The 144,179-nt window shown below is 43.3% G+C and overlaps 2 protein-coding genes across 3 annotated transcripts; one reads left to right on the top strand and one right to left on the bottom strand.

Moving 5' to 3' along the window:
• Positions 1-23,002: 23,002 nt before the first annotated feature.
• tmod2 (tropomodulin 2) lies at positions 23,003-76,329 on the bottom strand. 2 transcript variants are annotated; one of them, XM_078427215.1, is made up of 11 exons: positions 76,246-76,329; positions 52,172-52,326; positions 49,306-49,462; positions 42,010-42,033; positions 34,865-34,987; positions 32,912-32,986; positions 31,310-31,440; positions 29,603-29,710; positions 28,433-28,576; positions 26,703-26,847; positions 23,003-24,703 (listed from the first exon to the last, which is right to left on the bottom strand). In XM_078427215.1, the coding sequence occupies exons 2-11, from the start codon at positions 52,295-52,297 to the stop codon at positions 24,669-24,671; spliced, it is 1,068 nt and encodes a 355-aa protein (XP_078283341.1). In that variant the 5' UTR covers positions 52,298-52,326; positions 76,246-76,329; the 3' UTR covers positions 23,003-24,668. The 2 variants fall into 2 exon arrangements, with proteins under 2 accessions (XP_078283341.1, XP_078283342.1); XM_078427216.1 differs by lacking the exon at positions 42,010-42,033.
• A 14,553-nt stretch (positions 76,330-90,882) lies between these two features.
• Positions 90,883-110,831, top strand: leo1 (LEO1 homolog, Paf1/RNA polymerase II complex component). The gene is made up of 12 exons (XM_078427085.1): positions 90,883-90,984; positions 95,694-96,416; positions 97,002-97,109; positions 97,248-97,339; positions 98,436-98,581; positions 99,104-99,188; positions 99,530-99,624; positions 100,773-100,907; positions 102,639-102,774; positions 103,239-103,425; positions 105,387-105,484; positions 110,578-110,831. The coding sequence occupies exons 1-12, from the start codon at positions 90,927-90,929 to the stop codon at positions 110,677-110,679; spliced, it is 1,965 nt and encodes a 654-aa protein (XP_078283211.1). The 5' UTR covers positions 90,883-90,926; the 3' UTR covers positions 110,680-110,831.
• The last annotated feature ends 33,348 nt before the right edge of the window (positions 110,832-144,179 follow it).

Below are 144,179 nucleotides of genomic sequence, written 5' to 3'. Positions count from 1 at the left end.
ATGGAGTGTGTGTGTTCTCCCCATGACCGGGTGGGTTTTCCCCGGGTGATGTGGTTTCCTTGCACATTCTAAAGACGTTCCGGGTTTGTAGGTTAATTTGATTTCACTAAATGTTTTAAATTATCCCTAGTGTGTAGGACAGTGCTAGTGTTTGGGGATCGCTGGTCGGCGCGGACTCGGGTGGGCCAAAGAGCCTGTTTCTGTGCTGTTTCTCAAACTCAAACTAAACTAAATCACCCATTAACACTAGTTCTATGTTATTCCACTTTCACACATTCACTACACACCAGGGACAATTTACAGAGGCCAATTAACCTACAAACCTGCACGACTTTGGGATATAGAAACATAGAAAATAGGTGCAGGAGGGGGCCATTCGGGTCTTCGAGCCAGCACCGCCATTCATTGTTATCATGGCTGATCGTCTCCAATCAATAACCGTTGCCTGCCTTCTCCCCATATCCCTCGACTCCACTAGCCCCTAGAGCTCTATCTAACTCATATGGGGGGAAACCAGAGTAACTGGAGGAGACCCACATGTTCACAGGGGAAACATATAAACTCCAGAAAGACAGTACCTGAGGTCAGGATCGAACCTGAGTCTCTGGCGCTCTGTGGCAGCAGCTCTACCCGCTGCACCACTGTACCGCCTAGGGAACAATTATGCTCTGTGCATGTGAACCTGAGAACTAATCGAAATTAAAAAATGCCAAAAAGGGAAAGAACAGAACCTCAGCTACAACACTACCACACTCCATAATAAAATTCTCAGCACTCTGAATCCATTATTAACATATCTGCTGAAGAAAGCTTACTTTGCCCAATGAAGTGACACTCTTAAGAAAGGTCCTGACCCAAAACATCCTATCCTTTTTCTCCAGAGATGCTGCCTGACCCACTGAGTCTCCCCGGCACTTTGTGTCTATCTTTGGTATAAACCAGCATCTGCAGTTCTTTATTTCTACACCTGACTTTCTGATACCAGCTGAAGGTATCACAAAATGCTGGAGTAACTCAGCGGGTCAGGCAGCATCTCTGGAGAGAAGGAATAGGTGACGTTTCGGGTCGAGATCCTTCTTTAGACCTGTCACCAGATCATCACCGTTGCTGTGTCCATTGCCTCTGCCAATAAAAGAGACAAATTAACGTTCTTCAAAAGGTTAGGTGTTGGAGTGTTAACACTAATCTGTGTCTGTTGGTTTCTCAGTGTCACGTTCTGGAGAGATTGCCTTGAGCATTTGCTCTAGTGACACTTCAATAATGAAAAATCAATTTGAAGATCTGTGTGCATTTACAGATTGCACTTTCTACTAATATATTTACCTAGGAACTGTTGATGCTGTTATATTCCAAGCTGAAGTATAAAAAATGCTGAAAATATTCAGGAGATTGGGAGGCATGAACCTTTAATTGCCATGTGTACCGTAAGTGCCATATGCCATACGTGACAATTCTTACTTGCTGCATCGTAACAGGCCTACAAACACAATAAAACATATAGAAATATATATATAATAATCAATCATACAGGAAACTAATAACCATGACACTAGGTAACCATAATAATGCAAAACAAAACTCTGTAGTGCAACCAAAGTGACTGGAGTTTGCAGGAATTAGGAGTTTGTGCGTTCTCCCCGTGACCACGAGGGTTTTCTTCGGCTGCCCCGGTCTCCTGCCACACTCCAAAGACGTACAGGTTTGTCCCGAGTGCGTAGGGTAGTGTTCGTGTGTACGGGGATTGCTGGTGGGTGCGGACTCGGTGGTACGAAGGATCTGTTTCCGCGCAATATCTCTAAACACAGTCCGTGGAAGATCACAGTTGCTGAGGTAAGTGTTGTGCAGCGTTCAAGAGCCTGATGGTTATGGAGAAGAAGCTGTTTTTGAACCTGGTGGTCACAGTTCTCAGGCTCCAGTACCTTGTTCCCAATGGTAGAAGTGATATGAAAGCGTGGCCAGGGGTGTGGGTCTTTGATGGTATTAGTTCCCTTTGATGATGGGGAGTATGTGCGACTGCCCGGGCAGTGTCTACCGTCTCTGTAATCTCCTCCGTTCCCTGAAGTGTATTAGTTCTTCAATTCCTTCATTGTTCCCACAACAATTCAATGCCAGTGTAAATAATCAGAATCAGAATAATCAGAATCAGAATAACCTTTATTGTCATCCAAAAAAAACCCAAGTCTTTTGGACGAGATTTCGTCACCCACAGTCCAACAATAAGAGCAATAAAAATAAGCAATTTCACACACAATCACAAACGGCACGGTAGCGCAGCGGTAGAGTTGCTGCTTTACAGCGAATGCAGCGCCGGAGACTCAGGTTCGATCCTGACTACGGGTGCTGTACTGTAAGGAGTTTGTACGTTCTCCCCGTGACCTGCGTGGGTTTTCTCCGAGATCTTCGGTTTCCTCCCACACTCCAAAGACGTACAGGTATGTAGGTTAATTGGCTGGGTAAATGTAAAAATTGTCCCTAGTGGGTGTAGGATATTGTTAATGTACGGGGATCACTGGGCGGCACGGACTTGGAGGGCCGAAAAGGCCTGTTTCCGGCTGTATATATATGATATGATAACACAAAACAAAAAAAAGAAGCATCCATCACAGTGAGTCTCCTCCAGTCACCTCCTCACTGTGATGGAAGGCCAGAATGTCGTTTCTCTTCCCCTGCCGTCTTCTCCTGCTGTACCATTAATATTCACAGAACGGTGACTAATTTTGATAGTTGGCAGACATTGTTTGAAGAATGCTCAAAAATGAATAAATTTACATAACATTTTTATCAGACTTACTACCACATGCACAATCACACAAAGAGGGTATGGATTATTAATAATCATAAGTAATACATCTCCTCTTCCATTAGCCATACTGAAGAAAAGTGCCGTTTATTTGCAATAAGGTCAGATATTCTTATACTTAACTTTAATTCAAGAGAAGCAAAGTTTAAATCAGTATTACCCCACTCCCTCATGCACACTACACACTAGGAGCAATTTTAAAGAGACCAATTAACCATTTTTTAATCTTATTTTTAAAAGACCATTTTTTAATCTTATTTATCCTTGGAATATTACTGCTGAGGTGACCCGTTGTCTTGTCAAACACATTTCATTGTACCGTTGACCCTGTGCCAACCTACATATGACAAATATTTTTTTTAATTATTATTATAAACCTGTACGTCTTTGGGATGTTGCAACAAACCGAATTCCACAGATTCACCACCCTTTGACTAAAGGAAAATTCCTCCTCATCTCCTACCTAAAGGTTCATCCTCTGGCCCTAGACTCTCCCACTAGTGGAACCCTCCTCTTCACATCCACTCTATCAAGGCCTTTCACGATTCAGTAAATTTCAATGAGGTCCCCCCTCGTCCTTCTAAACTCCAGCGAGTATAGGCATTTTGCCCTCAAAACATACGCTTATCGTATGTTAACCCAGTCGTTCCTGGGATCATTCTCGTAAACCTCCTCTGGACCATCTCCAACGCCAGCACATCATTCCGAACATTTTCTAAAGCAACCAAGCCAAACTGCAAATCCCTCATGGAATCTGGCGGTCACGGAGGGCTGGAACATTTCAGCCGCATTGGGAATGATTGAAGCCAAGGGAAACAAAACCCAAAAAAAGCAATTTGCACCTTGGCTTCAAAGCAGAGGAGCAAGGTGAAATCAGATATAAACCAGGATGTGAATGTCCTGCCATAACTTAAAGTGTTCTGTGGAATTCTCTGCCTCAGAAGGCAGTGGAGGCCAATTCTCTGAATGCATTCAAGAGAGAGCTAGATAGAGATTTTAAGGATAGCGGAGTCAGGGGGTATGGGGAGAAGGCAGGAACGGGGTACTGATTGAGAATGATCAGCCATGATCACATTGAATGGCGGTGCTGGCTCGAAGGGCCGAATGGTCTCCTCCTGCACCTATTGTCTATTGTCTAAAGTAGCTGTTCAGGAGCTCACTGCAAACTTTAAATTTAATTTAACAATTTGTCTCCAGTCCACAGCTAAATATCTCTATTTAAAACTAGGTTGTCTTTATAGTTTGAACAAGTAAGAATTTAAAATGACAACAATCATAGACTCTGAAGATAGACAAAATGCTGGAGTAACTCAGCTGGTCAGGCAGCATCTCTGGAGAAAAGGAATAGGTGGCATTTCGGGTCGGAACCCTTCTTCAGACTGAGACCCTTGACTCTCCAGCATCTTATGTCTATCTTCGGTGTTCCTACACAATCTGCTTTCAATTTCTCCAGAAGCAGTTTGACGACACTTGATTTGCAAATGTAATAATCGTCACGGTGATTGATCAATTTCCCGAATGATACCTTCTTGCGTTTTACATCTTAAATCTGTAACATTTGCTAAAATCAAAACATACAAAGGAAATGTTGAGCCAGCATTTAAGACTGCTGGTCTGGAAGTTGAAACATTATTTATTTTTAATGGTTGTAAAAAATATAATTTACTTACCGTTATTGAAAATATAACCTGCAAACCCATAAGAAAATTAAGAGAGTGATTTCAATGTATAAATCATAAATGTGTAAATGTATAAACACCCAAACAATCTCTACCTGTTTGCCACAGCTCCTCAGATACACATCGTTGTCAGTTACACTGGATTTGGTTCCTTCTCTTTATGAAGAAGAGTTGCCCATGTAACATGACACATTTGGAGTATTGTGTGCAGTTCGGGATGCCCCATTACAGGAAGGACGAGGAGGCTTTGGAAAGGGTGTGGAGGTGGTTTATCAGAATGATGCCTGGATTATTCAGTTAAGTTGATTGCAACGTGTACCGAGGTACAGTGAAAAGCTTTCGTTGCTATCGTTGCGTGCTAACCAGCCAACGGAAAGACAACACATGATTACAATCGGGCCATTTACAGTGCACAGATACATGGTAACAGAATAATGTTCAGTGCAAGGTAAAGCCACTGAAGACTGATCAGAGATCATCCAAGGGTCACCAATTAGGGGGTATTAGCTACAAGGAGAGGTTGGACAGACTTGGAGAGACACAAAATGCTGGAGTAACTCAGCGGGTCAGGCAACATCTCCGGAGAAAATGGACAGAATGTTCTGAGATGGGTCCTGCCCTGAAACGTCGCCTATCCATTTTCTCCAGAGATGCTGCCTGACCCGCTGCGTTACTCCAGCATTTTGTGCCTATCTTTGGTATAAACCAGTACCTGCAGTTCCTTTGTTTTGCATTAGATTGTTTCCCCCGGAATGCTGGAGATTGCGGGGAGGCTGGAAGGAAGTATATAAAATGATGACTGGCATAAATAGGGTAGACAGTCAGATCCTTTCCCCCCCCCCCCCCCCCCCATGATGGAACAATCAAATACTAGAGGACATAACTTTAAGGTGAGAGGGGCAAAGTTTAAAGGAGATGTGTGGGGCAAGTTTGTTTACACAGAAATTGGTAAATGCCTGGAACAAACTGCATTTGTAGTAGTGGTTGAGGCAAATACGATCGTGCCAATTAAAAGACGTTTGTATAGCACATGGATATGTAGGGGATGGAGGGATATGCATTATATGGAAGCAGATAAGAGTTGGTCTTGGCATTGTGTTCAGCACAGACATTGTGGGCCGAAGGGCCTGGCATCACGTTCAGCGCAGATGATGTGGGCCGAAGGGCCTGGCATCACGTTCAACGCAGATGATGTGGGCCGAAGGGCCTGGCATCACGTTCAGCACAGACATTGTGGGCCGAAGGGCCTCCTCGTGCTGTATTGTTCTATATTCTAATTGGAGTTGCCATTAGTTAATGGCTTACAATGGGGCAGAAGCTGAAGATGGTCTCGTGAAGTTTTACACGTTCCCCTTGCACCCCCCTCAGCCTGACAGGTATTGATAGCGTGAAACAAGGCAACTTCATTCCCGAGCTGGAGACACAAGAAGCTGCAGATGCTGGAGTGGTGAGCAAAACACAAAGTGCTGGAGGAACTCAGTGGATCAGGCAGTATCTGCGGACAGGTGTTGTTATGGGTCTGGACCTTTACTTAGCCTGATTGAGTTGGGTGGAAAAGCTGGATAAGAGAGATGGGGATGGGACAAAGCCTGGCACATACCTCTTTCCCTTCCCCCTGTCCCCAATCACCCATATCCCTCCCTCTGGCTTTACATTTCACTTTACATTTCCTTATCTTCCTTCCTTTTGACTCCTTTTCACCTCTACCCTTAGTCACTCACTCTATCCATCTGCCAATCAACCCCCCTCACCTGTATCCACCTATCACTCCACCTATCATCCCACCTCTCTTTGCCAGCTTTCTCCCCCCCCAGCCCATCAGTCAGAAGAAGGGTCCCAACCTGAAACATCGTTTGTGCACTGCCTCCACAGATGCCGCCTGACCTGCTGAGTTTCTCCAGCACTTTATATTTTGCTCATAAAATGAATTGTCTGTTATGTTTTTCAGGGAATTAATCGCTTTGCTGGAGATGGAGGAACATTAAATTTTCATATTTCTTTTGCAAATGGTTCTTTAATAAATGTAGCATCTGTAAATCTCTCTGCTCTCTCTCACCTTTCACCTACTCTCATTTTACTGCACTTACAATGAGAAGGATTGTTTCTGGGACAGGAGTGTGAAACATTCACACTTGCTGCAAGTCTCTCTCCACGTCAGCAGAACATTAATACAAGGTGGAGAGATGTGACTGGCTCGTGGTGAACTGTGCTGAACTGTCTCTCCACATTAACTATGCCGGGGCAAAATCACCTTGATCTAATGGAAGTTTTACAGATCCACGTGTGAGGACAGCATTGCAACTGTTTCCTGGTACCTTTGCTTATCTGTATCAAAGGGTGCAGTTAATATAGCTGCACTTTTTCTTCTGTCGTATGTCTTCTAGACCTGCAGCTCTGTTGAGGCGAGCCAGGCCAACGTGTCATCGTCCAGGTCAACCAGACCTCGTTCGCCATTCAGTGGCCGGTATTTCGGGCAACTGGTGACTGTGTGCTCCACTGTCTGTGTTGGGTCCCCACACTCGCAGAAGGCACTGTCCACGAGACCCCACCTCTTCATCGCCACTCCATAGCGCCCGACGCCTGTCCTCAAGCGATTGAGGGTTGTCCACTGCTTTCAGGGCAGGTCCTGGCCAGGGACGTCCGTGGGTTCACCGACGTAGCGGTGTGGCCTAGATGGTTCCGCTGACTTCCACTGGTCTCTCCATCTCGTCTTGACCCAGGCGGCCTTGGAAGTGTCAACCGATGTTGTACAGAGCAGCTCGTGGGCTTGCACGGCAAAGGGGCGCCGTGACTTGAGGCGCGCGTGTCGTGGTGTCTCTGTGACGATCCGATGGAGAAGGTGGAAATCACTGGTCCGTGCCTTTCGAGAAAGGGCCAGCGTGGGTGCTTCCCGTCTGATGTTGGCCGGGGCGATGCCGGCAAGGACGGGCAGTTGGTTTACTGGGGTGGCTCGTAGGCATCCGGAGACAGTTCGTAGGGCGCTGTTGAGGGCAGCATCCAGCTTCTTAGCATGAGGGCTACGGCGCCAAGCTGCACTTCTTAAACATTAAAGAACTTTGCACAACCGGTTTCTTGGTTTTCTTTCCTGAGGACAGCTTTTAAGACCATAAGACATAAGACAATTGGGCAGCGCAGTGATGCAGTGGTAGAGTTGCTGCCTTACTGTGCCAGAGACACGGGTTTGATCCTCACTATGGGTGCTGTCTGCACAGAGTTTGTACGTTCTCCCTGGGTTTTCTCTGGGAGCTCCAGTTTCGAATAGTGAAAGGCCTGAATGGAGTGAATGGGGAGAGGACGTTTCCACTAGTGGGAGAGTCTTGAACGTGAGGCAGAGGCTCAGAATAAAAAGGTGTACCTATAGGAAGGAGATGAGATGGAATTCCTTCAGTCAGGGGGTGGTGAATCTGTGGAATTCATTGCCACCAGACGGCCGTGGAGGCCAAGTCAATGGATATTTTTAAGGCGGAGATTGACAGATGCTTGATTAGTAAAGGTGTCAGGGATTATGGGGAGAAGGCAGGAGAATGGGTTTGAGAGGGAAAGATAGATCAGCCATGATTGATTGGCAGAGTAGACTTGATGGGCCGAATGGCCCAATTCTGCTGCTGGAACATGAATAATATTTTTGTGAAATGGAAATAATTTCATGTCCAAACAACAATCCATTTTTGAACTCTTGATTCTTGACTGTAATGGAAATTCCCCAATGTCTCAACAATTTCTTGCCACAGCGCTGTGATTCAGTGATCTCACCCTCACCTGGCTTCAGATCCAGAAATTCACGTGTTCCTCCAATTTCGCCTTAACCAACCTGATCTCCCGGTGGCTGAGCACTTCAACTCCCCCTCCCACTCCCAGTCTGACCTTTCTGTCATGGGCCTCCTCCAGTGCCATAGTGAGGCCCACCGGAAATTGGAGGAACAGCACCTCATATTTCGCTTGGGCAGCTTGCAGCCCAGCGGTATGAACATCGACTTCTCCAACTTTAGATAGTTCCTCTGTCCCTCTCTTCCCCTCCCCCTTCCCAGTTCTCCCTCTATCTTTCTGTCTCCACCTATATCCTTCCTTTGTCCCGCCCCCCTGACATCAGTCTGAAGAAGGGTCTCGACCCGAAACGTCACCCATTCCTTCTCTCCTGAGAAGCTGCCTGACCTGCTGAGTTACTCCAGCATTTTAGTGAAAAAAAGACTCAATATCCTTGCTTAGTTTCGTTCAGGGATACAGCGCTGAAAAAAGGCCCTTCGGCCCACTGAGTCCGCGCCGACCAGCGATCCCTGCACACTAACGCTATCCTACACACACTGGGGACAATTTACAAATTTTCCAAAGCCAATTAGCCTACAAACCTGTGCATTTTGGGAGTGTGGGAAGGAACTGGAGCACCCAGAGAAAACCCACTCATAAATATCGACAGCACCCGTAGTCAGCATCGAACCTGGGTCTCTGGGGTTGCGAGGCAGCAACTCCACCGCCCGTGTTGAGTAAACAAATAAACTAATTCGAGCTCAGCAGTAAATGTTTACCGAATATTGAAGTATTAAGTGAAGCTATAAAATTGGAGGTTTCGTTGTCGTGGCAACACCACCCACTGAGCTGAGTCATCGGCTATTCCTGTCCACAGTGGAGATATCTGGTTCACTAATGACATCCTGGCAACCATGCACACTGATTAATGTGCTGGCTCGGCATTGCATTATTTAGAAATGTAACGTATTCCTGGTGTACGGAGATTGCAGGAACTCTGGCCCCATCAGCAGGGAAACAGCTTCACTTCTCGCTCTACAATCCCAAAGGATATTCAGTATTGTATGATTTTCCTTCTCTCCCAATTTAATGGGGGGTTTTTAAAATACAAGTGAAAGAGGTCGCAGCTTTCCCATGTTTTCTGAGCACTTTGACCGATATACCAAAGGGCGGCATGATGGCGCAGCGGTAGATTTGTGGCCTTACACCGCTTACAGTGCCAGAGACCCGGGTTCCATCCTGACTACGGGTGCTGTCTGTACGGAGTTTGTACGTTCTCCCCGTGACCACGTGGGTTTTCTCCGAGATCTCCGGTTTCCTCCCACACTCCAAGGACGTACAGGTTCGTAGGTTAATTGGCTTGGTATAATTGTAAATTGTCCCTAGTGTATGTAGGGTAGTGTTAAGGCACGGACTCAATAGACAATAGACAATAGGTGAAGGAGGAGGCCATTCAGCCCTTCGAGCCAGCACCGCCATTCAATGTGATCATGGCTGATCATTGGGCCGTGGGCCAAAGGACCTGTTTCCGTGCTGTATCTCGAAACTAAACTAAAAAAGGTGCTTTATCCAGGTGCTTTATCCAGGTCGTTATACCTTCAAGGATACAGGTCAGACCCTAAAGTAAACACAGCATCATTCACATGCAAAACACAAAGTGCTGGAGGAACTGCGTAGGTCAGGCAGCACCTGTGAATGGAATGGACAGAGAATGTTTTGGGTTGGAACCCTTCTTCAGTCTGCTTGTAGGTAGATAACAAAATGCTGGAGTAACTCAGCGGGCCAGGCAGCATCTCTGGAGAGAAGGAATGGGTGATGTTTCGGGTCGAGACTTGAAACGCCACCCATTTCTTCTCTCCCGAGATGCTGCCCGACCCGCTGAGTTACTCCAGCATTTAGTGTCTACCTTCGATTTAAACCGGCACCTGCAGTTTTATAAGAAGATAACAGCAGATGCTGGTACAAATCGAAGGTTTTTATTCACAAAATGCTGGAGTAACTCAGCAGGTCAGGCAGCATCTCGGGAGAGAAGGAATGGGTGGCGTTTCGGGTCGAGACCCTTTTTCAGACTGAGATTATTCCCCATAATCAGTCCAAAGAAGGGTCCCAACCCGAAATGCCGCCTGCCCATTCCCTACATAGATGTTGCCTGACCCACTGAGTTCCACCAGCACTTTAAGTTTTGCTCATGACTCCATCATCCTTCGTTCCTTGTGTCTCCATTTTATTGGTGGGGTAATGCATGGGTAATCGGTCAACATCCTGGTGCACCACAGAAAGCATCCTATCGAGATCCATCACAGCTTGGTTTGGAAACAGATCTGCCCCAGACCACAAGAATTTGCAGAGCTGTGGATGTAACCCAGTGCATCACACAGACCAGACTCCCCACCATTGACTCCATTGATCCTTCATGCTGCCTCGGGAAAGCAGCCAGCATGATCAAGGATTTCTTCACCTCAGTCATCCCCTCTTCTCCTCGCCCCTGTTGGGTTGAGAATGGAAAAACTTCAAAGCGTGTGCCCCCAGATTCAGGAAGAGCTTCTTCCCCTCAGTTATCAGACGACTCAATCGTTCCTCCATAAGCTCGGGTTTAGTTTAGTTTAGTTTAGTCTATTGTCACGTGTACCGAGGTACAGCGTAAAGCTTTTGTTGCGTGCTAACCGGACAGCAGAAAGACGATACATGATTACAATCGAGCCATTCACAGTGGACAGATACATTACAGTCAAGAATCAAGAGTTCAAAAATGGAATGTTCACAGTGCACAGATACAGGGAATAACATTTAATGCAAGGTAAAGTCCAGTAAAGTCCAATTAAAGATAGTCTGAGGGTCTCCGGTGTGGAAGATGATAGCTCAGGACTGCTCTCTAGTTGTTGCTAGGATGGTTCACAGATACACAGACAGGGTGTACTTCAACCAATTCTTCCAACCTACCTCATTGCTGCCATTGAACCTTTTCTCTTTGCTGTCTTTGCTGAGCTCCCAACATCCAGGCTTCTCTACTCTTCACAAAGGTAGATTTAAAAAAGGCACAAAATGCTGGAGTAACTCACCAGGTCAGGCAGCATCTGTGGGGAACATGTGCACGTAATGTTCCGGGTTGGGAATTCTGAACAAGGATCCCAACCTGAAACGTCATCTATCCATGTCCCCCAGAGATGCTGCTGTGGAGATCTGTCCTTTTTCTTTTCTAGCACACAATGCTGCAAAGCCCATGCGGAGTCTAGTGGCTGAAGCAAAGAAAAAGGACAGATCTCCACACTGCCTGACCTGCCGAGTTACTCCAGCACTTTGTTGTTTTTTGTTGTAAACCAGCATCTGCAGTTCCTTGTACCTACTTCCACGGTTGAATTTGAAAGGGGAGTGGGAGGAAGTGGAGGCTCTGCTTTTGCCTCGATTGCTTCTCTTGCCCCGGACTGACACGTGGAACTGCACCTGACCAGTTTCACCAGTACTTGTCGCAGTACACAAACTTTGAGGGATTCACTCTTTTTTGTCTCCTTCTCATCTCTAGCCTTTGTCACTTACTCCACCCATCTGCCAACCACCCCTCTCCCCCGTGTGTTCACCAATTACTGAAAACGGTCCCAATCCAAAATCATCACTCTCCATGACCTCCAGAGATGCAGCCTGACCTGCTGAGTTACTCCAGCACTTGGTTTTTTTTGTAAGCTACAATCTGCATCCACCTATCACTTGCCAGGCTTTGCCTCACCCCTACCTCTCCTTTGCAGTTTTCTCCCCCCACCTCCATCTGTCTGAAGAAGGGTCCCGACCTGAAACATTGCCTGTCCATTCCCTCACAGATGCTGCCAGACCTGCTTAGTTCCTCCAGTACTTTGATTTTTTTTTTTAGATTTAGATTTAGAGATACAGTGCGGAAACAGGCCCTTCGGCCCACCGGGTCCGCGCCGCCCAGCGATCCCCGCACATTAACACTATCCTACACACACTGAGGACAATTTTTCGATTTTAATTAACCCAGCCAATTAACCTACATACATGTTTTGCTTAAGATCACAAGGGGAATAGATAAGGCGAAAGAACAGAGTAGGGGAATCAACAATTAGAGGACAGAGGTTTATGGTGAGGGTGGAAGATTTAATAGGAATCTGAGGGGCGACTTTTTTCTTAAACGATGGATGGTAGGTACATGGAACAAGCTGCCGGAGGGGGTAGTTGAGGCAGGTAATATCAAAAAGCTTAAAAAATATTTGGACAGGTACATTGATAGGATAGGTTTAGACGGTTATGGACAAACACAGGCAGGTGGGACTAGTGTAGATGGGGCATGTTGGTCGGCGTGGGCAAGCTGGGCTGTATGACTCTATGATTCCAGCATCTGCAGTCTCTTGTGTCTCCGATAGTCTGATTTGGCTTCAGGCTCCTTATCTGCGGGGGTCTACCAGAAATTGCCAGCAACTGATTTTCTTGGATATTATGGGAGAAAAATTAATTTAGTAATATCAATTTTTTAACCCTACTTCAAGCTGAAGAATTTCTTAAAAAATAAGTAATGAACAGCTCGACACCATCTAATCAGGCCATCTCCTGCACCAGGCTGCCCCCTGGAGGCTTAATTTGAAGCATTGAATTCTTCATGTAACTTGTCTTTGCCTATGTGGGACATTGTACTTATTGGTGCTTTTACTTATGTAGACAAAGATACGTTGTTCCTTGCTGTTAGTGTCTGTGGTGGATCGTATTTCTATAAGCTGCTTAAGCTGTTTAAGGGCCTGACCACCTACTTTACAGAAGCATAATTAGTTTAGTTTAGTTTAGAGATACAGCATGGAAACAGGCTCGGAGCGGACTTAGTGGGCCAAAGGGCCTGTTTCCGCACTGTATCTCTGAAGTAAACTAAACAAAACTATCATCTTTCAAGAGAGAGTTAGATTTAGCTCTGAGGGCTAAGGGAATCAAGGGATATGGGGAAAAAGCCGGAATGGGGTACTGATTTTGGATGATCAGCCATGATCATATTGAATGGCAGTGCTGGCTCGAAGGGCTGAATGGCCAACCATGGACAGTCACTGGTTACAGTACTTGGGTTATGATTACCTGGTTTAACTGTAAACTGTTTATGTATGTGTTGTTAGGTTTGTGTGCCATGGTACGTTCTTTTTTAGTACCTGCACTGATGTACAGCACTTTGGTCAACGTGGGTTGTTTTTAAATGTGTTATACAAATAAAATTGACTTGACTTGACTTACTGCTATTAATTTATTATATTACTGATTATTATATACTTATATGTGTATTATTATGTTAATGGGCCTGTAAACTGTAGCAAGTATGAATTCTATTTTTCTGTTAAAGGTAAATATTATACTTAAACACTCTTGACTTGCAATTAGGATTCAATTATCCACATATGAAGCTAATACATGACCACTATTAACATCTCTCCACCTAATCATGTTAACATCATTAGCATGATCATAATGAACGGCAGTGCTGGCTCGTAGGGCCGAATGGCCTACCCCTGCACCTATTCTCTCTGTGTCTATCCCACATTATTTCAGAAGGACATTTACAGAAGAAAACTCAGGCAATAATTGATAGAGCAAAAGCAGACGTTTGTCACAGCAAATCAAAGCTCAGTCAAAGTGAAAAGTTTCACATAGGACCCTAAAAGAGGAGGGGGAGGTGGGGTGGAGGCATCATGACAAGGAAAGATTCTCCCACCTTTCAACTTAATGTCTATTTCTAATCAGCAGAATAAAAATCAGTGGAGACACAAAAAACAATAGATGCTGCAATCCTACAGATTAATTCAGTTTAGTTTATTGTTACGTGTACCGAGGTACAGTGAAAAGCTTTTGTTATGTGCTAGTCAGTCAGCAGAAAGACAATACATGATTATAATCAATCAATTTACAGTGTACAGAAACATGATAAGGGGATAACATTTAGTGATCATAGTTAAAGTGAGAAGTGGTGCTGTCGGAATAGAGATGTAAGAGTGTGGAGCCAAGGTAGTAGATACAAAATGCTCGAGTAACTCAGCGGGACAGGCAGCGTCTCTGGAGAGAAGGAGTGGGTTGTGGTGACACCTGGTGGCAACCCCAGGGCACAGCGAACCATCGGCTCTAGAGGGTGGCGTCTTGGTGTGGGAGGTACCGGTGTTGGTATTTTAAGGCCGGGCAACGCCCGTGACTGGGGGAGTAGTAGGAAGTTTTGTTGCCTTCCATCACAGTGAGGGGGTGTGATGGATGTTTGTGTTGGGGTCGTGTGTCCTGTGTTCTTTTCTTTTTTGCTGTGTCTTGTGACTGCTGAAATTTCGTTCGGTATTTATACCGAATGACAATAAAGTTCTGTTATACTGTACTGGAGAGAATAAACGCGTCTAGTGCACGCAACCCGTGTCTGATTAGTTTTTGGCTGGACTCCATCGCGTTCCTGCTACAGGGTGACGTTTCTGTCAAGACCCTTCTTCAGACTGAAGAGTGTGGAGCAATTGTAATATGTGATTGTAGATCTGCTTCTGTGGCTAGCGCGCAAATGGGCACCTGTGTTGGGCGCCATCTTGCTTCTTTGTAGAGTGAAATACGATGTGCTGGAGGAACTCAGCATGACAGGCAGCACCTGTGGAGGGCATATGTAGGCACAGGATCTGACGAACGGTCCAAACCCAAAACGTCACCTGCCCATGTCCTCCAGAGATGCTGCCTGACCTGCTGAGTTACTCCAGCACTTTGTGTTTTACCAAATCAAAATCATTACTAGTGGCAGAGCATTCAATGCATTAAAATAATAAAACGAAACACTATAAAAGGCAGCTGATAGTCTGAGTCCTTAAAGGTGAGCTGAACCTGTGAGAGTCATGATGTGACTGAGTTTTGCTAATGTAGATGTGTGGAGAAAGTAATCGTCAGGATTGAATATTAAACATCACACTGCGTATATATCACAAACCTGAAGGTGGTGTTGTGGTATAGCATAGTTGGATACCCAAACAGCAAAGTTTGAGCCTGAAGAAAGGTCTCGACCCGAAACATCACCCATTCCTTCTCTCCAGAGATACTGCCTGTCCTGCTGAGTTACTGCAGCATTTTGTGTCTATCTTCAGCAAAGGACATTTCAGCTTTTGGTAATTAGTTTGGAGATACAACATGGAAACAGGCCCTTTGCCCCACTGAGTCCACGCCGTCCATTGATCACCCGCTCACTCGAGTTTTATATGATCTCACTTTTACATCCACCTCTCGCAATTTTACAGGACCCATTAACCTAAAAATCTGCACAAATATTTGGGATGCGGGAGGAAACCAGAGGTCCCGGAGAAAACCCACACGGTCACAGGGAGAACATGTAAACTCCATACAGACAACACCCAAGATAAGGATCGAACCCCGGCTCTTTGGCGCTGTGAAGAAGCAGCTTTGCCTGCTGCACCACTACTCCCCTGAAACTGAAACCACTGATGTATTCAGGTCATGGAATAAGATAGAAAATAAAATACAGGTTGAAAACTACAGAAAATTGAAATTTAAGCAAAGATTTTTAATCCTCTGTTGCTGTCGAGAACAGGTTTGCTTGGTGTCTGGAGAGGCACAAGGAATTGTGTGCGACGCACAAAGTGGATAGTACGCAACAAAGAAAGCTTTTCACTGTACCTCGGTACACTAAACGAAACTAGGTGCTGGTGGAACTCAGCCGGCTAGGCAGCATCTGTGGAGGGAATGGACAGGTTGACGGTTCTGGTACAGGATCATTCTTCAGATTGATGGGAGTAGGAGGGAGAAAGTTGGAAAAGAGAGGCAGGGGAGGGTAAAGCCTGGTAAGTGATAGGTGGATACGGGTGAGGGGGGGATGGTTGGCAGATGGGTGGAGTGAGTAGAAAACGCTACAGGTGAAAAGGAGCCAAAATGTTGTCAGATAAGGAGAGGAGGAGTGAAATGTAAAGTCGGAAGAAATGACGTGGGTGGAAGGAGAGGATCCTGGCAATGTGCTCTCTCCCCAGGTTTACCATAACCACCAGGGAAACAAACACAAGGTCTCGTAGCAACAGGCTCGATCCAGTCCCCACATCATTGACCGCACAAGAGATTGCACAGGTGTCAACCTCTGAAACATTGACACAGGAAAGCTGGAGGTTATGAAAGGTAGAACCAGTGTCTTACAGCATCAGGGACCCAGGTTCCATCCTGACCTACGGTGCTGTCTCTGTTGAGTTTGCATGTTCTCCCCGTGACTGCGTTATGTTTCCTCCAAGCGCTCTGGTTTCCTCCCACATCCCAATCTCCCCAGTACTGTTCATGCTTCAAGTACCTCTCTGACAAATTCCCCCTCAGCCTCTCGTGCCCCAAGGAAGGCAAACCAGCCTCCCCACATCACTGGAATTCTCCATCCCAGCTGACAGCCCGGTGAATCTCCTCTCAATGCAACCACATGTGGCCACCAAACTTTCCACAGTACTCCAGCTGTGGCCACACCAAACAGTCTTCAAAAGTTCTACCATAATGCTCCTTGTTTTTATATTCCCTGCAAGTAGGGTTGCCAACTGTCCCGTATTAGCCGGGACATCCCGTATTTTGGGCTAAATTGGTTTGCCCTTGTCCCGTATTAGTAGGGTTGCCATCTTCCTCACTCCCAAATGAGGGACAACGGGTGACGTCACCACCCCGCGCCCCACGTGACCTCACCCAGCCAGCGGCCACGTTGTCCCGCTCCGGTGACGTCACCTTGTCCCGTATTTGGGAGTGAGGAAGTTGGCAACCCTAATGCTGCGCCACCCTACCTTGTTTGGGTTGTAACATTCAGCCCGAGGTCCCACATGACTGATACCCTCACAGGAGTCACGTGTAGACATTGGTAAATCCCCCCTCGCTAAATTACAACTCCTAACGAAAGCAGTGAGGGTCAGAAAAAAGATGTCTTTTGTATTTCTATTTTGCAAAAACAAAGAGGAGGCTTTTAAATCAGCAATCAGCTGATTTCATGCAGATTAGCTACAAACGTTTGAGAAGCTTGCTTGTTTATTTTCATGTGGGCGGAAAGGTCAGGGGAGTTGGTCTGTTTGCGTGCAACTAGCCCATTATCCGAGAGATCCCAGAGGAGATGGGTCAGGAAAACTTGCATCATTAATTCGTTAAAACCGGAAGCCCATCACAATTATTGTGAGGCTTCCATTCCAGTGCAATGCGCAGAGTAAAAATTAAACCATGGCTTTAAACCAACTCTGCGAATATGCAGGAAAAAAAACTGCAGATACTGGTTTAAATCGAAGGTAGACACAAAATGCTGGAGTAATTCAGCAGGTCAGGCAGCATCTGGAGAGAAGAAGTGGGCGACGTTTTGGGTCGAGACCCTTCTTCAGACAGTCACCCATTCCTTCTCTCCAGAGATGCTGCCTGACTCGCTGAGTTACTCCAGCATTTTGTGTCTACCGGCGAATATGCATACTGGCCTTTGGATTGCTTCATTCTGAAGTTGCCAGAGATTAAGAGAACCAATTTTGTTAACTATATCTTTGGAGATTGATTTAACACTCGTGAAACCTTGCCAGGAGGCTAAGGGGTGACCTTTTGCATGTTCATATGTCATACGAGCAGAATCAGGCCATTCGGCCCATTGAGTCTACTCCGCCATTCAATCATGGCTGATTCTCTCTCCCTCTCAACCCCATTCTCCTGCCTTTTCCCCATAACCTTTGACACCCATACTCATCAACAATCTGCCAATCTCTGCTTTAATAATACTCAATGACATGCCGACCTTATTGAGGTGTTCCAGATCATGGGGGGCATGGATAAAAGGAACCCCCAATCTTTTCCCAGAGTAAAGGATTCTAAAACTAAAGGGCATAGGCTTACGGTGAGAGGGGAGGGATGTAATAGGAACCTCAGGGACAATGTCTTCATTCAGAGGGTAGTCAGTATCTTGAATGAGCTGCCAGAAGACACAATAGAAGCGGATACAATTACGGTTTTAATATACATTTGGATAGCTCGGTCGCGGGGCCTTCCATCGCCCGGTTCGGCCGCGAGACGTCTCAGCGCCTGGTGCGAATCGGCTGCGGGGACTTCCATCCCCTTGCGGGGACTGTGCGGGTCGGTCGGGGACGAGCTGTCTGTCCGTGGGCGTGGGGAAGAGAGTGGAATTTTTGTTGCCTCCATCACAGTGAGGGGGTGTTTGGAGTCACTGTGATGGACGTTTGTGTTGGGGTCATGCGTCTTGTGTTCTTTTTTGTGTGTGACTGCTATAAAGCTCTGTTGAACTGTTGATAGACATATGGACAGGGTTTAGAGAGAATGAAACGCAAAGTGCTGGAGCAATTCAGTGGGTCAGGCACCATCTCTGGAGAAGACGAATCGGTTACGCTTTGGGCTGGGACCCTTCTGCAGTCCCGAAGCATCACCTATCCAGGTTCTCCAGAAATGCTGCCTGACCTGCTGAGTCGCTCCAGCACTGTCTTTTTTGTACACAAACATCTGTTTGTGCCATCTATTACATTTACCAAGGAAGGAGGATAATTGCTCCAAGGAATGATAACTTTCTCTGACTATATCACGAGCCTCCTATCTGATCAGTTTGAATAGTTCCCAATTAACCCTTCAACACTCGAGTAAGGTGAATTTGTAACCTTCAACACGCTTGTTCCTTCACATACTTTACCCTTTTCTGGAAAAACTTAAACGTGATCACTGGGCCACTTGTTCTTGGAGTAAGTTCAGCGTGCATAACTGGGAATTTGCACTGTTACCAGAGCTCAGGGAAAATGATCAATGAAGTAGAGTAGAAAAATACCATACTTGGAGAAGTACAGAACTTGAGTACACAAATCAAATCTGACACTCCAATTCGCACTGTGTGAGTGTAATATATCAAGTAACGACATGCTGAGTTTTAAGACATTGTCCATGTTGTTACCTCATCCCCAGAGAATGTAACTCTGAAACAGAAACAAGTCAGGTCATCTAACATTTGACAAACCATACAAGGAACTGTTGAATGCACAGTTTCTCTCCTGTGTCGGGGGCAAAATAAAATTATGTAGGTGAAAAGAGTACTTTCATTAATACTACATGCCATAAGATATTAGACAGTAACTTAGGACAGCATTATACTGCATTAAAATGTAAAATTTCAACCTAAGATTCTCAACATGGTTAAGATTAGTCAAAAATAATTCTTGAAAGTTTATAATGTTACAGCTGGTGACGTGACCAGGTTTAGGCCGTGGCCAAGACATCTTTCCACAACTTCATCTTGAGATTGATCACCTCGAGAGTTTCTTTCATCTCCACAAGAAACAGAAATACCGACCTCACGTCACCCTAACGATGGAGGACTCCAACCCATTAGCACTTATCTAAAAGTTTACAGATGCATGATCTGGTTATTCTCCTTGTAAATGTGGAGACATGGTAAATCTCATTTAGAAAAAATACAACTTATTGCCATCAATGCTAATAAATTTTACATTTTTAATTTTGCCCACAATACCTTGTTATAAGTTGAAAAGAGTATTACTTAAGGAAGGAAGATTAACTACATTGCATTTATCACACTTGATCAAACAGTGGAATGGATTTGCCAACTGTGCAGTAGTAAAAACTATTACTGCTTACAATAATTCAGCTGAGAGTTTTACACCGTTCCCCGGGACACATGACAACAATAAACCAACACCAGTATCAGCCTGGGCAGCTGAGGCCAAGGCCCCTACTGGAGAAGTTATTAAAAATGGAGAATGGCAAGTAGCCAGATTTGAAGAAATAAAAAAAAAATTATGAAAATAAAGCTGGAAGTTATAAAGACGGAAAATGCCAAATCTGAGGGGATTTGAAAACCTGAGAATTATATGGTATGATAAGCATGCAGAATGGAGACCATGCTGATGCCAACCATGCTCATGTATTGTCTATTTACCACCAACATTTTTCAGCATATTATGCTGTGGCTGATTTTTTTCTTCAAGGTATTTGTATGCAATTGCAGTCTCGAGTTTGTGAAAGCAATTTTAAATTGTGCAGTTTAACACGCACACCTGTTCACATGTACTTAGATCAAGGTCACTTTCTGGATTACATAGAAAATAGGTGCAGGAGGAGGCCATTTGGCCCTTCGAGCCAGCACCGCTGGATTGGAAACAATCCAAATACATGGAGTCAAGCCAACACCAAACACCATGTTCTCTCGGAAGGATAGTAGCTTTTGAGCAAAATTTGCCCTTTTACTTGCAACCACATTATCCTGAACACAGGTGGAGAACATGTTTTGTTTCTTCAACAGCCTTCCACTGCACCTTTTCGAAGAAACCAGTTATCTATCAGAAAGTTTAGAGAAAATGGTCACTTAATGACAAGGGTTCCCAACACCAAGCCCAGATCTTTGTGTTCCCTCAACTATCTCGCCACCAAGAACTGGAGAACGGCAAGTATTATCTTGTTCGATACTTGCCAAGTTAGAACCTGGAAATGATTCATTTACATTATTTACAGGATGCACAACAGTACCATACTACCATTTGGAAGTGCAATTTAAGAGTCCGCTGCTTGGTAATAGGACATCTCAGTTAGATATACTCTAACAAACACCTGCAAATGTACTGTAGAATATATTCTGACTGGTTAACGTAAAGACCGGAACAATTGAGGTTAAATAGGAAGGAATGTATAATAAACAAAAAACACAATGCTGGAACGGTGGCGCAGCGGTAGAGTTGCTGCCTTACAGCGAATGCAGTGCCGGAGGCCCGGGTTCGATCCCGACTACGGGCGCTGTCTATACGTTCTCCCGATTTTCGGTTTCCTCCCACTCTCCAAAGACGTTCAGATTTGTAAGTAAATTGGCTTGGTAAATGTAGCGGCACGGTAGCGCAGCGGTAGAGTTGCTGCTTTACAGCGAAAGCAGCGCCGGAGACTCAGGTTCGATCCTGACTACGGGTGCTGCACTGTAAGGAGTTTGTACGTTCTCCCCGTGACCTGCGTGGGTTTTCTCCGAGATCTTCGGTTTCCTCCCACACTCCAAAGACGTACAGGTATGTAGGTTAATTGGCTGGGTAAAATGTAAAAATTGTCCCTAGTGGGTGTAAGATAGTGTTAATTTACGGGGATCGCTGGGCGGCACGGACTTGGTGGGCCGAAAAGGCCTGTTTCCGGCTGTATATATATGGTATGATATGTAAGAATTGTCCCTTGTGGATGTAGGACAGTGTTAGTGTGCGGGGATCGCTGGTCGGCGCGGACCCGGTGGGCCAAAAGGGCCTGTTTCCGTGCTGTATCTCTAAACTAAACTCAGTGGGTCAGGCAGCATCCGTGGCGGGAATGGATAGACAAGATTTCAGGTTATGACCCTTGTTCAGACTGAAGAAGAAAGCTGGGAAAGAGTGTGGGGGTGGGGCAAAGTCCAGCAGGTGGTAGGTGTGTACAGGTGAGGGAGGGGGCTTGGCAGATGGGTGGTGTAAGTGGCAAAGGCTTGAGGTGATAAGGAGACAAAGGGGTGTCGGATAAGGAGAGCAGTAAAATGTAACGCTGGGGGGAGGGGAATGGGTGAAAGGGGACAGGGAGAAATGTTTCTTAGCTGCTTAATTTATTTTATTTTTTTTAATTCATTAACATTTCAAGCAGTATTTTCAAGACTTTGGAATCCAAACAAATCAAAACAAAAATGTGGAATTGAATTGCAAAGTGGTGTGCATTTGAAGGGTTAAAACTATCCGGGATTTTGAACAGAAAGTTACAAAATGACCAATCACCTCATTTTACTTGCATAAACATTGGTTACATTTGTCACAATTACCCAGCACTCATTGGTGACAGATTGGAGCTATTTCAGTTCCATGGCATGCAAACCCAAACAGGTATCCAATGTAGCAAACAACTGCAGGAGAAAGTTTGTCTTACTTTAGCTTAGAGATACAACCCGGAAACAGGCCCTTCGGCCCACCGAGTCCGCACCGACCATCGATCCCCGCATACTAACATTATCCTACACACATAAGGGATGATTTACATTTATACCAAGCCAATTAACCTACAAACCTGTACGTCTTTGGAATGTGGCAAGAAACCGAAGATCTCGGAGAAAATCCATGCGGGTCACAGAGTGAACGTACAAACTCCATACTGACAGCACCTGTAGTCAGGATCGAACCCGGGTCTCTGGCGCTGTAAGGCAGCAACTCTACTGCTGTGCTACTGTGCCGCCCGAATATTGTTTGGAAATAGTTAAGGACCCAGCATTGATCCGCTCCTAATAGCATGTTAACCTGAGTGTACAACTTCTCTCTCTAAACTTGGTTTTCAGCTGGGCTTTAACATCTCAGACAACCTGTCCTGGGACCATCCGAGATGTCACACAAAGGGGCGCACCAGTGTCTCTCATTTCTTAAGTTTAAAGAGATTCAGCACATCAGCCATTACTCCAACAAACTTCTGCTGATGTACTGTAGAAAGTCTGCTGACTGGTTGTGTCATGGCCTGGTAGGACAATTTCATTGCACTGGAATGCTGCAGAGAGTTGTGGACTCAGCCCGGTCCATCACGGGCACCATCAAAAGCATCGACATGCGGTGCTGTCTCAAGGTGGTTGCATTTATTATCAAGGATCCCCAGCCTTTGGGCCGTGCCTTCTTCCCGCTGCCACCATCAGGCAGGAGGTACAGAAGCCTGCAGTTAGCTAATTCTCTTTCCCATTAATGCTGGTCTCCAAAATTGTGTGCCCATCAGTTTTTTTGTGGAACCATATCAAAAACCCGTGGTTTTGAACGATAATTAAATGAGAAACAAACACGAGCTTAAGTATTAAAAACTTTATTATTCCCCTCAGTTTTTCCGTAGAATGCTGTACATGTTAAATACACACAGCACTTTTTTTTACATGAACTTACCTCATTTAACAGATTATTTCGGATATGCATTTTACTTTGATTGTAACCAATTATTATTCAATAAACACCTACATCATCTGCAAGGATGCTTTGCCAGTTGAGAAATAAGGGCATGTGATACAATTACATCACACCATCCATTTTTAGTCGGTGAACAATTACTACCACAAGTCACACTCATTCATGATCAGACAAAATCTTTTGTAAGATTATGCTTAAATTTTTAACAGTTAAGCAGCTAACAGCTTTCTTTATAAAATCCTATTATATGAATGAATGTTTGAACGAACCACCACATTAATACGATGCATTGGCTGACAGGGAAACCATTATACATGGGCCTACAAACAATGACATAGCTATTCATTGTGTTATCATAACATAGCTTAACCACACAAACACGGAGGGCTCGCCAGCACTTTGTCACACAGCATTCACAAGTTGATCCTTCGAGCAACCCACCACAAAATGTGGGCATGTGCATGGATGTTCTAGCATTCAGAATATTTCCTGTTATATTAGTCATGCTGCCACAGGGTTTTTATATATACAGTAGACAAACCTTGAAATAATGAAACTTTTGAGGGCAAAAAATATTCTTTTTACTGCACAGAGCTTTCAGTGCAGCTTGGCATGGATGTTTCTTTTAAACTAACCATTAACACCTGATGTGAGCATTGTTTAGATGTTTTCAAATACTATTAGCTTCATTAGTCCATACAACCTAACTTGCCCACAGAAAATATATGGAGCTTTCAATGCTTAATACATTAGGAGCATAAAACTGTAAATGTCCAGATTTATTGATCTTTGGTTAAACAGTTATGACTGTAGCAAACTAACAGTCCATTCAGATTATCTACAAGTATTTCATTACTTTGTTTCAACAGTTTCCATTGATGCAAACCATCTTGGTCGTAAAATGCAATTTGCAGCACAGTATCAATGAATTTAAGATTTGTAAGTAATTTTTTGGCAGGATGTCAGAAGAAATTAATCGTGTTAAGACTTTATTTGACTGTCTTTCCCACGTTCAAGTGGAAAATCAATAGATACCTTCAGAGGTCATGGTTTAACTCCGCACAGTCCGGTCAAATCAGCATCCCAGGACAAATTTCATCATCGCTTTTAATTAATACAAAATTTAAAAAAAGTATTTTGTCTTCGTTACATTGAAAGCTTAAGTGCAGTGCAAAAAATGACACTTAACTGCACAAGATACTACAATTTTAGCACGATTTTAATTACAGTTTATAAAAGATTAAAAAATACTTGATGTTGGGCACAGTGCAAATTTCAAGTCAAACATTTTTCCTGTCCTGGATATTTTACTCGAACATATTTTTGCATAACAAGATAGTTTGGTGCTGTGAGGTTCCCTGAAAAAAAGTTTGAAAAAAGTGTGATGTATGTGGGTAAAAGTTACTGTTAAACTACTACTAGAACAGTGGAGGAGTTAAATTCCAGTCGTTTCCCTTCTACCCAGACAGCAAATATATGAATGCCTTGACCCAGGCTTGGCAACTTGCCCAACACACTGTAGTGGATCTTCCATAGGATGAAATAGAGCACCAGGCAGCCACAGGGTCCACGTTACTCCTAATATGCATCTCTTTCAATTCGTTTTTTGCGAACTGTAGTAAAAACAGAAAGAGTGTAACTGTAGAGGCTTAAAATGACAGTCGCAAACACTTAAAACAGGCAGGCACTATTACCTTCTATAAGTTTATAACTTCTCTGGTCCACTCAGTATTTGAACATGCATTAAAACTGCATCCAGTCTCAGATTTTCAAACTGGTCAGAAATATGTCAAGCAGTGAAGTTAAGATTAAGTAAAAGAAAAACTAAAATCAGTTAGTGCAAAGTCAGAAAACTGGTGATTAGTTCAGTAATTCCAGTTTCATGCTCACACTTAATACCATTTTTGAAACTTTGTGGTTGGACAGCTGGAAAGGTGCGTGAAGTTTAATTAACTCATCCCAGAAGAAGAATCAAGATGACAGCAACTAGCAGAAACAAAAATAATTCAGAATGTAAAAGTGTACCCTTGCAGCTCGATTTCAAGAGGTATATCAGCAACACAAACCTTTAGTTCACACAAAATGGTTTTGTTTTGATAATTACGTTGTTTATGGAAAATAAATTGAAGAAAAATTATAGTTTCATAGGTACGTTGTAACAGCAAAGATTCCTCAAGGTTTCCCATTTAAACAGACAGAACTAATGACACCACAGGATTTCTAAAGAGTACTTTTCCTGTAACTGTACTGAAAGAAAACTTGCATGGTGAATCATAGAAAAGTACAGCACAAGAACCGGCCCTTCAACACACAATGCTAAGCATTATACCAAGATCAACTCTTATCTACTTGCACATAACCTATATCTCTCCATTCCCTGAATATCCATGTGCCTATCCAAATGTCTCTTAAATGTCACTGTTGTAGCTGCCTCAACCGCAGGTGTGCAGGGCAAGTTCTTTCCACAGAGGATGGTGAGTGCCTGGCCCAAACAATTGTGAAATGGGAATGGATGTTGGCAAAAGCATTTGATCATCAGAATTCAATTCAGCTAATCTAAGTTTCAATTGAACCAAAATACCTCCAGATGCCAGGTTTCATATTTTTTGTGATTCTGAATGCTGAGCTTAACTACAGAAGACATAGGTCAAAATGAGTTGAACTACTCAAACCAATTCCTAGGTGTCAATGTCTTCTGGAGGCATGAACTTGAGAGAGGAATGGCTTGACTGACTGCACTGTCAACACAAATTTTGTTCTCTTCCTCAAAAGCCTGAATGTCCACCAACTAGACCACGGCCAAGACCCAGAGGGCGGCCACGGTGGCGCAGCGGTAGAGTTGCTGCCTTATAGAGCTTGCAGCGCCAGAGACCCGGGTTCAATCCCGACCACGGGTGCCGTCTGCACAGAGTTTGTACATTCTCCCCTGTGACCAGCGTGGGTTTTCTCCGAGATCTTCGGTTTCCTCCCACACTCCAAAGACGCACAGGTATGTAGGTTAATTAGCTTGGTGTATGTGTGAATTGTCCCTAGTGTGTAGGATACTGTTAATGTGCGGGGATCGCTGGTCGGTGCGGACTTGGTGGGGCAAAGGGCCTGTTTCCGCACTAGATCTCTCTAAAACTCTAACATATACAGAAGTAAAATTAAATAAAATGAGAAGTTTAATATTTAACATTGAAAAAAAAACCCATCTCATCAGAGGTCCTAAATGAGTCAAAGAGTATTTCTGGTATTTTGCATCCATTGCAGATTTCCAGCATACGCAGCACTTAGCTTTTATCATCCATGATGAATGATCACTTAACCCCAGAAAAGGGGCAGGCAGCCGGCTCGGGCAAAGCCCTCTACTGCCTGGCGCTGTGACTCGTGGATGGCCAGCTTGACCAGGCCCAGGATCAACCCAACCAGGACATCTTCGGTCCTACCCTCGCCCCTACGCACAGGGTGTCCAAAGATGAGGATGGTAGTAACAAGTTGGCATATTGGGATAGTTCCATTCTCCTGCATTTGGGCCTATAGCCCTCTGAAGCCCTTCCGGTCTATAATTCTGCCCAAATATCTGGAGTGAATGTTCTATGTTACGGCGGACGGTGACTAGATCTGACTTACGTAAATCATTGTTTTTAGTTATGGCTGTCGCTGCTCGTGTTCGTGGACCTTGTTGCATAAACTGATATCCAAACTTCAAGATTGAGATGTTTGTTTCCAACATTTGTGCTATTTCCATTTCAACCGTTGCTCCTAGCTGCTGGCGCTGGAAGCAGAAACATTTTATTTTAAAAATAAATCTAATTTGTAATTAAAAATACAAAATAAACTAAACATTCCTTGTGTGACCCTAGTTTAATTTAGAGATACAGTATGCAAACTGAGTCCACGCCAACCATCAATCACCTGTTCACGCGGGTTCTACGTTATCCCACTTACTCGTCTATTCCCTATACACCAGGGAAAATCTCCAGAGTCCAATTAACCTACAAACCCGCACGTCTTTGGGACGTGAGAGAAAAACTGAGCACCTGGATGAAACCCACACAGTCACAGGAAGAACATGCAAACTCCACACAGACAGCACCCGAGGTCAGGATCAAACAGATATCTGGCACCGCGAGGCAGCAGCTGTGCCGCCGTGCTGCTCTCCGTTCAGTATTGCCAGTGTTATACCCCGTGTGTTATCACCTCCTGTACACACAGCACAATTGCCACTCACATGGCCCCTGGGGTGGTCTCCCTTCCCTTGTTTGAGGGGTGCTCCCACCTCACTCAGTCCAGACGGACATCTCGCTGCGCTGGGGGACCAACGAATTTCAGACAGACCAATGAGTGTCACCGAATTGATGGTCCTCCGGTAGCACTTGATGTCCGTCTTGGAATGTGTCCCCAGAACAGCCCGCAGATGAGAGTAGTGTATTCATAATGAACTGTGACAAGGACCTTTACATCATTCTCCAGCAAATCCACAATCTGCAAAGAGATGGGCAACAGTCTCCTCTCCATAATGGAATGTCCCACCAAACCCCGATAGAACAGAAGAGATGACAAAAGGTGGTCATTTTGTATTTCTCTCTAGAAAGTGACAATATGCAGTTTCAATTTATATCGGGAGCCCCGACCGCCCCGACGTGGCAACTCCAACAGCCTGACCGTGGGACAAGACGGCAGGGAAGAGAAAAAGACATTTTTGGCCTTCCATCACAGTGAGGAGGGACTGGAGGAGACTCACTGTGATGGATGTTTCTTTTTGTTTGGTGTTAGTTGTGATTGTATGTGTTATTGCATTTTTATTGATTATTCTTATTGGTCTTATTGTTTAACTGCGGGTAATGTTTCATTTCACTACACATTTATGTGTATGTGACAAATAAACGACTATTGACTATTGACTATTGAGTACAAAATGGCTTGGGATTACATATAAAGCAGTTTAGTTTCAGAACTGAACATTACTATTAACACTTAAAACACTTCAAATTTACAAATGTGCAGCCATTTGTCATAAATTGAATTTTTTATATATGACATAAAACACTCAAATGAGTAAACCCATTCAGCTTGCATTTTAAAAAAAATAGGCCAATGTATTTCCACACATCTTGGCAAGTCATACAGAGAAACCGTTGGAAAAGTTGATGCAATGTTTACTTGTTGGTAGAAAGCATGAACATTTTTTTTAGATCAAAGATTTACATAACAAGATGCGCAACAAATTTGAGCAAAGGTACTGCTGGTTCACAATTGATGCAGACATTTTAGGCTATTTCAGTTAAGGTCCAAAGGATCATAAAACATTTCAGCGTTTTATCAGAACACCACAGATCACGATTTGTTAAAAAGCTTACCTGATTATCAATCTTCATCTCCATTAAGGTTTCATTTTCTTTCAGTGCATTTATGATCGACTGCATCCCAACACCAGTGATGAAGTTTGACTCAATATTTAAACTTCTAAGTGTTGTATTTACTTGCAGCATATCTGCTAAACCCTTTGAAAAGTTTGATAAATGTTAGCAGATGCAGTCTCAATAACAAAGCTTCTAACGTGCACTCAGAAACCCAGGTTCTTGGCATTCTCGCATTTGAATAACTGACCTGACAAATGGAATATAATATGGCAAAATGAAATTTCAGTTTCCCATATCATATTCCATTTGCCAGAACTTGGCTCACTCGCTCAACCTCTGTCTCCTTGTTGCCACCTCAGTTACTCCAGCACTTTGTGTCCTTTTCTGCTCAAATCTTTCTTCATTCAATTCCTAGCCCAGGAGTCAATCAAAGTAAACCTTCCCAAAACTGTTTCCTTCCTTAAATAAAGATTCCAAAACTGCACGCTGCAACTCAAATACAGTCTCACCCACAATATGCAAAGTTGCACCAGTAAGTTCGCTTTTTTTATAATCTACACACCTTGTAATGAAGAGAAACAATTAACTTTCCTGATAGGCACAAAATGCTGGAGTAACTCAGCGGGACAAGCAGCATCCCTGGAGAGAAGGAATGGGTGACCTTTCCAGCCGAGACCCTTCTTCCTGATTGCTTGTTACTGAAATCCTGTATTACAGATCCCCTTTTACTGTGATATTGTGAAGTCTCACTCAATTTCTTTTTTTTTCCATTCTTGCACTAGACTTACAACACTAAGCTGTTTATTTGGATTAAATGTTCCATCTCAATAAATAATTCACAGACTGAGGGAAAATCAATACTACATTGTGTTTTCTTAGAAGAACATTTGTTTAAAAACAAATTAACCCCATTGCTGAGGATTTAATATCAAATATCATCCAACTAAACAAATCATTAAAAGAAACATGGTAAATACAGTACAGGCTGCCTAAGGTTTGCCTGGTAGAGGTTGTTAAAAGGCAAGGAGGCAACGATGACAGAGTGAGCCATGCTCCACTAACGAGTTTTCATATTCCTTCACTAGATCATAATTTCAAGTTAATTCACCACAAACTAATCTAGAATATTTCTCGCAAATACACAATAATAAATAAAATAAAACTTACGAAAGCAATGGGATCATTGCTCCGGGTCGCTGCCAAGCTAAGCTTCTTCAGATGAGAATTCTTTTTCAAACCTTCCGCAAAATCTTTTAACGTTGGAATCGGAATATTCTGAGGGCAAATTCAAATAATTGAGTTCTTTCTCTGCTGTTAGTCCTCATCAGTTTCTACCAGTCAACCAGTTTATTTGTTGACCAATACAGCCGTTTTCAAACAACTTAGCCATATTTACAAAACCTGACTATCTAGAAAATCTGCTTTTTAGATTTTGTTGTAATGTTAGTTTCTAGTTTTAGAGATACAGCCCTTTTGGCCCTCCGAATCCGCACCAACCAGCGATTCCCACACATTAGCAATATCCTACACACTCTCGGGACAATTTAAATTTATACCATGCCGTCGTTGGAGTGTGGGAGCAAACCAAAGATCTCAGAGAAAATCCACATGGTCACGGGTAGAACGTACAAACTCTGTACAGATAGCACCTGTAGTCGGGATCGAACCCGGGTCTCTGGCGCCGTAAGGCAACAACTCTACCACTGTGCCACTGTTCTGCCCCTAATTTCTTGACTGCATATCACTCCTGCCTTTTACAGGTATCCAACTTAGCTCATATTAAATACTGGTTTGTATAAGAGAGAAAGGGCCATCTTTTTCAAGTGGACGACACCCAAGTAATTTTGGCTGGCCAAAACTCAAAAGATGCAATTGCTGAAGGATCTGGCATTTGGAGCGTAGTTTCTCCCTTAGGAATGAGGGATGCTCACTGTAGCTTGCATGTGTATTCACGACAAGCACGAGGCTGGAAAACATTACCACTTAATGGATCATAAGTTTGTTGCAGAACCGAGGTCTTGTGAAGAGCCTCTTGTCTCCTCTACCATGAAAACATTAAGACTAGTTCTGCCCTAGAGATCCAGGTACTAATTTTACTGAAACAATAGCCTCAATGAGAGGAAAATCTACATTCATACGGCTCAGGTACCAAAAAAACAAACAGGAGGTCCAGAAACTAGTTACATGACATGGTGTGCATGAATCATTTTGTGCTGTCCAGACCATCTACGGCCAAAACTACTGACAGCCATGAATGGAGGAGAGCTTATCAAGGAACAAGAGTCTGGCCGAAATCATTGGAACCAGTTTGGACAACAACTCAACCGTAGCAAGAACGATGCCAAACTACAGTACACTATCTGCTAAAATCTCAGACCTACAGCATTCAAGTTGAAAAGGTCAACATTAAACTGAAAAAGAAGGGGTCTCCACAGCATACATCCTCTGCTAAATACATCATGGCTGAGGGGTACTTCTGGTGCTGAGGAACAGGCTGCAAAAGCACATCCTTACAAATCTAGCATGATTAGTAAAGTTAATAAATGAAAACATCATTGTGCCAAAGGGTTATTAAAGTAGATTTTCTGCTTTTATTGCAACGAGCCAGGATTTATTGGCTATTGGTTTATTGTTGCCAAGTGTATCACTGTAGTTTTGTGCTGTTAAGACAAATCATATCATACACCAGAGCATCAGGCAGTGCAAATGAGACCAACAGAGTGCAGAATATAGTGTTACGGTTGCAGAGAAAGTGCAGATAAAAAAAAGAAGTAAGGATCGTAGATAGATTGGAAGATCTAAAACATGTCCTCAAGTCAATGCCTGCTAAATGAAAAATATTGATACCATGGCATTGAACAACAGGAATCCTACCTTTATGTTATTAAGATTAACTTCCACAAGCCCAGGATCATTGGCTTTTATTCGTTGTAAACTTTCTTCTACGTTTGTTGGGTTGGGCGGCTCATCCAACACTGGTTTGACCTTCTCACCTTTGACAACATCTGGAAGGTAACATTCAAAGCAGATCAGAGGCACGTCTCACTGCAAAAAACACGTATTGCAGCAACATGTGCTGTAACACTCGATGAGAAAGCATGTTATGAGGAGGGACATGGAACTTCAGATGTAGATAGGGTCGCCAACTTCCTCACTCCCAAATACGGGACGAAGGGTGGCGTCACCGCCCCCCCCCCCGCCCCACGTGACCTCACCCAGCCAGCGGCCTCGTGCTCCCGCTCCACCAATGGCAGCTGCCATTGGTGGAGCGGGAGCATGTGGCCGCTGGCTGGGTGAGGTATTGTGGGGTGCGGGGCAGTGACGTCACCCGTTGTCCCCTATTTGGGAGTGAGGAAGTCAGCAGCCCTACTAATATGGGACTAGTTTGTCCCGCACTGGACAAACTAATTTAGCCCAAAATACGGAATATCCCGGGACAGTTGGCAACCCTAGATATAGACAAATTGTTAAAGTAAAAACCCGGCTAGTGAATTAAATCCACCTTGGGAGGAACAACAGAAAAGCAGAAGATAGTTTAAGACATTTTAGAATGCTGTTAGAAAGAGATTGAAATACACATTTTACAGAGGTACAGCAAGTAATACAGAAGGCAAATGTTGGCCTTTGTTGTTAGGAAGATTGAGTACACCAATTTGGAAGACTTATTGAAAAGTGTCCACGTCTTTGGCAAGACTACACCTCCTTAGTTAGAGGTATATACCTGCATTGGAGCAGTTCAGAGAAGGCTCTTGGATGCAAGCAGAGAACAACTGATCCCGTAGTGCCTATACATTTTGGAAGTTTAGAAGAACGACACATGACAGTGTTGGCAAGGTGGGTGGGAGAGAATGGGGGAGTCCAGAAAAGCAGGGAGTGCATAGTTCAGAATAAAGCGGTTGACCATTTCAAAATGAGATAAGGAATTTCTTCAGAGGATGAATCTTTGGAATTCTCTCCCTCAAAGAGCTGAGTTGAGGCTGTCACTAAATGTATTCAAGGCTGCAGTTTTGGTCTGGCCCGAGTTACTGGTAATGGAAGGGAAGCAGGTAGGAAAGTAGAGTTTGAGGCCAAGATCAGAGCAGCTATGACCTGTAAGGAATGACAACAAAAAAAAACCCCAAAGGCCGATGCATGAGACTGTTTTGCTCAAGATTCCAGCATCTGCAAAGTGTTGGAGGAATTTAGGAGGCAAGGCAGTCGCGGACAGAAATGGACAGACAGGACAATGTCTGAAGGAACCCGACCCAAAATAACGTCAGCCCATTTCCCTGGACAGATGCTGCCTGACCCGCTGAATTCCTCCAGCAGCTTTTTTTTTGCTCAATCTCCAAAGGGCTGTATACCCTAAATCCTGCTCTTATGTCAGTTTACACAACATCATATTTTGTCCAGAATACCATGAAATCAGTAATATTCTTTCAGCATGAAGGCCAGTTATTTTTCAAGCAGATATACAAGTTATATTCTCCAACTTACTGTTCAACCTCCCTTTGATTCCACCAACTGAATCACAGTAATGAGTGTTGCTCAAAGTATGCACTCCAAGGATGGCTGGAATTAAGAAAGATCAAATTAATAAAATCTTAACAACAGGTTTGATAACCTTTCAACAATGTCTGCTGCAATTGAGGCAGTTCTAAACTACGCTACAAAATAAATTTAACAAACTAGGAAGGCTGTAACTGATTAATTCAACTACCCCCAGTGTTTTTCCCTTGAATGATACACGAGGCACACCTTTGAAGGATGGAATGGACAATTTACCTTAATTGAAATTAGGTCAATCATGTTTTCATACATTTTATATGCTGCACAAAGTATGGATTTAAAAGTTTAATCTTGAAGTAAATTGCAGCTAAATGTAAGTGGCTGTGGTTCCTTTAACCTGGCAAACGGCTGGAATTCATCATTTACCACAAAGTCAGTCACACCGCGAATTATTCTCCAGATGCAAACAATGAATGTAAACACAAATGTAGATTTACAATCATAATTTCAAAATCATGTACCGTGGGAAAGAAATCAAAAACATTTTTAAATTATCGATACCCTAACCTACAAATGGATACAATTATGGTCCATGAAGACAAGGGTATAGAATATGGTTTGAGTGTATTTGAGATCATTGGAAACATCCATGAGCTGTACAATGATCAGTAAGAATTTAGGGGGAATACATTCTATTACTGTGGCACTGGGTGTTATTCTCTTGATTTTTATATACTGCCAACAATGTTCATCTTAAAGATTACACCAGCACCAAATAATGATTGATAGCGCATCTAGAAATAGCACGTAGTATAAGAAAATAACTGAAGGGTCTCGACCCGAAATGCCGCCCATTCCTTCTCTCCTGAGATGCTGCCTGACCTGCTGAGTTACTCCAGCATTTTGTGAATACCTTCTAGAAATAGCACACTCCACGTTGGTCAATAGACACCCAAACACTCAATGAACAATTTGATTTTTGGGATTCTAATTACTGGATAAAGACTGGATAAAGGTGGTATACCTCCTGTCGTTCTGTGTACATAATTACTAAGTAAGGACTTCCTTAAAATTCTAGATTATACATCGAAATGCTGAGTTTAAAATTCTGCAGCTGCCATGGCAGGATTTGAATTGTTAGTTCAGGCCCCTGGGTGACTTCTATTAACCACTGCAAATTAAAGCATCAAGCGGATGATGCAATTTATACAATGCAGCAAAACTCTTGATAATCCAGTACCCAACACAAAGTGCTGGAGGAACTTGGCGGGTCAGGCAGAATCCGTGGAGGGATTGGACAAACGACGTTGCGGGTTGAGACTATTCTTGAGACCCTAAATGTCATCTGTACAGTCCCTCCACTGATGCTGCTTGACCCGCTGAGTTCCTCCAGCACTTTGTGTTTTACTCATGTTTCCAGCAACTGCGGTTTCTTGCGTCTTACTCTTTTGTCAACTTGTTTACCGGGTCTGGTTACCCAATCTCCCCCCTAACTTACTGAGCTTTGCTATCCCATTCTCCCTTTAAACTCATCTGATTCACTGGAAAATGTTATACTACCCCGTAAACACCTGATAAAACTGAATTGGAATAACATCCAAACATTCTGGAAAAGCTCTTAGTCCCACAGCACCAATGTCCTGAGGGTGTCAGAATACAGACTTTTATTGTTTTGACTCGGGAGTTAGATTGCACAAGTTATTAATTCATAAATTGGGGATAAAATTTACAGTCACAACATTTGATATCTTACCCAGCCAAGATAAATATATCCTCTAAATTCTCCCCCACCAGAAGTACAATTTTGGTATTTGCTGTTTATTAAAACAAATTACAGCCAAGTTAGAAATTATAAAGAGTAAACCATATTTCTTTTTGCACAAATGCCATCCATCGTCAAACCAAAGAAAGAAATGTGAAGTTCTGCTCAAGATGCTTTACCTGCAAGGTCACAGAGCTCAGTATCTGATGCACTGGTCAAAGCTTCTTCCAGTTCTGGATCCAGAATCACTTTCTCCTCTATATGTTGGTCCATCGGCTTCTGCTTGGGCAACCATAACTTTCCTGTGACAAATTATATTTTAATTAATCTTACACCATAAAACAAGTGCAGTGCAGGACAGTAAGGAACAGGCCTTTCAGCCCACACTGTCCGTGATGAATATGGTGCCAAGATGCATATCCATGTGCCAATCTAAAAGCCTCTTCATACCCGCCCGCAGGCCCTTCATCGCCCTGCGTGGCTCGGCCGCAGCACTTTACATCGCCCGGTGGGGGCTCAGGACCTTCATCGCCCTGCGTGGCTCGGCCGCAGCACTTTCCATCGCCCGGTGGGGGCTCAGGACTTTCATCGGCCTGCTCGGCTCGGCCCTGGGACTTTCCATCGCCCGGTGGGGGCTTCAAAAAGTTGGGAGCCTTGATCACCTCGTGGCACCACGGGAGAAGAATGAGGAGGAGATAAGACTTTGCCTTCCATCACAGTGAGGGTATGCCTAGAGCAATCACTGTGATGGCTGTTTTGTGTAAAAAATTATATCTGTGTGTCTTGTGCTTTTTAATGTCTACTGCCGGACCCTGACGTGAGAGGACGCTGGCGTTGAGTATTCGCCGTTTTTCCGTCAGGATAGTTTGTCTGTTTGTTTCTATGTTAATTGTTTTTGTAAAGCGCTTTGCGCATGTGATAAGGCGCTATATAAAATAAATGGATTATTATTATTATTATTATTATACCATTATTGCATCTGCCTCCACAAGCACCCCTGGCAGCACATTCCAGACACCCACCACCCTCTATATATATAGAAATACTTGCCCCACTCACCTCCTTTAAACTTTGCCTCTCTCGCCTTAAAGCTATGCCCTTAGATTTTGACATTTTCACCGAATGGAAAAGGGTCTGAACTATCTACCCTCAATTGCCCTCAAGGTGACATTGGTGAACTACCACCCTGAACTGCTGCAGTGTTCCAGATATAGGTACTCCCCACTTTAGTAGAGACTGGATAGAGGGACATCAAGGACCCAGACCCTGTGGTGGTGAAGACCGCTTTTCCCCCATCATATCAGTGAACAAATTGGACAACCTGCAGGTGGCAGTATTCCAGTGCACTGCTACCTTTGTCCTTGGTGCCAGGGATCATGTGTGTGGGAGGTGATTTATAGAGAAGTTATCTTTATGCCATAGAATAAAACTATTATTGGGCTGCATTCTCTAACAAAGGACAGAATTCAAAGTACAAAATTCTCCAGGATTCAAACACCTACATGGAACAGATGGCTTGTCATTTTAGTCATAGCGTGATATAGTGTGGAAACAGACCTCTCGGCCCAACTTGCCCACACCGGCCAACATGTCCCAGCTACACTAATCCCACCTGCCTGCGTTTGGTCCATATCCCTCCAAACCTGTCCTATCCATGTACCTGTCTAACTGTTTCTTAAATGTTGGGATAGTCCCAGCCTCAACTACTTACTCTGGCAGCTTGTTCCATACACCCACCACCCTTTGTGTGAAAAGGTTACCCCTCAGATTCCTATTAAATCTTTTCCCCTTCACCTTAAACCTATGTTTGGGCAGATTACACTATGGAGGACGCTTGTTTCATGATCTCTTTTTGAATAAGTTGCCCGACTTCTAGTTTATGGGCTTTAGAGCATGTTACATGTGTAAAAGTATTTATATGCAATGAAAAAAAAAATGAACACACTCCCTCAGTATTTATTCTAACAGCTACATGTATTTTTCCTGCAAATGTATCCAAAACTATGAAGTCCTTGGTAAGCACTGCTTTTAAACAGCCAGCTAACTGTGTAAACAGCTTTAAGAATCACTTCAAATTCTTTTGGCTGAACAATTTCTGCAGAGGATTATTATCAAATGCCATTTCGATGCAAGAAAATAAAATCAGGAAGAACAAATAGTAAATTCAGTGGAAATTATTTGTATCATTACCATCTGTAGATTAACCAAAAACACACAATTATCCCTTGTTGCAGGAACAAGAGTGGATTACTAAACACTCCTCAGAATATAGTCAGACTTTTAGATAACTGAGTGTATCTGTTTTTCCTACAGAATAATGAAAGGCCTAGAGAGAGTGGATGTCGAGAGCGTCTAAGACCAGAGGGCAGAGCGCCAGAATAAAAGGACATACGTTTAGAATGAAGGTGAGGAGGAATTTCAAGCCAGAGGGTGGTGAATTTGGGGAATTCATTGCCAGACGGCTGTGGAGGCCGTCATTGGGTATTTTTTAAAGCGGAGAATGATAGGTTCTTGATTAGTAAGGGTGTCAAAAATTACAGGGAGAAGGCTGGAGAATGTGGTGAAGACTCGATGGGCCAAATGGCCGAATTCTGCCCCAATGTCATCCAAAAAGGTCAAATCAATGCCACATCAACCCATTCCCCAGCTAATTCAAAGAGTTATACGCTGAGCCCATATGTCAAATTGAACAGTAATTGAACATAAGCAACTTGGAGCGGGCATTAACTATATCATTGTAATTTATAGAAATATTAAACATTGGAGCATGTGTAGAAGCAGTAAACAATTAGCACAAGGCTCACTATTCAGATATTTATAAACTTAAATTTCAAAACAAGCCATTTTAACACAACACAAAACACAAAAAATAAAATTAAACAGCTTTTCTCCCCATAGATAACACTGGCAAAGCTGTATTTTTTGTCCATCACGGTGTTTATTTCAATTGGTTTTCTAGATGAAGGTATTAGCATCATGGGGAAGGCCAGAGTTCAGAGATCACCTGGGAATGACAGTTTTGCCCTTGCAGGGGGCTGTTGAACTATGGTGCTTTTAAAACAATTTATAACCAACTTATTACCAGTCAAAAAAGCTCAAGATTTAATTGGTTCGGCAATTTCATAACTGATGGAAGCAATTGAACCAGTCCACGTTCCTTAAACGCCTGAAGTAATAAAGTTAAATGCATTAGCAGTTGGTTTTGGAGAACGTGCATGGTAAAATAAATCAGATCATCATTAAAATGTCATCGCCTATTCATGGACTACGGGACCAAAAGGCAATTACCCAAATTTCATGTAGATTACAAATCTAGATTTTTTTTTTTTAAAGGAGTTACCCTTGCAACTGGTAAAGTTATATATTATGCAAAGACCTGGGTGTTTGATTGCAATAAAGTTTACATTATTTGGATTCGGAGGAATACATATCTGTATTAAGTTGGAGGTGCAAGCTCAGTGCATCAGTCAATAAGTACCTGCTCTAGAAAGGTAGATTACTCATCCACCTGAACCGGCTGCTCATAAATGCTTGTATTGACAATATCAGCCTGTCTTAAGAGGGGTCCCGCCCCGAGCGTCACCTATTCATGTTCTTCAGGGATGTTGCCTGACCCGTTGAGTTACTCCAGCACTTTGCGTCCACTAATCTTTCGGGACTAATACTCAGCACAATGAACACATTCTTAGATAAACATGTTTTATTTTTATAGGCATGCAACTCAAAATAATTTGAATTAACAATCATTAAATCAAACCAACACAAGATCCAGACTCTAGGTATTCCACCTGCTGCAACACTAAAATCTATCCCCAATTCCTTCAAATTTCTTTTCAGGGAAATGTTTTGGCACACCCAAACTAAATGCAATAATTAAAAAATCAGTTTGCCCTGCATTCTCAAGCAACATGCATAGCATAAAGGTACTGGGCAATGATCATCCCCAACAAGAGAGAGTTTTAAACAACCTTGGCCTTGCTTAAAGATTAGTTTCGAGTTACAAATGTGGAAGCGGGCCCTTTGGCCCACCGAGTCTGCAGCGACCAATTATCACTCATACCCTAGTTCTATCCGACACACTAGGGCAAATTAACCTATAAACATGCATGTCTTTGGAATGTGGGAGGAAACCGGAGCGCGGGAGAAACCACATGCGGTCACAGGGAGAAGGTGCAAACTCCACATTGAGAGCACCCCAGGTCAGGATGGAACCCGGGTCTCTGGCGCCGTGAGGCAGCAGTTCTACCATTGCGCCGCTGTGTCCTATGTCAATGTTATTGGCCAGCCCAAGATAATCAACATTCTTGGGGAAGAGGACTCACTGTTCACCACAACTTAATGGACTGTCTACAAAGACTTCAGGATGACCTATTTTTGACCAGATATTTTATGGCTACAACATAAAAGGCATCCTGAAACAAGAGTTTCGCCTCTTAGCAGCCCAAAACCGTTCCATTACCTACAAGGCACAACTCAGGAAACTCTGACATGAGGTTAACACCACTCGTGACAAATCAGCCGACTTGACTGGTACCTCACCTCACACATTAAACATTAATTCTCTTCAACATTGATGAAGAAACAATACATATCCAAGTCAACCTCTTACCTGCACCAATTCAAGTATTGTGCCAGGCATCACATACCCTCCACTAGTACTAACGATTTGGCAGAAAAGAGAAATATTTTCTTTGCTAATATTTCTGAAACGGATGTTGAAATATTCCTACAAAAAATGTTGAAAATTACACAGAAATGGGCAATGTGGTGAAATTAGTACTTAACCTATTTTAAATTAGCAGTATAATTTCCTTGTTGAGATTATTTCTTTAATGAGATTTGGTATAAAGATGTTAAGTCTTTTTAAGTCTTAAGTCACTATTTTCTATCAGTTGATTTACCACTTTCCAAATCTTAAATCTTAAAATTTAGATCTTAATCCATTAAGAATTTATTCAGTTTACAAAAACTATTACAGACCAATTAGTTTGCGGCACAAAGGCCTCAATGTAATTTCCCCTAACACCTTATGTATTTATAAATAAAATATATCAATGCCTCCATTTTTTTTTCATAAGAGCAGCAGGGTGGTGCAGCGGTAGAGTTGCTGCCTTGCAGCGAATGCAACGCAGGAGACTCGGGTTCCATCCCGACTACGGGTGCTGTCTGTACAGAGTTTGTACGTTCTCCCATGACCACGTGGGCTTTCTCCAAGATCTTCGGTTTCTTCCCACACTCCCAAGACATACAGGTTTGTAGGTTAATTGGCTTGGTATAAGTGTAAATTGTCCCCAGTGCGTGTAGGAGTGTGTTAATGTGCGGGGATCGCTGGTCGGTGCGGACTCGGCGGGGCGAAGGGCCTGTTTCCGCGCTGTATCTCTAAACTAAGCTAAACTAATCATTTGGCAAGAACTGTTTCCACCATTTGAAAAACAAGTGACCTTGCTGTTAATTCAGACGGATTCAAAACATGGGTAACCAGAGTGCTACTTCTACACCTACAAAACATTCTTTAGGGGCAACATACTGCAGTATTGGCTAAAAGCAGAACTATTGCAAACAGCCAACCTTACATTTCTTTCAAATCCAATGCCGCATTATAACCATATAACCATATAACAACTACAGCATGGAAACAGGCCTGTCCGGCCCTACCAGTCCACGCCGACCATTCTCCCTGACCTAGTCTCATCTACCTGCACTCAGACCATAACCCTCTAATCCCCTCCTATCCATATACCTATCCAATTTACTCTTAAATAATAAAATCGAGCCAGCCTCCACCACTTCCACCGGAAGCCCATTCCATACAGCCACCACCCTCTGAGTAAAGAAGTTACCCCTCATGTTACCCCTAAACTTTTGTCCCTCAATTCTGAAGCTATGTCCCCTTGTTGGAATCTTCCCCACTCTCAAAGGGAAAAGCCTACCCACGTCAACTCTGTCCGTCCCTCTCAAAATTTAAAAAACCTCTATCAAGTCCCCCCTCAACCTTCTACGCTCCAAAGAATAAAGACCCAACCTGTTCAACCTCTCTCTGTAGCCTAAGTACTGAAACCCAGGCAACATTCTAGTAAATCTCCTCTGTACCCTCTCCATTTTGTCGACATCCTTCCTATAATCTGGCGGCCAGAACTGCACACAATACTCCAGATTCGGCCTCACCAATGCCCTGTACAATTTTAACATTACATCCCAACTTCTATACTCGATGCTCTGATTTATAAAGGCAAGCATACCAAACGCCTTCTTCACCACCCTATCCACATGAGATTCCACCTTCAGGGAACAATGCACAGTTATTCCCAGATCCCTCTGTTCCACTGCATTCCTCAATTCCCTACCATTTACCCTGTACATCCTATTTTGATTTGTCCTACCAAAATGCAGCACCTCACACTTATCAGCATTAAACTCCATCTGCCATCTTTCAGCCCACCCTTCCAAAAGGCCCAAGTCTCTCTGTAGACTTTGAAACTCTACTTCATTATTAACCACACCACCTATCTTAGTATCATCTGCATTAAGTTTCAGAAATGTCGCTGGAAACAATTTTCCTGCAACCCAATATCAAGAAATGCAAGGGTGACTTCAAATCAACAGCATATTATATTGATGACCAAACATTTTATGGCAAACCTTCCAGTCATTTTAACAAGAGACGCGTGGAACTGTGTAATAATCTTACCACTGTAGTTTAGTTTGCACCAAGTTATATATAAACGAGGCATTAAGATTAGGTCCACATTTCTGATTTGACGCAAGTTCAGATGCAATATCATGCACGCCACAAAAAAGAAAAAAAAATGATGGCCTAGTAAACTGTGGGAAAGGAATACGAAAACATATAGAAATGAATTGAGGAAAGTTTCACATACCATGAACAATCCTTTAAACTTTAGGGGTACAGATGGAGGAGGGCACAGAACAAACTCAAAAGCAAACAGAATATTCCCCATTAACTGAAGATGGATCAGTTTGTTAACCAACCGCATAGGCAACTCATTTTAAATGTCAAAACATCAGCTTCTCCAAATGAGAACCACAGGTTAATTAAGTTTTAATTCTAAACAGTTGTTTAGCAATATGTTTGAATGAAAGAAACTCAGTAAACTCTTGCGTCATTATTTTCCCTGTATCACACCATTTAAAGTTGGAACAAGGTCACAATGTCACCAATAACTACAGATGAAAACTTGGACATTAAAATGGAAAACAAGAAGAATAAAAACAGTCTGTTGTTGTCTCCATGAGATTTTCAGTGTGGGTGTACATGCTGGAAAAATAATTGATCAGAAAGTCTTTCTTCCGAGGGATTTCTCACCTGAAGTAATGGCAGCTGCTGCTCCTGTGGTTGGCATTAGGATGAGCAGCAGAGAGGATTGGTTAGCAAATTAGGAAAAGCCAGCAAAAACGGTCAATAGTAAACACAGAGTAGCACAGGGTGCAAGGTTTGAGAAATAGAATATACTTTACATTAGAAATATTAAATATAAATACAGCAGAAACAGTGGACAGGCCATGCAACAATTGCAATCCATGTACAAAAAAACCCACCAGCATACATCTGGTCAAGGCATACAGCAATATTCTCAGATAGCCCATGCATCTCATGCCCTTTAATGCATGCAACAAGTTTCCATAATTCAGAGAGAGTCCATTCCAAGATATTTCCTACACAACACATACTCTAGTTAAATCTGTGTTTTCCAGATGCTAGCACCCACGAAGGAGATGAGGAAGAATTTATTTAGTAAAAGGGTGGTGAATCTATGGAATTCATTGCCACAGAAGGATGTGGAGGCCAAGTCAATGGATATTTTTAAGGCAGAGATTGATAGATTCTTGATTAGTGCGCATGTCACGGGTTATGGGGAGAAGGCAGGAGAACGGGGTTGAGAGGGAAAGATAGATCAGACATGATTGAATGGCGGAGTAGACTTGATGGGCCGAATGGCCCAATTCTGTTCCTACCACTTATAAACTATATGTTTTACTGTATGTTTTAAGATGTATAATCTATTTATGTGGGAAACAGATTTGCAGATCCAAACCGTATACATTTTGGAAGAGGAATAAGTAGTATTTAGTGACCAAACTATTTAAATCTAGTTTTCAAATGGAATTAACTATGTCTAAAATTTGGTATTAGATGGACATCCCTGGACATGATCATGGTGAAATTATCATTTTTTTAAAAATCGAAAATGGATCATGAAAGAGTATGTCAGAATGAAATAAGATTGAAAATTGAATTGAAAAAGCAAATTAGGAACAAATACAGAAAAAAATAAAGTAGTGAATACTGAAGCTGCATTGCGTGGAGTACTAGTAACAAAAGAAATTGAGCATTGCAATGGAGACAGGCTAAATTTTCCCTTCTGTACTTGGTCAGAGATTTTAATAAACTAGGTTTTAATCTAACCCATTGACGATTTTGAAGGTCAAAATACCATATACTGCAATAGCACTGAGTGGAAAGTGTTGGTAACAAGAAATTACCTTTGTGCAGGTGTTAAACACAATTAAAAAGTTCAGGTCTTGCACACATGGCAAAGCAAGTGAGTAAAGCTCCAGCAAATGCTACATAGGTAAATAAATAAGTCAACAGTGCACTGCAGTAAATCACAAACAATGGCAGCAGACAAACAGTGTAAGAAAAAGAATGACAGTGTGGGTCACGGATAAAATAAAATGTTGATGCTGCCTGTCCCGCTGAGTTACTCCAGCACATTGCATCTTTCCTTGTTAAACCAGCTGCTACAGTTGCTTGTTTCTAGAAGATTAAAATACTGACCAACTTACTAAAAGAAATTCCATTTTCAAAACTCCTGCTCTTTAAATAGCACCATGGAGTCTTTTAGATCCATTTGATTAGGCACATTTTATGACTTGATTCGAGATCTCAAAATGTACTTCATATAATGCACCATTACCTCAGTACCGCATGAGACTATTAGACTGCTTATGTGCACAAATCCCACACCCACCAATTTAAATTGCTGCATATTGTTACTAAGCCGAATAGTCTACAAAACAGAAATAATAACGGATAGAACTAAGTAATGCAAAAATCGGTCTAGACCACTTGAAAAACTTGGCTCATTTCCACATCAACTACAGGGGACAAACAATTTTTTTAATTAGATTTCTATTGTCTCTATCATTTTTCTGGTAATTCAATAAAGCTGAACATCTAGAATATATAAATAACTCCATCCGTCCCAAAGACCCCAAAATAACATTAAGCCATGAGTAAAGCTAGTTAAAGTTAAATAAATATTAAAAATACTGTAAACATTTCCTGTTCTGATAAAGGTGCCAACCTCAAAACATTAAATATTTCTCTTTCCACAGATGCTGCCTGATCTGTTTAGTTTCCAACATTTTTGTTTTTATTTCAGATTTCCAGCATTTGCAGCTTTTTGACAAACTTTTATTTCAGGTGTTTCTTCAGTACTCAAGTTGAAGTGACATTAAATGTACATCATGATCCAAGTTCCATCATTCATTTTTATGTTTACCTCTGCTAGAGTAAAGAAAATGGGAGATAAAGAGGAGAAATGTAAAGCTCAAAGTAGCTGCAAAATCCTTTCTATATAAGAGAGAAAGAAAGATAAGAAGAATGAGGAACCATTAAAAAAGATTTGTTAAATGAAAATGCTGCCTATTTGCACAATGGAGAAAAAGGTACAAAGAAAAGCAAATCGGGAACCAAATGAAATCAAAATGTGAAAATTTTGCAAATGGGTTAAGGAATTCAAAGTAAATCTTTAGAACCTCAGTTTTCATCAGCTTTAGTTTTAGTTTAGTTTAGAGATACATCGCGGAAACAGGCCCTTCGGCCCACCTGGTCCGCGCCGACCAGCGATCCCCACATATTAACACTATCCTACACACACGAGGGACAATTTTTACATTTGGCAAGCCAATTTACCTACAAACCTGTACATCTTTGGAGTGTGGGAGGAAACCGAAGATCTCAGAGAAAATCCACCCGGTCACGGGGAGAACGTACAAACTCCGTACTGACAGCACCCATATTGGGATTGAACCCTGTTCTCCGGCGTTGCAAGCACTGTAAGGCAGCAACTCTACCGCTGCTCCACCGTACCGCCCAGTTAGTACAAAACAGTTGAGGAAACCTCCGATTGTTTATTCAAATGAATGGAAAATTACAATTAGCATTTGAATGGTAAAGGAAGCAAGGTAATTGGAACAGTTTGCTCCTTCTGTCAGAGGAACTGGAACCTGAATGTCTGAGTATTTGGTCATGCGTCCGCCCATTTAGAAGCACAAATGTGTGAAGGGCAAGTTGTTTGCAACAAATGCAACTGATTGATATATGGAGGGAGTCAGTAACATGGCAGGTGACGGGACCTTTATAAATTATGTTCATAACAAACTCCATGTGGACTTCCAAAAGTGAGATAATCCTATAATCCAAGTCAGTGGAGCTAGATAGAGCCCTTAAGGATAGTGGAGTCAGGGGGTATGGGGAGAAGGCAGGAACGGGGTACTGATTGAGAATGATCAGCCATGATCACATTGAATGGTGGTACTGGCTCGAAGGGCCGAATGGCCTACTCCTGCACCTATTGTCTATTGGAAGGAAATTAAGGTGTATTCACCACTTTGCAAAAAATAGGTATTCTATGTTGTCCTGGGGCTTTGGAGTTTTAATTTATTTGTAATTATTTATATTTCAGGATTTGGGTGTTGCTGATAAAACTGCATTTATTGGACAACCCCAAATACACTTGGACGGAATGTTCCGTTAGACCATTTCTTGCGGCATTTAAGAGCCAGCCACATTGATAGGTATGGGGAAATTGATCGAGTACGGCACATACAATAACTTAGCTACTCCCACTTTCAATCCTAGAAAGACAAAATGGCACACTTTTTAAGTGGTAGGTTATGGTGGCCATAAAAAATTAATGGGATTTACATCTTCATAAATTAAGAATAAATGCAATGTAAATACAAAAATTAAATTGTAAAGGCTATTGGTTTGCTAGCCTTGACATCATGGAAATTAGAATTTAAAGCAAGGAAAACGAGGCCTCAGTTGCCCACATCATTAGAATTCCGAGTGTTTACTTTTGGTCAAACCTCAGGGTAAAAGCATTGGCCTTGAAAGGCAAAATTGCAAATATTACACCAAAATGCAAAGGATTGATTGAGGACCAGCTTCACCCATCTTACAATAAGATGTGTTCAGAATAACAAGTAGTTCAAACAGACACTTCAGGGTTCAACATTTGGATCTTACTAACGGCAATGTGGATTACATTGCTAAGGTCAGCTTTCCAGTGAACTCTGGTTAAAGGAGACCCTACTTTTGAATTAACGCCATTGGAATCAATACAACATTGAGTCCCCTTGATAGTACCACTTCGAAACATAAAACAAGAATATGGTTGTCACATTCAAGATACGCAGAGGCTAGTGATGAGGAGATCACTTTGCAAATCTTAAAACTTTTCTCCATTACTGAAATGTACTCCTATTACACTACTACCTCTGCAGAAGAGCGAGACATTTTGACTTCAGGACAAATAATGTCATTTTTGACATTAATATATGACTGGTGTTCTGAATGTTTCTCATACTTGGCCTAGTTATTCATGTGTTGAAGCATTCACTGATTGGCATTTCTCAAAAGGTAAAGTTTGCATCAGAACAGCTGCAGTCGACCCACACTTCAAACTGCATTAATAAGCTACAATAAAGTCAAATTCATCGAGGTACACATTCCTAACATATCAGCAAGGAGACTGATTGCTCTACAAGATGAGTGAAGCCATTAATGTAACCTCTAAAAGTACCAATGACAGTCAATGTTACAGCTTCAAAAACCTTTGACAACAATTCCGCAAAGTTAATTCCAAAACCGCATACTTTCCACAAGTCTCAATTTGCGTAGTTGGGGGTCAGTTGTGGTACAGCAGCGCCAGAGATGGCACAGTATTGCAGCTGATAGAGCCAGTGTCTCACAGCGTCAGAGACCTGGGTTTGAACCACCCTTCGGGTACTGTCTGTGTGGAGTTTGCAGTTTCTCCTATGACCGAGTGGGTTTCCTCCAGGTGCTCCAGTTTCTACCCACATCCCAAAGACGACAGGGTTTGTAGGCTAACTGGCTGCTGTATGTTGCCCCTGGCATATGGGGAGTGGATGAGAAGGTGGGATAACATAGAATAGGGTTATAAATCTGAGGAGTTCATTGCCACAGACTGTTGAGGAGGCCAAGTCTTGGGGTATTTTTAAAGCAGAGATTGATAGGGTGTCAAATGTTACAGGGAGAAGGCAGGAGAATGGGGTTGAGCAGAAAAGATAGTAGGGCCATGATTGAATGTCGAAGCAGACTCGATGAATTGAATGGCCCAATTGTGCTCCTGTCTTATGAACTAATGTCAACGGGTGATCAATAGCCGATGTGGACTCGGTGGGCAGATATGTTTTATAAACACCAGGAATACAAATGCTGAATCCAATACATACTGGTACAGGTTATTAACTAACCAAGAGGTTAGAAAATATACAAGTTCTGCTCCACTTCTTTCTGATCGCAAAAACCCAAGAATCGCAAGGTATAATGAAATGAAGCGATCTAAAGTACACGGTTACTTCTCATGATTTGGAATGTATATGGTTCTCACAAATGCATTCAAATAAAATCAAAAAGCAAAAATAACATGATTTTGTAAGGTGTAAGATATGATTCCAGCAGTTCTACTAGCCATGAAATTTAAGACCTAGTTAATCAAGAACTACTTGTAGGGAAGTCATTTTGTATTTTTTTCTTTCCTCGACTTCAGATTTAGAGATTTAATTCTGTAGAAATACATTAGAAGTTTAAGCAAGCTCAAAAAACAATTCTAACAGTAAACACTGCTAATCTGCTAGCCAAGTAGGAAGTTGCAGGATTTCAAAGTGACGAGTTCTTAATAGGCTCATTACTGGAACATGGATTTAGCAGTAGAAGGTGCAAATGGGGTGCAGAAGGTGGAATGGAGCAACTAGGAAGGTATGAAGTGTATAATAATTTATCATTTGTACCACTGCATTTTAACCATTGAACTGTGTAAAATATGTTATTGATATTCTACAAATGAGGTGTTGAGACCAAAAATCCAAGTGGTTTTAAAGCTTGCTTAATTATTAAATTAATTTGTATCCAAAATATCCACAGGAAAAGCCCATAAAGACTTGCAATAATGTAAAACTACAGTCAAAGTCAACGTTTAGGTGCCCACTGCTTTTACTTCAGGAATCTAAAATTATGCAAAGTGAGATTTCCAATAAAATTTGCCTTCAATCTCAACATTCTAACCAAATAATCTATTTTCTCGAGGATTGCAAAAACAAAACCAAATGCCTGGATCCCATCATCCAAGTTTGCAATGAGAATCATGAATATTTGAGTGTTTAGGAAAGTTACATACTATTACATCAATGTTCAGCATTCTTGAGAAGTAAAAATTTTCTTTCATAATTATATTTACATATACAAACACTGACTTAATCTAAGATCATAGCTTGCAATGGCCTGCAGTTCATTGTAAATAGACACCGTTTCCATCCTTTCTTAGTTTTTAATATATAGTAAATGATAAACATGTGGTTTTCATTATGGTATTTGTTTCAAAGCCCTGAAATGGGAGCCTATAAAGATTGCTCACTGTATATGTATTTACAAGAGCAGGGTACTGTCGTGGGAAGCTTACTCTCCATGCTAAGGAGTGTGGAGAACATCTGGCATGGTTACTAGCTGGAAATGCCAATGTTATTTAACAGTCAGTAAGTACTTGGAAGAGCATTAAATATGCATTTAGATCAGCAATGTTTTGGCATTGCCATTCACCTCAAGGTATTAGATTTCTACGCAAACCCATCCAAGAGTTAAATACAAGACCCCAAATTGCTGCCAACAGAAAATCCCTAAATGAGAAGCAACCATACCAAGTACCATTAGCCTTTTAAAAAATATTTCGCCTCAACTAAAGCACATTTAAAGACTGCAATTAGCATGCCTGATGCATGACAGGAACGTACTACATTGACATCCTCTCATTTGAATTTCATTACAACGTCTTGAAGTCTGCTTCTTCTTCAAAAAAGAACAGCAGGAACCACCCATTTTTCATTAACAATTTCAGTGATTTTACCCTTCCTGCAGTTTTGTTCCTTTTTCAGGGATCTTTGATGAATGTCTTAAAAGACAAATGTCTACTGAATGACTAAAAACCCTCTAAAACAGACGGCAAAACTAATTGCAAGTCATTGCAGGTATTGCATACTGTAAGATTTTAATTCTGTATCAATGCTTTGTTTTAATGTAAAAGTTAATAGTATAATAGATTTTTAGTTGCCAATTATGCTGAACATTAAAATAACCAATGCTGATATTTTGTAAATGTCACAATGGAAGATTTGAAAAAATAAATAAAATTAAGAGTAAATGACTGAAGAAAACTTTAGCATTTGACCTCCCACCTACTTTACACGCACTAGACTGAAAGTGTTAAGATTCAAAATCCTTTGCAATGCATCTTTTGTTAATTCCCTCGAAGACACAAACATGCAAACAATTATGGATCCAAGTTTAGCATTGTACCTTTTCTCTCTCCAGTGAAAGTCACAAAATCTTCCCTATCCTTGTATTCCAAGGCCTCCTTCTCCAAGAACACGAGTAGCTGATCCCGGTCAAAGGGGCCAGTTGGAGATTTGACAGTCTGATCCTTCTGACGAAAGCCTGCTGGCAGCAGCGCATGCTAGAACAAGCAAGGGAAAATAAGTTTACGTCTAAACAGAAAACATATTACACATAAAGCTATTCCTTTCAAAAAAGATAAAAACGTTGGAAACAAAATTAATGTCAGGATCTTTCTAAATATACATTAACCTTAAGTAATGGAAGGAAAAAATGACAGACAAAACATGAATCTGTCTCTAGAATCAATGATATGATGTAAATGGCATGTGGAATAAGGCTGGTTTGCCTTTTGTTAAGTGTGCATGTTTTAGAATAGGATAGACTTAGCTTAATGAACTAATGAGGATATCATGAATCAGGGGACATTTCTGGAAGATAGTAGGAGTGAAAAGAGACCAGTGTTGTAAGCATGGCGTTGAGTGTCACTGAGAAGGGCCTCTAACTGAACATGTACCTGATCACCAAGAGTCGCCTCTATCTCCCAAACCTGATGTTCCTCAACTCATCTCAACTATGCAACTGCACAAAGTGCTGGAGGAACTAAGCGAGTCACGCATCATCTTTGGAAGGAGTGGATAAGTGACATTTTGGGTCGGAAATAATCTTCAGGCCTTGATGAAGGTTCCCAACCAGAATTGTTGCCTGCCAATTTCTTTCACAGATAATAATAATAATAATGCATTACATTTATATAGCGCTTTTCATATACTCAAAGACGCTTTACAGGGATTTAGAGAACATAGGGAAATGCATAAATAGATAAATAAGTAAATAAGTAAACGAACAGAGAAAGGAGACAGAAGGTGAGGTGACCTTCAGTGGTTGAAGGATGCTTCCCTTCACAGACCCTCTGAGTTTCTCCAGCACTTTGTGTTTTGATCAAGTTCCTTGTGCCTCCAACTCTGCCATTACTCTTCTATCTTCTACTTACCATCAATAGAAACACTTCTGTTTTGATGACAGCTAGTTCCATTCACTCATCGTGGAATTATTTTTACATCCTTTCCTTCCCCATCTCTAACTTTCAGTCTAACAAACATCAGGGTATCCACCCTCCAATAATTCAAGGTTCTTACCCCAACCTTCCCCCAGCAACATCTTGCTGAGAAAATATCCATGTCAGTCTCTAAAAATTAAGAGACATGAAAAAAAGCTAGATTCCTGACATAAATCAGAATATACACATATACATGTGCAAACTTATACATGCTGCACATATATACATGGACAAACATTTGACTGATTATAGAGATTGGTAAGAAGGAAACAAGCCAAAAAACGCATGATGCATTTTCATTTGGTCCACACTTAAACTAAGATCAGTGTATTAATAACTATTTACTCAATAACACTATCCACTGTTTACACATCATCTCTACCCCGAGAAAAACTTTTTAGTGGATTAAATATCCAGAGGATCATTACGTCCACATACCTTGCACCCAAGGACACTTCTACATAAAAGCAAATTATTGACAAGTGAAATTTTCCCTCATTGACGTTAATTGCAACACCATTTCAAAAGTGATTTTCAAATATTACATCGCTAATTTTATTTACCCTCGTGAACAAAGGATTTTTTTCTGATAATTAATCTCTACTTTAGTCATTGATTTGCCATCACTCTAGCAGCACACCCCAAAACTGCTCCAAGCTTCTCAATACATCCTTGGTCCCATTAACACTTTAGGATGTGTTAGTGTCATACATCGTGGTAACAGGCCCTCCGGCCCAACCTGCCTACACCGACCACCATGCCCCATCTACACAAGTCCCACCTGCCTGCGTTCGGCCCATATCTCTCCAAACCTATCCTATCCATGTACCTGTCTAAATGCTTCTAAAACGTTGCAATAGTACCTGCCTCAACTACCTCCTCCGTCAGCTTGTTCCACACACCCACCAACCTTTGTGTAAAAAAAGTTACACCCCCCCCCCCCCACCGTAAAACTATGTCTGGTTCTCGATTCCCTTACTTTGCCCAAAAGTGTGATTTACCCTATCAATTCTAATCTATGCGTTACATTATACACACTCCTCTCCCCACTACTTCCCCATCCATTCCTTTAACTTCATCGACAACACTCTAAGCCCTTCAATTCTGATGAAGTGAAGATGATCAGAGGGAATACGGTTCTTTTATCATGAACACTTGCAGGAAGGGGTAGACAGATTTTGAACAAGTGACCAATATAAATGTATAAACCACAGATTAAAACGGAACTCATCGACATGATTTAATTAAAACTTATAACTAAACCAATCTTGAGATAATGACATGCCCGGAATAAGACTTATCACTACAACATCAGCAATATGACGTTTTCTAGTTGCACAATAATGTGGCATGCTTGCAGATGTTGGGCGATGAAGTCGTATACAAACAATTTTTCATGCTACTGAATCGTTTATTACAGATGTTGCTGTGGGGAAAATGCCAAAATAAGATCTGGAAACCAGGTGGTTAGAGTTGGAGATTGATAGAATGACAACAGAACTATTATTATACCACTTTTTTATAAAGAACTCCTCTGAAGTCACACAAACCTGTTTTAGCATCGCAACAGACAAGCAGTAGTTGCAAAATGTAAAACTTAATTCAATGGTTATAAACAAGGCTTATATCTCAATTTCAAAATTCTATATGTATAAATAAGTTGTCATTAAACATTACAAATTTTCTCCAAATTTTCTCCCAAAAAACAGATGTTTTAGCTTTAAAGTTGCAAACTAATTATCTGGCAAACGTCAAACATTCCAGTCCCACCGATGGGTCCAGTTCCTCAAGGGTGGTTTCCAGCTGCTTCAACTCTTCCTCACTCAGTTTGCCAAGAAGCTCATCCTCGTCAATATCTTTATACTTCTCCAGGTCCTTCTTGAATGGGAGGGCCATCTCTTCGGCAGCAATGATCTCACTTCACTCTGCAACAATAAAACAATGCAGATTTTAACCAGATGCAATTCCTGCCAAGAAAGTGTGCAGAGATATTTAAAGGCAGTCCATAGTTTCCCCAGAATTGTTTCTGGTTTGCACCAATGCAATCAAAATTTAGTAAAATCCAAGAATATAAAGAGAGGGCAGAGCCACCTTGATATGAAGTCATTTGAAAATATGGTTGCACTGTAGTTACTGTAAGGCCACACTCAAATGCTTCCAAATCCCAAAGAATCATTGAAAACATTTAATTCTTCCAACCAAAGTGGTAATTTCTAACTTCACCACGGAACATCCCATCTGGCACCTTCTTGCCCATTTACTCGTTCCATATCTTCCTTACAACTTGCTTTCTACCAAGCTATCTACAGAGATAGAGTCAGTCAGCACGGACACAGGTCGTATTGTTGAAAAGCTCAAGTATTACATCTTCCTATCCAAGACTATGTAATTAGATAGAGCTTACATCAAACACCAATCCTTGAGGAATTAACAGCAGGTTAGTGATATATTCACGATTGACATGAATGACAATTTCCTATGATGAGACTGAACTGTATTATTTTCACTGTCAGAGCCTCACATCCTGATTCCCTTCAGAGTTCAAGAAATGTAATTATCTCACTCTTGAATTAGCACCCGTAGCCACATGGGGTAGAATTCTAAAAATTCACAATTGTATGAGTGATAAAGACTGCAACTAATGTCTGAACCTTCGGAAAACTACAACCCCCAGTTCTAGATTTTCCTGTCGGAGGAAGAACAAGCTTAGTGGCAATGCTATCAAGGTCTCTCACAAAAAATAAACATTTCATCACGATTAACCATTCTTCAGTGAACACGAGCCTATGAAAAGCCCTTTATCCAAAGGAATCTAGCCAGAGAATCAAGTCACCAAATAGGTGACTCGAAGCGCAATTCATGACTTAAAATGCCAAGAATATTAACATTCTGTGTGGCCTTTACAACAGCTGAAAAATTTCTGTGTGATAATGGCTGAGTCTTTCTAAATGCTTGCAGTGTGGGCATACCTATCCTGCCCACGAGACTTTAGCAACAAAATCCGGTGAGCCTTATAAAATAAGTGATATTTGAACTATAAAGGGTTCATTTTCAAGGTTTCAAGGGCGAGGTCAGTTTATTGTCACATGTTCCAATGCATTACTTCAAATGGTATTAATTATTGCTGAACAAACTACTTTTTACTATGGTCAAATTTACCAGTAAATTAATCATTCCATGTAAAAATGAAAAAAGGCATATACTTTATACCGTGTTGTCAAATCAAAAATGATACCTAATTTAATGACTCCAAAAACTAAATGCTGGTTTAAATGTCTATGATGAGTGTCAATTTAATCTTAAATCATTAGTTGGGAACTGAACAGCTGCCAGTACTTGCATTAATACTCAATGCCGCGATAAACAAAAATAGCCTGCAAATTGTTAAATCTCAACTCCCAGCATCTGGCATCATATCATAGCCAACTCTCACCTCCCATCCCAACATCTGTCCAAGAAATGAATAAACATTGCAATGGATAGAAGTCGGTGTATTGTTCCAAGTGCACACTGGTGTCCCTTGGGGAGGCCGTGTGGACCAGAACATTATACTTGGGTATTCAGTGAAGTTTTAGAGCTTGTGAACAAAACTTGGGAGATTGTAACAGATGAGTTGTGGAGCAAGTAGAAACTTGGTAGGAACTATTTAACCCGAAGTTGTACATACACAAATCTCTACTGCAGAGGAAGGATTTTTATGAACAGGATACAGCATTCCAGGATACAGTTACATGCAAGGGGAGAAGCTAGTGCCCTTTGCTTTTCAGGAAGTAAAGGGATGTTTGGTTGAGACACACAAGCCTGTTTTAAACCACTTTCATTCGCACAGACTTACCAATAAGCAGACTTAAGAATTATTTTCAAAAGACATTAGAAAAATCTTAGGAATAAAAGTTCTGAAAAGAGGTAACAGAGTGAGAAGTATGATGTCAAATGGACTATTGTGATTCTATATTGATGTTTATTCAGAATGTGAGAGAAACTGGAATATTAACATGCAAGTCAAACAATCTGATTGATCAGCCCTTCGAAAGGTAGAACGCGCTCCTCAATGCCTGAAAATCTAAGAGTGCAAGGATGGGAGAAATGTACCATTGAATAACAAGCCAAAACAGAAAGATGACTTTGTTCACTAGCAGACTAACACGGGCTTCTTACTGGACTTAAATTAGTTTACTATAATTAGATCGGAAATTTAGGCAATCTTTCAATTAATGGTTCAAATCTTTTATTTTGCAAAAAAGAGTCTCTCCAAAAGCACATTCGTACACTTTAAGATGACGATAGCAAAATCAAATAGCCCGACAAAAACACTTCAGCATTTACCCAAATAACCATCAACAAAACGAATACACATTGAAAATGCAGCTTCAAGATTGCTACAGTGCTCTGCAGGAAGTGAACAGGAAGCTTTCAACAAAACTACATTCCTGCCTTAATTCTCTACCGCAGTTTATACTTCCATGACAATCAACAAATAGACATATCTGTCCAGAAGCTACCTAGTGCAGGACACCTTACTACTGTTGAGAATCCAATGCAAATTTTTTTTTTTTTAATCCAACACTGTCACAACCAAGATCCAACCAGGAATTGTTTCACATATTCTAGTTATACAACTCCAAAGTTTCCAACAAGACATTAATTTAGTGCCTCCTGTAAACTATGCACACTTCCTGAATGGATTTGGTAATGTTCAATCCAAGATTGTAATATAAATAGCAGCACTGAAACACTATACTTCAACTATGCTCAGATTTGTATTGCTGCACAATTAATATACACAAGCTTCTCACATCCAAATTTCAACTATTTGAAATCCGGCAGATTCACTATGCATTAATTACCAGAGCCTAAATAGCACACTGGAGTGAGTCAGTTCCAAGGAGTTTTCATTTTTAGATGAAGCATTAAATACAAGATTACAGAGCAGCATTTTAACCACACATAAACCCACATTAATTTGCTGGTAGTGATATGCATGTAACTTGAAGGTTGAAAAGCAGTTATGTGCAGAAATGGGTAAACATGTAAATGCTAATATTCCTCAATTACTGACTGGCACAACATTTGGGCAAATGGCGGATGGAAAATGCTAATATTGTAGCTTAGATTTAAATGGGTAGTTTAACGGTATGTACAATCCACCCTGCGTTACTTAAGAAGTTAACACAATCTTACTGAAATCCTATCTACTTATCCCGCTTCCACTTCTCACCTCAATCTTCAACCATAAATTTCCTTGGGGGAGGTGGGGAATTAGGCTGAAAGGAACATTTCAGCACATGTTTTTTTTTTGCAGGGAGCGAGCGGAGGGAAGGAAAAGGTTGGAAGTCAAAAGGAAGATGCCTGTCCGTGGGAGGGAGGATCAATTTATTTTATCCAAAAGCAATCATACTGCGCTTCAATATTTTTGGTGAAGCGGGTTCTCCTTTTCTGTGCATGAAGTATTAAAAATCACTGGCTTGTTGGTGTGGCTCGTAGTTTGGAATAAATTGTGCAACTGCAAGCTTTGATGCAAGTATTAAAGAGGGTTTCAAAATATTAGTCATCCTCAGTTTAAGGTGATCCACGCATTACAGGAGGGTTGCGGTTCGAGATAAACTGGCCATACCGTGAAGCCATATCATGTGCGTGTTAAAAAATAATCATTTGTGTTTATGTATTTCCCCCTGCCCCACATAAATCCAGAAAATGTGGATTTTATGCTGCATCTCAAATTTCTGTGTGTTTATTTGTTAAGTATGCAAGAGCAGTTTTCATAACCCAAATGACTGTAGCACGTTGGTCGCCTGTATCTATTTAGCAATTGAAACATAAATGTATCCGCTGACAAGAATGAAAAGGCTACATAGTTGATTTCATTGGAGTTTGGTTTCATGCCAATAATCAGAAACAAACCCAATGACCACTAAGCAGGCATGAAACAGATGTGCAGAAGAATAAAACAGCTCAAACTACTGGACGGGATTGTGCTAACGTTTAGTCAACAATGCATCTAACCTAAGGGTTATGGGGCAAAGACAGGAGAGTGGGGTTGCGAGGGAAAGATAGATCAGCCGTGATTGAATGGCGGAGTAGACGATAGGCCGAGTGGCCTAATTCTGCTCCTACAACATACGAATTTATGAACATGAACTACTACTACTGCCACCAAAATATGTCGGCAGTTCCTAAACATGCATAATGAGGAGCCCAATACATTTTGCATCTAACCCCTAATACAGACAATGCTCACAAATCTAGTCCAACCCCCATTCATTTTAATGGGGTCACAAGCCTTCATTAAGGCAGACTGGTGAAGAGGTTTGTTTTGTTTTAATTCATGGTAATGATTTTAATGTTTTAAATAAATTGCTACATTAAATGCTTCCAGATTATTTTAAATGTTTTTCACTGTTTCTAAACATTGAACACCTGAGACACTGAGATAAAGGCCTCTAAACTTGGCACAAAGATTTCAGATCCAATATGGTACTCAGGACTGTTTGGAATATTTTACATTCAGCAATACAATTCAGTTTGACAATAGACAATAGGTGCAGGAGTAGGCCATTCGGCCCCTCGAGCCAGCACCGCCATTCAATGTGATCATGGCTGATCATTCTCAATCAGTACCCCGTTCCTGCTTTCTCCCCATACCCCCTGACTCCGCTATCCTTAAGAGCTCTATCTAGCTCTCTCTTGAATGTATTCAGAGAATTGGCCTCCACTGCCCTCTGAGGCAGAGAATTCCACAGATTCACAACTCTCTGACTGAAAAAGTTTTTCCTCATCTCTATTCTAAATGGCCTACCCCTTATTCTTACACTGTGGCCCCTGGTCCTGGACTCCCCCAACATTGGGAACATGTTTCCTGCCTCTAATGTGTCCAACCCCTTAATAATCTTATACGTTTCGATAAGATCCCCTCTCATCCTTCTAAATTCCAGTGTATACAAGCCTAGTCGCTCCAGTCTTTCAACATATGACAGTCCCGCCATTCCGGGAATTAACCTAGTAAACCTACGCTGCACGCCCTCAATAGCAAGAATATCCTTCCTCAAATTTGGAGACCAAAACTGCACACAGTACTCCAGGTGCGCACTAGGGCCCTGTACAACTGCAGAAGGACCTCTTTGCTCCTTTGACTGGGCATCGAGCATATAGATCTGCTGCAATGAGCACATGAGACATGAAATTTAATCCAGAGAAATATGGAAACATCAGAGGCACAGCAGCAAGGAAGCAGACCCTTCGGCCCACATGATATATGCTGACCATTAAGCGGCAATTTATACCGATCTTACACCAATCACATTTTATTCTTTCCAATTTTCAATCAACTCTCCCTACCAACCCTGATTCTACCTCTCACCTCCACACATAGTAGAATCTGCCATGGCCAACTAACCTTCCAAATATTAGACTATTAGGAGGTAGAACATGGAATGTTATGCAGCACAATTCTAGAAAGGCTGCAAGAACGCCAATGTGGGGTTATGCACACAAATCATTGAATGCAGCAGGGCAAGTTAAGAAAGTGATTAAAAGAAAATTATTTACCACTATACAATAGCAGAGATCAGGGTGAACTTTTAAGAGAGCCACAACTGGAGTACTGTGCCCAGTCCTGAACACCACACGAGGATGTGAAGGCCTTACCACAGGTAGAAGAAATTTACAGGAGTGATTCCAGAGACAAAGAACTTTGATTCTATGAGGATCTAAGAAACTGGAATTGTTCTCCTTGGAACAAGAGGCTGAGAGTAGATTCCAGAGATGTTTAAAATCATGAAGAGTCAAGACAGATAGGGGGAAAGAGTTCTCACTGGTGAAATGATCTAGAAATTTAATGCAGAGAAGTAGTCGCTGGCAGTACGGTGGTGTGGCAGTAGAGCTGCTGCTTGACAGTGCCAGAGACCCGGGTTTGATCCTGACTATGGATGCTTGTCTGTTAGGAGTTTGTACATTTTCCCCATGACCCGCGTGGGTTTTCTTCTAAATCTTTGGTCGTACAGGTTTGTAGGTTAATTGGCTTGGTATAAATGTGAAATTGTCCCTAGTGTGTGTAGGATAGTGTTGATGTGTGGGGATCACTGGTTAGTGTGGACTCGGTGGGCCGAAGGGCCTGTTTCCACGCTGTATCTCTAAACTAAACATGAAATCATAGAACAAGGCAGGATGAAAGTGGTAAACAAAAGTGTTTTACCTTCTGTTTTTGGTTTTGAATAAAGTGAGTAGTTAGGGTCAGAATACATTGAAAGGAAAATAGTGGATTCAATGGCGATGATCAAAACGAATGGGAAAGGTAATTGAAAAGAAGGAAAAAACAACTTGTGGGCACATGAGGGAAGACCTCTTCTCCCCGTTCCCATCATGCAAGAGGTACAGAAGTTTGAAAATGCACACCTTCAGATTCAGGGAACGTTTCTTCCCAGCTGTTATCAGGCAACTGAACGGTCCTCTCACCAACTAGAGTGCTGACCTGACCTCCCATCTACCCCATTGCAGACCTTTGAACTATCGGTAGCGGTAGAGTTGCTGCTTTACAGCGAATGCAGTGCCGGAGACTCAGGTTCGATCCTGACTACGGGTGCTGCACTGTAAGGAGTTTGTACGTCCTCCCCGTGACCTGCGTGGGTTTTCTCCGAGATCTTCGGTTTCCTCCCACACTCCAAAGACGTACAGGTATGTAGGTTAATTGACTGGGTAAATGTAAAAAATTGTCCCTAGTGGGTGTAGGATAGTGTTAATGTGCGGGGATCGCTGGGCGGCGCAGACTTGGTGGGCCGAAAAGGCCTGTTTTCGCGCTGTATATATATGATATGATATGATATCTTCAATCAATGTCATCTTACAGTAAATGTTGTCCCCTTTAACCTTTATCTATGCACTCTGGATAGCTTGATCGTAATCATGCACAATATTTTCTTTGACCGGACAGCACACAAAAAGCTTTTCACTGTACACATAACAATTAACAAAACTAAACAATTGGATGAACAGGATTGCTCACAGATACAGCCAGCAGAAAGTTGATGGGCAGAATGGGTTCCTACCATGCAGTAACTTTTCAACAAATGTGCAATAGCAGATAACTCGGATTCCTGCACTGGGATGGCTTAGCTGAACAGATGTTACAGCTACAGAAAGCACAGAAATGAAACAGTGATTGCATGCATCAGATTCCCAAGTGGAAATCTGTTCTCAACTCAAACCATTTTCTGAAGTCCCACCCAACATAACGTTTTCAGAAAAGAATGTTTGGCTTAAAGAACGGTCTTTCACTTAACATAAGTGTTATTTTCAAACAACACTTTTGCTTAAATAATTAACTGATGAAATCACTGGCTTTCCAACATTTGTTTTCAAGTGACCAAATTGTCTGACATTCCAGTCCAATTACAAAGGAATTCTGAGGAGTGAATACATACCAGGTGCCATGTTGAGAAAAAGGTTCTTTATTTACTGATATGTCACTGCTTTTACTACTCAGATTTGAACAATCATAACTGCACACGTTCAAGAAATATATTTAATGTACAATGTGTAATCATTATGGCGATGTGTTTAATGAGCATTTCTCATAACCAAGACCCACACATTTGAGGCAACTATTGAAGTTTAGATTTAGGTTTATTATTGCCATGTGTACCGAGGTAGTGAAAGTTTTTATTTTACATGTTCTCCAATCAAATCGGATCATACTAAACACACATACAATCGAGCCAAACTCAAGTACAATAGGCAGAGCATAAGGAAAAGAGAGCGCAGAATAAAGTTCTCAGCATTGTAGTGTCATTGTTTTTTTTTGTTTCTCCAAAGGGTGGAAGAGTTTGGAACTCTGATCCTCGTGCAGACAGGCTACAATCATAGTATTGAGCAGGTCAGGCAACATCTCTGGAGAAAAGGAATTGGTGACGTTTTGGGTTGAGACCCTTCATAATACTGAAAGTCAGGTGGAAGGGAAATGACAGATTTAAGACAAATGAATAATATATAATATAATATATTCCTTTATTCATCCCACACCGGGGAAATTTAGTGTTACAGCAGCAAAGTGGATAGCAAGAGATCATTCATTATAAATAAAAGATACATAAATTGTCATCAGTTTTCTGTGTGTTCTTAGCTGTTATTGTTGACACGTCTGCTGGGAGCAGGGCTGGTTGTGCAGTCTCACAGCAGCAGGAAGGAAGGACCTCCTATATCTCTCCTTCACGCACTTGGGTGAAGGAGCCTGTCATTGAAGGAGCTACTCAGTGCAGTGACTGTGTCCTGCATGGGGTGGGAGTCGTTGTCCAGCAGCGGTTAGTTTTGCCATCATCCTCCTCTCTCCCACCACCTGCACTGAGTCGAGGGGGCAACCCAGGACAGAGCTGGCCTTCCTGACCAGCTTGTCGAGTCTTTTCCCTTCCGTCGCTGAGATGCTGCTGCTCCAGCAGACCACTCCATAGAAAATGGCCGATGCAACCACCGCGTTGTAGACGGTCCTTAGGAGTGCCCCCTGCACTCCAAAGGACCCGAGTCTCCTTAGCAGATAAAGTCTGCTCTGGCCCTTTCTGTATAGCGCATCGGTGTTTTCAGTCCAGTCTAGTTTATTGTTGAGGTAGACACCCAAGTACTTATAAGAATCCACTCTCTCGATGTCCATTCCCTGGATGTTCACCGGTGTCGGGGGGACCTGGCTGCGCCTGTGGAAATCTACCACCATCTCCCTGGTTTTCCCCACGTTGATCCGGAGGCAGTTCCGCTGGCACCAGTCCACAAACTCCTTGATCAGTTCTCTGTACGACCTGTCCTCGTCGCTCGTGATGAGGCCGACGATGGCAGAGTCGTCAGAGAACTTCAGTAGATAGGAGTCTGCGGAGCTGTGCTTGAAGTCCGCAGTGTACAGGGTGAACAAGAATGGCGCTAGCACTACTAGCAAATGAATGGAAGACATGCAAAAAGCAACGATAATGAAGGAAAGTTGAAGTCCACAATGGTCCATTGTTTGCTGTGGGATAGATGATAATGAGATATACAGTGAGTTTCATCGTCTGTATATCTCGTTATCATCTTTCTTTGATTATCGTTGCTTTTCCTTGATTATCGTTACTCCAGCTTTTTGTATCTGTCTTCGGTTTAAACCAGTATCTGCAGTTCCACCCTACACAATCATACTATTGATGAACTTGAAGAACTGTGACTGGAAAGCTGCAGACCAAGAGCTGTTAAGTGGGATTTGCCTCAATTCGTTTTGCTTGACTAGCATAAAATGCGTGAAATGGCATCCTGTGCTATAACATTTCAATGAACTGATATGTTTACTCTCTGGTGTAAAGTGCTTAGGATCATAATTCCACCATGATCTGAAGTTTTCTACATTGTTCAAACTAAATTCAGCAGAGTTTGCAGTTTTTAATGACCACATTCAAATTCCTTCTAAAGACCACTATACCACTCAAAGCAAGAGTGATTATCCAACATGATTGAAAGAGAGACCTGGATAATTCAGCAAGCATAAATGCGTAAGCCTCTAAACTGTTAAACACATGCGGGAAATATATGGTAACTTTTTAAACGGACTCAATTCTTCAGCAAAATTTCCACTTCGCATTTTTAATGATATAATGCAATTTCATTCGTTTCGTTTATTTTGGAGATACAGCACAGAAACAGGCCCTTCGGCCCACCGAGCCCGCGCCGACCAGCGATCCTCGCACATGAACATTATCCTACACAGATTAGGAACAATTTACATTGATACCAAGCCAATTATCCTACAAACCTGTATGTCTTTGGAGTGTGGGACGAAACCGAAGATCTCGGAGAAAACCCACGCGGTCATGAGGAGAACGTACCAAAGACACTAGAGGAACAAGATGGACCACTCCGTTCAAATCGCCTATACTGAAGTGTAGGACGCAAAGGAGCGTAACGGCAACCATTTTAGTAGGCAAAAACCCGCCGTTCACTATGCCTCTCAGTGTAATCAGTGTTTTGGGGGAACAGTATGTGTGATGATACCATTAAAATGCAGAATATATCTCATCTATCAATTCACAGATTTTTGTTATTTAAAAAAAAAATGTTTCTGCAAGTTTCTACATACTAAAATGGTGCCATGACGTACTACGGTTTTTAGGGTCGAGAGGTCTATCTTGCTCCTCTAGTATCTTTGGAACATCATATCATATACATACAGCCGGAAACAGGCCTTTTTTCGGCCCACCAAGTCCGTGCCGCCCAGCGATCCCCGTACATTAACACTATCCTACACCCACTATGGACAATTTTTACATTTACCCAGCCAATTAACCTACATACCTGTACGTCTTTGGAGTGTGGGAGGAAACCGAAGATCTCGGAGGAAACCCACGCAGGTCACGGGGAGAACGTACAAACTCCTTACAGTGCAGCACCCGTAGTCAGGATCGAACCTGAGTCTCCGGCGCTGCATTCGCTGTAAAGCAGCAACTCTACTGCTGCGCATACCAACTCCTAACAGACAAGCACCCATAATCAGGATCGAACCTGGGTCTCTGGCGCTGTAAGGCAGTAACTCTACCGCTGCGTCACCATGCCGCCCAAAACATCTATAGTGTGGCACATCCTGAAATGCACACAATTGTTGCTGAACTAAAGGACAAGTTCAGGCAGAGACACAGATTATGCCACTTTTAAATTGCAATTTTTAATATGACTCTTGTTTGTTCTCATTATTCAAAATCAGTTTGCCCCAGGTTTTATAGTCTACCTTGATTTTATATTAGTCAATTACTGGCCTGTCGAATCAGAGATATATACACGATGGAGACAAGACTAGATCCATTTAGCTGCGTTTGCTATAAATCCCTCCAAACCTTTCCAATGTTTTGCATGTTATTGTACCTGCCTCAACCATTTTCTCTGGCAGCTTTCTAGATACCTACCGCCCTTTGTGAAAATGTTGCCCCTCGGATTACTTATAAATCTTTCCCATCTCACCGTAACCCTGTCCCCTCTCAGTTTTAATTCCCCTACCCTGGGGAAAAAGACTGCATTCACCCTATCAATTCCCCTCATGATCTTATACACATCTGTAAGATCACCCTCTCCCACACTCATTGGGCCATTCTTAGTCACGTGTCCGACCAAAAATATGAACATTTATGGAATACATCTCCTCTAATTCTGAAAACATTACAGGTATATTGTTTTGTACTGTATATATGACTTATATATGTCAAAGTTTATCAAGTGAAATTTTTATATGTGATGCTGACCATGATTGTTTAGTGTCAGAGGCCAAATATGACAGGTCACATGTGTGTCCATGTGAGGTCCTTGCTTCTAAATTCTTGAAGCTTTCTTGGTAAATAAACCGGATAAACCAGTTTAATGTGTAATATGTGGCACAACTTCACCATATCCAATTTAGAATGCACACAAAAGTGGTGAGGTAGTTTGCTGATCAGTGCCTCTCTGTGTTCCACCGATGACTCATGTTGTGGCCTTTAATGGAAAAACCTTTTGTGCATGTTACACCAGTTGGTAAAGCATGCATCTCAAATAGATCAAACCACACAGCTTTCATCTTTGAAGTAAAGGATAGGCTAGCTTAATGAATGCAAATTATAGTACTTTCCAAAATGCCTGTAGGGATTATTACTGCTTTACTGGACAGGTGAGATGGAGGGATGATACTGCAAAAACTTCAAATTTAGTTTATTTTAGTTTAGAGATAAAGCATGGAAACAGGCCCTTTGCACTGACCAGCAATCCCGCACATCAACACTATCTACACACACTAGGGACAACTTACATTTATACCCAGCCAATTAACTTACAAACCTGTGCGTCTTTGGAGTGTGGGAGGAAACCGAAGATCTCGGAGAAAACCCATGCAGGTCATGGGGAGAACGTACAAACTCGCACAGCACCTGTAATCAGGATCGAACCTGGGACCTGGGTCTCTGGCACTGTAAGGCAGCAACTCTACCGCTGCGCCTTTGTGCATTAAAATTACTGGAATCACATCTGGAAAACAATTTCTATTTGAAGGGGAATTGGATAAACTTATGTTATGTAGCCAGCAGAATTTGTTTGCTGACTCAACATACTGACTATATTCTATTGCCTCAATTTCATTTCAGTTAGTTACTAGAGAAAGAGTTTGATTTCAATGAGACTGACTGGGGAGTCAGTCTCAAGAAGGCTCTCGACCCGAAACGTCACCCATTCCTTCTCTCCAGAGATGCTGCCTGACCCGCTGAGTTACTCCAGCATTTTATGTCTTCCACAGTCCCAACAACATGTTTGACCATGTCGACACAAGGATGCTAGAGTAATAGCAGGTCAGGCAGCATCTTTGGAGAACCTGGACAAACATTGCCTAACCATATTCTCCAGAGATAATGCCTGATCGGTTGGGTTATTCCAGCACTTTGTGTCTTCAAAAGTTTGATCCTGGCAGCTCCTCTGTGTAAATTGAAAGCTCCCTTTCCAGTTGCTCTTTTCCCCTCTCATCATAACGATGTGCTGACGGGTAGGTTAATTGGCTGTTGTAAATTATGTGCAGATAATGAGAATCAGAGTAATAGTAGAAAAAATGGTTACATTGGAAACTGGCGAATGAAATTTATGGTACTGTTCTGAGAGTTGGCACGGAATTAATAAAGCAAAAGGCTTATATTAAAGAAAATACAATTATGAAATCTGACCAAACACTTTACATTAATCTACAGTAATGCTCAAAATGATTCAATATTAAAAAGTCTGATTTTTTAAGTATTAAGCAGTGTTAAATTATGATCTTAACCTTGATAGCGGAGTCAGGGGGGTATGGGGAGAAGGCAGGAACGGGGTACTGATTGAGAATGATCAGCCATGATCACATTGAATGGCGGTGCTGGCTCAAAGGGCCGAATGGCCTACTCCTGCGTCTATTGACTATTGATTTGAGACAAGGGCCATTGAGAACAAATGGCAGTCAGACTGCCGTTAGTTTCTGACCAACTTGGAATGGAACACTATATCTCCAACTGAATTCTGGTTAAATATAATTAACTGACAGCACCAGCAGATCCAGCATTAAAATAATGTTTAATGTCAGAGAAGAAGCTTAAAAATGATCATTTGCAGTAATGAGCACCCAAATAACAGTGCTCACTTTGGATCAGTGCAAAGTAGAATCTCCCACTCTTCTGAACTATGGTATAACGGGGGCTCTCTCCCCTCTCACCAGCTGCCGCTTCTTCCTGCTGGCTTTGTCCACTCCCTGCTCCGCCCCCCGCCCCCCCGGAGTCGCCAACATACTCCACCTTGGAAGATGTCAGCAACTGCAGGGAATGAGGAGAAGGCAGCGGAATGGATAAAGCGAGGAAGAAGGCAGCGGTGGAGCAAGGAGAGGACAAAGCTAAGGAAGAGGTGGTCGCTAGTGAGAGCCCCGCGGTGACCAAACATGACGTGTCGGTGGCAGAGGCCTGATGAAAGCGATGACAGCCAGGGGCTACAACGTAAGCTGCAATAACAGCCGCATCAACTGGTGAAGGGCTCGCTGGTGGACCAGTGGCATCAGCACATGGTTTTAAGGTGGAACAACACAAAGTGCTGGAGTAACTCAGCAGACTGAGTCAGTCTGAAGAAGGGTCCCGATTTCCATATTCTCTCCAGAGATGCTGCCTGACCCACTGAGTTACTCCAGCACTTTGTGTATTAAATCAGCATCTACAGCTTGTTTAATGGACAATTGGCAGTAATGGACACAATTTCTCCCCCCCCCCCCCCCCCCCACGGTCCATTACAAGGGGGGTTTACTGCATTGCAAACTTAGTCCTGTAGATCTCAGCCCCGTGCATTAATTCCACTAAAAATCAGCAAATGTACACATTGCTGATTTTAGGAATATAGATTCTAAAAGTCTCCAAAAACAAGCATTTTAAATTAATAACTTTGCAGAGATTTCAGGTTTTCTTTTAAGTATTAAGCAGTGTTACTATCTCCTCTGACAACAGTAAGCAGTTTGTACGCTATACACAGCTGCAGCCACTCCCACCACTAAATGTTGCACATGGTCGAATGCCAAATTTTAAAGATAAATCACTAATAATTACCATGTGATTTTTTTTATCTTAATAGTGCAGATTAAATTACAAATTCCCTTGAAGGCTAAAACTGCTGCGAATTGTTAGGAATGGTATTTCCTACTTCCAAATTGTTCAGTTGTTTAAGCAGATTCAGTAATAGAAGTTGCAAGTCCAAGATATGTCAGACACAGGCAGTACCAGAACAGAGAGCTGATACTTAGTTACTGCAGGCCAACACTTCCAACCACATTCTTGTGCTGATACTTTGTTCATATCTATCAAGCCACTCATCATAAAGTGTTTGGAGAATGTTATCAGTAACTTATTGTTATGACTATCAGTAACTGATCGTTTGGAATATCAGAAACGCAGGGGATTTTAAACAAAAAATTAAGGAGAAAAATGGAATATGGCCTTTTAAACACAGCAACTGAAACAACCATAATTTCCAAATAGAGGCACAAAAAACTGCTGATGCTGAAATTTTGAGTAAGAAATAAAGTACTGGAAGAAGTCGGTGATGCAGCATCTGTGGAGGGAATGGACAGATGAGGTTTCTTCGCAAGTCTGAAGGGGCCCCGACCCGAAATGTCATGTCCATTTCCCTCCACAGATGTTGCCTGACTGGCCGAGTTCCTCCAGTACTTTGTTTTTGTTTTGCTTAGCTTCCTAATTCTTTGTAATTACAGCCTGGCTACTTGACCCATTACTGACAGGGCCCAACTGTGTGTGTATGTTTTATAAAGTCTGGGTTTTTGTTTGGATGATAGGGCCCGACTCGTCTGAGACACCTAACCCAGTCAGCGTGATTTGCTTAAATATCACTGCCTGTTCACAGTTACTAATTATTAGCAAAGCACATGCAAAAAATGAAGTCACTTCTGCCATAGGTCATGAAGGATATGGTTAAAAACATGAAGTACTCAGGCTCTGTTTCAAGTTTATTGTCACATGTACCAAAATAGTGAAAAGCTTTGTTTTGAACGCTATCCAATCAAATCAGATAATACTGCATATAAATACAAGCAAGGCAAACTCAAGTACAATAGACAGAGCAAAGAAAAAGATACTAAGTGCTTTGGTTGTGACCAAGTCAGATTTTAATTTTATATCCAAACTGACCTCTATTTGTTATTTGTTTTCTGTCGTGTTCAATATTATTACCAAGGCATAACCCTCTATTTGATCAGGACACAGTCACAAAAAAATAACTATTTATGCAAATTATACTTATAATGGTTGATACTAGTTATACTTCAGCCCACATTTTCAAAACAAAAGACTCCCAGACTTTAAAGCATATTATGGGAATCAAAGCATAATGAAAGCATTGTGGAAAAGTGATACAGAACAATCAGTTTAAATTCCTATGCAAACAGATATTTTGATGTGCAAGTCTGGAAAGTGAATGACAATAAACTATTTGAGTGGAGGGGGAAAGAAACAATGAAGTCGTCAAATATGCATTCTTTCTAAAGAATCACTGTTAACCACACAAACAAGAAATGGGAGTTCTTTTTCCATCAAAGCCACTTCAACAAATTGATCAAATATTTTACTTTGGCCCAATGCAATGAGTCCATTGTGGCAGCCACAGCCCACAACTTGCTCTTGTGACTGAGTCAAAGGGAGAATTCAAACCCCACTCAAGAGCCTTGAACGCCTATCGACGGATACTGAAATGCACCATTGTAAATGGAGGTACTATTTCAGTTTAGATATATACAGCACGAAAAGATATACAGGCCCTTCGGCCCACCGATTCCACGCAGACCAGCGATCCCCACGCGCTAATACCATCCTACACACACTGGGGACAATTTACAATTTATACCAATACAATTAGCCCTCAAACTTGTACGACTTTGGACTGTGGGAGGAAACCGGAGCTCCCGGAGAAAATCCACATAGGTCACAGGGAGAACGTACAGACTCCGTATAGCATACAAACTGCTTACTGTTGTCAGAGGAGATAGTAAAACTTAGACCTCATCTATTCACTCAGGTGCAAGTTTAAAACTAAAACTCTTGGAATTATCTTAGAGACTAAAGTTCGCTCTCTACCTCGGTGGGTATTTATACCTTAAATTGGAAAATATCCTTGTAATACATTTGCTACTTATGAGATATTGCAGTACACAAACATTACCACAGCAACCACTCTTTAAAAGGTGTAGAAAGGAACTGCAGATGCTGGTTTAAACCAAAGGTAGACTCAAAATGCTGGAGTAACTCAGCAGGACAGGCAGCATCTCCGGAGAGAAGGAATGGGTGATGTTTCGGGTCAAGACCCTTCTTCAGACTCTTTAAAAGGACTCCATACGTCATGCGATATTTTCTAGGCCTTTATAAAATATGTCACATAAATGTATCTTTCCTTTAATATTGCAGCCTCCCAGAACTGCTGTGTTCTGGCCATGTTTGCTAATTAAGAATGATTCCCAAATGCATACAATTGGGTGTCAGTTAAAAGAGCTAATAATATGGAAATACACAAGCTTTAAAGTGCTATTATGAAATGTAATCATTGCAAAGAAGCTTACACACAAACACCCTTCCAGTCTACGATGCTGCCAACTGGCTACAGATGCTGCTACAGAAACATACTAAAAGTTGCCAGAAATGTGTAAGTGGGAGATGGCCAACTTTAGAACAGATGTAACGTCGTATCAGAATCAAGTACAGTTAAACAAAATGAACAGCTGATTTATCCATCAGCAAAGCGTAAATTACTGTAGGAACTCAGTGAGTCTGGCAGTATTTGACAGGAGAATGGACAAGCAACGTTTCAGGTGGACTGAAGGGTCCCAACCCAAAAGTCACCAGTCCGTTCCCTCCACACTTGCTGCCTGACTGGGTAAGTTCCTTCAGCAATGTATTTTGCTCAAGATTCCAACATCTGCAGTTCTTTGTATCTCTACAGTTCTTTTTTATCCAGCCTTGACCTGATGTGTTACCAGCACAAAATGTACAAGGAAAATATTGGTCTATATTCCTGAAAGAAAATTAAATCTCAAGAATCAACATAATTTTTGCCTCTAGGCACTGCTGAAAATTCCCCAGTTTAATTGTGATAAGAACCGAAACAATTTCCCTTCCAGAAAGGTTACTCCCAAAACAAGTTTGTCAACACAAATGACTTCAAATGAAAGTCTTATCATTCTCTACATTCAGGAAACTGCAAAAATTATCTTCATAAATTTAAAAAGATTGAGGAATACAGTGCCATTATTCTTTAGCTTTTACATTCGAAAACAGATAAACACCAATGATCAAACTATTAGCCTTAATGTGCAGAGCAATGGTTAAGCTAATAACCGTATAATGTACCCCCATTTTACGGAAATTTCCCCTCATGGAGTTCATGAATCACTACAAAAAAAATTGAGATATGAAATGAAAATTTGCTCTGGGAAGTTGTGCGAGAAAAAAATTATTAAGATACTTTGCAAAAGAAATGACAAATGTTGTCAATGTTCATCATGAGTTTGTGTTATGGAAGAATCACAATGGGGATGGTTTCTATCAATGCATTTTCTCTAATGCAGGGTGAACTGTATTTCAAACTCCTCAAGTATTTTTAACAATCTCTAGAAATGTTCTGATTATTTTGCTTTAAAATTAATACCACATGATTAACCATTTCTATTTTTGTGACTATTTAAAATAAAAAGATATGCAAACTGCATTTACCAACGGGATTACATTTGCACTGTCTTAAGCAATAAATAACATTACCAGTTTTTTTGCCAAGCTTACAGATGATTCATCCACACAACAAATTCACATACTAGATCCTCGAGATGAAGTGGCTTTCAAGACGATGTGCTATGAAATGGCTTTTTCAACGCAAGGCCATCCCACGCACACCTACCTACATTCGACTGGGTAATGCTGAACTGGGATGCCATCTGACAGATCTTGCTTGCCCCACCCTCACCTCACATTTCCAGCTTTCTTCTGCCTCCCTTGCTCCCCCCACTCCAACAGTCAGAAGGGGAGTACTGAACCAAAATGTCACCTGTCCATTCCTCCTCAGATGCTGCCTGGCCCACTGACTTCCTCCATGTAGACGATGTGTAGAGTGAGGGGTTCAAGGGCATTCACATCAAACTCTCAGGTGGGGAGATTCTTTGAAATACTATTCAGGGAATGCCGAGTGCCTTTCTGCACCTAAAAGGCTTTCCTTTCTTGGGTCTCAATGGGAGATGTCCTCAGTATTTAGGCCTTATGTGGTCGTGGTGTAATTATAAGCTAGTTTCGTTTAGTTTAGAGATACAGCGTGGAAACAGGCCCTTTGGCCCACCGAATCCATGCCAACCAGCAATCCCCGCACAATAACATTATTCTACACACACTAGGGACAATTTTACCATGCCAACGAGCTTGCAAACCTGTACATCTTTGGAGTGTGGGAGGAATCCGGAGCACCCAGAGAAAACCCACACGGTCACAGGGAGAACAAACAAAGTCTGTACAGACAGCACCTGTAGTCAGGATCAAACCTGGGTTTCTGGCGCTGTAAGGCAGCAACTCTACCGCTGTGTCACTGCGCCACCCCTAGTTCTTGGATCTCCTGCTCTCTTTCCACCGACATAAGGTCATAAGTTTGTAATCTTGGACATATGCCTTCAGGTTCCTGCAAAGCTATTTTTCTCCCCTCGAGGCCCCGAGTTTTCAAGGATGTCTTGTGTATGAGGTTTATTAGTTCCCAGATCTCCTGGTCATTCTTATCAAACCAATATGTGTTTTCTGGCAAAGACAAGATCTTTTCCCAGGTGCTAATCATTGTGGATTTTAGAGTAGTCCAAGCACATGGGAGTTGTCAGATTGTCTGCCAAGACAACTGAGAAGAGGTTCCTTTGCAGGATCCTTGAAACATTCATTACTGATTTCATCCAGCAATGCTTTTAGCTGCTGTCCTGGGTTGATATAAATAACAGATTAAGCAGTGGTCAATGCAGTATTCATCAGCACCAAGTTGGCACGAGTAGATGCACACATCCTTGGGATCTATCGCTTGGATAACAACCACATGTGCCAGCACCCACAATGACAGTCTTACAAAGATATCTTGCACTTGTGATGCTGACAAAACTGGGTGAAGGACACAAGGATTTTATCAAAAGAATAACTCCAGTCCGAAGAAGGGTCCCAACCTGAAACATTGCCCATCCTTTTTCTCTAGAGATGCGGCCTGACCTGCTGAGTTACTCCTGTACTTTATGTCTAACTCCACCATATAGAATTGTCCTGCTTTCTGTGATCAGGGCATTCCCATGCAATTGTCCATATTGTTGGACAGATCTGTCTTGCGATCATGTTGGAACAGCTTGTCCAGAGATGTCATTGATTTTTGGAGTGCAGGATTTCAGTTATAAATCGCACTTAAAAAATGAGCAGGCATTGGTCTATTTTCTGATGCCCCTACTCAGACCTACAGATGAGAGATGCCAGGGTTGGGAAATGTGAATCCCTTATCACTTTACAACATAGAAGGAAGCCATTCCGTTTATGTCAGCACACAACCAATCCCATTCCTGTCTATTTTTTCCACTGTAAACTATGTTCATAAGTTTTAGGAGCAGAATTAGGCCATTCGGCTCATTGAGTCTATTCCGCTGCTCAATCATGGCAGATTTATCTTTCCCCCTCAACCCCATTTTCCTGCCTTCTCCCCATAATACCCGACACCCCGTACATTCCATCAATTCTTATACTAGTCTATACTCCACCAACTTCGTGGCAATTTGTGTGCCAGCCTGCACACCCTTGGGACAAGGAAGCAAACCCAGAAGAAACCCAGTCACAGGGAGAACAGGCAAACTCCACACACTCAATGCATCAAATTGAATCCAGACTACCAACAGCACAAGGCAGCTGTGTCACCCTGTGGGGAAGGCCTTAGCAAGGTACTAGTGTATCTGGCAGACGGTATCTACAAAAACCACAGAGCACCAGTGACACGGCTGTCCAGCTGAATGAAAGACTTCTGTTCTTGCTCAATGAAGCTGCTCCGTTTGCCCAAACATTACAAGCCAGGCCCCACTATCAGAGTACTCGGAGACCGCAGTCCACCATCTGACAGTACCAAGCAGGTGACTGAAGTCTCTGCTTTGGTTTTCCCAGGCCGGACTGAATCCACCCATGTTCACCCTTGAATACTGGTGTGCTTCTAGATGCATCATCAAGCAGATGTTCAGAATGACACGGCAGCAATAGATCTCTGTGCAGCAAGTATACAAGAGTCTGAAAAACACCATTAACCACGGATAAGGCAGCATATCCTTCCTGTCATTACCAAACTGATGATTTTTTTTAAATGAACCAGTGGGGAAAAAAATAAATACAAGTGCTTAAACTCCTTTCAATGTAAAGCCCACTCTGGCTCAAGGACATGCACATTTTCTGATGTATGCAATCTTTTAAATTGCACAATAACTGTCCAGATAAAAATTGAAAGAATTCATAAAGATTCTATGGACAAATGATGTGGAGAATATTTTTAGATGCTTGCTAGAGAGTCCAAGAATAAAGGGCGGCACGGTGGTAGAGTTGCAGCCTTACAGTGCCAGTCATCTGGGTTTGATCCTGACTCTGGGGCTGTCTGTGCAGAGTTTGTACCTTCTCCCTATGACCAGGTAGGTTTTCTCTGGGTGCTCTGGTTTCTTCCCGCATTCCAAAGACGTGCCGGTTAAGGTTAATTGGCTTCTGTAAATTGCCCCTAGCGTGAACGGTAAAACTATACGGTTGACTGTTGGTCGACGTGGATCCGGTGGACGGATGGGCCCCGTTTCCACACTGTATCTCTAACCTAAACTAAATAATGATCATTTATTTAACATCCTTTGGAATACAAAAATAGTTCAACTGAACTCTGAGCATCTGAAAATTCTTTTAAATACTTACGTACGTTTACATACAGGCACGTTGAAGTAGAAATTAATTTAATGGAAGGGGATGCAACACAAGTACATGGCGGTGATGAAGCACATCTTTTTTTACATTATAGCATTTCAAATCATTTTAGACAAAGTTAGCAATTTCAAAATACAAACATTGAATGGAAAACTGGTTTTACCATAAACTACAGTAAAATACACAAGTCCAGAGGCAAATCCGCATCTAACTTCACAGGCCTGGCAAATTGCGCCATGAACCATAAACTCATCACTATGGAGCTACTTTTTCCAGCTAAAAACATTTCAACAGAAAAACATTTGATCACTGTAACATTACTCAAAATTGAAATGAAATGGAAAGTTTAACCAGTGGAGGAACTTCAAAAGAGGTCTTAATCTGTGGCTGCTAGTAGAAGAGGACCCATGTCAATGTACATATTGTTGATGTTATGGTACAACCGCATGTTTTAATGATTTTTCCTTGTGTATCTGATACCATCTTAATTGTACCTCTAGGTTCCATACTCAATGCCTTCCTCAAAGCACGAATCACCACGACAAGTTTATCCAGTTCTTCATTGAAAAGGTTAAATGTCCCCAACTCTATTGGCTACTAGGCTGCAGTTGTAGAAGCACTTTCCAGCTGCCCAGACCTTGACAAGTCTTAAAAAACCACAAATTCATCTGTCTTAATACTGGTGAACCAACATCATCCCATTCTGCTTTTGCCCAATTGCTCCAGCCGTTAATCTTTCCAAACCCTCAGGTACAGAAGTATCCTAATGAATCCCAAATTTGTGTTTTCAGCCACGATTTGCCCCTTTCCCAAAGCACAAATTCTCACTTCAAAATTCAGGGTTATTAGCTACAAGATGTTAGACCAACTTGCCCTGTTTTCTCCGAAATGCAAGATTGAGGGGAGGCTTGACAGAAGCATACAAAATTGTAAGAAGTGTAGATACTAGGTAGACAGTCAGAACTCAGACTGGATGGAAATGACAAAAACTAGAAGGCATAGCTTTAAGATGAAAGGGCCAAGGTATTTTTCCTCCCCAGTGGTGGGTGCTTGGAACACGCTGCAAGGGGTGGTGGTGAAGACAGATCCGATAGTGATGTTTAAGAGGCTGTTAGACAGGCATATGCATATGGAGGGAATTGGGGGATATGGATCAGATGCAGTTTAACTTGGCATTAGGTTCAGCAGAGACATTGTGGGCCAAATGGCCTGTTCCTATGCTGTGCTCTTCTATGTTGTATGTCCTCCAAATGTATGTTTTTCCTCCACAAGCACTGTAATCAATTGTTGCTTTCCCAACTTTCCTCTAGCTTTTGTCTCAAACCCAGCCTCAGATCGGAGTCATCACAGCACCAGTCAGCGTTGGCAGTATTTATATTTGGACAGTTCTGCTGAAGCACAACACACAGTAAGGGTCAAATACAAGTGTTTAAGTGTCAAGCTCACTCTGCCAGACTGAATGTACAATTAAGTTGGCAGTAATAGTGATAGAGCCATACAGGGCAGAAGCAGGCCTTTTGGCCCAACTAGCCTATGCCAACCAAGATACCCCATCGAAGCTAGTCTCTTTTGCCCTCACCTGGCACATATCCCTAGATCTTTCCTATCCATGCACCTGTCAAAACTGTTGTTATTGTACATGCCTCAACAACCTACACTGACAGCACATTTGACATACCCATCACCCTGTGCGAAAAAGTTGCCCCTCTGGTTCCACTTAAATGTTTTCCCTCTCATTTTAAACCTATGCCCTCTGGTCTTCAGTTCCCTTATTCTGGGTAAAGGACTCTGTGCATTCACCTTATCTATTCCCCTCATAATGTTATACACCTCTATAAGATCCGCCCTCAGCCTCCTACACTCCAAGGAATAAAGTCCTGGCCCCATCATCGTAAATCTTCTCTGCGCTCTTTCCAGCATTTGGCACTCTTCCTATTGCAGGGCGACCAAAACCAATAAGGTTTTATTGTGTAGGAGGGAACTGCAGATGCTGGTTTACACCGAAGATAGACACAAAATGCTAGAGTAAACAACGGTCCAGGCAGCATCTCTGGATAGAAGGAATAGGTGACGTTTTGGGTCAAGACCATTCTTCAGACTGAGAGTCAGGGGAGAGGGAGACTAGAGATGTGGAAGGGTACAAAGAGCATGCAAGGTGTGAAACCCACAGATCAAAGCAGACGATGATCAAGGAAATGTACAATGAATGGTTCCTAAATCTTCACTGCCTCTTCCCAGCTTAATGGCATCCTTCCCAAAACAGGGTGACCAAAACCAGTAAGGTTTTACTGGTGGTGGGCGTAAACAGGACATGTTTATGGGTGGGTGAAGAGAAGGCCACGCCGGTGACTGCACCCCAGGATAGAGAAAGAGTGCATCAGGAGGAGAGGACGGTCGGTGGCGGGGAGAGAGGTCGGTAGGTGGCGGGGAGAGAGGTCGGTGGGTGGCGGGGAAAGAGGTCGGTGGGTGGCGGGGAGAGAGGTCGGTGGTGGCGGGGAGAGAGGTAGGTCGGTGGCTGGGAGAGAGGTCGGTGGGTGGCGGGGAGAGAGGTCGGTGGTAGCGGGGAGAGAGGTAGGTCGGTGGCTGGGAGAGAGGTCGGTGGGTGGCGGGGAGAGAGGTCGGTCGGTGGCTGGGAGAGAGGTCGGTGGGTGGCGGGGAGAGAGGTCGGTGTTGGCGGGGAGAGAGGACGGTGGGTGGCGGGGAGAGAGGACGGTGGGTGGCGGGGAGAGAGGACGCACCCGGACCCTCATCTCCCCGCCCACCGGCGCCGCCATCACCCAGCGGCGGCCGAGCTGAAGGGCGGCACAACCGGACACCCCTTCCCTCTCGCCTGGGCCCACCTCAGAGCTGGATCCCCGGGCGGGGCCGCCCCTGCCTGACTGACTGACTCACCGGCGCGGCTCCCTCCGTCCGTCCGCCTCCCGCCTCGCCCCCGCGGTACTGCCGCAGCCTCGCTCTCCCGCCCCGCCCTACCCCTGGGGGCGTGGCCTCGCCCGCACGTCATCTGAGCGACATCCGCCTGCGCCAATCGCCGCAGCGCCCGCCCCCCTTCCCCCGGCCGCCAATCGGAGCGCGGGATGAGAGGGGTAGAAGGGGGCGGGGCTGGAGAGCGCGCAGGTGCGGTGCGGCCGCTCGTTGCGCAAAGAGGTGGGGCTCTTGAGCGACCTCTGTGGGCGGTGGCGGCTCCTGCAACTCAGGAGAGGCGGTGGGGTAGGGGCGAGGTCTCCAGTTCCGTCAACATTGCTGGGATAAGTTATTGTGCAGCAAACAACTGCAGATGCTGGTTTTCACAGAAGAAAGACACAAAATCCTTCTCCCCACAGATGCTTTTCCCGTGACTTCCAGTCCGAAGAAGTCAAGTCAAGTCAATTTTATTTGTATAGCACATTTAAAAACAACCCACGTTGACCAAAGTGCTGTACATCAGTTCAGGTACTGAGAACGAACATACAATGGCACACAAACATAACAGCACATTCCTTCTCTCCAGAAATACTGCCCGTCCTGCTGAATTACTCCAGCATGTTGTGTCTAAGTTGCTGTAACTAGTTGTGTCTGCTGGCACCCAGCCATAGTTTTGTAATTAATCCCATTCTCCAAAACCCTGAAGAAAAAATAGTGTCCAAAGAAGGCTCCAAACCCGAAATGTCACCTATCGATGTTCTCAGAGATGCTCACAAAAAGCTGGAGTTTTTTAATAGCATAAATAAGCACACATCGCTTTTTGAATCCATCTTCAGTTTAAAGCAGCATCTGCGGTTCCTTCTTACATACTTCTCAAAGATGCTGCCTGACCCGCTGAGTTACTCCAGCATTTTGTGCTTTTTGTAGATTTTTTTTAAATCTGGTTTTCTTTGCTTTCATTGTCAGTTATTTTTCGCAGTTCAAAGAAATGGTCTTTCACGTAAAATATTAACTCAGTTTCTCTTCCTACTGATGCAGTCTGACGCCCTAAGTATTTCCAAATTTGTTGTCATTACTTATTATTTTTTTTCATAATCTCTTTACTTTCCCTATTTCCCTTTTGTTTGCACGTACATCTTCCAGGCTTTCTGCTACATTAAGTCCTTGGTGTTTGACATATATTCCTTCCTGCCTTCTTTCCTCTGTGAACCATGTTACATGGCTCGAGGTACAGTATTTCTTTGTAGAAATGTTTACCCTGACGTCCTGAATCGCCTTATGTGCCTTCCAGTGCAGGGAAACTGATTTACTTTCAAGTAGATCACCTTCCAGCCCACTTTTATGTAATCATCTTTTAGTCTGTAAAGTTGGCCTTGCCACCAATTTGAACAATGACTCCTATGTCTTTTGTTCTTTTCCATTAGACAATAGACTATAGGCAATAGGTGCAGGAGTAGGCCATTTGGCCCTTCGAGCCAGCACCGCCATTCACTGTGATCATGGCTGATCATCTACAATCAGTACCCCGTTGCTGCCTTCTCCCCATATCCCTTGACTCCGCTATCTTTAAGAGCTCTAACTCTCTCTTGAAAACATCCAGAGAATTGGCCTCCACTGACTGATTGAATTCCACAGATTCACAACTCTCTGAGTGAAAAGGTTTTTCCTCATCTCCGTTCTAAATGGCCTACCCCTTATTGTTAAACTGTGGCCCCTGGTTCTGGACTCCCCCAACATCGGGAACATTACTGTGCTAGGTCTAACTGAATTATGGTCATAAACGCAGCCATGCACCCCCACTGGTACCTCTTCCACCTGCCCAGTTTCATTACATAAACCAAATCCAGAACTGGTTCCAAACCCACCTTATTGGACATACTGTATGCTACCAAAAAATATTCGGCACAATGCAGTTCAAAATTCTGTGCCCTCTATGCCGACTGCATTTTTAAATAATTGAAATATCCCTCGATTACTGTCATAATGCTTTTGCAGCTGTCAAAAACGTGCTTACAAATTTGTTCTTCCATCTACTTTGGACGATGTGGAGTCTTGTTCAAAACTCCTAACTGTATGATCCACCACCTCCTCTTTTTTGTTCTTTAGTTCAATCCGTATAGGAATATTAAAATTCCAGTGCTGCTGCTTTAGTTTTAGAGAAACAGTTATGGAAACAGGCCCTTCGGCCCACCCAGTCCATACCGACCATTGATCACCCTTTCACACTGGTTCCATGTTATCCCACTTTCACATTCACTCGCTGCACACCAGGGACAAATTTGTGGAGGACCAATTAACCTACAAACCCACACATCTTTGAGATATGGGAGGAAACAGGAGCACCTGGAGGAGAACCACATGGTCAGAGGGAGAACGTGCAAACTCCATGCAGTAAGTAGCCGAGGTCAGGTCTCTGTCACTGTAAGACAGCAGCTCTACCAGTTGTGCCACTGTACTGCTGCTCTTTAAGCTACGTGGCAGGGAGATGGGAATCTGAGCAATGCTGCAGCAAAATGCAGGACCAGAAATGGTGAGAAGAAAATCGATGAGAGATTTTGAGACGCACGGGTGTGTTATCATTTCAATACTTTAATTCAGTGAAGAAAGTACTTGCATGTAACAACATAAAAGTAATTGATTAACAGGAAGGCTAGTATGGCTATTTTCTACAGAATAAAACCACTTCAATTTGTCAGGGGCTAGGGGGAGAAGGCAGGAGAATGGGGCTAGAAGGGATAGATCAGCCACGATTGAAAGGCGGAGTAGACTTTATGGGCCGAATAGCCTAATTCTGCTCCTATCACTTGTGACCTTATGGGAGGTTTTCTTCTTCCATTTGAATCATTGAAATTAATCAATCTGTCCTCCTTGACGATGTATGAACATACTTACCTAGGACTGTCATACACATCTCACAAACCTCCCAAAGACTTTCAGATATTTTTTGTGTGAGCATTCACCATTGTTGTGGAAACAGATGTTGAAGCATAACGGCAACATGAATGAACAGTCGATTGGTGTTGATTGAGAAAAGGATGTTGGTCATGGAATGGAGACATTTAGTTTAGTCTAGAGACTAATCTATCTTGTTGTACCCTTGCACTTTTTTTAATCTGCACTTTCTCAGTTGCTGCAGCACTCTATTCTCCATTCTCCTTTCTCTTTTGGCACTACCTGTTGCACGGTTTGATTGTGCTCATGCACTCCCATGGTATGATTTGCCTGAATAACATGCAAAACAACGTTTTTCACAGTATCTCAGTACATGTAGCAATAATAACCCAAAGTCAATATTAAATAACCATTTTTTTGAAGAGCAATATAACTGTAGTTGCTGGAAAACCACAATTTAAAAAAATGCAAAGGATGTTCAGCAGTCAGGCAGCAACTATAAAGAGACAAACAGAGTAGACGTTTTGGGTGAATGACCTTTCGTTAGAACTGGAAGAGTGACATTTTAGTTGCAGATGGGAGGAATGGAAACAGGGTGGAGACCAAGGTTTCCAAGGTCACACAGCTGTTTCCTCTGCAGACAAGGAGCTGTTCTTTCTACACATATATAGAGATCAATGCTAAAAGGAAGGAGGGGGAGAGAGAGAAAGGGGGATGGAGAGGGGGAGAGCGAGAAGGATGGGGAGAGGGGGAGAGCAAGAGGGAGAGAGTGGGAGAGAGAAAGAGAGAGGGGGGGATAGAGATAGATAGATAGATAGATAGATAGATAGATAGATAGATAGATAGATAGATAGATAGATAGATAGATAGATAGATAGATAGATAGATAGATAGATAGATAGATAGATAGATAGATAGATAGATAGATAGATAGATAGATAGATAGATAGAAACAAAATGACACACAGGTACTGTGTGAGGCAGAACACAGCAATAGACAATAGACAATAGGTGCAGGAGGAGGCCATTCGGCCCTTCGAGCCAGCACCGCCATTCAATGTGATCATGGTTGATCATTCTCAATCAGTACCCCGTTCCTGCCTTCTCCCCATACCCCCTGACTCCGCTATCCTTAAGAGCTCTATCTAGCTCTCTCTTGAATGTATTCAGAGAATTGGCCTCCACTGCCTTCTGAGGCAGAGAATTCCACAGATTCACAACTCTCTGACTGAAAATGTTTTTCCTCATCTCAGTTCAAAATGGAATACTCCTTATTCTTAAACTGTGGCCCCTTGTTCTGGACTCCCCCAACATTGGGAACATGTTTCCTGCCTCTAACGTGTCCAACCCCTTAACAATCTTATACGTTTCGATAAGATCTCCTCATCCTTCTAAATTCCAGTGTATACAAGCCTAGTCGCTCCAGTCTTTCAACAAATGATAGTCCCGCCATTCCGGGAATTAACCTAGTAAACCTACGCTGCACGCTCTCAGTAGCAAGAATATCTTTCCTCAAATTTGGAGACCAAAACTGCACACAGTACTCCAGGTGCGGTCTCACTAGGGCCCTGTACAATTGCAGAAGGACCTCTTTGCTCCTATACTCAACTCCTCTTGTTATGAAGGCCAACATTCCATTGGCTTTCTTCACTGCCTGCTGTACCTGCATGCTTCCTTTCAGTGACTGATGCACTAGGACACCCAGATCTCGTTGTACGTCCCCTGTTCCTAACTTGACACCATTCAGATAATACTCTGCCTTCCTATTCTTACCACCAAAGTGGATAACCTCACACTTATCCACATTAAACTGCATCTGCCATACATCCGCCCACTCATACAACATGTCCAAGTCACCCTGCAACCTCATAGCATCTTCCTCACAGTTCACACTACCACCCAGCTTTGTATCATCTGCAAATTTGCTAATGGTACTTTTAATCCCTTCATCCAAGTCATTAATGTATATTGTAACAGCAGTTGCTAGAAATCGGAAATAAAAAAGGATGCTGGAAACATTTACTAAATCAAATAGTATCCTGAATTTGAATTCCGTTCCTGTCCTCTCCACTGCCAAAGGGATCTATAGGAAGTGCTGTCCCAAAAAGGGAGCTAGTATCATCAAAGACTCACACCACTTTGGCCACGCTCCCATCTCAGTACTACCACGGTACATGAAGTATAAGAAAATAACTGCAGATGCTGGTACAAATCGATTTATTCACAAAATGCTGGAGTAACTCAGCAGGTCAGGCAGCATCTCGGGAGAGAAGGAATGGGTGACGTTTCGGGTCGAGACCCTTCTTCAGTCTGAAGGGTCTCGACCCGAAATGTCACCCATTCCTTCTCTCCCGAGATGCTGCCTGACCTGCTGAGTTACTCCAGCATTTTGTGAATACCACGGTACATGAGCCTGAAAGCCGTGACCGGCAGGTTCAAACACAGCTTCTTCCCCGCAACCATCAGGCTCTTGAACATTGCGCACTAGCCTCATCAACCATGATCTTTGACAGACTTTATTTTGGTTGCACTGCAAACTTCAATTTTGCATTATTACGGTTCAGTTACCCTGAACCTGTTAAGCTGCAGCAAGTAAGAATTTTATTGTTCTGTTGCCAGTACGTATGACAACGGAAACCCTTTTGACTCTTGAATTTATATTCTGTTTTTTTCAGATCTTATTTCACACTATTGAGTGAAGTACAGTTTATCTCAACAGACTGATATGTAGTTAAATGCAGGAAGTCCTTTTTAACAGAAGTATGTTGCACACTAAATTTTGTCTGCGTCTCTCTATAACACCCTCGAAGTGTCAATGTTTGTCAAATCTTTCAGTGCCTTTTCTTAAATGTGATTATGTATTTACGCAAGCTATATCTGACTGCCTCTAAATACCAATTGTAGATTAAGAGGCCTTTGTAAAATTGTCCCTCATGGATGAGAAAGTGGGATAACAGATCAATCACCCGATCACACTAGTTCCCTGTTATCCCACTTTCTCATCCATGAGGGACAATTTTACAAAGGCCTCTTAATCTACAAACCTGCCTTTGAGATGTGGGAGGAATCCAGAGCACTCACAGGAAGCCCACTCGGTCTCAGGGAGAACATGCAAACTCCACACCAACAGTACCCAAGGTCAGGAGCAAGCTTGGGTCCCTGGCGCTGTGAGGCAGCAGCTCTACCAGCTGTGCCACTATGTTGCTCTTAAGACATCGAGCTATGTAGGAGAAAAACCTCCAATCTTCTTTGCATTTCCGCCTGACTCTGTCTAACTGTCCTCCTGCTTGCTTCATTAAGTATTGCTCATTTTTCCCCATCTACTGTCTGCATATTTCATCCTTAATGAGGAAACGTTTCCATGAAAGCAGCAGTATCTAGCTCTGGAGGAACAGACTTCGATTGGTATTTATTCCTGATTTAATAATTCAGTACTTGTGTTGCTTGTGTTGATTTCTCCCCGCACCCACCGCCCCCGGTGTGTGCCTTAGTTATATTTGCCGGTTTATCTGGACAGCATTTTAAACTCTCTTGTGTAAAGCTCTGTGGTCTATTGGCTCACATTACATTTCCTGAGCGTCACTCCAATTTCTTTGTTTTAAAATCCTAAACTTGGCAGTACTTCATGTTGAGAGTTCATGCTGTAAATGCCACTCCTGTTTTTCGGATGTTGATCCTTCAATGTTACTCGTCAACAGCCAAGAAAGCTGTTGTCTGGGAACTGCTCTATATTTAATCAAAAATGTACAACTACAAAAGTACTGCCAGTCCATTTATGATTTCAAAAACAAACTGGTGAATAATATGGAACAATGGCACCACTGATAAAGCAGTTGCCTTCACAGCATCAGAGACCCACGTTCGATCCTGATCCTTGGTGCTGTCTGTGTGGAGTTTGCGCATTCCATGTGGGACTACTCTGGGTGTGCCAGTTTCTTCCCAAGTCCCAAAGACGAGCGGCTTTGTAGACTAACTGGCCTCATTAAGTGGTTGAGAAAGTGGGATAACATAGAACGAGTGTGAACAGGTGATCGATGGTCGGTGGACCTATTTCCATGCTATTGTCCCTACTGGATGAGAAAGTGGGATAACAGAGAACTAGTGCGAAATCAACAAGCCCACATTAAACTAAACTAAGCTGGGATCAATGTTTAAACCCAAGTCTTGGGCAGTTCCAAAGAGAGGAACGTATGTGCTAAAGATGAGCATATGTTTGTGACAGCCAACGTGTAGATTTTGTGAAATTCAGCAATTTAACCAATGCAATTGAAGTTTGGTAGCGTCGGACAACATCCTTCAGATAGTGGTACTGACTACACATGTATTTCTGGGTAACAGATTTGCTAGTATAAAAACTAAATTGTGCCTTGCCTGTTAAACGGGCATTAAAGGAGCATCAATTATAGATAACGTCTGTCCCTATTCCATCCCAGGATACACTGCCAACCATATCAGCTAAAGTTCCTTTATAGTCAAATGTTAGAGGGCATGGATTTTAGGTGAGATGGGCAAAGCTTAAAGGAGATGTGCAGGGCAAGTTCTTTTACACTGAGAGTTGTGGGTGCTTGGAACGCACTGGTGGTGGTGGAGGCTGATACCATAGTGACATTTGAGAGGCTTTTGGATAGGCACATGGATATGCAGGGAATGGAGGGGTCTGGATTACATGCAGGCAGATTGGAGTTGGTCTTGGCATCATATTCGGCACAGACATTGGGGCTGATGGTCCTATTCCTGCATTGTGCTGTTCTATGTTCCATCTATAAGCCTCTGGGCTACATACCTGAAAACCAGGTCTTTGTGTCTGCTTGATGACAGCATGTAGCTTTCAAGCTGCAATCAGCTTATTAGGCACTTAGCAGCCTTGCGAGGAATTCTGCTGGGGGGATTTGGCTGGTCAGATAGCATCTGTAGAAGGAATTAACAAATGACGCTTCGGGTCAGGACCCTTCTTCAGCCCAAAGGAGAGAGAGAGAATTTAATTGTTATATGAACTTCTTCTTCTGTCGTATGTCTTTTAGACCTGCAGCTCCGTTGAGGCGAGCCAGGCCAACGTGTCATCGTCCAGGTCAATCAGACCTCGTTCACCATTCGGTGGCCGGTATTTGGGGCAACTGGTGACTATGTGCTCCACTGTCTGTAACGGGGGAAGACAAAGACAGCCTCTACACGGCCTCCCCCACGAGTAGCTTACAGGCTCATAAGCCCTTAAAGCTAAACTAATGTCTTTGCCACGTCTGCAGACTGCAAAACGCCATGCCTCCCCAGGCCAGGCGGCACCGTCAAATGCCGGCAACTGTCGAGGTTTAGCGCTACTGCAGCTCAACGTTGAAGGCCTTACCACCGCCAAGCTCAACGTCATCCAACAGATTGCCATCAAAAACAAGGTTCTATGAACTGACAATGGCACACTTGTCTTACTTGCAGCAGCAGAACATGGCTCTCAACACAATATAGTGTATATTGTGAAACATAGATAATATGCACAGGTAGTCTGAAGAAGGGTCCGCACCCAAAACATTGTCTATTCATTCCCTCCACAGATGCTGTCTGACCCGCTGTGTTCCTCCAGCACTTTGTGATTTGTTCTAGATTCTGGCATCTGCAGTTCCCTTTGTCTCCATGCCAGGAGTTCTTATGTCTAACTTGGAAATATTTTATTTATCTGAGCAGAAGTTTGCTCCGAAGAGCAGCGTTGTTCTACTCCTCTGCACATTCTCCAAAATGCTTGTACTTTCGTTTAGGACATTTAGTTTAGAGGTGCAGCATGAAAACAAGCCCTTGGGCCCACCGAGTTTACACCGATCATCGAGCACCTGTTCGCACCAGTTCTATGTTATCCCACTTTCTCATACACTAGGGGCAATTTACAGAAGCCAATTAACTTACAAACCTGCGCGTCTTTGGCATGTGGGAGCACCCGTAGAAAAGCCGTGCGGTCACAGGGAGAACATGGAAACTATGCATCTACAGCACCTGAGGTTAGGATCAGACTTGGGTCTCTGCCGCTGTGAGGCAATATCTCTACCAGCTGCCCTACTGTGCTGCCTGTAACTACCTCAGATTGCGTAGTTACCGAACCAAACTTGCCAATTTAGGAACCAGTCAGCTGCGACTGGGTTGTGCTGGGTTCCTGCACTCTCTCCGCGCATGGGTGCCATCCAATGCAAATTAAAGGTGATTTTCAAATACGTGGCATAGAAAGCCACAAAACAAACATGTTCCCACAAACTGTCTTAATCTAAGCAGGTGTATGAAGGAACTGCTGATGCTGGTTTAAACCAAAGATAGACACAAAATGTTGGAGTAACTCAGCGGGACAGGCAGCATCTCTGGAGAGAAGGAATGGGTGACGTTTTGGGTCGAAACCCTGCTTCAGACTTAATCTAAGCATCTTTACTGAAGAGGGAAAAAACCCAACATAACTGATAAAAAATTTGCTGTGTTCTTCACAAATGTAACTTTTGACACACAATTAATAGTGTATACCACATTCTACCAAACTAATGATTTTAAGTGTAAGAAAATAACTGCAGATGCTGGTACAAATCAAAGGTATTTATTTCACAAAATGCTGGAGTAACTCAGCAGGTCAGGCAGCATCTCAGGAGAGAAGGAATGGGTGACGTCACCCATACCTTCTCTCCTGAGATGCTGCCTGACCTGCTGAGTTACTCCAGCATTTTGTGAAATGATTTTAAGTTATTGGCAAAGAAAGATTATTTGGGTTCGGTGGCCATTGAGGCATGTCACTTTACTTTTCTTGGGCACGTGTATACGAACATTTTTCTAAAGCAGGTGGAGACCCCAGACCTCAGCAATGAGTGGGTGAAGATGCCCTCAAATTCACCAGCCAGTTGGTCCGCGTAATCACAAAGAAAGCTCATCAATGCCTTTACCTCCTTGGAAGATTGAGGAGATTCGGTATGTCGACAAATACTCTATCGTCATTTTACAGATGTACGGTAGAGAGTTGTAAACTTGTGGAATTCTCTGCCACGGAAGGCAGTAGAGACCAATTCACTAGAGAGTTAGATAGAGCTCTAGGGGCTAGCGGAGTCATGGGATATGGGGAGAAGGCAGGCACGGGTTACTGATTGTGGATGATCAGCCATGATCACAATGAATGGCGGTGCTGGCTTGAAGGGCTAAATGGCCTCCACCTCCACCTATTTTCCATGTATGTATCTATGTATCTAGAGCATACTGACTGGTTGCATCACGGCCTGGTTCATTAACTCGAACGCCCAGGAATGAAGATGTTAGAGAGTGGTGGATACTGCCCAGTCCATCACAGGTCATGACAAGGGGGCATGGCTGCATTCTGCAGCTGCGGCTCACCGGCAGTCTCTGTCTTTTTTTTGTTTTTGTCTTTGTTATCGTCTAAATGTTTCTTTTGATTTATTTTTAACTCTGTATATGTGGGGGGTGGTGGGGGGGTGGGGGAAACCTTTATTTCTAATCTCCTTCTCAACGGAGATGCGACCTTTACCGTGTTGTGTCTCCGTTCGTGCTACGGCCTAACACCGTGGAGTTGGCGGCCTCCAGCTGGGATCGACCTTGAAGACTCCGGTCGCAGGGCCTGGACTTACTATCTCGGAGGCTTCGGCCGTGGGCCCTGCAGACCGCAACATCGGGAGCTCGCAGGTCCCTGGCTGGCGACCGGCTTTCGGGAGCTCCAGCCGTAGCAGCTTCGACCACCCCGAAGCGCAAGGTTTGATTGACCCGCTCGCAGGCCCTTCATCGCCCTGCGTGGCCTGGCCGCGGCACTTTCCATCGCCCAGTGGGGGCTTAGGACCTTCATCGGCCTGCTCGGCTCGGTCCTGGGACTTTCCATCGCCCGGTGGGGGCTTCAAAAGTCGGGAGCCTCGATCGCCTCGTGGCACCACAGGAGAAGAATGAGGAGGAGATAAGACTTTTCTTTGCCTTCCATCACAGTGAGGGTGTGCCTGGAGCAATCACTGTGATGGCTGTTTGTGTTAAAAATTGTAATTGTGTGTCTTGTGTTCTTTATTGTCTACTGCCGGACCCTGACGTGAGAGGACGCTGGCGCTATTTGTTCGCCGCTTCTCCGTCAGGATAGTTTGTCTGTTTGTTTTTATGTCTTGACTGTTTTTGTAAAGCGTCTTTGAGCATTTGGAAAAGCGCTATAAAAAATAAATGTTTATTATTATTATTATTATTATTATTAACCTCCCATCATCGAAGGCATCTACAAGAGATGCAGCCTGAAAAAGGAGCCAATATCGTCAAAAACCCCCACCACCCTGGCCATGCTCTCATTTCACTACAATAAATCTTATGAAATACTGTAAGAAAATTAAATTTGAAAAAGCTATTTCCAACAATGTCACCAATGAGCAATGACAACATGCAGAAAAAAAGAAAGCTAGTTATATTTCTGTGATCGAAACTGATAACAGAATATAAAGAATGCTGTTGGCAACAAGTATTAAAACTTGTAAAAACAAAGAATGCAGCTGCTGTTTTACACAAAAGATAGACTCCAAATGCTGGAGTAACTCAGTGGGTCAGACAGCATCTCTGGATAGAAGGAATGGGTGACATTTCGGGTCGAGATTCTTCTTCAGACTGCCTGAAGAAGACTTCCTTCAGTCTGAAGAAGGGTCTTGACTCTAAATGTCACTCATTCCTTCTATCCGGAGATGCTGCCTGTCCTGCTGAGTTACTCCAGCATTTTGTGTCTTTCTTCAGGATAATTGGCAGCATCTCTTCCACAATAATTCTCTACACCGGATGTGTTCTCAGTCCTTTACTATACTCCCTATACACTTACGACTGTACGACCAAATTCAGCTCTAACTCCATCTGCAAGTCTGCAGATGATACCACTAGGGTGGGTCAATGAACAATGACGAGATGGAGTACAGGAAGGAAATACACAACCTCATCCTCAATGTCGGCAGGACAAAGGAACTAGTTATCAACTTCAGGAAGCATGGTGAAGTACATGCCCCATTCAGCATCAATGGTGCCGAAGTGGAAATTGTTGAGAGCTTCAAGTTCCTTGGTGCTAATCTTCGAAATGATCCATCGTGGGCCAGCTACATAGATGCAACAACCAAGAAGGCTCACCAACGCCTCTATTACCTGCGGGAGATTGAGGAGATTCGGCATGTCTTCAGTGACTCTTACAAAGCTTTACAAACGCACTATAAAAAGCATTCTGTCAGGTTGCATCACAGCTTAGTTTGGCAACAGCTCTGCCCTTGACCGCAAGAAATTACAGAGTTCACGCAGGCCAGACATCCCACCATTCACTCCATCTACACCATCTTGCCACAGAAAAGTAGCCAACATAATCAAAGGCTTGTCCCATTCCTTCTTCTGCCTACTTCTATCTGGCAGAAGGTACAGAAGCTTGAAAGCATGCACCACCAGACTCGAGAACAGCTTCTTCCTCTCTGTTATCAGTCTTCTGAACGGCCCTTCCATAATCTAGTGTACTGTCCAATTCACTTCTACTCCATCGTGGACATTGGACTTTGTCTATGGAACTGGTGCGCTACAATGCTGAGACCTATATTCTGCACTCTGTATCTCCTCCTTAGCTCTATCTATTGTATTTGAGTTTGACTTGATTGTACCTATGTGTAATATATCTGATCTGTTTGGATAGCATGCAAAACAAAGCATTTCATGGTACCTCAGTAAATGTAACAATAATAATAAGCCTAAACCTAAACTTACACAGAGACCCATCTGCTATTGTGTCATGTTATCTGAAATTAGTTTAAGAAACTAATTGGAGCGTTGATCCTTGTTTTGGTTTTGCATGAGTGAAGCTGCTAAAAATATTGATGACTGGTAACATTCCTATGATTCTTCTCAAGAAAGAAAACCTATTTATCTCATCTGAGACTTTGTCAACATGCTATCAAAAATGTAGATGAATCAAGTTAGGTCAGCCTGATATGCTTGTTTAGCTCTAGGGGTGTAGAATCAGAGAATCACCCATCCCTGCCAAGACTCACCTACCCATTTCCATCTCTTTCCATCACCGGTACCATCACTGTTCTCGATGTGCTCTCCAGCTTGAAGAACAGGTTCTTCCCAACATACATCACTTTTGAACACTGCACAACATTAACTCAGCAAAGTGAAGAAGATGCTATGAGGTTGAAGGGTGACTTGGACAGGTTGTGTGAGTGGACAGATGCATGGCAGATGCAGTTTAATGTGGATAAGTGTGAGGTTATCCACTTTGGTGGTAAGAATAGGAAGGCAGATTATTATCTGAATGGTGTCAAGTTAGGAAAAGGGGACGTACAACGCGATATGGGTGTCCTAGTGCATCAGTCACTGAAAGGAAGCATGCAGGTACAGCAGGCAGTGAAGAAAGCCAATGGAATGTTGGCTTTCATAACGAGGAGTTGAGTATAGGAGCAGAGAGGTCCTTCTGCAGTTGTACAGGGCCCTAGTGAGACCGCATCTGGAGTACTGTGTGCAGTTTTGGTCTCCAAATTTGAGGAAGGATATTCTTGCTATTGAGGGTGTGCAGCGTACGTTTACGGAATGGCGGGACTGTCCTATGTTAAAAGACTGGGGTGAGAGGGGATCTTATCTAAACATATAAGATTATTAAGGGGTTGGACACATTAGAGGCAGGAGACATGTTCCCAATGTTGGGGGAGTCCAGAACCAGGGGCCACAGTTTAAGAGCCAGTGATAGGCCATTTAGAACGGAGATGAGGAAAAACATTTTCAGTCAGAGAGTTGTAAATCTGTGGAATTCTCTGCCTCAGAAGGCAGTGGAGGCTTATTCTCTGAATGCATTCAAGAGAGAGTTAGATAGAGCTCTTAATGATAGCGGAGTCAGGGGTATGGGGAGAGGGCAGGAACGGGGTACTGATTGAGAATGATCAGCCATGATCACATTGAATGGTGGTGCTGGCTCGAAGGGCCGAATGGCCTACTCCTGCACCTATTGTCTATTGTCAAAGATAGACACAAAATGCTGGAGTAACTCATCTGGAGAGAAGGAATGGGTCCTGCTGTAGAGATGTTGCCTGACCCGCTGTTACTCCAGCATTTTGTGTCTACCTTCGATTTGAACTAGCATCTGCAGTTCTTTCCTGCATATGAAGGTTTGATCTGTCGTTTTCATTCCTTACATTCTCTTTCTACAGCATCTGCGGTTCCTTCCTACACCTTTTGTCCACCTATCACTTGCCAGACTTTGCCCCACCATCATCCGCGAGTTGTGAATCTGTGGAATTCTCTGCCTCAGAAGGCAGTGGAGGCGAATTCTCTGAATGCATTCAAGAGAGAGCTGGATAGAGCTCTTAAGGATAGCGGAGTCAGGGCGTATGGGGAGAAGGCAGGAACGGGGTACTGATTGTGAATGATCAGCCATGATCACATTGAATGGCGGTGCTGGCTCGAAGGGCCGAATCGCCTACTCCTGCACCTATTGTCTATTGTCTGTTGTCTATTGTCTATCATCCGCACCTCTCTTTTCCATTTTTCTCCCTCTACTCCATCAGTGTGATGCAGGATCCCAGACCAAGGCGTTGTCTGTCCATCCCCTCCACAGATGCTGCCTGACCTGCTGAGATCCTCCAGCACTTTGTGTTTTGTTCAAGATCCCAGCACCTGCAGTTCCTTGCGTCCAGTGGCCGCTGCAGCGCCCCCTGGCGTCGCGGAGTACTCCACCCACACGGCCGCACACCGCGCCGCATCTGTCGTTGCCCAGCGACGCTTTGCCGTAAACGACCTTCCGCCCAGCGGCAGGCTCGTCTTTGCGACCCGGCAACATGGCGGACATGGCAGACTTGTTCGGCAGCGACGCGGACAGCGAGCCCGAGCAGAAAGGTAACGCCGCTCGCCCAGGCGAGGGGCTGATTACTAGCTGGGTGGTGGGGCGAGGAGTAGGCCATTCGGCCCTTCAACCCAGAGACCGAGCCCAGTCACCCCTCGCCGACCCGGCCGGGTCAATCCCGGGGCCAGGGCCGCTGGTTTGTGGCTTCACATCATCCCCCTAAAATGGTGCAGTGTAGAGAAACAGGAGCATCTGAAATATGTATGTCTGCAGATCAGTGCAGCGAGCAGGACAGATGCGTAAGTCAGCAGACAATATATGGGATATTGTTAGGGCCTAGAACATACCGAGCAGAACGCCTTGGTAGTACAACAGTAATTGATCACAGCTGGAAATTATATATTTCTTGTCACCAAACTATGTCAAGATCCTCCCTTGCATAGAATAGTACAGCGCAGGAACTGTCCCTTTTTGGTCCACAAAGTCCACGCAAAACAGTTTCATATTAACGTTAAACTAATCTCCCATTCAGTCTGAAGAAGGGTCTCGACCCGAAACGCCACCCATTCCTTCTCTCCCGAGATGCTGCCTGACCTGCTGAGTTACTCCAGCATTTTGTGAATAAATCCCATTCAGGTGAGAGGGAACAGATTTAATAGGAACTCAAAGGGGTAACTTTAGTTTATTGTCACTTGTACTGAGGTATAGTGAACAGATTTTAGTTGCGTGCTATCCAGTCAGCAGAAAGGCTATACATGATTACAGTCGAGCCATCCACAGTGTACAGACACAAGAGATGAAGGGAATAATGTTTAGTGCAAGATAAAGTACAGTAAAGTCTGATTAAATATAGTCTGAGGGTCACCAATGAAGTAGATGGTAGCACAGGACTAGTTGTTAATAAGATCGTTCAGTTGCGTGATGATAGTTGGGAAGAAACTGTTCCTGAATCTGGAGGCATGCGTCTTCAAATTTCTGTACATCTTGCCTGATGGGAAAGGGAAAATGAGGGTGAGACTCGTCCTTGATTTTGCTGACGACGTTGCTGAGGCAGCGCGAAGTGTAGATGGGGGTCAATGGAAGGGAGTTTGATTTGTGTGATCGTCTGGGCTGCATCCACAATTCTCTCCAATTTTGTGCGGTCTTGGATGGAGCTGTTCCCAAACTATTCTGTGATGCATCCCAATAAAATGTACCGCTTCACTTTCTGAAGTCGATCGCTATCTCCTTTGTCTTGCTGACATTGAGAGAAAGGTTGTTGTCTTGACAAAAGGTTACGAGGTTCTCAATCTCCTTCCTGTTCTCCGTCATGTCATTATTTGATATCTGGCTCACTACGGAGGTGTTGTCTGCAAATTTGTAAATTGAGTTGGATTTGTACTTGGCTGCAGTCGTGGGTGTGTAAGGAGTAAAGAAGGGTGGGTGGGGGTGGGGGTGGGGGGTGCTGAGAACGTATCCTTATGGAGCACCAGTGTTGAGGATTGTGGTAGAAGATGATTTGTCCCCTATCCTCACTGATTGTGGAGTCTTGGTCAGGAAGTCGAGGATCTAGTTCCAGAGATGAGTGCTGAGTTCCGAGTTCTACAAATTTGATGAGCTTGGATGGGATAATGGTATTAAAAACAGAGCTGTAGTGTGTGAATAGAAGTCTAACATAGGTGTCTCTCTTATCCAGGTTTTTCACACAGAGGGTGGTGGGTATATGGAACGAGCTGCCAGAGGAAGTAGTTTAGTTTAAGCAGCTATAATAATAGCAGTTAAAATACACTTTGACAGGTACGTGGATAGGAACAGTTTAGAGTGATATGAGCCTCTTTGCTCTATATAGAAGAAAGTTGCTGAATTTCATCATGCATTTGAGCAGGAAAAACATTCCTGCTCTCCATCATTTGCGATAAATTCAGCTAGAGAAGAAATAACAAATGTTCCAATTTTCCTTGTTCATTTGTGATATTCGGCACAGAGGCAATTTTTAGGTCTAGCATGTGGGTCAAACATGTGGAGCTAAATAAATGAATAATAAATATATCTCCTTTAAATTGGAAAGAAGATAATTGTGTAGTAGTCAAACACATTTTTGGTTAATTGTTGGACTGCATAACTATTAAAGCAAGTATTATCTTTTGTAAATTAGTGCTGGAATAAATAAAATCCACCAATCTGAAAATTCTGACCTTAAATTATGAAACGTAGAGGAGACTATTGCTCAATCCTACACCAGTCCATCAGTGCATCAGTGTTTTGGTGCAGGAGCATATGGAAGGTTCGTTTGAAAGTTTAAAATAAAATATGTTACTCAATATTTCAGAAAAATTAAACTATTAGTTATTGATTAGAGTGCATAGAAATTGGGAATGAGACTAGATGGTAAAATCAAATGTCTAAATATCCTAACTCCAGAAATTGCAATTCAGAGTCTGCTGATTTAATCAAATTTTAAGTCCTCACAGCATGGCATAGTTTTCATTTGTCTTTTTTAATAAGGTAGCTGGAAAGGTGTACAGTGTGTACGAATATCACAGTCTCACTTGGTGGGAAAATGATTGCAAGGTTCCAACAGGAGATTCTCCAGCAGTTCAGTGCACGGCACATGTTTAAGCAATTTCTGATTACTCCTGACATGAATTAAAATTTCAGAAAACTTATTAGAATTAATTTCTGCCGTTTTGGATTATTTCTTGATCTGTGGCCCTTTGCTCAAGAATACTAGTTTCAGTGCCAGCTTATTTGAAATCTGATTCAAACTTGGTATGATTGAATTAGTTTGATCATACCAAGTTATGTTTGAAAATTATATTTATTTATTTTTCTTCAGTTACCCTATCTGTAACCCCACCGTGTACACCAACCCAGCTTCACAATAATTGCTGATGGCCTTAGTATCAGAAAAAGTATTATTGTCTGAATTATTGAATAAAAGAAGATACAATAAGTTCTTTGGCCATTGTTGCTGTAGGTCCAATTGATGACCAGTGAGTGAGTTAAATTTAAAATTTTTGGAAATTGCACTAATTTCCTATCATGAATTAGCCTCTACATACCACAAGTAATACTTCAGAACACAAAACACCGAAGCACATTGAGATGCTGATTTTGCAGAGTAAATGCACTGTTTTAAAACTAAATTAGAGCAGGTGTTCTGTAACTACTGTTGCTGTGCTCTATGCTCTTGATTTCTTTACTTGAAACTGCCATATATTTTGGCCAATAAATAACCTCTATGTTAGTTATATAATTAAAGTGCAATGTAAGGACTTTACAAAATTGTAAGGAAAATAACTGCAGATGCTGGTACAAATCGAAGGTATCACAAAATGCTGGAGTAACTCAGCAGGTTAGGCAGCATCTAGGAGAGAAGGAATGAGTGACGTTTCGGGGTCGAGACCCTTCTTCAGACAAAATTACATTTGTTACAAAATTGTAATGCAGTTTTGTGTAAAACATAAAGCCCTTGAGGAATTCGGTGGGTCAGGCAGCATCTGTAGAAGGAAATGGACAGACCACATTTTAGGTAAATTGCAGTGTCCTGAATGTAGTTTTGTGCTTATTTGTTCAGCGTATTTATTTCCTCAAATCAGGAATGGGGGAAAGTGCTGAAAATAGTACTTGTTCAAATAAAAGCTCACAATATCTCTTGTGGTAGTTTAGCTTAAGAAATATTTTTAAATTATATAGTGGCAGGTTTTCCACACATCATTTGTCCAATATCTCAATTCAATGAACAACAATGAAAAGTTACTGTTCTGAAATATTGGTTTTTATCTTTGTCTTTGTGACTTATTGAGTACTTCTAACATTTTTGGTTTTTAGCTTTTGGATTTCTACCTTCCACACACTTTTGTTTTTTCAATAATACATATTGAGGCTGAGTTGCTTGTAATGAAGTGTCCAAGTTTTGCAAATGTATGAAATTGGTAGAAATAAAGGACTAACTATTTATTCCCAAAATGCTGGAGTAACTCAGCGGGTCAGGCAGCATCTCGGGAGAGAATGAATGGGTGACGTTTCGGGTCGAGACCCTTCTTCAGACTGATGTCGGGGGTGGGACAAAGGAAGGATACAGGTGGAGACAGGAAGATAGAGGGAGATCTGGGAAGGAGGAGGGGAAGGGAGGGACAGAGGAGCTATCTGAAGTTGGAGAAGTCGACGTTCATACCACCGGGCCGCAAACTGCCCAGGCGAAATATGAGGTGCTGCTCCTCCAATTTCCGGCGGGCCTCACTATGGCACTGGAGGAGGCCCATGACAGAGAGGTCAGACTGGGAATTGGAGGGGGAGTTAAAGTGCTGGGCCACCGGGAGATCAGTTGCGTTAATGCGGACCGAGCGCAGGTGTTCAGCGAAGCGATCGCCGAGCCTGTGCTTGGTTTCGCCGATATAGATAAGTTGACATCTAGAGCAGCGGATGCAATAGATGAGGTTGGAGGAGGTGCAGGTGAACCTCTGTCTCACCTGGAAAGACTGTTTGGGTCCTTTGATGGAGTTGAGGGGGGAGGTAAAGGGACAGGTGTTGCATCTCGTGCGGTTGCAAGGGAAAGTGCCCGGGGTTAGGGTGGTTTGGGTAGGAAGGGATGAGTGGACCAGGGAGTTGCGGAGGGAACGGTCCCTGCGGAACGGACTAACAGTTAAAGGACTAACTATTTCCTACATCATTGTATTTGAATAAGAAGGTCTTTATATTAATGTTAAATCTTCTTTTTACATGAATGGATTGATGCTAGAAGAATTAGATTAATTTGGTTACTTGTCTTTTATGTTTGCAGAATATAATTCCATATCTGGATCGGGCTCAGATTCTGAGCAGGAGCAAGCGGCCTCGGAAAGCAATCCTTCCAGGAGCGAGAGTGAACGGGAAGACAGAAATGAGGATGAAGATGAGAGAGAAGCTACTAAACCTAGCAATAAAGAGCTGTTTGGGGAGGACAGCGAGGATGAAGGCTCGAGACATGATGGAAGTGAAGACATGTCCGAAAACCAGTCCATCGCTTCGGCGCAGTCTGACCAGGAGGACGTTCAGCATTCGGAAAGAGAGCAACACAGTGGCTCAGAAGAGCAGCAGTTTGAAAATGAAGATGACGACAATGTTTCTGATGCAGAGAGCACGCATTCGGACGCTGGCAGTGTACTGTCCGATGCGGGCAGCGCTCGCTCCGACGCTGGCAGCGGTCACTCAGAAGCCCCGAGCGGTCACTCAGAAGCTGGAAGCGCGCACTCAGATGTCGCAAGCATCCGATCCCACTCCGAAGCCGGCAACGTCCATTCAGATGCTGGCAGTGTCCACTCCCGATCCGATGCCATGAGCCACCACTCACACTCTGATGCTGCCAGTAACCAGTCGGACGCCGAGGAATCTGGAAAGGTGGCGCACTCTGAGATTGAGAAGTGGGAGCGGGCTTCCAGGAGTGATCAATCGGACGAAGAGGAAAAAACTCACCATTCAGAAGAGGAGCAGCAACTTTCAGATGAAGAGCAAGAACGTAAATCAGGTATTCAAAAGCCAAAAAAGAAAAAAAACTTCAGATGCTGGAAATCGAAAGTAAAAACACAAAGTGTGTACTCACAATGTCACACAGCATCTGTGTAGTGAAGAAAGAGTTAACGTTTCAGGTCACTTGAAGGATCATTCACCTGAAATGCCAGCTTTGTTGCTCTCTTCACAGATGCTGTCAGCACTGTTTTATATCTCGAGCCTTTGCTGGTTTTCTGACACAAATTAGGTGATTTATAAATAAAACAAATCTATGAGGTGACTTTTGTTTCCAATGTGCAAAATAATTTAAATTATTTACAGTCTTCCCCAAGTATAGAATTCATATCTTTCACTTGCATAAAGGAATATCATTTGTTTTAATCAGCTATCTAAATTTTAAGTGGAAAGAACTTGACTGTATTTTGTCATTTATAAACTCGTATTGAATTGTGCTCTCAAAATGTTATTGCAAGCAGCCCTGCATTTGTGATCGCTTTTGGTATTAAACTTTATTCCTGTTATTTTGCATGAGTAAAGCGAGCGTTGATATCGAGAGGTTCCTAAGTCTGATGCTAATCTTTTAAAACATTCTCAATTTCAGCTGCAGGATCTGCAAGAGGTAGTGACAGTGAGGAGGAAATAATTCGACACAAGTCAAAAAAACTAATTGCTTCAGATTCTGACTCTGACAGCAATATAAAAGATAAAGGTAACCCTTCTCATGACGTTTTCACTCTCTGCTACATCCATTTTGTACTGTATTGAAAGGAACACAATCTTATAACATTACCAGCTATGGATGGTGCAATACCTTTCTGAGGATGTTGGTGCTATGTCTGTGTTGCAGATAAAATAGATGGAGATGATCTTTTTGGAGGTGCAGATGATATTTCATCTGACAGTGAAGGTGAGAAACCTCCCACTCCAGGCCAACCTGCAGTAAGTATTTATTTGAAGCTGTATCATACATTCTTTTGATTGAATTTCCTAGAAGTCTTATATAGCAATTGATTTTAAGATGTGCTTTACAAAGAAATCTGGACAGATGAAGGACAAGTAGGGGAATAAAACAAAAGAAATTAAACTGCAAGGTATGGATTCATCTACAATTGCATTATTGCAGCCAGAATAGGCTACTAAAAAAGTCATGTAATGGCCTTGATAAGATTACTCTCGTAGTTGGCACGGCATCAATGGGTCGAATGGTGTTCTATGTCTTGGGAGAATATGAGAAATGAGATTTTAGTTTAGTTTAGAGAAACAGCGCAGAAACAGGCCCTTTGGCCCACCGAGTCCGGGCCATCCAACGATCCCCACACACTAACACTATTCTATGCACGCTTGGAACAATTTACAAATTATACCAAGCTAATTAACCCACAAAACTGTAAGTCTTTGAAGTGTGGGAGGAGACTGGAGACCCTGGAGCAAACCCACGCAGGTTAGGGGGAGACCGTACAAACTCCGTACAGACAAGTACCCATAGTCAGGTTTGAAACCCAAGTCTCTGGTGCTGTCAGGTAGCAACTCCATCGCTGCACTGCCTTGCGCCCATAACCAAATGTACCAAATACTTCATTGTAGGATATAATGCTCTAAAACTGTATCCTGAGTTTATTGTTATGAAGTAATGAATGTATTTGAAGTATGTAATGAAGTATTGTTATGAAGTTATGAAGTAAAGTTAAAAAATATATATATCATGGCTCCTTCTAGTGAAATAGTTTTTGAGGCTATGAATGTTTTAAAGGAAAATTTGTATAATCGGTTGGTTAGAGTTCATGTATGGATCCTGGAATTGGGATCATCACTACAAAAATCAAAGGAAGTTCTTAGCCTGCCATTACATAAAGTTACCGTGTTATTTTTCTTTTGTTACACAATTGATTTGTTCATTTATCATTTTCTTTGAAAGTTTGGTAATAGCATTTTAATTGGTTTAGTGATGACAGTGGTACCACTAAATGCTAGCATTTGCCATTTTGTGTCGGTACATTTTTACATCCGCCTTTTACTAATTGTGAATTTGCTTTAGGATGAGTATGACATGGATCATGATCATCCAGAAGAAGAACCAATTGCAGAGACACGGATAGAAGTAGAGATTCCCAAAGTGAACACGGATTTAGGGAATGATTTATACTTTGTTAAACTGCCTAACTTCCTCAGCGTGGAACCCAGGTACTTCAACTTGTGATGTATCTAAAACATTGAAGTGTATACAAAGGTCAAGATCACACAGGGTTTAGATTGGATTAGATTCCATCTTCTCCAAAAATGTTTCCCTCAGGATGTTATCTACCAATTCTTAAATAATATCAAGGATTTTGACTAAAGTTTAAAAGTCTCCCCTACCATCTGAAATCGGTTCAGTGTGGGGAATTACTGGAGATGATTCTTCTTAGTTCATTCTTTTCAAAGCTAAATGTCTTCACTTTTTTTTCATGTCTTTCAATGTTAGCGATTGGTTTGACTTTTCAAATTGCACCTTGATTATCAGTCCCCTTGCATATTGGTGGCCAAAACTGAATATCGTGTTGTGTTGTGTTGTGCTATAACTCGAGCAATGCAGAGTGTGAACTCGGATTTGCATGGAATACATTGTTTATGGTACTTATTTCCTAGTTATCTTCTTTAAAGGTGTATTTTAAAATCCATCGTGCCCATTTTCCAAACTATAAGCATTCTGTTTGTTTTCTTAAGGCCATTTGATTCTCAGTACTATGAAGATGAATTTGAAGATGAAGAAATGTTGGATGAAGAGGGTAGAACAAGACTTAAATTAAAGGTAATGCCCCCACCAAGCCTCCCATTCCCACTCCAAGGTAATTAGTAAATATATCTGATGGCTCTGATTTTGCTGCATTTATTTCTATTGAGATGGGGTTGAGAATGGAACATGTCCTCTCAACAAGGCAATGCCTGTGACATTAATGGTGACTCGGTACAGACAGCACCCATAGTCAGGATCGAACCCGAGCCTCTGGCGCTGTAAGGTAGAAACTCTACCATACTGCCCTATTGGTAGCCACCAGATAGATAGAGAGAGAGAGACCGGAGAACCATGGAGGTTAAATTCAACACTGATGGGAATCTGAAACCTTAAAATTATTTGTCTTCTGGTCGCAGGTGGAAAACACAATTCGCTGGCGAATACGCAAGGATGAAGAAGGAAATGACATTCGTGAAAGTAATGCGCGAATAGTAAAATGGTCAGATGGAAGGTTGGTAATATTTATTGACCAGCTAAAGTGTCTGACAAGGATGATAAAAGCTGTAAGATTTACTTTTTCATAATGTAGCTTTAAAGTATTCTGATTTCTTTTGAGGATCTTGATTTAAGTTTTCTTATTAATTCATATATCGTCTCACACCTTTGGATGAATTACAGTGTGCTTAACTGGATATAGTTGTAACACCAGCAATGTGGAAGGAAAGCTTCCTTGCTTAGAAAATAAACATGTGCATGCTATATACTAAAAGGGAGAATGGGAGACAGGAAAAGAGAAGAAAACTTTAATTGATAGATTATTTGAATTCATTTTTTATCAGGCAAAATTGGGAGTTAGGTTAAAATGTTTGGATTTGAGAAATATGAAATCTGCCTCTATTGGACAACGTTTGGATTTTACTGCACAATATTGAGTAGACCACCGATGCATTCTCAAACGCTAGATGAGTTGTTTTTTTCGGACTGGGAGGTTCCTCGGGCTTAACCGATGCCAGGTGGATCTCTTGGTATTTTGGAAATCCAGCAAGTAAAGGGAGGCAAGAGCAGGTCGGAAATAAGAAGGGTCTCGACCCAAAACGTCACCCATTCCCTCTCTCCAGAGATGCTGCCTGGCCCGCTGAGTTACTCCAGCATTTTGTGTCTACCGTCGGAAATATAATGGTTAGACGAGGTCAATCACATTCTAGAAGGTAGAGATGTGTTAATCTGCAATGTGGGTGTTTGGAGATGCTGATGGTGCAGCCCTGGTTTCCCAACCTCACATTAAAGTGCTTTGGGTCCCCATTTGTTGTGCTTCCATTTCCTGCACTCCCTTTCAACCCACCAAGGTGCTATTTCCTGCACTCCGCTCAACACTTTCCAGGTTTAAAATGTATCAATTTCTTTGTAACATTTAAAAAAAATTTGAATTGAGAGTGTATGGGATGTTAATATGAATAGTCCAGAAGATTTGCCTGGCTGGCATAACCAAATCCCTAAGCGGGCTAGTTTATTGGAGTTTGTTTGAACTATTCTTGGGCTATTTTGTACTTACAGTAAAATTCAGTGACTTGTGAATTTCTGTGATATTTAAAGAAACAAATCCCAAGAAACCGATCTCTGCGTATAGCATTTATAATCATTGAATTTTCTTTGTTGCAGCATGTCTTTGCACCTGGGGAATGAAGTGTTTGACGTCTACAAAGCTCCACTGCAAGGGGACCACAATCATCTCTTCATTAGGCAGGGGACTGGTTTGCAAGGTCAGGCAGTCTTCAAAACCAAGCTTACGTTCAGGTATGTTGAATTCCTAACAATTCACGATGCAAAGCTTTTAATTTGTATGAACTGATTATCTCAAACTGCTGTAAAAATGTTGCATAACATGAAATTGTTAAGGGTGTTCATCTTTATCAGAAGTATTTGTTGGGAATAAGATCACTTTTTAAAATATTTATGCCTGTTCTTGCAGTGGAAAATATTTTATGAAAATTAATCTTGAGTGAATTCAAATTCTCTTTTTGTAATCAGAACAAGGTGATGTTGTAACTTTGAGTTTAGCTGTGAGAATTGACACAGATTTATGTTGCCTTACTTCAACCCAGTTAATCAATGAAATCAACATCTTTACTCACTATTGCTTTCCTAATGGCAACCAAAGGGAGGCCCCACCCCCTCTCCTCCCTCTTTCCCGTGCCCACCCCACCCCAGTGTGTACCCATCGCTTGCACCACCCCAGTTGACCACCTCTTTTCTCCCCTATATGCCCATTTCCCATCTCCTTGTTGCCTTTCACTCCTCCTTTTACCCCCTCCCCGTGTTCCCTTCCACCCATAGCCTTCCCTCTGGCTTTATATTTCACTCCTTATCTGATACCCTTTTTTGTCCTTTTCACCTCTAGCCTTTGTCATTTAGTCCACTCATCTGTCAATCACCCCCTTACCTGTATCCACCTACCACTTGCCAAGCTTTACCCCACTCCCACCTCCCTTTTCCAGCTTTTTGCCCCCCTACTCCATCAGTCTAAAGAAAGGTCCAGATCCAAAATGTTATCTGTCCATTCCTCCACAGATGCTGCCTGACCCACTGAGTTCCTCCAGCACTTTGTGCTTTGCTGAAGATTCCAGCATTACAAGTTTCTCCTCTTTTTGTTTCACCACAGTAATTTGGGGTTTCTTTCTGGAATATGCTTTTTAAAAAAATGGTTGTAGAAGCTCTTAAACCATACTTGATGTTCAAATTGTTTGAAAATGGCATCTGTGTACTGTTTTTTTTTTTTAACCGTTCCACTTCATAAATAGCCATCCGTCATTTTGGAACATTTTTTTGCCACTGATGCCCTCTAGTGCTTGCCTAATGTCCACTCTTCATGTATGAACTGAAATAGCTTGTGTAGACAAGATAGCCACAAGAACCATAACCGAGTCTATTCTCAACTCTGCACCTCAGTTCAGTTTAGTTTATTGCCACGTGTACCGAGGTAAATTATAAACTTTTTTTGTGTGCGTACCAGCCAGCGGAAAGACAATACATGATTACAATCAAGCCTTTCGCCATCTATAGATACGCAATAAGGGAATAACATTTAGTGCAAGATATAGCCAGCAAAGTCTGACCAAAGATAGTCCGAAGGTCCCCAATGAGATTGAGAGTCGTTCAAGACTGCTCTCTGGTTGCGGTAGGATGGTTCATTTGCCTGATAACAGCTGGGAAGAAGCTGTCCCTGAATCTGGAGGTGTGCGTTTTCACACTTCTCTACCTTTTGCCCTATTGGAAATGCGAGAAGAGGGAGTGACCAGGGTGCGACTCGTCCTATATCAGTGGATGACAATCTAGTGGAGTTCAATAGTTACCTCCCTGAGGCCAGTTTATTACCATCCAGTCTGACAATCAGTCTCCTCCTGAGTATCACTCTATCCATTGGAATTATCCCTGTGGCTCTCAAGTGAATGTACAGTTCTAAATGGTAAATATATATGTTTTATAAAAAGATTAGCTTAAACCAGCATTTGTCTTCATGTGCCACAGGCCTCATTCCACGGACAGTGCAACACACAGAAAGATGACTCTGTCTTTGGCGGACAGATGTTCAAAAACCCAAAAGATCCGGATCCTTCCTATAGCTGGCAGAGATCCTGAATCCCAGCGTTCAGAGATGATAAAGGTAAGCAAAACTGATGATGCCCCATTGGAGAGATATTGAAATGGAGACGCCGTACTTTTAGGCACATGCACAAACAGTGGTTTGGATTGAAAAGATTGAAACAGGCCCTTCAGCCCACTGGGTTCATGCCGACCATCGATCACCCATTCATTCTAGTTCTACGTTATCACACTTTCCCATCCACTCCATGCACACTGGAGGCAATTTACAGAGGTCAATCGACCTACAAACCCACACGTTTTCAGGATGTGGGGAAAAATCTGGAGCACCCCGAAGAAACCCATGTGGTCAGAGGGAGAACGTGCAAACTCCACATCGACAGCACCTGAGGTCAGGATTGAACCCGGGTCTCTGGTGCTGTGATGCAGCAGCTCCACCAGCTGCCTCGCTGTGCCACCAGTGTTGTTGAAATTAAAATCCATGTTTGCAACTGCACCTAACTGTAAATTGTCTTCGATTGGCAGAAAGAAGAGGAGCGTCTCAGAGCTTCGATTAGAAGAGAATCTCAGCAACGTAGAATGAGAGAGAAGCAGAGCCAGCGAGGTCTGAGCTCCTCCTACCTGGAGCCTGATCGTTACGATGAGGAGGAGGAAGGCGAAGATACCATCAGCCTTGCAGCCATCAAAAACAAGTACAAGGGAGGGATCAGAGGTATGGACTGTGACTCTGCACGCTTCCTCTACACTCCACACTGCCTCGGGAAAGCAGCCAACATTATAAAATACCTTTCCCAACCCGCATTGCATCAATTTCCATGTACTTACACTGCACCAAGATGTGTTTGTGTCAAATTACTGCTGTAAATCGCTTCCCAATTTCTGAATCTATATCTCATTATTTTCGATGTTTAATTTGGATGAATTATTTTTACATAGAGAATTTGGTAATTCAGCTTTAAAGGAATCAGATAACAGGTATAACATTTTTTTAAACTCTCAACAGAAATATAATGACCACATTAGGAAATTGTGGAAATTGCAGGAATATGTGCCTAATTTAATTTTGTTGGTAGGTTGTTAATGGTGGGATATATTTGATAATTTTTGTTGAGGTAGGAATTCTACCCCTACCTTCATGAGCAGCTCAATGTTAATAATAAGAGGCCAGTGATTATTTAGGGTACCAAGCATTTTTATTGCTGAGAAACACGTTAGGATGATACAACAGTTTTAGAAAGTTGAAATGACAATTAAAATAAAAACAATTGAGGCTAAAGGTGGCAAGTATTAGAGAAAATACACACAATCCGAGACGAGAATTTACAATGCTGTCCTTTCCATTTTACCCCATTGACATCCAGCCCATGATAATTTTAGAACAAAGTCGCTAGAAACCCACATTAAATATTGAAGCAGATGGCTATGCTCTATAATAGGGAATAATATGTAATATTATGATGTAATATTTTCCCAATCGGAGGCTTGCACAGCACTGTAGGAAACCGAGTCAAACTGGTAACCTTTAGAGGTGAAAGATGCAGGCAGTCAGAAAATTAGCTTTGCTGGGCCAGGAAGATCATGGCTGACAGCACTTTCTAAATCTCTGTGTGCCACTTCTCCTCTCCACCCGAAATTCCACTAATGCACAATTTTTGTCTTGGTTCCACAGATTTCTTGCTCCCATGACCATTCTATGAGTGGTTTCTCAACAGTAGCTTATGGATGTTACTACAATGAGAATAGACACAAAATGCTGGAGTAACTCAACGGGTCAGGCAGCATCTCTGGAGAAAACAAATGGGTTTTTATTTCGGGTCGAGACCCTTCTTTGGACTACTAGGGTCTGGAGAAGGGTCTGACCCAAAATGTCACCTATTCCTTCTCTCCAGAGATGCTCCCTGACCCGCTGAGTTACTCCAGCATTTTGTGCCTATCGTCGGTGTAAACCAGCATCTGCAATTCCTTCCTACACATTATTACAATGAGTTACACTCAGCATACTTCACTCATGTGCATGTTCTTCCACAGCCTCGGCAGCATGTTTGTTCCCACATGCATACAAAGGTAGAACCAATATTAGTGAGGACATTATAAGATTACAGATGTTTAACAATACTCCAAAAGACTACATGTACCCTCAGCTGAAATTCTGCTGTATGACAGCTTGCGAGTTATTAACAAATTCATGTGAAATGTATCTCTCCCTGATATTAACCATAATCTGCTAATGTCCCGCAGCAGAGTATGGATTTCATTCATACGGACACATTCTATTATAGACTTCTCTCTCCACTGCTAAAACCAAGCCAGTAAATTTTAAATCACAGTATTTAGTATTGAAAGCTACAATATCTCTTTAAAGGTTGTCATTTATTCCCAAAATGCTGGAGTAACTCAGCAGGTCAGGCAGCATCTCAGGAGAGAAGGAATGGGTGACGTTTCGGGTCGAGACCCTTCTTCAGATTTTCGGGTCTCGACCCGAAACGTTACCCATTCTTTCTCTCCTGAGATGCTGCCTGACCTGCTGAGTTACTCCAGCATTTTGGGAATAAATACCTTCGATTTGTACCAGCATCTGCAGTTATTTTCTTACTTTAAAGGTCGTCATGTTTTTAAACAAAAGTGAGTGCTATAAATATCTACTTTAATATCTGTGTTTAATATCTATTCCAGAGGAGCGAGCCCGGATTTATTCTTCAGACAGTGATGAAGGGTCTGGTGATGACAAAGCACAGAGGCTCCTGAAAGCCAAGAAGCTTGACAGTGATGAGGTTAGTATGGAAAACCAACATGCAGAAGTCTTAATTTTAAAATACAAATTTGGAATAGTTTCCACAGGTTTCTTTTGGAATGTTGAAACGAATATTATCATTGATAGTGGATTGATTTTTAACTTTATATATTAACAAAGAACTTGTCATCTTTAACTAAGATATTACATTTAGAGCCGGAGTCATACAGCCTTTCAACCCAACTATATACCCCATCTAAGCTGGTCCCATTTTCCTCTGTTTGGCCCATATCCCTCTAAATGTTGGGGGAGTCCAGAACAAGGGGCCACAGTTTGAGAATAAGGGGTAGGCCATTTAGAACGGAGATGAGGAAGAACTTTTTCAGTCAGAGGGTGGTGAAGGTGTGGAATTCTCTGCCTCAGAAGGCAGTGGAGGCCAGTTCGTTGGATGCTTTCAAGAGAGAGCTGGATAGAGCTCTTAAGGATAGCGGAGTGAGGGGGTATGGGGAGAAGGCAGGAACGGGGTACTGATTGAGAGTGATCAGCCATGATCGCATTGAATGGCGGTGCTGGCTCGAAGGGCTGAATGGCCTACTCCTGCACCTATTGTCTATTGTCTATAAACCATTCCTATCTGTGTATCTCTTCAAATGTCTTTTAATTGTTGTAATAGTACCTGCCTCAGTTCTATCCTACCCAACCTCTCCCTGTTGCTCAGGCCCTCAAGTCTTGGTAACATCCTCGTAAGTCATCTCTGCACTCTTTTCAGTTTAAGGGCATCTTTACTATGGTTGGGTGATCTAAACTGAGCACAATACCCCAAGTGCGGCCTTGCCACATTTGGTCTATTCAGATTTCTGCAGATGACTTGCAGAAAATAATCCAGATGATTAAAACTAAATGAAAATTTATAACTGGATAGGAAAGTTTCAGAGGAGTATGGACCAAATGCAGGAAGGTGGGCCCAGCATAGAGGGGGCATCTTGCTTGGTATGGACAAGTTGGGCTGAAGGGTCTGTTTCCCTGCAGTATGATTTTATGACTCTAAGTGACTTCACTTGATGTGCAACATCCATTTAGTTGACGATTTGTGAGAAAGCATTTAACAAATGCTGCAACATGTACAGCAAAAAAACGTGCTTTCTTGGAACATCAAAAGCTGTACTTTAAGATGCAGGAATGAGAAGCTTGTCCCTTAGGGTCTTAAGGTCATGTGATATGAGCAGAATTAGGCCATTTGGCCCATCAGGTCTACTCCGCCATTCAATCATGGCTGATCTATCTCTCCCACCTAACCCCATTCTCCTGCCTTCTCCCCATAACCCCTGACTCCCATACTAATCAAGAATCTATCTATTTCTGCCTTTAAAATGTCCATTGTCCTCCACAGCCTTCTGTGGCAAAGAATTTCACAGGTTCACCACCCTCATCTCCTTCCTAAAGGAATGTCCTTTAATTCTGAGGCTATGATCTCTAGTCCTAGATTCTCCCACTAGTGGAAACATCCTCCCCACATTCACTCTATCTAAGCCTTTCACAATTCGGTAAGCTTCAATGAGGTCCCCCGTTATTCTTCTAAGCTTCAGCGAGTACAGGCCTAGTGCTGTCAAAGGGGATAAAAGTAAACTTTGATTTGTGAATGTTTAGTACTTGTCACGATAAGATGGATTTAAGTTCTAAGCATTTTTTTTGCCATTGTCTGTGTTCTGATGACTGTGATTAGTTTATGAAATCATGAATGCTCTATTTTGGTAGGTGAGGGGAGGGGTGAGAAATAACTTAGTTGGAGCTTTGTGGTGTTTTTCTGGGAAGGTGTTTCTCCTGCCTGAACAGACAATGAGCGAGTGGTTTGAGTGAGTGGGTGGCCCACACCACTCTGCTGTGTGGTTAAAGAGGTGAGGAGATGACTGCACAAGGAAACAAAATAAATATAAACTGACATGGAATGTTTTAACAACATTTTGAATTTAAAAAAAGGATCCATGGTTTGTGAAATGCTAAATTTGATATTTAACCCAGAAGTTGGATTTTTAGTTAATTTCATTTGCATCCTATTAAATAGTTTATTATTTCATTCTTGTTTAAACGTTTTTATTAAAATGGATCAAGGATGGATTTTTTCTTCTCTAAATAAAAGACCTTCTAACTGGTAGCTATACTTATTTGTACTGCTGGAGTGCTGGGAGATGGTCCAAGTTGATAGCTCCTGAGAATCTTCCAAGTACCTTTCAAATCTATTTCTGGAATTCCCTCGACAAATGATGGCAAACGTTGGCGATACAGTGCCTGAGGACTGCTCAACAGGAGCTGCAGGGATGAAATAGGCAACTAGACTAATTTTGCCCTATGTTTTATACATGACTTAAATTCCCTCTATTTTAGATGTTAGATTTAGAGATACTGCGCGGAAACAGGCCCTTCGGCCCACCGGGTCCGCGCCGCCCAGCGATCCCCGCACATTTAACACTATCCTACACACACTAGGGGCAATTAAAAAAAAACACATTTGCCCAGCCAATTAACCTACATACCTGTACGTCTTTGGAGTGTGGGAGGAAACCGAAGATCTCGGAGAAAAGTCACGGGGAGAACGTACAAACTCCGTACAGTTGGCGCCCGTAGTCAGGATCGAACCTGAGTCTCCGGCGCTGCATTCGCTGTAAGGCAGCAACTCTACCGCTGCGCCACCGTGCCGCCGGAGTGACAAAGCTTCCACACTATTCGGTGTTATTCCTATTAAAAACAAGCACACTTTTGTTTAACTTTTTTTTAAACGTTTCATTTTAGCATCACATGTTAAAAGATGTGATGCCAAAATGAAATGTTTGACCATTGAAAGATGACGACCAGATGCAGTAAAGCTCTGGAGATTCTGATGGTGCAGTAAGTAACTCATTCACAAGTCCAGGCAGAGAGCTGAGAGTCCAGAGTACAGGCAGGGCGTGCAGCCAGAGTCAGGGTGTGTTGATGGGGCTGGAATAAGGGTCCAGAATGCCAGGTAGAAGGAACATGTGTCCGGAGCCTGGGTCTGGAGTCTTTGAACTCTACACGTTAAAAAAAAGTTAAACAAACGTGTGCTTGTTTTTAATAGAAATAACACCCAATGTCAGTCCGGCACATCCAAAGTCCAACAGGTGATACTTCTAGTGCGATCGACTTGGTTAGACATGCTGGTCGGCATGGACGAGCCTGGCCGAAGGGCCTGTTTCCATGTTGTATAGCTCTGAGTTATGCTAGAGTCAGTTATTAAAGATGTGATAGCATCACGTTTGGAAAGTGGTGAAATCATCGGACAAAGTCAGAATGGATTTACCAAAGGCAAATCATGTCTGACGAATCTTATAGAATTTTTCGAGGATGTAACTAGTAGAGTGGATAAGGGAGAACCAGTCGATGTGTTATATCTGGACTTTCAGAAGGCCTTCGACAAGGTCCCACATAGGAGATTGGTGTACAAACTTAAAGCACATGGTATTGAGGGTTCAGTGTTGAGGTGGATAGAAAATTGGTTGGCGGACAGGAAGCAAAGAGTAGGAATAAACGGGTCCTTTTCGGAATGGCAGGCAGTGACTAGTGGGGTACCGCAAGGCTCAGTGCTGGGACCCCAGTTATTTACAGTGTATATTAATGATTTGGACGAGGGAATTGAATGCAACATCTCTAAGTTTGCGGATGACACGAAGCTGGGTGGCAGTGTTAGCTGCGAGGAGGATGCTAGGAGGCTGCAGAGTGACTTGGATAGATTAGGCGAGTGGGCAAATGCATGGCAGATGCAATATAATGTGGATAAATGTGAGGTTATCCACTTTGGCGGCAAGAACAGGAAAGCAGAGTATTACCTGAATGATGACCGATTGGGAGACAATAGACAATAGACAATAGGTGCAGGAGTAGGCCATTCAGCCCTTCGAGCCAGCACCGCCATTCAATGCGATCATGGCTGATCACTCTCAATCAGTACCCCGTTCCTGCCTTCTCCCCATACCCCCTCACTCCGCTATCCTTAAGAGCTCTATCCAGCTCTCTCTTGAAAGCATCCAACGAACTGGCCTCCACTGCCTTCTGAGGCAGAGAATTCCACACCTTCACCACTGTGACTGAAAAAGTTCTTCCTCATCTCCGTTCTAAATGGCCTACCCCTTATTCTTAAACTGTGGCCCCTTGTTCTGGACTCCCCCAACATTGGGAACATGTTTCCTGCCTCTAATGTGTCCAATCCCCTAATTATCTTATATGTTTCAATAAGATCCCCCCTCATCCTTCTAAATTCCAGGGGAGAAGGGGAGATGCAACGTGACCTGGGTGTCATGGCGCACCAGTCATTGAAAGCAAGCATGCAGGTGCAGCAGGCAGTGAAGAAAGCGAATGGTATGTTGGCATTCATAGCAAGAGGATTTGAGTTTAGGAGCAGGGAGGTTCTGCTGCAGTTGTACAGGGCCTTGGTGAGACCGCACCTGGAGTATTGTGTGCAGTTTTGGTCTCCTAACCTGAGGAAAGACGTTCTTGCCTTAGAGGGAGTACAGAGAAGGTTCACCAGATTGATCCCTGGGATGGCGGGACTTACATATGAGGAAAGACTGGATAGACTGGGCTTGTACTCGCTGGAATTTGGAAGACTGAGGGGGGATCTTATTGAAACATATAAAATTCTTAAGGGGTTGGAGAGGCTAGATGCGGGAAGATTGTTCCCGATGTTGGGGGAGTCCAGAACCAGGGGTCACAGCTTAAGGATAAGGGGGAAGTCTTTTAGGACCGAGATGAGAAAACATTTCTTCACACAGAGAGTGGTGAGTCTGGAATTCTCTGCCACAGAAGGTAGTTGAGGCCAGTTCATTGGCTATATTTAAGAGGGAGTTAGATGTGGCCCTTTTTGCTAAAGGGATCAGAGGGTATGGAGAGAAGGCAGGTACAGGCTACTGAGCTGGATGATCAGCCATGATCATATTGAATGGCGGTGCAGGCTCGAAGGGCCGGATGGCCTACTCCTGCACCTATTTTCTATGTTTCTATGAGTCTATAAAAATACGCTTTATCGCACCTGTCAATGCAATAATCATGATGGCAACTTATACTATTTCTTTACTTTCTCTCCTTTTTTCTCTTTTCTCCAAAACCACCTTTCCCCCACATTAGGAAGGTGAAAATTCTGGAAAGAGAAAAGCGGAAAATGATGACAAAGGTTCCAGCAAAAGAGCAAAGAAGTATGTGATTAGTGATGAAGAGGACGATGAGTGAGATGGCCAGAGTCGGCTGGCTTGTGTCAACAAACATTGACTTGTACAGTTATTTTGTAAGTAGCTATGTTGTCTGATTATTTTTTTGGGGATGATTTTGGTAATCATTTGTAATTTGGTGATTCATGTATGTACCAAGATTTAAAAATTAAATCTTTTATATAAATAAATTGCAGGGTTTTAATGATTTGAACTTGGATGTTGAAGTAAAAGTTGTGACTTAACACAATTTTTGGAAGTAAGTCGGGGCTGCCAATGTAAAACTAGTTATGGATCAACATTGCTTTCCATTACTTTGTAGATCACAGTTCAGATTTGGTTATAGGTATATTAAAGAAATAGGAGCAGGGGAAGAGCATAATGGCCTAGGGAGTGGTCTGCCATTTGGTGAAATCAGCTTGATCTGATCTTGGTTTTGAGTCCACTTTCTGCTTAGCCCTTCAGTGCTTTCAATTCTCATCATTCATTCTTACACTGTTTCCTCAGTTTGATAACAAATAAGTTTAAAATAGTTCATGTTGGTAGAAAATTAATTATTATTTTTAGGTGTAGGTATCAAAAAAAGAAGTGTAGCCTAAAGAGATCACACGTTTGAGGTGGCACAGTGGAACAGCGATAAAGTTGCTGGCTTACAGCGACAGAGACCCAGGTTAGATCCTGACTATGGGTGATGTCTGTACCTTCTCCCAGTGATCACGTGGGTTTTCAGGTTCCAGGTTCCTCCCACACTCAACACGTCCAGGTTTGTTGGTTAATTGGCCTCGGTAAGTTGTTGAATTGTTCCCAGTGTGTGGGATAGTGTTAGTGCATCGGGTGATTGCTGGCCGGCGCGGACTCGGTGGGCCATAGGGCTTGTTTCCGAGCTGTATCTCAAGTCTCAAGTTATTGGATTTGAAACTTAAAATGTCCAGCCACCAGCAGGAAAAATAGAAAGTGAATGGAATCCAATTTGATATTCAGCTTGCTTGCAACTCAAGTACAATGTTCATAATGCAGAGAGGAATCTGCAGAAATCCCTTTCATTTGTGAAAATAGATAATTAAATGAGAACTCTTATTCACGTGACGTGATTCTTGAATATGGGATTGAAATATCTTACTATAGCACAAAATATTAACCAGCATTCATAAGACACAAATTTTTCTGTTCAATTTAAATCTCTCACTTGGTGACTAATTGTTATTGATACATTGTCTATTTATATCTGCAGTTCATGAAAGAAACAAAAGCTAGTGTTCAACTACAGTTTTCAAATTACAATGTTAACTGAAAGTTCTGTTTATTCAGGCTAGACTGATATTGTTTCATGCAATGAGTTGCGTTTTTTTTAGTGCAACATGGCTTCCCTTTATCTGCATATTTATCGGGGTTGTTTTCCACCTTCTGCTGTTGGCAATGTAGATTTAAAGCAGTTTTGAAAAAAGTGACCAGCCTTAAATGTCTAAATGAAAATGTGAATTCTTATGTAATGGAGAATGGAAGGCAGGTCAGTGTGACCTAAAGTGTCAGTGTCACGTTGATATCAGTCTGACGAAGGATCTGGACTTAAAACGCCGTCTGTCATTGCCTGACCTGCTGATTTATAGATTCATACCATTATACAGCACAGAAATAGGCCCTTCAGCCCAACTTGCTGATGCTAACCAAGATGCCCCATTATTTGGAATATTGTGGGCAATTTTGGTCACCTCATTTACAGGAAGGTGTGTTTTAAATTAATTAATGTTCTACTTCACCCAGCAACCCCACTGATCTCCCAATGTGAACACTTTTCAGTACGATTCTCAAACACTATTAGGGCGGATGATTACATTGTCTCTTTCTTTTAGGAAATATATTAAAGGCCTTGAAAAATGACTTGTTAAAAACTGCTATTGTAGTACAATATTTAGAAAGTTACAAACAGCAACAAATCAAACATCAGATGAAGCCGTCTTTATTACATTTTAGTAGAAAGACACTAACACTAACAAATAATTGTCACATGAACGTAATGCCTTTGGACTTGAATTAATTTTAAGATTCATTTCTTTCTTTACAAATCCATGAACAATCATTTATATATGTCTGAGAGCATAACATTCGATCCTGTCCTGAGCTCATGCTATTGTATGTGCCTTGATTTGGTAGTGAATGTCAGAACTGGAAAGAGACCCCCTTTTACTTATTGGCCTACGACAAGGCCAAAAGGATTTTTAAAAAAAATTATGCTTGTACCCATGTTTTAAATTGATTATTTTTCTGAAGTGGATCAAAAGCACAGTACAACAGATTGTACCGTGCCAGTAGACCTAACTATTGATGGCACAATAGTGGACTTCAAACATGTGTGAGAATGTATTAGCAGGAAAGCACAGCAGGATCTGCATGCCACCGGCTTATGAAGTGGGCATGCTAACACACTAACAGACTGCAACATCATGCCCATTAATGTACAAAGATACTCTGTTCTACAGGTCACATTCACTACCCTCATGACTGCATTCCTCAGCTATCTCTGCCCTTGAAATTTTTTGAGTTCATTAGCTCCTCTTTAAAAATAGATTGGGATAAATATGAGCAAGCTTCATGTGATCTGTGGAACACGTGGATATTTGTGCAGCGGCCGTAGAAAACCTTCCTTATGAGAGTTTACTTGATGCCGAGCAGGATGAGATTACTTTTATTGGCAAGTCACTTGACCCAGGCAATAATTAGCCCTCAAGGAAGCGATGGGCCAAATGGCTCCCTTCTGCATCATAAACTTTCATAAGTTGAGTCCCTATAGTAATTGGAGTCTAGTCAAGAGTATTAGGCTGTCTGATGAAGGATCTCGACCCGAAACGTCACCTATTCCTTTTCTTCGGAGATGCTGCCTGACCCGCTGAGTTACTCCAGCATTTAATGTCCTATCTTCCGTATTAAGTTGACATATGTACTGACGATGGAATGATGAAATTCTTTCTTGCTGCAGCTTAACAGGCCAGTAAAAGCAATAACACACACAGATATAATAATTAATAATACAATAAATCAGCAACTGTAATACCAGGTAACCATAATAGTGCAAAAATTGAAGTCCATATTGCACACAAAGACACAGTCCGCAGAAGATGATAGTTGCTGAGGTAGAGAATGTTGCGCACTCTTCAAGAGAATGATGGTTGCTGGGGAGAATCTGTACTTGAACTTGGAGGTCAAGGTTTTAAAGATCCTGCACCTTCTAGCTGATGGTAGGAGTGAGATAAGAACCTGAAGAAGTGTCTCGACCCAAAACGTCACCCATTCCTTCTCTCCAGAGATGCTGCATGACCCGCTGAGTTACTCCAGCATTGTGTGTCTACCCAGGATGGTGTCAGTCTTTGATGATTATACTGGCTGCCATTTTTGAGGCAGCGCCTCATTCCATTATTCATCTTACTCAATGCTGCACAAAACATTTTGGTCATTTTCCCCATTGCTGTTTGTGGGATTGGGTACAATATTTCTTACTTTACAATAATTATTATCATCATATATCATCATATCATATATATACAGCCGGAAACAGGCCTTTTCGGCCCACCAAGTCCGTGCCGCCCAGTGATCCCCGTACATTAACACTATCCTACACCCACTAGGGACAATTTTTTTTAACATTTTACCCAGCCAATTAACCTACATACCTGTACGTCTTTGGAGTGTGGGAGGAAACCGAAGATCTCGGAGAAAACCCACGCAGGTCACGGGGAGAACGTACAAACTCCTTACAGTGCAGCACCCGTAGTCAGGATCGAACCTGAGTCTCCGGCGCTGCATTCGTTGTAAAGCAGCAACTCTACCGCTGCGCTTTACACTTTAGTTTAGTTCAGTTCAGAGATAGAGCATGGAAACAGGCCCTTCGGCCCACCGAGTCCGCACCGACCAGCAATCCCCGCACATTAACACTATCCTGCACTCACTTGGGATAGTTTATATTTATACCAAGCCAATTAACCTACAAACCTGTACGTCTTTGGAGTGTGGGAGGAAACTGAAGATCTTGGACGGCCACTGGGAGAATGTGCAAACTCCGTACGGACAAGTACCCGCAGTCGGGATCGAACCTGGGTCTCCGGCGCTGTAAGGCAGTAGCTCTACCGCAGCGCCACCGTGCCACCTTCAGGCACACTTTCCTGGTTCCAAGCTCTTTATCTGTACCTGTCTTCTCAATCCCCCAATCATTCCTGGACTTTTTAAGTTTTGTTTAAATCAAGCAACCAAATATGTTTTTGCCAGTGTTCTGCTGTGTATTCCCATATAACCTGAGAGATTAGAGTCCAGGCGCATCACGCTCCTGTGAGGTGTGAAGACAGCCACCCAGCGATATGAACATTGACTTCTCCAACTTTAGATAGTTCCTCTGTCCCTCTCTTCCCCTTCCCAGTTCTCCCTCTTAACTTCCTGTCTCCACCTATATCCTTTCTTTGTCCCGCCCCCCTGACATCAGTCTGAAGAAGGGTCTCGACCCGAAACGTCACCCATTCCTTCTCTCCTGAGATGCTGCCTGACCTGCTGAGTTACTCCAGCATTTTGTGAATAAATACCTTCGATTTGTACCAGCATCTGCAGTTATTTTCTTGCACCACCTGACTTTGGATGAATAGGTGGAACAGTTAGTTCAATGGTGCTTTTATTGGCACATGTGCGAAGTGGAAATGCACAGTGAGGTTCTTTTCTTACAAACAGTCCAGTAGAGTAATGCCGTACCTAAGCTCAACCCCGATTAGCAAATTGTATAGTAGTCTATTGATTGTGCAAGGGGCACCCTGTTTTGGTGCCATTTTCAGAGTCCAGTTCACACTCTAGGCATTATGTGCAGTGCACGTTCCAGGCAAGCCCCAGGCTGCTGCGAGGCCTCCAGCCATCGCCTTCCCTTGGACGTGCGGGTCGACCAGCGAACCGACGTCCCTCTCCTCGCCCATCCACCTTTGTGCCCTGGGGGAGCCTTCAGCCGCCCACCTCAGGGTCTGGAATTATGTATATTTAAATTATCGAGCCAAAAAAACGAAGTTCCTCTGCAACTCAACCCTTCCGTGTTGTTTAGATTAGAGATACAGCAATGTGAAAGAGGCCTTCCCCCCCACCAAGTCCATGCGGACCATCGATCAGCCATCCACCCATCACCCCCTCACACTAATTCTGTTATCCCACTTTCTCATCCATATCCCACACATTTGGGGCAATTTTGCAGCAGCCAATTAGAGGAAACCGGAGCACCTGGAGGACGCCCACATGGTCACAGGGAGAAAGTGAAACCTCCACAGAGACAGCACCTGAAGTCAGGATCGAACCTGGGTATCTGGCGCTGGAGGCAGCAGCTCTATCAGCTGTGCTACGGTGCCATCCTTATTGCAAAAGCTCTAGAAGATGAACAACAGTTACTGACTGTAAAGCTGAGTGGAACCAATACTGCAGCCTACCCAACTGGTATCAGCATAAGGGTGGCGCAGCGGTAGAGTTGCTACCTTACAGCGAATGCAGCGCCGGAGACTCAGGTGCGATCCTGACCACGGGCGCCGTCTGTACGGAGTTTGTACGTTCTCCCCGTGACCTGCGTGGGTTTTCTCCGAGATCTTCGGTTTCCTCCCACACCAAAGACGTACAGGTACGTAGGTTAATTGGCTGGGTAAATGTTTTAAAAAAAACATTGTCCGTGGTGGGTATAGGATAGTGTTAATGTGCGGGGATCGCTGGGCGGCACAGACCCAGTGGGCCGAAGGGCCTATTTCTGTGCTGTATCTCTAAAATCTAAATATATATATATATATATTGACATTTGCTGTTTTATAATGACTGAAGTCCCATGATGTTGCAGGGTTTTTTATCATCTTTCTGGAATTGTGTTCCTCATAACTTATCGCACATGTTTAAGAGTCGAATGCAGTTTACATTACGTGGGACTGCAGAATTTAAATTGTGTTTTAGAATTGCTCTGTGCTATTTCCTCGGTCTCCCAGTGAAATCTGCCCTTCAGTGGCCTTGAGAATCAGACATGTGTGGACTGCAGCAGTAGTTTGCTGTGGTGCCTCCAGGTGGCAGTCTTGCATGCATTTCTCTCAACCCTGCATCTTCCTGTACAATGCAATGCTGCTTAGATTCTATCAAGAGTATCATGTATACTGACAATGGAACTCTGAAATTCTTACACGCTGCAGCTTTACAGGCCCATTAACGTAGTCACACACAAATAAATGTATAATGTAAGAAAATAACTGGAGATGCCGGTACAAATCGAAGGTATTTATTCACAAAATGCTGGAGTAACTCAGCAGGTCAGGCAGCATCTCAGGAGAGGAGGAATGGGCGACGTTGGGTCGAGACCCATCTTCAGACTGAAGAAGGTCAGTCTGAAGAAGGGTGTCGACCCAACGTCATCCATTCCTTCTCTCCTGAGATGCTGCCTGAGCTGCTGAGTTACTCCAGCATTTTGTGAATAAATATATAATAATTGGTAATCAAGATCAAGATCAAGATCAAGATAGCTTTATTTGTCATCCAATATTGGACGAAATTCGGTCACCCACAGTCCAACAATAAAAGCATTAAATAGGCATTCAAATTACACAACCCCAAAAACCCCCAAAACACAGTCCAACAATAAAAGCATTAAATAGGCATTAAAATTACCCAACCCCAAAAACACACAAAAAAAGAAACATCCATCAAAGAAACATCCATCACAGTGAGTCTCCTCCAGTCCTCTCCTCACTGTGATGGAAGGCCACAATGTCTTTCCCTTCTCCTGCCGTCCTCGCCCGCAGTCAGGTTGTTGTGGTTGCAGGCCGCGCCGGACGGTCCGCAGCGGGCCGAGCCTAAGGCGAGTCGCAGCCGCTCCCGCAGCCTCCGAAGACGGCCGGCTCCGCCGATGATAAGTCCGATCCGGGGCGGGCGAACACTTGGAACGTAGAACAGGCCTTTTGGCCCACAGTGTCTCTGTTGAACATGATTCCAAGTTAAACTGAGCTCCTCTGCCTGCATTGATCCATCTCCCTCCATTCCCTGCATATAAAAGCTTCTTAAAAAACAAAACAAAAGATGAAGTACGGTTAGTTGCCTGACACGAGACTCTATTGTTGATAGGGGCAACTTTGGATATCCTACCCTTATCATAATGATTTTTTATATATATTCCTTTATTCGTCCCACACTGGGGATTTTTTTTTGTATGTATTCAGAAAATATATGTTGTAATGAAAGTATTCAAGGCGGAAAAAGTTAAAGACCATAAGTCTGAAGAAGGGTCTTGACCTGAAACGTCACCCATTCCTTCTCTCCCGAGATGCTGCCTGACCTGCTGAGTTACTCCAGCATTTTGTGAATAAATCAAGTTAAAGACCATCATGCATTCATACTTAATGGTTACTTAATTCTCTAAAACAAAATACGGTGAAGGGGAAAAGATTTAATAGGAATCTGAGGGGTAACTTTTTCACACAAAGGAAGGTGGATAGAAGGAACAAGCTGCCAGAGGAGGTAGTTGAGGCTGGGACTATCCCAACTTTTAAGAAACAGTTAGACAGGTACATGGACAGACGCAAAACGCTGGAATAACTCAGCGGGACAGGCAGCATCTCTGGAGAGAAGGAATGGGTGACGTTTCGGGTCAAGACCCTTCTTCAGACTGATCGAGAGGAGAACTTCTTCAAAGTAGACATATCTTGAGGAGATTTCACAGTGGAGCAGACAAAATGTGTAGGAAATGTGTATCAGCAGTAGCAGCAGTAGCAGTAGCAGCAGCAGCAGCAGCAGCAGCAATCAGCAGTAGCAGCAATCAGCAGTAGCAGCAGCAGCAAGCAGCAGTAGCAGCAGCAAGCAGCAGCAGTAGCAAGCAGCACCAAGCTGTGTTGCTTGGGAAGTAGTGTGTGGGGATTGTGTGGGGATTGTGTGGGGATTGTGTGGGGATTGTGTGGGGATAGTAAGGAGTAAGACCTGTGTGATCTCCCGGACTAGTTTCGATCGCCTAGCTTGGGGTCGGAGAGGAATTTCCCGGATTTTTCCCCAAATTGGCCTGGGTTTTTTATCCGGTTTTTCGCCTCTCCCAGGAGATCACTCAGTTCTTTTGGGTGGGCGGTTGGAGCGGTTGGAGTAGCGGCCGGGCGGTAGGTTTAGTAACCGAGCGCGGGGCTTTGTTTGGAGAGTATGACTGCCAGGGCAGTTTTTTGTTCTGGGTGTCAGATGTGGGGAATCTGGGAGTCTGATAGTCTTCCAGACATCCACATCTGCGCCAGGTGTGACGAGATGGGGCTCCTAAGGGACCGTATTAGGAACCTGGAGCGGCAGATTGATGACCTCTGTCTGATCAGGGAGAGTGAGGAGGTTATAGATAGGAGTTACAGGGAGGTGGTCACTCCTAGACCACGGGAGGTAGACAAGTGGGTCACTGTTAGGGGGGGCAAGGAACAGAGGCAGGGACTAGGGAGTACCCCGGTGGCTGTACCCCTTGGAAATAAGTACTCCTGTTTAAGTACTGTTGGGGGGGACAGCCTACCTGGGGGCAACGACGGTGCCCGGGCCTCTGGCAAGGAGTCCGGCCCTGTTGCTCAGAAGGGTAGGGAAAGGAAGAGGAGAGCAGTAGTAATAGGGGACTCTATAGTGAGGGGGTCAGATAGGCGTTTCTGTGGACGCAGTCGGGAGACCCGGATGGTGGTTTGCCTCCCTGGTGCCGGTGTCCGGGATGTGTCTGAGCGTGTCCAGGATATCCTGAAAGGGGAGGGAGAGGAGCCAGAGGTCGTGGTACATATAGGTACCAACAATATAGGTAGGATAAGGGAAGAGGTCCTGAAAGGAGAATTCGGGGGGCTAGGAAGAGAGTTAAAAAAAAGGACTTCCAAAGTAATAATCTCAGGCTTACTGCCTGTGCCACGCGATAGTGAGAATAGGAATGGAGTGAGGTGGAGGATAAATACGTGGCTGAGGAACTGGTGCAGGGAGCAGGGTGTCAAGTTTCTGGATCATTGGGACCTCTTCTGGGGGAAGTATGACCTGTACAAAAAGGACGGGTTGCATCTGAACCCGAGGGGAACCAATATCCTGGCGGGGAGATTTGCTAAAATAACTGCGGAGACTTTAAACTAGTACGGTTGGGGGGAGGGACTCAAACACAGATAGCTAATAGGCAGTGTGTGAGGCAGGAGGCAGAAAAGGGAAACACTCAGACCCAATATGTAGGAGAGAAAGAAGGGAAAAGAAATAAACTGAGAATAAGAAATGATGGGTCCCTTAAATGTGTATATTTTAATGCTAGGAGCATTGTAAGAAAGGTGGATGAGCTTAGAGCCTGGATTGACATCTGGAAGTATGATGTTGTGGCGATCAGTGAAACATGGTTGCAGGAGGGTTGCGATTGGCAATTAAATATTCCAGGATTTCATTGTTTCAGACGTGATAGAATCGGAGGGGCAAGAGGTGGGGGTGTTGCATTGCTTGTCAGGGAGGATATCACAGCAGTGCTTTGGCAGGACAGACTAGAAGGCTCGATTAAGAAGGCTGTTTGGGTGGAACTCAGAAATGAGAAAGGTTTAGCAACACTTATAGGGGTGTATTATAGACCGCCAAATAGGGAACGAGAATTGGAAGAGCAAATATGTAAGGAGATAGCAGATATTAGTAGTAAGCACGGAGTGGTGATTGTGGGTGATTTCAATTTTCCGTATATAGACTGGGAATCACATTCTGTTAAAGGGCTGGATGGTTTGGAGTTTGTAAAATGTGTGCAGGATAGTTTTTTGCAGCAATACGTAGAGGTGCCTACCAGAGAAGGGGCAGTGTTGGACCTCCTGTTAGGAAATGAGATGGGTCAGGTGACGGAGGTATGTGTTGAGGAGCACTTTGGGTCTAGTGATCATAATGCCATTAGTTTCAATATCATTATGGAGAAGGTCAAATCTGGACCAAGGGTTGAGATTTTGGATTGGAGAAAGGCTAATTTTGAGGAGATGAGAAAGGATTTAAAAGGAGTGAAATGGAAATTGTTGTTTTATGAAAAGGATATAATAGAGAAATGGAGGATATTTAAAGGTGAAATTTTGAGAGTACAGAGTCTTTATGTCCCTGTTCGGTGGAAAGGAAAGAATAATAATTTGAAAGAGCCGTGGTTTTCCAGGGAAATTGGACACTTGGTTCGGAAAAAGAGGGAGATATACAATAAATATAAGCGGCAGGGAGTAAATGAGGTTCTTGAGGAATATAAAGAATGTAAAAGGAATCTTAAGAAGGAAATTAGAAAACCGAAAAAAAGATATGAGGCTGCTTTGGCAAGTAATGTAAAAGTAAACCCCAAGGGGTTCTACAGATATGTCAATAGCAAAAGGATAGTGAGGGATAAAATTGGTCCATTAGAGAGTCAGAGTGGACAGCTATGTGCTGAGCCGGAAGAAATGGGGGAGATATTAAACAATTTCTTTTCTTCGGTATTTACCGAGGAGAAGGATATTGAATTATGTGAGGTAAGCGAAACAAGTAGAGTAGTGATGGAAATTAGGAGGATTAAAGAAGAGGAGGTACGGACACTTTTGAAGAATATAAAAGTGGATAAGTCTCCAGGTCCTGATAGGATATTCCCTAGGACATTGAGGGAAGTTAGTGCAGAAATAGCAGGGGCTATGGCGGAAATATTTCAAACGTCATTAGAAACAGGGATGGTGCCGGAAGATTGGCGCATTGCGCATGTTGTGCCATTGTTTAAAAAAGGTTCTAAAAGTAAACCTAGCAATTATAGACCTATTAGTTTGACGTCTGTGGTGGGAAAATTAATGGAAAAGATACTTAGGGACAATATATATAATTATTTGGATAATCAAGGCCTGATTAGAAACAGTCAACATGGATTTGTGCCTGGAAGGTCATGTTTGACTAATCTTCTTGAATTTTTTGAAGAGGTTACCAGGGAAATTGATAAGGGCAAGGCTGTGGATGTTGTCTATATGGACTTCAGTAAGGCATTTGACAAGGTTCCGCATGGAAGGTTGATTAAGAAGGTTAAATCGTTGGGTATTAATAGTGAGGTTGCAAGATGGATTCAACAATGGCTGAATGGGAGATACCAGAGGGTAACGGTTGACAATTGTATGTCAGGTTGGAGGCCAGTGTCTAGTGGAGTGCCCCAAGGATCTGTGTTGGGTCCACTGTTGTTTGTCATTTACATTAATGATCTGGATGATGGTGTGGCAAATTGGATTAGTAAATATGCAGATGATACTAAGATAGGTGGAGTAGTTGATAGTGAGGTAGATTTTCAAAGTCTACAGAGAGACTTGGGCCTTTTGGAAGGGTGGGCTGAAAGATGGCAGATGGAGTTTAATGCTGATAAGTGTGAGGTGCTGCATTTTGGTAGGACAAATCAAAATAGGACGTACAGGGTAAATGGTAGGGAATTGAGGAATGCAGTGGAACAGGGGGATCTGGGAATAACTGTGCATTGTTCCCTGAAGGTGGAATCTCATGTGGATAGGGTGGTGAAGAAGGCGTTTGGTATGCTTGCCTTTATAAATCAGAGCATCGAGTATAGAAGTTGGGATGTAATGTTGAAATTGTACAGGGCATTGGTGAGGCCGAATCTGGAGTATGGTGTGCAGTTCTGGTCGCCAAATTATAGGAAGGATGTCGACAAAATGGAGAGGGTACAGAGGAGATTTACTAGAATGTTGCCTGGGTTTCAGCACTTAGGCTACAGAGAGAGGTTGAACAGGTTGGGTCTTTATTCTTTGGAGCGTAGAAGGTTGAGGGGGGACTTGATAGAGGTTTTTTTAATTTTGAGAGGGACGGACAGAGTTGACGTGGGTAGGCTTTTCCCTTTGAGAGTGGGGAAGATTCCAACAAGGGGACATAGCTTCAGAATTGAGGGACAAAGGTTTAGGGGTAACATGAGGGGGAATTTCTTTACTCAGAGGGTTGTGGCTGTATGGAATGGACTTCCGGTGGAAGTGGTGGAGGCTGGCTCGATTTTATTATTTAAGAGTAAATTGGATAGGTATATGGATAGGAGGGGATTGGAGGGTTATGGTCTGAGTGCAGGTAGATGAGACTAGGTCAGGGAGAATGGTCGGCGTGGACTGGTAGGGCCGGACAGGCCTGTTTCCATGCTGTAGTTGTTATATGTTATATGTTATATGAAAGGACTGCAGATGCGGGTTTAAACCAGCATCTTCAGCTCTTTCCTACACACCCAGTCGGACAGGTTTGGAGGGATATGGACCAAATGCAGGCAGGTGGGAGTTTGTGTCGCTGGGACATGTTGGCCGGTGTTGGTAAGTTGGACTGAAGGGCCTGTATCACTCCACGACTCTGACTCGAAATAATATATTCCATTGTGAAGGAAATTATTGCAACAGAAAGTCCCTGACACAATGAAGTCAGGAAATTCCACATGATGATTACATTGGCAAGTTTCCCAAATACGCTGTTATTGCTCCACCCTTCCATCTTTCTCAATGAATAAGGGTTTAGATTCATGTTTAGATTGTCATCGGGTGTGTGCTTCCAGAATGCAAATAGATCAGCCACGACCTGCTCTAGTTTTCGTCCCCAGACATACACTGCATTGTTGTTGCATGAGCTCTGCTAACCGATGGTGGTATCAAGGCGTTGTTAGATCATACCAGTTTGCTTATGAATTAAACCCAGGTTGAGCAAGCACTGAACCTGAGCCATCAGTCTAATAGGTCTTTCTACTGTCAGAGCATTACTGGTGCCGGCGACTAAGCCATTTTCATGCTCATTATCATTTTATGCTAAGAAATAATTTTGCAAACCAAATCTGCACCAGTCGCAAATTTGATTAATTATTTCACACTTTATCTCCAGGCGTCTGATCATGCCTGGAGCGGCAAATAGTGGGGGGTCAATGAATAATGATTACTTGAGCTATTGTTAGTATAGTAAGACCTGAGTAATCTCCTGGACAAGTTTCGATCGCTTAGCTTGGGGTCGGAGAGGAATTTCCCGGATTTTTCCCCCAAATTGGCCTGGGTTTTTATCCGGTTTTTCGCCTCTCCCAGGAGATCACACGGTTCTTTTGGGTGGGAAGAAGGGCGATAGTGGGAAGGGGGTTGGGGTAGGATCAGCCATGATCGTATTGAATGGCGGAGCGGGCTTGATGGGCCGGTTGGCCTACTCCTGCTCCTATTTTCTTGTGTTCTTGAGTAATCAATGAGGTAAATAGTGCCTTGAGGAGTATAGTATGTTGGCGGAAGAGAAACAAGTTGTGCATTTATATGGCGCCTTCCGTGATCTCGGGGCATTCCTAATGCTGTACCACCAATGTAGCAGAAGTTAGGCTGTGAACACCACTGTAATGCCGAAACATGGCAGAAATGTACACACACCAGCTAATACTGGCCCAACACTGATCCAGGCGAAAACATTTATTTCTATAATTCTGGGTTCCTGTGTTGAGTGGAAGAACTGAGACACACCTTGGCATCCCACAAAGCAATCAACAGTGAGAAGGAGCTACAAGAAACTGCAGATGCTGGAATCTTGCGCAAAACCCTGGAGGCCACAGTCCTGGAGCAACTCAGTGGGTGGGGCAACACGTGAGACAGACGGGTGGATACCCTTTCGTCTGACTGTGAAGTCTTGAGTCTGAAAATGGATCCGGACCCGAAACGACTTTCCTTCCACGACTGCCTGACAACGCGAGCAGGAAACTAGATCACTTGAAGTTCAAGGTTAATTTTGTTTTACCCAGAAAAGACCTTTATGCACCCATTGTGAAAGACACAAAGAATGCATTTTCATTCCATAGGATCGCACAACATAAGGACTGTTTGCCCATCGAACCTACTTTGAGTCATCACCTCTTTGAGTCATCAGCTATTTACCTGCAGCCCTATTTTATTTCTTTAAATGAAACATAGAAAATAGGTGCAGGAGTAGGCCATTCGGCCTTTCGAGCCTGCACCGCCATGCAATATGATCATGGCTGATCATCCAACTCAGTATCCTGTACCTGCCTTCTCTCCATACCCCCTGATCCCTTTAGCCACAAGGGCCACATCTAACTCCCTCTTAAATATAGCCAATGAACTGGCCTCAAATGGTCTTTATATGAAACGGCGTGTTAGAAATGGAGCATATTTTCATACATGAGAGTCAGAAATTGGTGGCCTTTAAAATGCCAAATGTGAACCACAGATTAATGAGGCACCCTGTCAACTGACTGCATCCATATTGGATTCTGCTGCGCTTAATAATTAAAAAGATGATCACACTCTGAAGCATAATGGGACACTCAGAGAGCAAAGCAGATCTTTCAGCTTCACATGCTGAATTTGAACCACAGTATTTGAGCCACATTGAGAACAATAGTTTGAAGGGTGTTTTATGGTGTCATACTCTCTCGAGATGCTGTTATCTGCTGTTCTTTGTGAGAAGCAGAATTGGAGGCCATATAGAAGTGTCAAAAACGAACACCTGCAGATTCAGGGACAGTTTCTTCCCAGCTGTTATCAGGCAACTGAATCATCCTACCACAACCCGAGAGCAGTGCTGAGCCTCTATCCACCTCTTTCGCGACCCTCAGACTATCCTTGATCGGACTTTGCTGGCTTTACCTTGCACTAAACGTTATTCCCTTATCATGTATCTATACACTGTAAATGGCTCGATTGTAATCGTGTATTGTCTTTCTGCTGACTGGATAACATGCAACAAAAGCTTTTCACTGTACCTCGGTACACGTGACAATAAACTGAACTGAACTATTTCCTCACCGAGACCATCATTGTCTATTTTTCACAACATCATGAACAGCTGATATCTAACACTGTTGGCAGAGGTGAGTCGAGTTCGTCTGTCCATCTGAAGAAGGGTCTCGACCCGAAACGTCACCCATTCCTTCCATCCAGAGATGCTGCCTGTCCCGCTGAGTTACTCCAGCATTTTGTGTCCATCTTCAGTTTAAACCAGCATCTTACACGCAGTCCGTCCATCAATGCTTTGATCATTTGTGAGTTAAAGGAGAGCCACTCAGAAGCAAAAGAGAGACACAAGACACCAGATACTGGAATCTTGACCAAAACACAAAGTACTGGAGGAACTCAGCGCATCAGGCAGTATCTGAGGAGCAACATTTTTGGCCGAGATGCTTCTTCTTCAGACTGATGGGTTGTTGATTGCTTCATCAGTCTGACGCAGTGTCCCAAGCCGAATCATGGCGGTACGGTGGCGCAGCGGTAGAGTTGCTGCCTTACAGTGAATGCAGCGCCTGAGACTCAGGTTCGATCCTGACTACGGGCGCCGTCTGTACGGAGTTTGTACGTTCTCCCTGTGACCTGCGTGGGTTTTCTCCGAGATCTTCGGTTTCCTCCCACACTCCAAAGACGTACAGGTATGTAGGTTAATTGACTGGGTAAAATGTAAAAATTGTCCCTAGTGTGTGTAGGATAGGGTTAATGTGCAGGGATCGCAGGGCGGCGCGGACTCGGTGGGCCGAAGGGCCTGTTTCCGCGCTGTATCTCTAAATCTAAAAATCTAAAACCATTTCCCACAGCATATGCTGCCTGGCCCGGTATTCCTACAACCTTTGCTTTTGGCTCAGGAGCTGAATAATTCATTTCTGAGATACAAAACAACAAATTACAGGAAATGAACAGTGGGATCATCAAGTTTTGATAAAGTAAAAATGTACTCAAATGTTTAAATAATTGCCTCTGTATACCACATGAATATTGAATTACACCATCACAATCGGGAATGTGACATAATCGACTAATTTAATTTCTAATCATTGAAGACCTACTTTCCTTTCTGAGGGCCCCATTATTCCTTGTAGCGTGATCATCCCTTGGGTTATTAAGCTCAACAAAATGCAACAAGGATGTGGTCAGTTGTCAATCTGCATTATTTGTCCATGGACTAAATATGTTACAAGCTGCAAGTGAAACAGTTTAGGTTAAAGCACAACATAAAAAGACTAAGGTTCAAATGCTCGAGGTGGAAAAGAAACAACAAACCCAATATTCAGTAAGTTCTGATGATAGGTCTTTACGTTCAACATCACGTTGCCTTTCTATTTTCCATATAGTGAATGATTACTGTTTCTCTGTAAGTCTTTTTCTTTGTCTAAAGCAATCCCTTAAGACCAGTGGAACAGCTGGTTGTGCTGCTGTATCAGACTACCGGAGACCTAGGTTCAATCCTGTCCTCGGGTGCTGACTGTGAGAGTTTGCATATTCTTTCTGTGACCGCGTGGGTTTCCTCTGGGTGCCCCGGTTTCCTAAAAATAATTTTCAGAGACCAGAGCAAATCTTTGACCGTCAAGAATTTAAAAAAAATTCAAGCATTATCAGTCAGTCCTGGTTTATATGTTGTTGTTGAACAGTGCACGCTAACTGTATCTGTGCAGAGTTTGTACATTCTCCTTGTGACTGCGTGGGTTTTCTCCGGGTGCTCCGGTTTCCTCCCACATTCCGAAGACGTGCAGGTTTGTCGGGTAATTGATTTCTGTAAATTGCCCCTCGTGTGTAGGGTAGAACTAGTGTATGGGGATCGTTGGTCAGCATGGACTGGAGGACTTGTTTCTACGCTGTACCTCTAAACTGAACTAAATGCAATGCTCATTGCTTTAAACAAGTCCTCTTCCAATTGTGTCACTAGGTGGCATGTTTGCACATCAGAAAAATTAGAAGTTACAAAGAATCCCGTGATGGACATGCAAGAAACTGCAGATGCTGGAATCTTGAGCTGAACACAAAGTGCTGGAGAAACTCAGCGGGCCTGGCGCCATCTGTGGAGGGATTGGACAGACGATGTTTTGGGTCGGGACCCTTCTCTCGACTGATGGAATGGGGAGGGAGAAAGTGCTCTAGTGAATGTTGGCATCTTCCAATGGTGGGAAAGGTGCAGCCTTTCATAATGTGGCAGGTTTAACATTAGCTTTTGCATTACTTTTAATGACCACCGAGTTGTGCAACTTGTCTGATTCAATGCTGGTCCTATGCCAGTCAGATTATGCCTGCATATGCTGATCTCCAATGGAACAGCAGCTGATGACATTCTCTGCTGAACGACCAGAGCCCTCCACGTTTGCTAGTCTTGAAGGCCAAAGACTTAGTATAGACTCCTAGAGTGCTCATTGATGTTTGTATTCATATAAGGGCAGAGAATACTTTTCAAGCCATTATTCGTAGTCCTTTGATGTTGCCAGAAGTCCTTTTGCCTATCAGTTTTAGTCTTTGGTAAAGTTGATGTTCCCCAAAGCACAACATTTCAACTCAAAGAACAAGTAAAATGATTCAGCTTTTCTCAGAGCCACATGTCTTCTGGTCACCAGCTTGAAGCTCTACTGTCATCTGAAATTCATTGAGTCTTAGACTTAGACTTAGAGATACCAGTGCGGAAACAGGCCCTTCTGCCCACTGAATCCACGCCAACCAGCGATCCCTGTACACCGACACTATCCTACACACTAGGGACAATGTGATCATTTTACTGGAGCCAATTAACCTACAAATCTGTACATCTTTGGTGTGTGGGAGGAAACCGGAGCACCCGGAGGAAACCCACGTGATCACAGGAAAAACATACAAACTCCATACAGGCAGCACCCGTAGTCAGAATTGAACCCGGGTCTCTGGTGCTGTAAGGCAACAACTCCACCTTTGCGCCCTTGTGCCGAAAAGTCATAGAGCTGTTTAGCATGGAAACAGGCCTTTCAGCCCACCTTGACCATACTGACCATGTTGGCATATTGGGCTAGTCCCATTTGCCTATATTCGGCGTGTATCCCTTGAAACCCTTCCTATCCATGTTTCTGCCCAAATGTCTTTCAAAAGTCATAATTGAATCCGCTTCTATAGTTTCCTCTGGCAGCTCGTTGCAGATACAGACTGCTCTATGAATGAAAAAGTGGTCCCTCTTGAAAATCTCCCCTCTCACTTTAAGCCTATGCCTCTCGGTTAAGAACCCTCCACCTGGGAAAAGGACTTTGAGCGTTCACTTTATCCATGGCCCACATGATCTCAATAAGGTCAACTCTCAGCCTCCTACACTCCAAAGAAAAAAGTCCCAGCCTATCCAACCTCTCCCTATACCTTCAGCCCACAAGCCCAGGTAACATTTTGATGGGTCTCTTCTGTACCCTTTCCAACACTGTAGCCTGGTGATCAGAAAATTCCAGAATTATTTAGCTTGTTTAGAAACTTTAGAGATACAGCTTGGAAACAGGCCCTTCAGTCCACACCGACCAGCGATCCCCGCACATTAAAACTATACACACTAGGGACAATTTTCACAAGCACCAAGCCAAATAACCTACATACATACCTGTACGTCTTTGGAGGAAACCAAAGATCTCGGAGAAAACCCACGCGGTCACGGGGAAAACGTACACATTCCATACAGACAGCACTCGTAGTCAGGATCGAACCCGGGTCCCTGGCGTTGCAACGCCAGGCATTGTAAGGCAGCAACGCTACTGCTGTGGGGCAAGTTTTTAACACAGAGAGTGGTGGGTGCCAGGGACATGCTGCCGGGGGTGGTGGTTGAGGCAGCTATGCTAGTGGCATTTAAAAGACCTTTGGATTGGCTTTTGGATGTGCAGGTAATGGAGAGATGTGGATCCTGTGCCGGTAGATAAGCAATGTGTGCAACAGACACTGTGGGCCAAAATGCCTGTTCGTGTGTTGTACTGTTCCTATGTTCTAAGTTAACTAGAGGACTTAGGTTTAAGGTGAAAGGAGAAAGATTTGAGAGGAAACTGAGGAGCAACCTTTTCACCTAGAAGGTGGTGGATTTATGGAAGTAGCTGCCAGAGGAGATAGGTGAGTCAGGTGCGATAACAACATTTAAAAGACATTTGGACAGGTGCATGGATTGGAAAGGTTTAGACAGATATGGGTCAAATGCAGGCTACTGGGACGAGATGGGGCTTCAGGTTAACATCGACGAGTTGGGCCGAAGGGCCTGTTTCCAGGTTGTGTAACTCTCTGACAAGATCGGAGGTTGTACAATGATTCCAAAAAAAAAAATCGGAAACTCTGCGAGAGGTAAATCATTTTTAGTGGCATGCGAGCATTAACACAAACAGCTCAGTGTAGCTTTAATATCTGCCTGGACTCCAGCAAGTGACGCTGACCCCAGCACGCTGTGGGCCAGTCCGCTCTCCCTTTCTGCATTACACAGTGCAGTTGGATTTGCTGCATTAACTGCTTTCAACTTTATTCTCAACTGTGCTGCAAAAGCTTGAATAAAGGGATTATTTAGTAATTAGAGGCCCAGAGGAAGCAGTGAATGGTGCCTTTTGTGTCGTGGAGGGACAGTGTAGACTTTCTGGGCTTATCTTTTAATGAACGACCAAATAATTAATATTGTGTCCTAGATTTTCATATTATGCAAGCAAACTAACAAATGGTTTAGCAGTCATTTGAACAACTGCAAATTATGGACATTTTCCATCGCTTGAACTGACAGCTTTCGGCATTGTTTTAATGTTTATGCTGACTGCAGATGAATCAAACTAAGGTCGGTTAATGATTGGTGCTTTTGTTCAGAGGAAGATTTCATTCTAACACAGTCTGCTGACTGTGCAGAATTATAGATCTATTTTCTGCCAAACTTAGTTCGTTATCATGTTGCATAATATCGCATCTCGATTGCAGTGCGTTCGACAACCTTGATGAATAAAACACTAATAAACCTTAATGAGGAAATCAAACTGAAAATGGAATGGACAGACGACATTGTGGGTTGGGACCCTTCTTCACACTAATGGAGTAGGGGGGGGGGGGGGAGAAAGCTGGAAAAGAGAGGTAGGGGTTGGGGTGAAAGGTGGACACAGGTGAGAGGGGGGGGGGGGGAGGCTGGCAGATGGGTGGAGTAAATGACAAGATTTCTCAAGACTCTAGCATCTCCATTTCTTTGTATCTTCTCTTTATTATATTTTCCAAGGCTGAGGAAAGGTCCCAACCCAAAACGTCGTCTGTCCATTTCCTTCATCGAAGCTGCCTGACCCGCTGAGTTTGCTGTTTGCTCAAGATTCTACCATCTGCAGTTTATTATGTCTGAACTTTCACCAGAACTGGGCAAAGATAAAATTCTTTGGTATTGGTTTATTACCGTCATGTGTACCGAGATAACAGCGAAAAACGTTTGTTTGTGCAATATCTAGTCAAGTCAATTCATACTATACTTAAGTACAATCAAGACACACACAAGTACATCAGGTACTGCAACAAGAGAAAAATACCAGAGTGCAGGATATAATGTTACTGCATTGTGGTGTTATAGTTCCAGAGGAAAAAGTCTTAGTTCCACCATGAGGTAGGTTGGAAGATCACACCAGCTAATGGAAGGATTGTTCAGTAGTCTGATAACAGTGGGGAAGAAGCTATTCCTGAGTCTGGTGGTGCGTGCATTCAAGCTTTTGTATCTTTTGGGAGAGGGGAGAAGAGGGAATGACCGGGGTGATAAGGGTCCCTGATAATATTGACTGCTTTCCTAAGGCATCCATATCATATCAATATTAATGGGAGAGTCTAGGACAGTCTAGGCAGTGCGGACGGAGATACGATACGGAAAAAAATCACATCTCCGTCGAGGTAAGAGATTGAAAAAATGTTTCTCCCAACCCCCCCACCCCCCACATAAAACAAACCAAGGAACACTAATCCATATTTTTAACACATACTAAAAATAACAAAAAATAACAAAGGACAGCCTCTTCAGCCATCTCAAGATCCACCAGGAGGACACACATACTTGACTTTGAGTGATCGTCGATGACATGATGGTTTTATTTTTATTTTAGAGATACAGCTCAGAAACAGGCCCTTCGGCCCACCAAGTCCGTGCCGACTAGCGATTCCCGGCCGTGATGCAACCTGTCAAGATAGCGACACTATCCTGCACACTAGGGACAGTTTGCAATTATACCAAGCCAATTAATCTACAAACCTGTACGCCTTTCGAGTGTGGTAGGAAACCGAAGATCTCGGAGAAAACCCACGTGGTCACGGGGAGAACGTACAAACTCTGTTCTAGACAACATCTGTAGTCAGGATCGAACCCAGGTCCCTGGTGCTGTAAGGCCAGCCAGTCAGCATATACATCTGCAGCCATCCTTGAAAATGTTTTCCTTCACAAAGGCGGGTCTGTGGGTCTCTCTTGTCTCACCTGCCTACTTGCCCTACCAGTGTTCGCTGTGGTCTCTCACAATAACTGCCAGCAGACTCCCATCCTAACATCCCATTAGAGACACACCTGGCAAACCACAGTATAATCTGTCTGGGATAACCTGATATTATCTCCTGAGGTCGCCTTGTTCTTGCAGAACCTCCGGGTAACTCTGTAACTTTGTGAGCAGCTGGAAGCATCCTGTGGGTGCAGGTGTGTGCTGTGGGGAGACTGTATGAGAACGTACTCTCAGACATAGTCTCACACGAAACTAACAAGAAATCTGCAAAAGCTTTAAAGAAACTGAACTCTGTAGAAACCGGAAACAAAATGATCAATAGATAGAAACGGAGAACTGGTTGCTGGTTTATACCAAACATAGTCAAAAAGTGCTGGAATAACTCAGCAGGTCAGGTGGCATCTGTGGAGAAAAAGGATAGGTGATGTTTGACGATTCCTTTTCCTCCAGAGATGCTGCCTGACCAACAAAATGATCATGTCAGGTGGAGTTCATTGTCATATGCATGGGTACAGTGAGGTGCAGGTATATTGAAAACATTGCTTGCAGACAAACATGCAAAAACATCAATTACACAAATTACACGTAAATTTCACAAGGGAGTGAGAAGTAAAAGACAGCAAAACACAAGCGTTGCCGTCGCAGCTGCGGCTTGCCTGCAGTCTGTCTGTCTGTGTTTTTTGTTGTTTTTGTATGAATTGTAGTTTTAATATGGTGTAGTGTTTGTATGTTATGTTTGGGGGGGGTGGGAGGGAACGGGAACTGTAAAATTCTCCCAAACGGAGACGCGACCTTTGTTTCTGTGTCGTGTCTCTGTTCCCGTTGCGGCCTACCACCGGCCATGCACCTGGGACCACCTGGGGCTCTGGTTCGCAGAGCCCGCTGCCCGGACTCACCACCTGCGGCGCTGGCTGCCTTCGGATGCTGCGGGAGCGGCTGCGACTCGTCTCCGGAGGCTCCGGCGCGGGCCGCGTGGATGTCGGAAGCCCGCAGGCCCCTGGATGGGGGCCGACATCGGGAGTTCCAGCAGCGGCAGAGGCAGCGTGTTCGCCCGCCCCGAATCGCGGTGCTTGGGTCGGCCCGCCGCGGACTTTTCACCGTCCGGCGCGGCCTGGAATAGGCCGCGGACCTTTCACCGCCCAGCGGGGTCTTCAACGTCGGGAGCCCCGACCGCCCCGACCTGGCAACTTCAACAGCCTGACCGCGGGAGAAGACGGCAGGGAAGAGAAAAGACATTGTGGCCTTCCATCACAGTGAGGAGGGGACTGGAGGAGACTCACTGTGATGGATGTTTCTTTTTGTTTGGTGTTAGTTTGTGATTGTATGTGTTATTGCATTTTTATTGATTATTCTTATTGGTCTTATTGTTCAACTGCGGGTAATGTTTCATTTCACTACACATTTATGTGTATGTGACAAATAAACGACTATTGACTATTGATTGACTATTGATCTTGATGCTAAACACAATTAGTAAACAAGTCCATGTTAGCACAAGAGGTGGTCCCTTGTGCTCCATTTTCAAGGTAGGGTAAGGGTTGCAAATAGGGTTGCCAACTGTCCCGTGTTAGCCGGGACGTCCCGTATTTTGGGCAAAATTAGTTTGCCCTTGTCCCATATTAGTAGGGTTGCCAACTTCCTCACTCCCAAATAAGGGACAAAGGGTGACATCACCACCCCGCGCCCCACGTGACCTCACCCAGCCAGCAGCCACGTGCTCCCGCTCCACCAACGGCGACCGCCCTTGGTGACGTCACCAACCCGCGCCCCACGTGACCTCACCCAGCCAGCGGCCACGTGCTCCCGCTTCACCAACGGCGGCCGCCATTGGTGGAGCGGGAGCACGTGGCCGCTGGCTGGGTGAGGTCACGTGGGAAGCGGGTCGGTGACGTCACCTTGTCCCGTATTTGGAAGTGAGGAAGTTGGCAACCCCTAGTTGCAAAGGTTATTTTAGGAGCCTGATGGTTGCAGGAAAGTTCCTAAACTTGGTGGTGTGGGACTTCAGGCTCCCATACCACCTGTCACATGGTAGCTGTGAGAAGAGGGCATGGCCCAACTGGTGGGTATCCTTGATGATAGGTGCCATCGTCTTGAGGCAGTGCCTCATGTGGATGCTTTTGATGGTGGGGAGGGCTGTGCCGGCGATGGACCGGGCTGAGTCCACCACTGCCTGCAGCCTCTCGCATTCCTGTGTGGATCGGAAATATAGACAATAGGTGCAGGTGGAGGCCATTCGGCCCTTCGAGCCAGCACCACCATTCAATGTGATCATGGCTGATCATTCTCAATCAGTACCCTGTTCCTGCCTTCTCCCCATACCCCCTGACTCCGCTATGCTTAAGAGCTCTATCTAGCTCTCTCTTGAATGTATTCAGAGAATTGGCCTCCACTGCCCTCTGAGGCAGAGAATTCCACAGATTCACAACTCTCTGACTAAAAAAGTTTTTCCTCATCTCTGTTCTAAATGGCCTACCCCTTATTCTTAAACTGTGGCCCCTGGTTCTGGACTCCCCCAACATTGGGAACATGTTTCCTGCCTCTAACATGTCCAACCCCTTAATAATCTTATACGTTTCGATAAGATCCCCTCTCATCCTTCTAAATTCCAGTGTATACAAACCTAGTCTCTCCAGTCTTTCAACATAGGACAGTCCCGCCATTCCGGGAATTAACCTAGTAAACCTACGCTGCACGCCCTCAATAGCAAGAATATCCTTCCTCAAATTTGGAGACCAAAACTGCACACAGTACTCCAGGTGCGGTCTCACTAGGGCCCTGTACAACTGCAGAAGGACCTCTTTGCTCCTATACTCAACTCCTCTTGTTATGAAGGCCAACATTCCATTGGCTTGCCAGGCAGTGGTGCAACCAGTCAGGATATTTTCTACAGTGCATCTATAGAGGTTTGTTAAGAGAATTCGGTGACATGCCAAATCTCTTTGAATGTCAAAGAACGTAGAGGTGCTGGTACGCCTTCTTCGTGATTGCATGTTTGTGCGTGGCCCAGGACACCCGACACATTAACGCCCAGGAATTTGACGCTTCTAACTCTCTCCACCGCTGTGAAATCAACAAAACATCTACAGGCAAAATGTGCAGGAAGGAACTGCAGATGCTGGCTTACACCGAAGATAGACACAAATGTTGGAGTAACTCAGCGGGACAGGCAGCATCTCTGAAGAAGGTTCTCGTCCCGAAACGTCACCCGTTCATTCTCTCCAGAGATGCTGCCTGTCCCGCTGAGTTACACCAGCATTTTGTGTCTATCTTTGGTTTAAATCAGCATCTGCATTTCGTTGCTACACATGTAGCAGCCCAGGGCTTACCTGGGTTTACCCGGATCGGGGGCTCACCTGTACTTCTAGCATGTGGACTGAACTTGGGACTTTTTCTTCTTCCTTGTAAACAATGCCAAAGTATGGTGACTGTTCATTTGTGGGTTGTGCAAAAAGAATGTCACTGTGACGTGCATAGATGACCATAAAATTTACAGTTTACGATCTAGTTTATTGTCACGTGTACTGAGGAACAGTGACAAGCTTTTGTTGCGTGTTATCCAGTCAGCAGGAAGACAATACATGATTACAATCGAGCCATTTACAGTGTATAGATACATGATAAGGGAATGATGTTTAGTGCAAGGTAAAGCCAGCAAAGTCCGATCAAGGACTGGTAGATAGTAGTTCAGCACTGCTCTCTGGTTGTGGTAGGACGATATCCCTGAATCTGGAGGTGTGCGTTTTCACACTTCCATCCAAGAACCAATAGACAATAGACAATAGGTGCAGGAGTAGGCCATTCGGCCCTTCGAGCCAGCACCGCCATTCAATGTGATCATGGCTGATCATTCTCAATCAGTACCCCGTTCCTGCCTTCTCCCCATACCCCTTGACTCCGCTATCCTTAAGAGCTCTATCTAGACCATTGAACATTGCCCATAAACTGTTCTTAGGACCACTTGTAATGCACTGAGGATCTTTGAGGCTTAAAAGCTGAAGAATGTGTTTTAAATCACAGTTGCTCTGCCCCTGGCAGAGTTTCACAGCGCGCAGAACTCTCACAGCGCCAGAGACCCGGGTTCAATCCTGTCCTTGGATGCTGTCTGTGTGGAGTTAGCATGTTTTCCCTGTGACCGCGTGGGTTTCCTCTGGGTGCTCCTGATTCCTCCCACATCACAAAGACGTGTGGGTTGGTGGGCCATTAGCCCTCTGTGAATTGCCCTGGGATGGATGAGAAAGTGAGATAACTTAGAACTAGTGTGTAAGGGTGATCGATGGCCAGCGTGGACATGGTGGGTCGAAGGGCCTGCTTTCATGCTGCATCTTACAATCAATTCAGTTCAGTACACCGTGGCAACAAGATGGTTACATCACTAACGTTTTACTTAGCACCTCTACAGGAACAAGTTGTGCTTCAGTGTGCAAACCATTAAGCCATCTCCTGTTCTCGCTGACTGTCTGTCTCAGCTTGCTTTTATAATGAGTACTTTTATTCTGAAGGTTTCGTTCTGCTTCGTCAGCATTTAAATGAAGATCAACTGCTCCACTTCTCAACTTTGAAGCTGCTCTACAATTAAATCTTCAGCCAAATCGTTTAACTCAATGCTTTACTGTTTAGCAAAAAAAATGTGACCCTGCTAACTGTCTAATATTCTCATTTGGTACAATTGAAGTGAAAATTCTAAGACACAGGGAACTGCTGATGCTGGAATCTTGAGCAAAACACACAGTGCTGGAGGAACGCAGTGGTTCAGGCAACATCTGTGAAGGGAATGCACAGACTACCTTTCAGGTCGGGACCCTTCTTCAGACGTGATTCATAAGCTAAGGATGTAGTCCCGATCTCCCAACCTACCTCATGGTGGCCCTTGCACTGTTTTATCTGCACTTTCTCAGTCGCTGCAGCACTCTATTCTGCACTCCCTGTTGTACTTGTGTGCGGCTTAATTGTAGTCGTGCACAGCATCATCTGACTGGATAGCAGGCAATGCAAAGCTTTTCACTGTAACATGACAATAGTAAACCAATACTTCCCTGCTGTCATTAGTAGCAAGTTTAACAATCATCCCCAGTGGTTCCTACATCCACTGTGGCACAGCTGGTAGAGCTATTGCCTTACAGCGCCAGAGACCCAGGTTCGACCCTGACCTTGGCCGCTGTCTGTGTGGAGTTTGCACGTTCTTCCTATCACCGCGTGGGTTTCTTCAGGGTTCTCCTGTTTTCTCCCACATCCCAAAGATATGTGGGTTTGTTTAGTTTCGTTTGGAGATACATCAAGGAAACAGGCCCTTCGGCCCACCGCCGACCATCAATCACCCGTTCACACTAGTTCTATCCTATCCCACTTTCTCATCCACTCCCTGCACATTATGGCAATTTACAGAGAGCCAATTAACTTACATGACCACAAATCTTTGGGATGTGGGAAGCAACTAGAGCACCTGGAGAAAACCCACGCGGTCACAGGGAGAACGTGCAAACTCCACCCGGACAGCGCCCGAGGTCAGGATCGAACTCGGGTCTCTGGCGCCGTGAGGCAACAGCACTACCAGCTGCTCCACTCAGGTTGGGTGGTGGTTTATTGGCCTCTGTAAATTGCCCCAAGTGTATAGGGAGTGGATGAGAAAGTGGGATCGCATAGTACTGGTGTGAATGGGTGATCGATGTTCCGTATGGGCTCGATGGGCCAAAGGGCCTATTTCCATGTTGTATTTCTGAACTAAGCAAGTCAGGTCTATAAATGGTATAAAGATCAGGTACTGATACAGGTGGCACACCACTCACTGTAGTTTGCCAACCAGAAAATAACTCTCATTCCTGCCGACTGTTTGTTTTGTTAGTCAGCCCGTCCTCTTTCTCTGCCAAAGATAGACACAAAAAGCTGGAGTAACTCAGCGGATCAGACAGCATCTCTGGAGAAAAGGAATAGGTGACATTCCCTGGAGATGCTGTCTGACTTGCTGAGTTACTCCAGCATTTTGTGTCTATCTTCAGTTTAAACCAGCATCTGCAGTTCCTTCTGACACCCTTTCTCTGCCAGCCTGCAATCTCCTGCACCTGAGGTACCGCTTAAAAGGATCACGATTTTAAATAGGGAGTGTTCTGATTTGATTTAATTTAAGGGATTTGAGTTAATATAAAGGGTAAGCCATGTTAGCTGAGATCGGCCCCGTGATTTGCTCATCCTGTAGCATGTGGGAAATCAGGGATACTGACGGTGTCCCTGATGACTACGTGTGCAGGAAGTGTGTCCAGCTGCAGCTCATGGCAGACCGCATTGAACGGTTGGAGCTGCGGTTGGATTCATTCTCGTCTCCGGAGGCTCCGGCGTGGGCCGCGTGGATGTCGGAAGCCCGCAGGCCCCTGGATGGGGGCCGACATCGGGAGTTCCGGCAGCGGCAGAGGCAGCGTGTTCGCCCGCCTCGAATCGCGGTGCTTGGGTCGGCCCGCCGCGGACTTTTCACCGTCCGGCGCGGCCTGGAATAGGCCGCGGACCTTTCACCGCCCAGCGGGGTCTTCAACGTCGGGAGCCCCGACCGCCCCGACCTGGCAACTTCAACAGCCTGACCGCGGGTGAAGACGGCAGGGAAGAGAAAAGACATTGTGGCCTTCCATCACAGTGAGGAGGGGACTGGAGGAGACTCACTGTGATGGATGTTTCTTTTTGTTTGGTGTTAGTTTATGATTGTATGTGTTATTGCATTTTTATTGATTATTCTTATTGGTCTTATTGTTCAACTGCGAGTAATGTTTCATTTCACTACACATTTCTGGAGCATCCACGATGCTGAGAAAATCGTGAATAGCACGTTTAGTGAGTTGGCCACACCACAGGTAAAGGTTAAGCAGACAAAAAGGGAACTGGTGACCACTAGCCAGCGTAGCATAAAGAAGGTAGTGCAGGAGTCCCCTGCGGTCACCTCCCTCCTAAACAGATATACCATTTTGGATACTGTTGGGGGAGATGCCTCATCAGGGGAAGGCAGCAGCAGCCAAGTTCATGGCACCGTGGGTGGCTCTGCGGCAAAGGAGGGGAGGAAAAAGAGTGGAAGGGCTATAGTGATAGGGGATTCGATTGTAAGGGGAATAGATAGGCGTTTCTGCGGTCGCAAACGAAACTCCAGGATGGTATGTTGGCTCCCTGGTGCAAGGGTCAGGGATGTCTCAGAGCGGCTGCAGAACATTCTGAAGGGGGAGGGTGAACAGCCAGTTGTCGTGGTGCACGTTGGCACCAATGATAGAGGTACAAAACGGGATGAGGTCCTACAAGGTGAATTTAGGGAGCTAGGAGATAAACTTAAAAGTAGGACCTCAAAGGTGATAATCTCTGGATTACTACCAGTGCCACGTGCTAGTCAGAGTAGAAATAGGAGGATATTACAGATGAATACGTGGCTTGAAAAATGGTGCAAGGGGGAGGGATTCAAATTTCTAAGACATTGGAACCAGTTCCGGGGGAGGTGGGACCAGTACAAACAGGACGGTCTGCACCTGGGCTGGAATGGAACCAATGTCCTTGGGGGAGTGTTTGCTAGTGCAGCGGGGAGGATTTAAACTAATATGGCAGGGGGATGGGAACAAGAGCAGAGAGACAGAGGGGTATAAAGTGAGGGTAGAAACAATAGGTAGCAAGGTGAAAAGTAAAAGTGGCAGGCAGACAAATCCAGGGCAAAAAATCAAAAAGGACCACTTTGCAACATAATTATATAAGGGGCAAGGGTGTTATAAAAAACAAGCCTGAAGGCCTTGTGTCTCAATGCAAGGAGTATTCGGAATAAGGTGGATGAATTAAATGTGGGGATAGTTATTAATGATTATGATATAGTTGGGATTTCGGAGACATGGCTCCAGGGTGACCAAGGCTGGGAGCTCAACATCCAGGGATATTCTATATTCAGGCGGGATAGACAGAAAGGAAAAGGAGGTGGGGTAGCGTTGCTGGTTAGACAGGAGATGAACGCAATGGAAAGGAAGGACATTAGCTCGGAGGATGTGGAATCGATATGGGTAGAGCTGCGAAACACTAAGGGGCAGAAAACGCTAGTGGGAGTTGTGTACAGGCCACCTAACAGCAGTAGTGAGGTTGGGGATGGCATCAAGCAGGAAATTAGAAATGCATGCACCAAAGGTGCAGCAGTTATAATGGGTGACTTCAATCTACATATAGATTGGGTGAACCAAACTGGCAGGGGTGCTGAGGAAGAGGATTTCTTGGAATGTTTGCGAGATGGTTTTCTAAACCAACATGTCGAGGAACCAACGAGAGAACAGGCCATTCTAGACTGGGTATTGAGTAATGAGGAAGGGTTAGTTAGCAGTCTTGTTGTGCGAGGCCCCTTGGGCAAGAGTGATCATAATATGGTGGAGTTCTTCATTAGGATGGAGAGTGACAAAGTCAATACAGAAACAAGTGTTCTGAACTTAAAGAAAGGTAACTTTGAGGGTATGAGGCGTGAATTGTCCAAGATAGACTGGCAATTGATGCTGAAAGGGTTGACGGTGGACATGCAATGGAAGGCATTTAAAGGTCGCATGGATGAACTACAACAAGTGTTCATCCCAGTTTGGCAAAAGAACAAACCAGGAAAGGTAGTGCATCCGTGGCTAACAAGGGAAATCAAGGATAGTATTAAAACAAAAGATGAAGCATACAGATTAGCCAGAAAAAGTAGCATACCAGAGGACTGGGAGAAATTCAGAGTCCAGCAGAGGAGGACAAAGGGCTTAATTAGGAAAGGGAAAATAGATTATGAAAGAAAACTAGCAAGGAACATAAAAACTGACTGCAAAAGCTTTTATAGATATGTGAAGAGAAAAAGATTAGTTAAGACAAATGTAGGTCCCTTGCAGTTGGAAACAAGTGAATTGATCATAGGGAACAAGGAGATGGCAGACCAATTGAACAAATACTTTGGTTCTGTCTTCACTAAGGAAGACATAAACCGTCTGCCGGAAATAGCGGGGGACCGGGGGTCTAATGAGATGGAGGAACTGAGGGAAATCCAGGTTAGTCGGGAAGTGGTGTTAGGTAAATTAAATGGATTAAAGGCAGATAAATCCCCAGGGCCAGATAGGCTGCATCCCAGAGTGCTTAAGGAAGTAGCCTCAGAAATAGTGGATGCATTAGTGATAATTTTTAAAAACTCCTTAGATTCTGGAGTAGTTCCTGAGGACTGGAGGGTAGCTAATGTAACCCCACTTTTTAAAAAGAGAGGGAGAGAGAAAACGGGGAATTATAGACCAGTTAGCCTAACATCGGTAGTGGGGAAAATGCTAGAGTCAGTTATTAAAGATGTGATAGCATCACATTTGGAAAGTGGTGAAATCATCGGACAAAGTCAGCATGGATTTACAAAAGGCAAATCATGTCTGACGAATCTTATAGAATTTTTCGAGGATGTAACTAGTAGAGTGGATAAGGGAGAACCAGTCGATGTGTTATATCTGGACTTTCAGAAGGCCTTCGACAAGGTCCCACACAGGAGATTGGTGTACAAACTTAAAGCACATGGTATTGAGGGTTCAGTGTTGAGGTGGATAGAAAATTGGTTGGCGGACAGGAAGCAAAGAGTAGGAATAAACGGGTCCTTTTCGGAATGGCAGGCAGTGACTAGTGGGGTACCGCAAGGCTCAGTGCTGGGACCCCAGTTATTTACAGTGTATATTAATGATTTGGACAAGGGAATTGAATGCAACATCTCTAAGTTTGCGGATGACACGAAGCTGGGTGGCAGTGTTAGCTGCGAGGAGGATGCTAGGAGGCTGCAGAGTGACTTGGATAGATTAGGCGAGTGGGCAAATGCATGGCAGATACAATATAATGTGGATAAATGTGAGGTTATCCACTTTGGCGGCAACAACAGGAAAGCAGAGTATTACCTGAATGATGAACGATTAGGAGAAGGGGAGATGCAACGTGACCTGGGTGTCATGGTGCACCAGTCATTGAAAGCAAGCGTGCAGGTGCAGCAGGCAGTGAAGAAAGCGAATGGTATGTTGGCATTCATAGCAAGAGGATTTGAGTTTAGGAGCAGGGAGGTTCTGCTGCAGTTGTACAGGGCCTTGGTGAGACCGCACCTGGAGTATTGTGTGCAGTTTTGGGCTCCTAATCTGAGGAAAGACGTTCTTGCCTTAGAGGGAGTACAGAGAAGGTTCACTAGATTGATCCCTGGGATGGCGGGACTTTCATATAAAGTAAGACTGGATAGACTAGGCTTGTACTCGCTGGAATTTAGAAGACTGAGGGGGGATCTTATAGAAACATATAAAATTCTTAAGGGGTTGGAGAGGCTAGATGCGGGAAGATTGTTCCCGATGTTGAGGGAGTCCAGAACCAGGGGTCACAGCTTAAGGATAAGGGGGAAGTCTTTTAGGACCGAGATGAGAAAACATTTCTTCACACAGAGAGTGGTGAGTCTGTGGAATTTTCTGCCACAGAAGGTAGTTGAGGCCAGTTCATTGGCTATATTTAAGAGGGAGTTAGATTTGGCCCTTTTTGCTAAAGGGATCAGGGGGTATGGAGAGAAGGCAGGTACAGGTTACTGAGTTGGATGATCATATTGAATGGCGGTGCAGGCTCGAAGGGCCGAATGGCCTACTCCTGCACCTATTTTCTATGTTTCTAGGCCTTATTTCCTCAATAGCCCTTGCCGTGGTTCTTCATCAAATACCTTTTGGAAATCTTGGTCTAGTGGATCCACATGTTCTGTGTTACCCACAATGCACACTACTTTTAAAGAACTCTAAGATGGAGGTGGATGAAAGTGAAGTTGTAAGTCGGTGGCGGTGAACAGTCCACGGACTCGCTTCCCGTGAGTGGGGAAAATGCTCTTCAGTTCCGCGATGGGCACGGGAAGCGCAGCACGGCCACGTTGCTGCGCGGAAGCAGAGGGGCGGCTGCTGGAGGCGATGGACGGTGCTTTGTGGTGGTTGCGGGCGGGCGGGCGGGCGAGCTGCATGGAGCGGCGGTGGAAGGAGCCGACGCCATCGCGCTGGGCCAGATCCACCCCTCCTTCACCGATCCAGTGCCGCCACATCAACAGGCCTTGAAGCGCGTATCTCCTTGGGCCAAGATGTCTGTGTGGAGTTTGCACGTTCTCCCTATCTATCACCACGTGGGTTTCCACTGGGTGCTCCAGTTTCTTCCCACGTCCCAAAGGTATACGGGTTTGTTGGTTATTGCCCTCGTAAGTTGCCCCTAGTGTGTAGGGAGTGGATGTGAAAGTGGGATCACATAGTACTCGTGTGAACGGGTGATCAATGGCATATCTCACTGGATATCTCCTTGGGCCAAGATCGGACTTTCAGAGACTTGGAAGTTGCAAGATGGCGCCAGAACGTGGCGACTCTATGCATGCTGGTCCAGAGGAGGACCTATTGAACTCACGTACAATATAACTTCACCGGATAACATGCAGAACAAACTCTCTACTCTCTCTTTGTACACGTGACAAATAATAAACTAACTAGACTAAACTAAACTGCAATAAATTGGTCACACAGGGATTTCTTCATGCAATGAATAATAAATGCATTGATTACCAAACGAATGTAAATGCAAATTGCACAACTCTACATATTTTATTTTACTTCACTTAAATAACTTTATCACTTTATTTTCCCTCTGGACTTTAGATCTTGTACTACATCGTTAAATCCATATAAACTTTCGTGCCTGCAGTAAAATGCAAACACAAGCAGAAAGTGGGCAGTAAAATGGTAAAAGTTTCAATGTCACTACTTGACTTGGTGGTTTCAATTGTGCATAAAACAATAGAACAAAACAAAGCAAGTGGATACATGGGCGCCTGCATTGCACATTAAAAATCATTTCTATCGTTTTTCAGAAGAATGTAATACTCTCATTCATTCTCCTAAACCCTGATCATAGATCTAATTATCACCAGATGTGATGGACAGAGTTTAGTTTAGTTTAGAGATACAGTGCAGAAACAGGCCCTTCGGCCCACCAAGTCCACGCCGACCAGCGATCCCTCCATATTAACACTATCCTGCACACACTATGGACAATTTACTATTTTACCAATTCAATTAACCTACAAACGTACGTCTTTGGAGTGTGGGAGGAAACCAGAGTTCTCAGAGACAACCCAAGCAGGTCAGGGGGAAAACGTACAAACTCTGTGTAGACAACACCCGTAGTCAGGATCGAACCCGGGTATCTGGTGCTGTGAGGCAGCAGCTCTACTGCTGTGTCCCTGTGCTGCCCTCTGCACTGGGCGAGTCACCTCTGTAACATCTCCATCTCCATCACAGAGGGGTTCCCTCATGAAACATCGTCTGTCCATTCCCTCCACAGATGCTGCCTGACCAATTGATCAGCAAGCATCCAGCACTTTGTGTTTAGCTGCG

This window comes from Rhinoraja longicauda, chromosome 33, assembly GCF_053455715.1.
Source record: "Rhinoraja longicauda isolate Sanriku21f chromosome 33, sRhiLon1.1, whole genome shotgun sequence".
NCBI classification, from domain to species: Eukaryota; Metazoa; Chordata; class Chondrichthyes; order Rajiformes; family Arhynchobatidae; genus Rhinoraja; species Rhinoraja longicauda.
Note: the sequence above shows the minus strand (reverse complement) of the source record. Positions and strands in the feature narration are given on the sequence as shown.

Excerpts from the sequence above, each read along its gene's own strand:
- tmod2 (XM_078427215.1), bottom strand. The coding sequence starts at position 52,297 with ATGGCCCTCCCATTCAAGAAGGACCTGGAGAAGTATAAAGATATTGAC. Across the intron at positions 49,463-52,171 it reads TTGAGGAACTGGACCCATCG|CATGCGCTGCTGCCAGCAGG; the intron begins GTGGGACTGGAA and ends TGCTTGTTCTAG. Across the intron at positions 31,441-32,911 it reads AATCAAAGGGAGGTTGAACA|ATGTTGTCAAAGGTGAGAAG; the intron begins GTAAGTTGGAGA and ends GTTACCTTCCAG.
- leo1 (XM_078427085.1), top strand. The coding sequence starts at position 90,927 with ATGGCGGACATGGCAGACTTGTTCGGCAGCGACGCGGACAGCGAGCCC. Across the intron at positions 102,775-103,238 it reads AGCGTTCAGAGATGATAAAG|AAAGAAGAGGAGCGTCTCAG; the intron begins GTAAGCAAAACT and ends TTCGATTGGCAG. Across the intron at positions 105,485-110,577 it reads AGAAGCTTGACAGTGATGAG|GAAGGTGAAAATTCTGGAAA; the intron begins GTTAGTATGGAA and ends CCCCCACATTAG.